The following is a 104,989-nucleotide window of genomic DNA, read 5'->3' as shown; positions in this document are numbered from 1 at the left end:
GTGTGTGTGAGTGCAAATGATTTTGTTTGTAAGATCATCTTACGAAAACGATTAGTACACCAGATCCGTCCTCAGTCACTTCTAATTGTGTGAAGCTCATGGAAGTAGTCAGGATTGAAAAAAAGAAACAATTTTTTATTAATGCATGACAATATTTTCATGTCATTTTTATTGTAATGCTAGGCTGCATGTTCTGCATGCAGATGTCTTATTATAAAAAGAAAAATAAGTTTTATTTTAAAGTTAAGTGACGTGTGGCCAAGTGATGACCCATACTTGGAATTTGTGCTCTGCATTTAACCCATCCAAGTGCACACACACACCGTGAACACACACCCAGAGCAGTGGGCAGCCATATAGCTGAGGTGCCCGGGGAGCAGTTGGGGGTTCGGTGCCTTGCTCAAGGGTCTCACCTCAGTTGTGGTATTGAGGATAAGAGAGCGCTTGTTATTCACTCCCCCCACCGACAATTCCTGCTGGACCTGAGACTCGAACCCGCAACCTTCAGGTTACAAGTCCGACTCTCTAACCATTAGGCCACAACTGCCCCTTTATTTGTTTTAAGGTGCTTGAGATTTCTTGGATTGTGACTTTTTCATGACATTAAAGTATAATCTTTACTGTGCAAAAAAAATCAAAAATTAAATGGGGTGTAAAAAATATTAATAATAAGTTTGTGTATGCAAATTAAATGTCTTAATTCACCCTCAAATCAAAAGTAAAACAAATTGCACAAAGAAAATGAATTCTATTTTCAGGATAATTATGATTATTTTTTTTTACATTGTGAAATAATTCCTTAAACATCATGAAAATATGTTTTATTGTAATGTCAAATTAATTGGCATGAAAATAATGTTCAAAAATGTAATGGTCAAAAATATAGAAAAAAATGAATCGAGTCTGATTGCTCAGCACATTCACTACACGTAACAAATGTCCTGTTAAATTTATGGTGAAAACTGGCAGCTGTGGGTGCCTGAAATACCAGTTTTACAGTATGCCTGTATATTTTACTTCTTATAACTGTATATTTCATTAAGTTATATAAAGTTAATATACATAAACTACCAAAATCTGTCTTTTAACCTTAAAATGTACCAATAACACCACAATAATAGCGGTGGCACAATATAAAAATTCATCGTAAGCACCTGTTCATAAAACATGATGGTCAGTACTCCTTTATATACTGTGTACAGAGTCATATACAAAGACAAAACTCACACACACATCACACACTATGTGATATATTTGTAACGCAAGCACTTCTTGGAATGTCCTGATTTTTACCAATAAATGATATGGTAATTCATTGTTTTTACTTGCAAAAAATGAAAGTTTGACAGTATTTTACAGTAAAATGACATACAATTTTTCACTGTTTCCTAGCAATGGAAATTATCAGAATGTATTCAGGATGAAGGTCAGTGAAAATATGGTTGTTTTTTTAAAAAGTCGTCTTGTGTCTCACTTTACCCCAACTTAGGGGTAAACTGAGACAGACCAGAGAAATCAAGGGGGTAAAGTGAACCACTTTTTCCACTCTGAAACTACCAAAACAACACATGTTGTTACCGTTAGAATCCTGACAGCACACACTCCAGAACTAATGTCGGACTAGTAACACAATCATGGGGATTGGTCAATTAAGCACATTCTTTTTCTAAAAACTTGAAAGTAACTCTGAGCATAATCAAATACAACATAATATAATTCAAAATGTTTTAATTAACATTCAAATGACAGATAGAACCAGTTTGATTAGAACACAGTCTGGGGGTCAGAGCAAAGGACAAGCAGAAGCAGGATATTACTGGAGTAAGAACAGATCCAGAAGAGTTGCTGAACGATCTCTGGGTGGCTTCCACAAAATGAGCAGTTTATATCAATGGCCCTCTTGAATTTGGTCATGTAATGGTTTGCGGGATAGTATTTATGAATGATTTTAAACTTCTTTTACCTTGTTTGTTATTAGAAACTTATAAATTAATTAATTAAAAAAGATTAAAAAGAAAAATGATGTTCAGTTTTTTGTCTTATTTTTGTTCTTGTACTATTTGATTGTTCTTAAGTAAATAAATAATGTACATTTCTACATTTTGGGCTTTTATTTATGTTGCAAATAGCAGCTATGGATTTTAATAATTTTACTAATATATAGGTAAACATTTTAGGTGCATATATACGTGCCTATATGCACACATATATGTGTACATATATGTACATATAATATAGGAAAACGGCCAATTTTATATATGTCACATATATTAAAAACCTATATCAAAACCTATATTAAAACATATATGTTCATATTGGTTATTTCCATATGGGATATGTTGGTAGTTCATCAACATGTATGATATAAGTTTTTCTACCTGAATCAATTTGCTTTGGCACAACAGTTGATTAAGATGACAGCAAGAACATTTACTTTTACATGCAAAAAAAAACCCCAATGTTTTGTGAAAAAAACATGCTTACCACAGCACCATGAGGTCCTCTCCTTCATGGCCAAGGGGCTTGAAAACATAATGGTCATATGACCACAAATGTGTTCTGTTGACTAGATACAGGGGGTGTCTCACATTACCCCGTTCTCCCCCACCGTGTTTTTAAATGTAGCATTTTTACAGTATTTTTCTGTAAAAACGACAAACTTTTACAGTGTGGGGTTAAACACGTTTCTGCTGTTTCACATGACTGTAGGGCTCGTTATGGTGCAGCCCGTTTTTAGAAAGCCCCAAAATACTACCTGGACACATCACACACACCTGCCTCGCTCTGAACATGTCCCCGGTTGATGCCCAGGTGTCTCACACATACACACACACACACACACACACACACACACACACACACAGAGAAATGCACATGCGGAACGCTTCTGTTTGCTCATCCTTGTGTTTTTTCCCCTGCTAGTTTGAGTTATTTTAATCCGAGCATCTTCAGGCAGAAAAGTAGGCCTTTCCCATGGCGCCTTTCTCTCTCTTTCTTATACGCAAGCTTTATGAGAAGCTGATGTGGTGTTTGCTAAGACAAGAATCACTATCACAGTTTCTCAGATTCGGTGATATGATCAAACAGTAGTATTAACTCATCCTGCAGTGTTTTCAATAGGAATATGAATGATGCATCACAGACGCACGCTGAAGGAGGGACCCGAAGATCACAAAGACTGGAGGCTGCAGGACTCGCTTCACTTTACAAGGGAAAAAACACCTAGCAACCACGTAGAAACCTGTTAAAAATGCATAGCAACACCCTGGCAACCATCCACAACACCTATCGTGGAGGTGAGTTTTCCACAGAAAAAAAACAGCAAAAAAACAAAAAAATTTGGTCATCTTTAATAAGACTTTTACAGGTTTTATATTTGTGGATTTAACCTGTTACACTCCACGCCTGTCCCGGACTCCATTTCCCAGAATCCTCCCCGTCTCACACCTGAACTCATTTCCTCATCATCTCTCCCACTCTCCCCGGATTCCCTGCACCTGGTCCTTGTCATTAGCACTCCCTTTATATTGAACTCACTCCCAGCACTCCTTGTCGGTTCTAATGTTTGTTACCCTAATGTTGGTTGGTTTGTGTTTTGTTCCCGTTTGTTTCCTTCAACTATTAAAACCCATCCTTTGTTTGAAGTCCGAGTCTGCTGTCATCCATGCTGCACTACCAACTGTAACAAAACCATAATAATATTAATGTTTCTCTTATGGTTGTGTGCATGTATTATTTTATACCCAGTCATTTTTGACGTTGTGGGGACATTTTTTTTGGTCCCCATGAGGAAAACAGCTTATAAATCATACTAAATTATTTAACTTTTAAAATGTAAAAATGCAGAAAATGTTCTGTGATGGTAGGTTTAGGGGTAGGATAGAATGTGTGTGTGTGTGTGTGTGTGTGTGTGTGTGTGTGTGTGTGTGTGTGTGTGTGTGTGTGTGTGTGTGTGCGTGTGCGTGTGCGTGTGCGTGTGCGTGTGCGTGTGCGTGTGCGTGCGTGCGTGTGCTGTGGGTCCCTGCTGTTACAGGACAAGGACAGGTGGAGGTTCCAGAGGTTTCCAGGTGTGCGCTGCTGATATTTTGGTGTCGGGCATGAAGACATTGAGGTGTGTGCAAGACATTACAGGAATAGAGTCTGTTCAGCCTATCTATCTATCTATCTATCTATCTATCTATCTATCTATCTATCTATCTATCTATCTATCTATCTATCTATCTATCTATCTATCTATCTATCTGTCTGTCTGTCTGTCTGTCTGTCTGTCTGTCTGTCTGTCTGTCTGTCTGTCTGTCTGTCTGTCTGTCTGTCTATCTATCTATCTATCTATCTATCTATCTGTCTATCTGTCTATCTATCTATCTATCTATCTATCTGTCTGTCTATCTCTAGCTATCGATCTGTCTATCTAGCTGTCTGTCTGTCGATCTCTCTATCTAGCTGTCTGTCCATCTTTCTAGCTGTTTGTCTATCTATCTAGCTGTCTGTCTATCTCTCTATCTGTCTGTCTATCTATCTAGCTGTCTGTCTGTCTATCTAGCTGTCTGTCAGTCTATCTAGCTATCTGTCTGTCTATCTATCTAGCTGTCTATCTATCTATCTGTCTGTCTGTCTATCTAGCTGTCTGTCTGTCTATCTAGCTGTCTATCTATCTGTCTGTCTATCTATCTAGCTGTCTGTCTGTCTATCTAGCTGTCTGTCTGTCTATCTAGCTGTCTATCTAGCTGTCTGTCTATCTATCTAGCTGTCTGTCTATCTATCTTGCTGTCTGTCTATCTATCTTGCTGTCTGTCTATCTATCTTGCTGTCTGTCTATCTAGCTGTCTGTCTGTCTATCTATCTTGCTGTCTGTCTATCTATCTTGCTGTCTGTCTATCTATCTAGCTGTCTGTCTGTCTATCTATCTTGCTGTCTGTCTATCTATTTTGCTGTCTATCTATCTAGCTGTCTGTCTGTCTATCTATCTTGCTGTCTGTCTATCTATTTTGCTGTCTATCTATCTTGCTGTCTGTCTATCTATCTAGCTGTCTGTCTATTTATCTATATATCTTGCTGTCTGTCTGTCTGTCTATCTAGCTAGCTGTCTGTCTGTCTGTCCACATTTTTTTTTACATTTCTTTATTGGCATGAATGTAAATCATACAATATTGCCAAAGCGAGGAATATATGAGCATAAATAATACATATATGAACATAAATAATAATACATATATGAACATAAATAATAATACATATAAGAACATTAATAATAATATTAATGATAATAATAAACATCAAAATAATAGAGGAAAATATTACAACATAACTTAAATAAACAGTGTAACAAATTAGAACATTTGGACAGTAGGGAAACACACAGGTCAGACGCAAAACACACATTACACAGACACGTTTCCTGATCCCAATGTTCCAGATGTATTTTTGAATTGTTTGATAATTTGGTTTATTCTGATGTTTGTGTGAGAGGCAGTGCTGGTCTGAGACTGGTTAGTGTTAGTAGAGTTAGTCGGGTGTGTAAGTCTCAGAACCAGCTGACTGAGGGGACTTTTTTCGGGGTTCACTTTTTGGGTTTGTAACGCTTTAAAATGTAGCGATTCAAATGTGTGTGTGTGTGTGTGTGTTTGAGGCCCACATCTGTTTTTTACTGTGTGTATCTTTGAGACAACACTATAAGACACACACACACACACACACACACACACACACACACACACACACACACACACACAGCTCCGGACACTGTCATCTCACAAAGCAACACAAACAAACAAAACCAGCTTTGACAGGATAACACACACACACTGACCGTCTCTTCGTCCTCTACCTTGTCGTAAAGCATAAATCTGAAAGTTTGGAGGAGTTGAGCATCCTTCAGATAGAGCACCTTTACTGTCAGACAGTCTCGATCTCTCTAGACAGACAGAGATACACCTCTTATACGAGTTCATAAATAAATAAACAAGACCCTAAAGTCATCTCCTGATGTTTCATGCGTCATAAAGTGATATAACATGGAAACACACACTTCATTTCCAAGTACTGAAACAGTTTCAGTTGACTGTTCAATGAACAATGCGAAAAGTTCATAGATTTCATCTTGTTTTTGCTTGTCTATGTGTTTGTTTCAGTTTTTCACAGCATATGGCCTGAAATTAAAAAATAATGACGGTTCCATATGTGGTTCAGCTGGCAAAATATGGAGATTAACATTATGAGATCAGGCTTAGAAATTCATGAAAATATGATAGAGACATATTTCAAAGGACTTATTTATGGTAACATATTGGACATACAGGATCTAATGTCACCTCCTATTTAAAAAAAGTAAATTTATATGTAAATGCTTTATTTTGCTGACTGCCTTAAGAAAGCGTTTCTTACGTTCGCTGCGTAACGTGACCTGGTGTAACCCATCAGCGTGTGTGAAGTTATTACTCAATAACTGATGTAAAGCGTCTGAATCGCTGCAGACTGGATGACGATCATCATGATTACACGTCTGAACCGCCTTCACCAGGGGAATGAATGACAGCTGCTCCAGCCCATAGTTCACACAGCTGATGCTCAGACACACTCACATGCACAGTTCTTTACACACTATCACACAAATACAGGTGTCACACTGATGGCAAGATCGTAGAATTGTTTCAAATCAATTTTAAACCAACGTTTTATCGATTACCACGGACTCATGTACTGTAATGCACTTACAGTGGTAGGCCCTGGGGCAATTTAGGGTTTAACCTTTGTTACAGTTTTTCTCAGTCGCTTTGGTACATTTCTCAGATCAGAATTGAAATTCTCAAAACTGTTCAATCTTCATATCATTGTGTCACTTGTGCACATCAAAAAAGCAGTCTCTCATTTCTTTGAACAAGTTGCAAATGCTTTGGTACATCCATGCAAATGATTATGTTACATATGATCATGTTGATCAGAATGTATTATAGGCAAAAACAATGGCATTTATTTTAAATTCACCAATCTATTTTTAGGTTTCAGGTTTTTTTTATTTTTCAAACAAACTGTTTATAGATGATTCTGAACTGTTATGAAATATATAACATTTTACTTTATGAAATTATGTGGGTAAAATGGCCATACTTACAATGAATCTATACACTGCATATCATTTGCATATTAATGTATTTTTGGTGCAACATGTAATGAAAAATAATAATAATAATATCTAATATTTCATAGGAATATTGATATGTAATTTCTTTCCCTATTCACTTGCTGTGTCTCCAAAATGCCTGATAAACATGATTTAGGTCCTTTAAATCAATGCCCTGTTTTGTAACAGAAAGTCATATTTTGATTAGAAACCCCATAACATTTTCCTGAGATGTTGATTTATAACAAACAATTTAAAAACTATAATGACAAAATATTATCATATTTCCATAAGAGTGCTAAACATTAATGTCAGACATTTTTAAAGACCAAGAAGAAGTTGTTGTCCTGGTGAAACCACATTTGGTATCTCTTTACAGGACATCCAGACTGTGACATGTGACATGTATGATGTCAGAGAAATTCACTAAAATATAACAGTGGACAAAAGTCTATTCCTGGGTCCCAGGAGGATAAAGGGTCTCTGTTGAATAGTCTCACCCCCCACAACATTTAGGCATTAGTTCATAGCATAAATCTTTCCATGCTAAATGGTTGAACATTTATGTCAAGCATATTTCTATGCATTGCCATTAGACTTTTTTTCTAAAGATATTCGTTGTGATGTGGATGAGAATTTGTGTCCCAACAGGCAGGAACGACAGGAGGTGTAGGAAGATGTACAGTTTTCCCTTAGGAGATTGTCCCATGTTCACATTTTTCGTTTTTTTTTCTTCTTTGTGCTATGCAGTGCTGTCTTTTCCTTTCTGTATCGCAATGACATCATCCGTCAACGAATTACAGTACAAACAGTAAAAGCGTAAATGTGAATCCTGTCCAGTCTCTTGCAATCAAACTCCCACATACACTAAGGTGTAACCTACACTTTACAATAATTGTCATCAAAACTAGCCATAGTTTACATCAGAACATCCCTCCAGAGGAAAACATGACTAAGCAATTTGACGGTCTTATCCTTACACAATGACACAAGGACTTGTCGTTCTGATGGCACTGACAACACATGACCCTGAAGTGTCTGCAGAGACCATGTCAATTAGACTCCCCCTAAAATTGCCTCATCGACAGGTAAACCCGTCTCCGCCGTGACGGCTCTGATCCTTTGAATATTGCAATTTAATAATTGTTTAATCGACACATCATCCTCAATAAACCCGTCTCCGGCGTGTTGCCGCCAATCTTTCGAATAATCCGATCAAATTTGACCTCTGACCTGTAAAGTTGCCAGAATAATAATCATACACTGTTTGTTAATTGGCCAGAGGAGAACTGGCACCCCGACTGAGCCTGGTTTCTCCCAAGGTTTATTTTTCTCCATTAGGTCACCTGATGGGGTTTTGGTTTCCTTGCCACTGTTGCCTCTGGCTTGGCGTGCTCAGTTGGGGAGATTCAGGGCTTGCCATTAACAACCGCCGTTTGCGGGTGTAACGTTATTTCGGCTGCACTATTTGCTATCACATTACTATCTGTACTCATTGCTATCTGTACACTAGCCACTCTGCTGTTTAACTTATTATAGTCTTCTCAAAAGCCATCTGTTATAATCTCGTTGCGCATTATAACCACTCACACGTTTATACTGAGTTTATGAATGCAATGTCTCATAATCAGAGGCAGATTATCCGGAATTTTGTTCAGAGCGCGCGCCGCTCTCACACGCTGAAATCTACACTAAAAGCAGAGATGTGTGTGTGATGTACGCAAGAGATTCACTCATCATACAGTGGTTGACAGTTTTTGTTCTATTTCAGCAGCGAAAATAGTTTCAAACAAACCCAGCAGAGCTACAGCGCATCTGATATGACGGCATAAAGTAGGTGAATTTAGGGAATTTAGTCTCTAAAGTTACACACAGCATTGGTAACGTTATACACGTTTGAAACTTCACTAGCATTTGAAGAGAATGACAGTCATAAAACTGACTGTAAAGTGATCATTTAGGTGTCAGGTATGATGCACACATTTTGATATTTAATAAAATAAACTGTCAAATCATTTGAAAATATGGATATGCATTATTTCTCTAGGATACTGTTTGGGCTCTTACACAAAACATGCTAGATTTAAATGCATCATTGCTGAACACTGATGAGAATATTGCTTGAGAATATATTTACAGAGATAATGTTAGAGATTATATTTACGAGAAATTATTATTATTTATGCGTTGCTATTGCCGACGGCCATTATAAGGAAGGAAATCCCACAGAATCTTGCTTTAAAAAGTGCATAGAGCTGCTTTAGTTTGTTTGTTGATTTTCAAATATAAAACTTGAACAAAACCGTGATAATATTGATAACCGTGATAATTTGGGTCACTATAATCGTGATGTTAAATTTCCATACCATTTCATCCCTATTGCGGACACTACATTTTTCAACTAAATATCCAAATAAATCGAATTATTAAACTAAATTCACCATATAAACTAAATTACTAATCTTATTACTGTTCTAACGCCCACATTGTCACTGTATGATAACTGAAATGAACTGATGGCATCACCGCTTTCTACAGAACGGCTGTACGCTGAATAAAATTATGTTGCATTATTTTCCTGTTTAACACTGTGAAGCTGCTTTGAAACAATCTGCATTGTTAAAAGCGCTATATAAATAAAGTTGACTTGACATGTTCATTGACACAGATATTTACTTTTGAGAGATGAAGTAAGGATTTTGAGCAAGAGACTATTTTTACTAATTGTTTTGTCGAGGATGATTTAAGAAATGTACCAAAGCGACTGAGAAAAAACGCATGTGAGAGCTAACTGTCCAATAAACACGCAAACTGTACATTTTGAATTAGTATTTACGCAAAACGTTTATTTGATGAACTTTTATTAGTAGCATATATGAACTCATAGCTAACTCCAGCCTTTATTAGCTCTTCTAGCAACATATCTTTCTATTGAGTGGTATTATGCTTTTCCGTTTATACAATTTCTCAAATTTTCATTGCTTTTCTCTGTCTGTCTTTTACTCAAGTCACTACAACTCAGCATCAGATGGCTCTTCTTTTCATTCTGTGCGTCTGTCGTTCCTTCACAGAAAGAGTGCAGTCATCCTGCATTAGGACTGCCGTTCCCGAGAGGAAACCGGGAGCGCTGCGAGCTTTTAAAGACCTTTAACTCTCTATTTCTCCCTCGCACTCTTTTACTATCAATGTAGAGTTTTACAGAGTTGACAGCTCTTAAAGTGTGTGTGTGTGTGTGTGTGTGACGGCGAGAGTGTTGTACAAGGTCAAGGGCTGAGCGATTCTTGGATTTCAGGCAGCATGAGGATAGGACGGGCCGCCGTCAGAGGTCACGCTCTGCGTAAGGAGACCTTTCCTTTTTCTTTTAGCATTAATGACTCTAATGACCTCTTGACCTTTGCCTGAATGAGTGGAATGAGTGTCTGTTTCAGGACTGAAACTAATGAGAAGAAACGCCGGGGCTTGTGGGATTTCTTCTAGGAGAGGGAAACTTTAATTAAGAAATCCAATTTGGACGTAATTAATGTTATTTGGAAAAAGAACACGAGACAAAAGCGGTGCTTATGATACATCGTATTACTGATTAACTGAAGTACTGAGTGTATGTATAATTAATATTATATAACAAGGGCGCATTAAATTGATCAAAAGTGACTGTAAAGTCTTTTAAACTTTCTATTCATTAGAGAATGGCTATGAAGCAGCCCAACTTTTCAACATTGATAATAATCAGAAATGTTTATGAGCAGCAAATCATCATATTAGAACGATTTCTGAAGGATCGCGTGACACTGAAGATGCTGAAAATTCAGCTTTGATCACAGAAATAAATGACATTTTACTATATATTCACGTAGAAAACAGTGTAATAATATTTCAATTTTTGATCAGCCTTGGTAAACACATTAAAACCCCAAACTTTTGAATGGTAGTGTATATTGATTATCAGATATAGATTTTTAAATATTATACAGATCAGTCAGTCGGTCTGCTATAGTCAATCTACGGGTAATTTTGCAATTATAACTAGTAAATCAGCCTGACTAGTTTACAGTTACTTACAAAATAAGTAAATAAATGCACATTAAATATTGACCTGAAATGATTGTATTACTTCATACATATTAGACATGAACGTAGCAGACATAAAATCAATGCTTTGTAAGGATAAAATGATGACACACACACGTTTGTTTATATATTAGTGAGGTCATTGCATAGACTTCCATTGATTTGCAGGTTAATGATATTTTCTATGGCCAACCCCTTTCCTAAACCTACCCATCACATGTTCAAAACACTATGTTTAGCCTTTTTAACTATACAAGTGAGTGCATTTAGCCCTCGCAAGCACAAACCAGCACACACACACACGTGGAGGTATCTGGCCACAGATGCGTTTTTCCATTTCTCTCTTAATGAAACTGCTGCACCTCTGATCGTCTCCTCTGTTTCACCCCTCTCTCACTTTCACTGGGCGACCACGGCGACGGCATCCCTTTCTCACCCTCCGCATCACCACAACGACCCACTCAGCCCGTAAACCAAACCGCCAGAACCCACATCAAATATTAACAGCCCCATTAATGAGTTTTCCATCGCTCGTACACACACACACACACACACACACACACTCTGCCGTAATTAACGGAAAGCACTTACCATGTATCACTACTTAAATTTACTCGACGACCACAAATGAGCCCAGAGAGAGAGAGAGAGAGAGAGCGAGACAGACAGAGACGACCGTTTTCAACTCCTTGAAGAAAAGCACCACGTCTCCGGAGGGAAGATCATGTGTCATACACGACATGCATGTTTACATCCAATCTGCAAGAAAATGCTGCATTAATATTCAATGTGTGTGTGTTGGGGGGACGGGGTATGTGGGTGTGTTAATATTTCATGTCATTATCAAGTTACTGGTGAATGTGCCTGTTCTGACCTAAAGTCTGTGTGAAACGACAGACTACAGAGCGCTTGTTTCACTCTTTGCGGCCCGTGAGCTCAAGTGGATGTAATCGGGGGCTTGTCTGGGTTTTGAACTCGGGACCTCTGCATCTGAAGCAAGACTCATATGGGAACGGAAGTCAAATCACATTTAGATATAGGCTACATTCTCGAAATTACTAGTAAATGTATGTTTGAAAGTTTGGGTTCAGAAGTCTCTTCTGCTCAGGGATGCATTTGTTTTATCAAATATACACTAAAACATTGACAAATATGAGTATAATTTGGCAAAAAATTGGCAAAGTTGAATTTCCAGCATCTTCAGTGTCACGTGATCCTTCAGAAATCATTCTAATATGATGATTTGCTGCTCAAGAAATAGCCTATTTCTGATTATTATCAATGTTGAAACATTCATATTTCTGTGCCGTAGTTATTATATTGATTAATAATAGATAGTTAGCTAATCTGTGTGCTTTGTATGTGCATTTCTGAAATGCATAACATGTACAAATCAATTTAAATTGTAATGTATATGCATTTTCTGTGAAGCTGCTTTGAAACGATATGTATCGTGAAAAGCGCTATGCAAATACATTTTAATTGAATTGAATATTTCTGTGGAAATACATTTTTTATCAGGATTTTTGATGAATAGAAAGTTCATAAGATTTTTTTAACATTATAAATGTCCTTATTGTCACTTTTGATCAATTGAATGCATCCTTGCTAAAACTAAAATTAAACCATACAAATTTGTTGTTACTTGAAATTAAATTATTAAATAATAATTTTTTTTAAAAAAATTAAACGAAAACTGAATATATAAAATACAAATATTAAAAACTATGACATAAAATAGCACTGATTTGAATGTTTTGCAATAAACATGTACTTGCTAGTCATTCAATGACAATATTTTGATTCATCATTGCATCATTCATAATGGTTTGTAAGATACACTCTAAAAATGCTGGGTTAAAAATAACCCAAGTTGGGTTGAAAATGGACTAACCCAGCAATTGGGTTGTTTTAACCCAGCGGTTGGGTTAAATGTTTGCTTAAAACAACCCAATCGCTGGGTTAAAACAACCCAATTGCTGGGTTAGCCCATTTTCAACCCAACTTGGGTTATTTTTAACCCAGCATTTTTTAGAGTGTAAGTAGTTCATAAGCTAGGAAATATTTCATTTGAATGATCTCATCACAATGGAAGAAAAAAATGCTTGGGAAAATACAAAAGGTACTGGAAAAGTGGGGAATCACTTATTACATTGAGTTTTTCCATTAAAAAATATTGCTTCCAAACCATTTGGAACAGTCATTTAAAACTATTATCATGGTTCCAGAACTCTTTTGTGAAACTTTTTTATGATTTTTGTGTTTTCTTTGACAGCGACTTTTAGTGCATATCACAGAGCAGCGTGAACATTCTTTAAAACATCTTGTTTTATGTTACACAGATGAAAACCAAAGTCATGCGGTTTGGAATGACATGATGGTGAGTAAATAAAGACAGAATTTCATTTTCAGGTAAACTATCCTTTAAAGGCGCAGTGTGTAATATTTATGAGGATCTAATGTACATATGTTTTAAGTGGTGTATAAAGACCTTACATAATGAAGCGTTATGTTTTTATTACCTTAGAATGAGCCGTTTCTATCTACACACACCGCAGGTCCCTTTACAGTGAAGTCGCCATTTTGCGCCGCCATGTTTCTACAGTAGCCCTAAACGGACAAACTTCTCTACAGAGCGCTGGCTACTCTCTGCTGTCTCAGACAACGTCATTTTTGTCCTGTGTCAGCTTCTCTACGTGCTCCGAAATGGAGGGGTGAGCGGTGGGCGGTTGCAATTTACAACCTCACCACTAGATACCGCTAAAAATGTACACACTGCACCTTTAAACGTCAACTCTGTGAACTTTCGGTTCTCAGAAGGTTTGGGATGAAAGTGTACCTCTATAATAAAGCAATTAAAGTCTAAACGTCACTCAAACACACACGGATACATGTAGTCTGAAGCTGTGTAATAGCTCTGGAGGGATCTGTCCTGAGAGAGCAGTTAAGAACTCACTTAAAGCTATTAGTGTATCGCGGTTACAATGAGTGTCTGATTCGCTGACTTCGTGAAAAGAGATGAGAGAGCGCGAGCAAGGGAATGTGTCTTTTTGTATTTGCATGCCAGAACAGCAGAGCGTTCTACATGTCTTTATAGATGAAAGACAATTAAGTCTTTAGTCATCTAATTGCATGCTTGCTCTCTCTCTCTCTCTCTCTCTCTCTCTCTCTCTCTAGCTCCGTCTCTCCCACTCGTAACCATTTCTATTTCCAGAACTGATGTGTTATCAAGTTCCTTGCACGAAATATTACATTTTAACAGGTTATATGCAGAAATCTGGGTTTAGCTGCGATGTGATGAAAGCTCTAGATGAGCTGTGATGACTGTGAGAATGTAAAATGTCAGGGTCAATACAGTCAACATGAAAATAAAATTAACCCTTTCTTGCATCTTGCTAGTCTTGCGCGTTACTCTAAAGCACAAAATGTTAATCTTTGTACTTGATCTACGTCTCAGATGACTTTTCTTTCCTTTTTCAACCCCACATTGATCCCAACATATTAATCAACATACATTTTTTCTCTTGCATGCGTAAAAACATCTCTTGATGAAATTCAGATGGATTGTGGATGGTTTCAATTTGACTTTAAAGGTGCAGTGTGTAGAATTTATGAGGATCTATTGACAGAAATTCAATATAATATACATAACTATGTTTTCAGTGGAGTATAAAGACCTTACATAATGTACCGTTATGTTTTTATTACCGTAGAATGAGCCATTTCTATCTACACACACCGCGGGTCCCCGTACAGTGAAGTCGCCATTTTGTGACGCCATGTTTCTACGGTAGCCCTAAACGGACAAACTTCTCTACAGAGCGCTTGCTACTCTCTGCTCTCTCCAACGACGGCATCTTTGTCCTGTGTCGCGCACCGTAGCTTCTCTATGTGCTTCGAAAGGGAGGGGTGAGTGATTGCAATTCACAACCTCACCACTAGATGCCGCTAAAATTCATAAAATTCAAATACATCCAAATTATTACATCAGCTGATAAAAAAATAATCACTGAGAAAAGTGAACACCAATTTAAAGGGTTAGTTCACCCCAAAATGTAAATTCTGTCATTAATTATTCACCCTCATGTCGTTCCAAACCTTCGTTCATCTTCTGACACAAATGAAGATATTTTTGATGAAATCCCAGAGCTCTCTGATCCCTCCATAGACAACAATGTGATGAACACTTTCAAGGCCCTAAAGTATAGGAAAGACATAATTAAAATAGTCCTTGTGACTCCAGTGCTTCAAACTGAATGTTATGAAGCCACGAGAATACTTTTTGTGCGCAAAAACAAACAAAAATAACGACTTTATTCAGCAATTTAGCTTTAGCCTGTTAGCGTTAGCCAAGCCGTGTAATTCAAGGCAAATTTAAGTATTTATCAATACAAACATTTAGCTTTATCCTTGCTATATTTAAAGCATCAAACCATTGAGCAGTTCATATTTAATGTCATTCTTACCTTTTTTAGTGTCGTTGGGTTGCCAGCAGTGCAAATTCAGTCCTGTCACCCATCAAAATGGCGTCTGTCATTAACATTTGTGTTTTTGCAACAGCCAAATCCACTTGTTTAGACTTTTAAATAAATTTTACTTAAAAAGTATCTCGAAAAGGCACACCTTTGTTATTACAAAGTTATTACAGCTCAGACAACATATACTCACATGTTTATCACTTTTAGCAGTGGTTTATGAAACTTCAAAGGGTTTCCTGTAAAATTACACCAGTATTGTGTATTTAGGGACCACTGTGTGTGCGTATAGGAAGCTTTTCAATTTGGGTAGGGCAAATCCATACAGAAATGGTACCAGAGTAATTTAGTGTAAATAAGTTACTTTGTGTAAAACAAATGCCAAAGTGATGCATATCTCCAGAAAGTAGAGACTAAGCTTTCAAATGGTACATGAGGTCAGAGCTCATTTAAAATTGAAAGTATATACATGATGATGTCATTCCGGACCCTGTACAGTGTCCGCAGACTTTAAGTGGTTAAGAAATACAGTAAAAACAGTAATATTGTGATATATTTTTACGATTTGAAATTACTGTTTTCAATTGTAATACGTTGTAAAATGTCATTTATTCCTGTGATCAAAGCTGAATTTTCAGCATCAGTACTTTGTCAAAAATCATCTTTGCATCACAGGAATAAATTTCATCTTAAAACATATTCACATAAAACAGTTAATTTAAATTGTAATAATATTGAACAATATTGTACTTTTGATCAAATAAATGCAGCCTTGGTGAGCAGAAGAGACTTCTTTCATTTAAACGAAAACATTTAAAAATCGTAATTATTCCAAACTTTTGAGCGACAGTGTAATTCGGACTCATTTGTCCCAGAATGTCAGGCCTATTGTCGTCTTGATAGGCATGTGTGATCCAGTGTAATCTCTGGTGTAATCTAGTCCAGTGTCAGTCTGTAATCTAGTTGTGGAGCTCGACTGTGTCCTTGTTTAGACATCTGAAAGCAGTAAACAAGAAGTCATGTTTATTTGATGCTGACAGCGCTGGAGTTAGCTGATCTGCGTGTGCTGGATCACTCACTAGTGTCTGATCACTTCTACTGATGACCTTGTGTGTTAGTGAAAGTATGTAAAGAAATCTGTGGATAAGTGATGTCTGTGCACAAGTCTTTTTCAGCTGAATGCAGGCGAATAAGCTGTGGAATACAGAATAACTGCTGAGAGGACAGAAACTGGAGTATCGGATGGGACGGTGGGATTTACCTCTCTTTCTCACTCTTAAGTAAGGCAGACTTTACTATAGGTGATTGCTCTGTATAGAGGTCTGGTGATGAATGGCTCTTGTCCGCTCTCAGGTCCTTTGCCAGTTCTGTGGTTATTTATTCTGAGAGTTTAACAGCGTGACCTCAAACACACACACACACACACACACACACACACACACACACACACACACACACACACACACACACACACACACACACACACACACACACACACACACACACACACACACACACACACACACACACACACACACACACACACACACACACACACACACACACACACACACACACACACACACACACGCGGGCAAGTGAGTGCATTATATATATAATACACAGTGCTAAAAAGCGCATTGTTTCTGCTGGTTAAAGGTGTCTATTATTAGATATAAATCAGGACAAGGAGAGAGGCCACTTATAGGGACTTTTATTATGAAGGGGCTCAAACTCCCCACAGGGGTCTGCTGCCCATATGTGGGCCAGAGACTTTACTCTCTTCCAGTGAAATAAAGTTCTATCTATCTATCTATCTATCTATCTATCTATCTATCTATCTATCTATCTATCTATCTATCTATCTATCTATCTATCTATCTATCTATCTATCTATCTATCTATCTATCTATCTATCTATCTATCTATCTATCTGTCTGTCTGTCTGTCTGTCTGTCTGTCTGTCTGTCTGTCTGTCTGTCTGTCTGTCTGTCTGTCCCTCCAAATCATTGAATTCAGGTGTTCCAATCACTTCACATTTGTGAAAGAATGGGTCACTATATATATATATATATATATATATATATATATATATATATATATATATATATATACATGTTTTGTAATGCAAGTTGCAATTGTCAAATGTCCAATGTTTTACTTCTCAGTGAAGAGGTCCTCAAACCATCGGTGAAACAGCGACACTGTGTGTTCACAGGGGGGCATTACACCTACAATGAATAACTAATATTATTTGAAATCTATTGACAGTTGGCTTTATAGTTAACGTACTTATCATTTTATAAATATTGTTTTAACTAGTTATAAAAAACGAGTAAAGCTTCACTAAAACTGGTTTACTGCTGATAATAGTGACTCTGTAGCGGGCTGTCACCATGTACAGCGCGTGAACAAACACTTGTATTGACAACCAGTGACAGCTCTCCGTTCATTAGCAAACGGCTCGTGCGCGTTTAACGGCTGTGATGATCTGGTCAAATTAACAGTGTGTATTTCTATGGATGCGAATATATGAGGCATGTCTTAAGGTAAGACCATTAACTTATAACTTCGTTATAACTAAGTTAAAATTACGTTTATGTGGAGAATAATGAACGCCAATGAAACCTTCTTACCTTAAGCCGAAAATGTCCCGTTAAAGTAAAGGAGTAACGTTAACGTTAAGCATTACTGAAGTTTGTCTGTGGTAATTCATTCGCTATTTACAATTGACTTAGTTGCAGGTAAGTAAAAAGTGGGGTTTTATATATATGTGTGTGTGTGTGTGTGTGTGTGTGTGTGTGTGTGTGTGTGTGTGTGTGTGTGTGTGGTTTAAGGTACTTGTCTTGTATACTGGCAGTTGAGACATTTACGTTAAACGGTCGGTGTTTCAAAAGCTAGTAACGTTAACTTACGCCCTCGCCGCCTATCTAGGCAGCATTTTGTCAGTGTTTATGTCTGAGTGTTTGTGTAGTGTAAAACATATGACCAAGTGTGCCACAATGATTGTAATGTCTGCTATTTTTCCTGTATTAAATTGAGTAATATCTGATAACTTTGTATTTTCTTGCACACTTTATAAAGATATTTTATATTCAGCCCCATACGCAACAAACTGAGATGCTCTGTGTATTCTGACACCTTTCTATCAGAACCAGCATTAACTTCTTGAGCAATTTGAGCTCCAGTAGCTCGTCTGTTTGATCGGACCACACGGGCCAGCCTTCGCTACCCTTGTTCATCAATGAGCCTCGGCCGCCCATGACCCTGTGGCCGGTTCTCCACTGTTCCTCCATGACCCTGTGGCCGGTTCTCCACTGTTCCTTCATGACCCTGTCGCCGGTTCTCCACTGTTCCTTCATGACCCTGTCGCCGGTTCTCCACTGTTCCTTCATGACCCTGTCGCCGGTTCTCCACTGGTCCTTCATGACCCTGTCGCCGGTTCTCCACTGTTCCTTCATGACCCTGTGGCCGGTTCTCCACTGGTCCTTCATGACCCTGTCGCCGGTTCTCCACTGTTCCTTCATGACCCTGTGGCCGGTTCTCCACTGTTCCTCCATGACCCTGTGGCCGGTTCTCCACTGTTCCTTCATGACCCTGTGGCCGGTTCTCCACTGTTCCTTCATGACCCTGTGGCCGGTTCTCCACTGTTCCTTCATGACCCTGTGGCCGGTTCTCCACTGTTCCTTCATGACCCTGTGGCCGGTTCTCCACTGTTACTTCATGACCCTGTGGCCGGTTCTCCACTGTTACTTCATGACCCTGTGGCCGGTTCTCCACTGTTACTTCATGACCCTGTGGCCGGTTCTCCACTGTTACTTCATGACCCTGTGGCCGGTTCTCCACTGTTCCTTCATGACCCTGTGGCCGGTTCTCCACTGTTACTTCATGACCCTGTCGCCGGTTCTCCACTGTTCCTTCATGACCCTGTGGCCGGTTCTCCACTGTTCCTTCTTTGGAGCACTTTTGATAGAGACTGACCACTGCAGACCGGGAACACCCCACAAGAGCTGCAGTTTTGGAGATGCTCTGACCCAGTCGTCTAGCCGTCACAATTTGGCCCTTGTCAAACTCGCTCAAATCCTTACGCTTGCCCATTTTTCCTGCTTCTAACACATCAACTCTTAGGACAAAATGTTCACTTGCTGCCTAATATATCCCACCCACTAACAGGTGCCGTGATGAAGAGATAATCAGTGATGTTCACTTCACCTGTCAGTGGTCATAATCTTATACCTGATCGTGTTTTACTGTGTTTTTTTTACTGCATACTGTGAAACACATTGACCTTTTGCCTCAGAATGAAGCCAGTATGTTATCACGGTGTGTGCTTTAAAATATTTTAGTGTACTTGTTTTCCTCGTAGATGAATGCTAACTCAAGTCGTGATGTCGGACGCACTGGGAGGCCCACTAGACTGCAGCCCTTACCCACATCCCAGAATCCCCCTGACCCGTATGAGGTGCGTGTGTAAAGTGTCTCAATGTCTAAATGACAATCTCATCTAAGTGATTTGATCTTTTCTAGATGTTTTCCTGATTTGCTCTCTGTTCTCTTACAGATTTATCTCCGCAACAGTCAATACCCACCCATCCTGCAGAATCACCCCTGGATGCTGGCAGTTCCCTATAAGGAGATGTGGAGCAACAGAACTCCCAGCGAGTCCATTGGGAACAACTACCACCTGAGAGCCCAAAACCTGAAAATCCAACATCTGCATCGCAGACGTCACCTGCGTCAATGTCCTCCAACTGCACGTATCCTTAACAAACATCTTTCATGGACATTTATAATGTTACAAAAGATAACACTTTATTTTACAGTGTCCTTGTTACATATGTTACATGCACTTACCATAAACAGTAATTTATGCATAATTATATGCAACTAACCCTCAACCTAACCCTATAGCAAGTACATTTACTTAATATTACTCAGTACTTAAATATATAATTACACTGTAACAAATACACCTTAAAATAAAGTGTAACGATTTTTATTTCATATAAATGCACATTGAACTTCCTATTCATCAGAGAATCCTGGGGGAAAAAAGGTTTCCACAAAAATATTAAGCAGCAAAAATTGTTTTCAACATTGATAATAGTAAGATCCATTATTAATAATTGAAGAACACTAGTAATTGAGCAGCAAATCATCATATTAGCATGCTTTCTGAAGGATCATCATGTGACACTGGAGTAATGATGCTGAAAATTCAGCTTTGATCACAGGAATAAATTAAAATTTAAAATATACAGTATTAAAAATAATACAGTTTTTTTCAATTTTAATAATATGTTTCACATTATTACTGTATTTTTGATCGAATAAATTAACATAAGAAGCTTTTTAAAAAACATTAAATAATTATTCCTAACCTTTGACCAGTATTGAGCACGCTTGCACACACACACACACACACACACACACACACACACACACACACACACACACACACACACACACACACACACACACACACACACACACACACACACACACACACACACACACACACACACACACACACACACACACACACACACACACACTTTAAGTGAGTCCCATCTTAACTTCATGTTTAAGTCAGCAGTGCTGCTCGGGTTGTAAGAAGGAGGCGACAACCTGTAACCCAAACACAGAGGTAAAAGTTCTCTCACACACTTTAAAGCAGAGTTTTAGTGCATGTGTGTGTGTTTATTTTAATATTTACTGCAGGAACCATCTTTTTAACATTAACATACTTTCCTGTAGCTCAAACAATAGAGCATGGCGCTAGCAACGCCAAGGTCATGGGTTCGATTCCCAGGGAAAGCAAGAACTGACAGAACTGACAAAATGCAAAAATGTGTACCTTGAATGCAATGTAAGTCGCTTTGGATAAAAGCGTCTGCCAAATGCATAAATGTAAATGTAAATGTAACATACAAAATGCCCGTCATTCCTAGAAGTCGCCCTTTGACACCGGACCAGCAACTTGAAATCATTCGGCATCAAGAGACACAAAGTCAAAGGGACCAGAAGGAGCCAACAGAGAGAGATTTAGAGGTCAGTATTGGCAAACATACATCCAAGCAATATCGATGGTTTTATTCTACTGAACGATTCCGGTTCTTTAAAGGATTTGTTCACTTTAAAATGAAAATTACCCCATGATTTACTCACCCTCTAGCCAAGTGTGTATATGACTTTCTTCTTTCTGATGAACACAATCAGAGTTATATTAATAAATGTTTCCAAGCTTTATAATGGCAGTAAACGGGGCTCACGAGTTTGAAGCTTTAAAAGGTGCATCCATCCATCATAAACGTACTCCACTCGGCTCCAGGGGTTAATAAAGTACTTCTTAAGCGAATAGATGCATTTGTGTAAGACAAAATTATCCATATTTAAAATTTTATAAAGTAAAATATCTAGCTTCCGCCAGACCTCCTTCCGTATTCAATAACAAAAAAATTATGTGAGTTATCGTTTGGCAACGCTGACATGGATGAAATCCGTTCTGACAGCTCTAAAATAGAAATAATTATTAAAATCTTACCATAAACTTCTAAATACAGTTTAGAAGATGACATTTTGTTAATTTTGAACTAAAAAGTTACATAGTGTAGCTTTAATAATTCCATCACTGATTCTTTTAGCACTTTTTGAAGAAATTCAATATATATTTGAGGAAATGTTTAGTGCTGTCAATTGATTAAAACATTTTTTTTCTTCTTGCCCCTTCATAATAAAAGTCCCTATAAGTGGCCTCTCTCCTTGTCCTGATTTATATCTAATAATAGACACCTTTAACCAGCAGAAACAATGCGCTTTTTAGCACTGTGTATTATATATATAATGCACTCACTTGCCCGTGTGTGTGTGTGTGTGTGTGTGTGTTTTGAGCCAATCCTGAAGTCTCCTGGTTTGACGTCCAAGCAGGAACGGTTTCCTCCCTTCCCTCCGGCCAGAGAATCTGGCACACCCATGCAAACACTCGAGATCATTAACGTTACTTGTGAACGAGTGAACACTGGCAGTTTCTCAGTGTTTGGATGTACAAATGAAAACAGAAGTCTTTTTTCAGTTCCTTCTGATCTGTGATCATTGATTTCTTATTTGTAGCTAATTATTTATTATTCGTGCACACGCTGCGGCTTCTCTCTCTCCTGACAGAACGGTGTTTTCGTGTTTTCTATCTTGTGAGTCAGTGTTTTTGTACGTCCTCGTCGCGTCTATCGGTTCTCTTTAGAGATAAACCTCACACACGCCAAGGCTCGGACTGCACTGTCCGGTCGGCCTTCAACATCCCCGACCCCCAGTACTGCATCTGGCCCACAGCGGAGGCACCAAACGCGGCGCGAGATTAAGCAGAAGGGGGGTAAGCGTGAGGGTATCTGGGCTAGGCTAGCCAGCTATTCCCACAATAAACTGGATTACATTCGATTACTGCTGTTGTGTCTTTGTTTGCGCTGTGTACTCAATGCGCGTCACTGACGCTTTCCATATGATAGGAACATCTAAAAATAATGGTATTATCAACACTTACTCATAACTCGTTCATCTCGACAGCTGTAATGGTACTTTGCATGTGTTACAAAGTTGGTAATAATGATGAAGACGGACTCGGCGTGACTGGGACTCGTGTTTATTCAGAACTCTCAAATACAAACACAATAAACTCGCGCTGACTGACAGCGCTCTCATAACTCAGTAGTTACTATAAATTACTTTGTTAGCAATCGCTGAGCTCAGTCTCTGGTACATTAGTGATGTCCGGTTCGCGAACGATCTTTCTTTTGAACCGGTTCTTTTTAGTGAACCGAATCAGTTCACCAAATCGGACTGAATCGTTCTAAACGGTTCGCGTCTCCAGTCAGCGCTGATCCATAATTTACTAAAGTTACTAACTTTCTGACATGAGTGACAGTCCTTCCGACTAGAAATAGACTAATAACCTGAAGTATATGCTGTAACTAAAACAGTTCACTGAACTGAGACTGACAGAACCGATGTGAAGTGAACTCAGGTCCATCCGTCTCTCCGGCAGCAGCTCGTGCCTGCTCGTGCCTCGTAGACCTCGTTAAACCACGCCCCCTCCGCTCATATCAAATGCAAAGATGTCAGCCAATCACAACAGTGGGCGTTTTTACTGAAGTCTCACAGCAGACACGCCTCTTGTAACAGGGCCTTCAGCCACAGGGCAAACAGCAGTATAGAAAAAATGCCTTTTATTTCTAAATTATGATATTTTATGATGTAAAAATCATACTAACAATATAAGTACACCTCAGGAAACATTATAAAATAATAGAAAAATGCCATGCCATGGGACCTTTAAGAACTGGTTCTCTTGCATCCATCTATAAATGTATATTCTTTCTCTTCTCTTTCTCTCTCAGAGGTATATGTACTATATCACTGAGGGTATTCACGGCCGCAATTTGGCCCCCTACCCACCAGAGCAGATCACCGGTATCCTGAAGCTGGTACCCAGCTGTTTCCAAGGTGATGAGCGGAAGATGCAGAGGATGCGGAAGGATCTCCTGGAGGAGGTCCAGAGAGACTATGAATTCAGCCTCTGCAAGAGCATCGGTATGACACACAACACCATATATAGTAGATGATGTACAGTTCAGCAGGCATATTAATTACAGTAAGCAAGTACTATAAACCAAAAATAAAAAAATGTGCTGGTTTTCCTACAAAGCATGTAGAAGTCTGTAATTTTTATCATAGGATCTCTTCAACTGTGAGAGACGGAATCTAAAACAAAAATCCAGAAAATCACATTGTATGATTTTCAAATAATTAATTTGCATTTTATTGCATTCCGTCACTCACAGTTGAAGAGTACTACCTATGATAAAAATTACAGACTTCTACATGCTTTGTAAGTGGGCAAATACTTGTTCTCCCCATATATATATATATATATATAAATAAAATAATGGTGCACTGTCATTTTTTATACTATGGGGCTGTTGAATGCTTGAATCTGATTGGTTGGCGAACGTTCTAAGGTGTGCAATTATTTTCAGGGAAACGCACAGCTAAAGTAGTTCCAGGCAGGTCTTGACCACATTATAGTTTCAAATCACTTTGCCACTTACCTCTTCCTTACAGCCGACAACAGCAAAAGAACCAAAATCCACAACAACACTCACCAAGCAAATAAATATAGTAAACAAAACAAATAATTTCAATGTTTTGTGTCAAAATTACGTTTTATTATGTACAGGAAGCACATACTCTCTTTCTCCCGCTCTCTCTCCCAGCCACTCAAATGCACACGTACACACACTCGCACAGAACGCGCTGCTCTGATGATTTTATCAGGAAAATAGTTTACAGTTTTTCTCCATTGGTTTGGCTCATTTCTTGAAACAGAAATTACATTCTCAAAACAACATGGACAAATCTTCAAACCACTTGGCAATTGTTCACAACAGAATAGCATTTCTCATTCATTTCATCAAATTGCAAATGTCTAAGTACATGTCTCAATGTCTCAGTAAATCTTTGCAAATGATTATGTGCAGGTAGCCTACATTTAGCACTGTTTCCAAGTGAATAGATCTTGTTGATCTAAATTGATTGTTTGATTCTCAGTCTAATGGTCGTTCGCTCCAAAACGTATCAGCGTCATTTCATTGTATAAGTCATCACATGCACAATAGTCTGTTCAATTGTCAAAATTAGTCAAGAACATAATAACATGAATACCATATATGAATTCCTTGGAACATTTGATAAATGTATTACAGCAATTGACAGTCAGGTGAAACTAGAACTTGACTAATGAAGGAGGACTTTCACACATCTCAGATGACCAATCAAACAGTATGTTTAGTTACCTGACAGGTGCTGTCCATGACTGTGAAAGCTGCCAAACATATGTAAAGAGCTTGACCATGCAGGACCAGTACAATTTCTGAACATGGAGGCACCTGGCCAAGTAAATGAACAAGGGTAACTGCCTGCTCGAGGAAGAGGAAGAGGATGAGAGGGGGAGCCCGTGGAGGAAGAGGGGTAGAGAGGGGTAGAGAGGGGAAGGGGGGATGAGAGGGGTAGAGAGGGGTAGAGAGCGGAAGGGGACAGAGAGGGGAAGGGGGGATGAGAGGGGTAGAGGAGGGTAGAGAGGGGAAGGGGGGATGAGAGGGGTAGAGAGGGGTAGAGAGGGGAAGGGGGGATGAGAGGGGTAGAGAGGGGAAGGGGGGTAGAGAGGGGTAGAGAGGGGAAGGGGGGATGAGAGGGGTAGAGAGGGGTAGAGAGGGGAAGGGGGGATGAGAGGGGTAGAGAGGGGAAGGGGGGTAGAGAGGGGTAGAGAGCGGAAGGGGACAGAGAGGGGAAGGGGGGATGAGAGGGGTAGAGGAGGGTAGAGAGGGGAAGGGGACAGAGCGGGGAAGGGGGGATGAGAAGGGTAGAGAGGGGTAGAGAGCGGAAGGGGACAGAGAGGGGAAGGGGGGATGAGAGGGGTAGAGAGGGGTAGAGAGGGGAAGGGGGTAGAGAGGGGAAGGGGACAGAGAGGGGAAGGGGGGATGAGAGGGGTAGAGAGGGGTAGAGAGCGGAAGGGGACAGAGAGGGGAAGGGGGGATGAGAGGGGTAGAGAGGGGTAGAGAGGGGAAGGGGGTAGAGAGGGGAAGGGGGGATGAGAGGGGTAGAGAGGGGAAGGGGGTAGAGAGGGGAAGGGGGGATGAGAGGGGTAGAGAGGGGAAGAGGGGTAGAGAGGGGTAGAGAGGGGAAGAGGGGTAGAGAGGGGAAGGGGGGATGAGAGGGGTAGAGAGGGGAAGAGGGGTAGAGAGGGGTAGAGAGGGGAAGAGGGGTAGAGAGGGGTAGAGAGGGGAAGAGGGGTAGAGAGCGGAAGGGGGGATGAGAGGGGTAGAGAGGGGTAGAGAGGGGAAGAGGGGTAGAGAGGGGAAGGGGGGATGAGAGGGGTAGAGAGGGGTAGAGAGGGGAAGAGGGGTAGAGAGGGGAAGAGGGGTAGAGAGCGGAAGGGGGGATGAGAGGGGTAGAGAGGGGTAGAGAGGGGAAGAGGGGTAGAGAGGGGTAGAGAGGGGAAGGGGGGATGAGAGGGGTAGAGAGGGGAAGAGGGGTAGAGAGGGGAAGGGGGGATGAGAGGGGTAGAGAGGGGTAGAGAGGGGAAGAGGGGTAGAGAGGGGAAGGGGGGATGAGAGGGGTAGAGAGGGGTAGAGAGGGGTAGAGAGGGGTAGAGAGGGGTAGAGAGGGGAAGGGGGGATGAGAGGGGTAGAGAGGGGAAGAGGGGTAGAGAGGGGAAGGGGGTAGAGAGGGGTAGAGAGGGGAAGGGGGGATGAGAGGGGTAGAGAGGGGTAGAGAGGGGAAGAGGGGTAGAGAGGGGTAGAGAGCGGAAGGGGGTAGAGAGCGGAAGGGGGGATGAGAGGGGAAGGGGGGATGAGAGGGGTAGAGAGGGGTAGAGAGGGGAAGAGGGGTAGAGAGGGGAAGGGGGGATGAGAGGGGTAGAGAGGGGTAGAGAGGGGTAGAGAGGGGAAGAGGGGTAGAGAGGGGTAGAGAGGGGAAGGGGGGATGAGAGGGGTAGAGAGGGGTAGAGAGGGGAAGAGGGGTAGAGAGGGGAAGGGGGTAGAGAGGGGTAGAGAGGGGAAGGGGGGATGAGAGGGGTAGAGAGGGGTAGAGAGGGGAAGAGGGGTAGAGAGGGGTAGAGAGCGGAAGGGGGTAGAGAGCGGAAGGGGGGATGAGAGGGGAAGGGGGGATGAGAGGGGTAGAGAGGGGTAGAGAGGGGAAGGGGGGATGAGAGGGGAAGGGGGGATGAGAGGGGTAGAGAGGGGAAGAGGGGTAGAGAGGGGTAGAGAGCGGGAGGGGGTAGAGAGCGGAAGGGGGGATGAGAGGGGTAGAGAGGGGAAGGGGGTAGAGAGGGGAAGGGGGGATGAGAGGGGTAGAGAGGGGAAGGGGGTAGAGAGCGGAAGGGGGGATGAGAGCGGTAGAGAGCGGAAGGGGGTAGAGAGGGGAAGGGGGGATGAGAGGGGTAGAGAGGGGTAGAGAGCGGAAGGGGGGATGAGAGGGGTAGAGAGGGGAAGGGGGTAGAGAGCGGAAGGGGGGATGAGAGGGGTAGAGAGCGGAAGGGGGTAGAGAGGGGAAGGGGGATGAGAGGGGTAGAGAGGGGTAGAGAGGGGAAGGGGGTAGAGAGGGGTAGAGAGGGGAAGGGGGATGAGAGGGGTAGAGAGGGGTAGAGAGGGGAAGGGGGTAGAGAGGGGAAGGGGGATGAGAGGGGTAGAGAGGGGTAGAGAGGGGAAGGGGGATGAGAGGGGTAGAGAGGGGTAGAGAGGGGAAGGGGGTAGAGAGGGGAAGGGGGATGAGAGGGGTAGAGAGCGGAAGGGGGTAGAGAGGGGAAGAGAGGGGTAGAGAGGGGTAGAGAGGGGAAGGGGGTAGAGAGGGGAAGGGGGATGAGAGGGGTAGAGAGGGGTAGAGAGGGGAAGGGGGTAGAGAGGGGTAGAGAGGGGAAGGGGGTAGAGAGGGGAAGGGGGATGAGAGGGGTAGAGAGGGGAAGAGAGGGGTAGAGAGGGGTAGAGAGGGGTAGAGAGGGGAAGGGGGTAGAGAGGGGAAGGGGGATGAGAGGGGTAGAGAGGGGTAGAGAGGGGAAGGGGGTAGAGAGGGGTAGAGAGGGGAAGGGGGTAGAGAGGGGAAGGGGGATGAGAGGGGTAGAGAGGGGAAGGGGGTAGAGAGGGGAAGGGGGTAGAGAGGGGAAGGGGGTAGAGAGCGGAAGGGGGTAGAGAGGGGAAGGGGGATGAGAGGGGTAGAGAGGGGTAGAGAGGGGAAGGGGGTAGAGAGGGGAAGGGGGATGAGAGGGGTAGAGAGCGGAAGGGGGTAGAGAGGGGTAGAGAGGGGTAGAGAGGGGTAGAGAGGGGAAGGGGGTAGAGAGGGGAAGGGGGTAGAGAGGGGTAGAGAGCGGAAGGGGGTAGAGAGGGGAAGGGGGATGAGAGGGGTAGAGAGGGGAAGGGGGTAGAGAGGGGAAGGGGGATGAGAGGGGTAGAGAGGGGTAGAGAGGGGAAGGGGGTAGAGAGGGGAAGGGGGATGAGAGGGGTAGAGAGCGGAAGGGGGATGAGAGGGGTAGAGAGCGGAAGGGGGTAGAGAGGGGTAGAGAGCGGAAGGGGGTAGAGAGGGGAAGGGGGATGAGAGGGGTAGAGAGGGGTAGAGAGGGGAAGGGGGTAGAGAGGGGAAGGGGGATGAGAGGGGTAGAGAGCGGAAGGGGGTAGAGAGGGGTAGAGAGGGGTAGAGAGGGGTAGAGAGGGGAAGGGGGTAGAGAGGGGAAGGGGGATGAGAGGGGTAGAGAGGGGAAGGGGGTAGAGAGCGGAAGGGGGGATGAGAGCGGTAGAGAGCGGAAGGGGGATGAGAGGGGTAGAGAGGGGAAGGGGGTAGAGAGGGGAAGGGGGATGAGAGCGGTAGAGAGGGGTAGAGAGGGGAAGGGGGGATGAGAGGGGTAGAGAGGGGAAGGGGGTAGAGAGCGGAAGGGGGGATGAGAGCGGTAGAGAGCGGAAGGGGGATGAGAGCGGTAGAGAGGGGAAGGGGGATGAGAGCGGTAGAGAGGGGTAGAGAGGGGAAGGGGGGATGAGAGGGGTAGAGAGGGGAAGGGGGTAGAGAGCGGAAGGGGGGATGAGAGCGGTAGAGAGCGGAAGGGGGTAGAGAGGGGAAGGGGGATGAGAGCGGTAGAGAGTGGTAGAGAGGGGAAGGGGGGATGAGAGGGGTAGAGAGGGGAAGGGGGTAGAGAGCGGAAGGGGGGATGAGAGCGGTAGAGAGCGGAAGGGGGATGAGAGCGGTAGAGAGGGGAAGGGGGTAGAGAGGGGAAGGGGGATGAGAGCGGTAGAGAGGGGAAGGGGGTAGAGAGGGGTAGAGAGGGGAAGGGGGTAGAGAGCGGAAGGGGGGATGAGAGCGGTAGAGAGCGGAAGGGGGATGAGAGGGGTAGAGAGGGGAAGGGGGTAGAGAGGGGAAGGGGGATGAGAGCGGTAGAGAGGGGTAGAGAGGGGAAGGGGGGATGAGAGGGGTAGAGAGGGGAAGGGGGTAGAGAGGGGTAGAGAGGGGAAGGGGGTAGAGAGCGGAAGGGGGGATGAGAGCGGTAGAGAGCGGAAGGGGGATGAGAGGGGTAGAGAGGGGAAGGGGGTAGAGAGGGGAAGGGGGATGAGAGCGGTAGAGAGGGGTAGAGAGGGGAAGGGGGGATGAGAGCGGTAGAGAGGGGAAGGGGGTAGAGAGCGGAAGGGGGGATGAGAGCGGTAGAGAGGGGAAGGGGGTAGAGAGCGGAAGGGGGGATGAGAGCGGTAGAGAGCGGAAGGGGGATGAGAGCGGTAGAGAGCGGAAGGGGGATGAGAGCGGTAGAGAGGGGAAGGGGGTAGAGAGCGGAAGGGGGATGAGAGCGGTAGAGAGGGGAAGGGGGTAGAGAGCGGAAGGGGGGATGAGAGCGGTAGAGAGCGGAAGGGGGATGAGAGCGGTAGAGAGCGGAAGGGGGATGAGAGCGGTAGAGAGGGGAAGGGGGTAGAGAGGGGAAGGGGGATGAGAGCGGTAGAGAGGGGAAGGGGGTAGAGAGGGGAAGGGGGATGAGAGCGGTAGAGAGGGGAAGGGGGTAGAGAGGGGAAGGGGGATGAGAGGGGTAGAGAGGGGAAGGGGGTAGAGAGCGGAAGGGGGATGAGAGCGGTAGAGAGGGGAAGGGGGTAGAGAGCGGAAGGGGGGATGAGAGCGGTAGAGAGCGGAAGGGGGATGAGAGCGGTAGAGAGCGGAAGGGGGATGAGAGCGGTAGAGAGGGGAAGGGGGTAGAGAGGGGAAGGGGGATGAGAGCGGTAGAGAGGGGAAGGGGGTAGAGAGGGGAAGGGGGATGAGAGCGGTAGAGAGGGGAAGGGGGTAGAGAGGGGAAGGGGGATGAGAGCGGTAGAGAGGGGAAGGGGGTAGAGAGCGGAAGGGGGATGAGAGCGGTAGAGAGCGGAAGGGGGATGAGAGCGGTAGAGAGGGGAAGGGGGTAGAGAGGGGAAGGGGGATGAGAGCGGTAGAGAGGGGAAGGGGGTAGAGAGCGGAAGGGGGATGAGAGCGGTAGAGAGCGGAAGGGGGATGAGAGCGGTAGAGAGCGGAAGGGGGATGAGAGCGGTAGAGAGGGGAAGGGGGTAGAGAGCGGAAGGGGGATGAGAGCGGTAGAGAGGGGTAGAGAGCGGAAGGGGGGATGAGAGGGGTAGAGAGGGGAAGGGGGTAGAGAGCGGAAGGGGGGATGAGAGCGGTAGAGAGCGGTAGAGAGGGGTAGAGGGGGGTAGAGAGAGGTAGACCTGGAGTAGGATGTGGCCAAAGAAGACAAATTTATCAGATGCAATTCTACTGAGGACCCATGGGTTGACATTGAGAGAGGCTGGACAGAGACTTCAGCCCAACCTCAGCAAATATAAAAAACAAACCTTTGAAAATGCATGAATGAATCAAATGATTTTACAAATGTGGAGAGAAATAAATATTTTCATCAATATGCAGTACTGGTCTTGTGTGTACTGTTTGGTCAATATATTCATATACTCTAACAATATCTCCGAAAAAAATCAAACCCAGATTATATAATTAGAAAAGTAGAAATTTTACTAGTGTTTACAGTAAGATTGAGAACAGCAGCGTGTGGATGGCCAGGAGGGTGAGGACGGTAATTTTCATAGTTTTTTTGTTTGTGTGTTATATTACAGTATATTATGTATGGAAGTTACTTTATGTGTGTGAATGATAATGGTTACAATTTCCTTGGCAGTATGAGTGCAATGTGTGATGTCAAACCTTGGAGGCTACTCTTACCCTAAAATCCTATTTCTTTTTTTTCAGTTTTATTCAAAGGACTGGGCTAAAACTGAAAGGTGGACATGAGGGATATTTCAATGGTCTTCTGCCATAGTGACAAAACATCTAAACATTTTGACTTGCAGTGCTTACACAATGCCAAAGGGACGAAGCATTTTGGGGGCACTGACTGTTTAAATGAGAAGGAAATTTAGTTTTGACACATGAGGGAACTGTTTTGGGAGAGGTATGAGCATTTGCAGGTGAACCATGGTGTTGTGCCGAACCATCCACGTTATTTTGGCAAAAGCACCAAGAGTGTTGAGAACGTCCGGTCTGTTTCAAGAAAAGAGCCAAAGCAATGAGAAGGATCTTTGCCATTTTCGGGGCACTGACTATTTATATGGGAAAGGAATTTAGTTCTGAAGCATGAGTGAACAGTTTTGGGAGAGATATTAGCTTTTGCAAGTGAGTTATAGTGTTGTGCTGAACTGTAAGACTGTTTTGCCAAATGATCTTACAATTTTGAGAATGTAATTTCTGTTTCAAGAAATGAGCCAAACCAATGGAGAAAAACTGTAACATCTTAAAAGCTACATGACATTTTTTCACTAGCGAGGTAATAAAGGCACTGTTCTTGGAGCAGATAAACTTACAGTTTCGCTATTAGTAGAGACGCTGTGACAAACACTGACAGACAGACTCAGGTAATTCACACACGCTTAATCTCTCTCTAATAACTACATTAATAACTGCAATAGTCTTCTATCAGTGGCTGTGTTAGTCAATTAGGTTTACACACGTGCATTTTAAGGACAAAAACCTGGACAGTGTTTTGAGGTGTGGTAACCATAGTATAAGCAGATGCACTGGGAATTATTAAAATTATTGAAAAATAATTTGTGGATTATCTTTCTAACAATTAAAAAGCCTGTTGTCAATTATTTCTTACCTATTTGTTGCACTGGGCAATAAGACTAGATAAGAATTTCCTCATACTATGAATATAAACTTCCTTCCCAATTTGTTGACATTTATTGATATATTTTTTCTGGCATCTAATTCATGTTAATGTTTTTTTTAGCGTGAGTCATTTCCACATTTTGGATGGGGCTTTGAATAAGTTGTCTGATAAAGTCAATCGTAATCTCTTTTTTTTTTTTTTTGCAGTCGATTATATCCTGCTAGATCCAGCTGAGCGGGAGCGTCTATCAATTTCTGCTGTTCCCCGGCCGTTCCCGTCCCGTGTAATTCGTGCACCAGTTCCCTGGTCGGAGAGCTACCGGGAAGCTTACAACTGGCAGAAGGAGAACCTCTACACTGTGAACCCTATGCTGCGCCACATACAGGAACTCTGGATGAGCAGGTCGGCATCTCTGATCCCTCCATCATGATCCTAATCATTATGATCGTATTTATGACTTATTAAATGTTTCATTTGTAGTTTCTCGTCTCTGCGGTTTGTGCGTTTGGACGATTTGCTCTCAGCCGATCTTCCGCTCTTGCCAGCGGAGTTTGAGGAGCTGGTGCGACAGCAGTGTCAGAACACACAAGATGAACTGCTTAAAACGTAAGAGACTTTCTGTGTATGAAAAAAAACTGTTCTAAACAAGTGAAAAAACATCACCTGTGTTTTTTATGTCTGTGTTTTTTGTGAGGACTGTAACGGAAGCAGTACAGATTGAGAAGCCGTACCAAGACACATGATATATTTGCTGTCTGTAGGTTTCATTCTCATGTTCTCTGTAAACCTGTCCCTGTAGTCACCTGAATCCAGCTCTATAATTACATCACTAAGCACTCAAAGGAAGAGCTGAACGTCCAGGAAGCTGTAATTATAGAACTTTATACAATAGTTAGTTCCGCTCCTTGAATCTGATTGGTCGAGCAGTTTTCCAAAAGTGCCAAAATATCAGTCCAGCAGCGCTGGGACTTTTATCAGTCAGCATAACTCATTTTCTCTGTGTTTGTTACAGACCGACTGTCGATCTGTTTGTTAGTGGTGGGGATTATTTAATGTTTCTTTTTGCAGGTTACATTGAAACTGTATTAGGTAATGACAAGTTATGAGTCATTTGAGTCATTTATTCAACCAATTCGTGCAACGATTTGGGATGAACAAACAAATAACTTTCCTTTATTGGTGGGTCATTTGAATCGTTCATTCAACCGATTTGTTCATCAAAAGGGATTAATTCCAGGTTTATTATCATTATTATCAACTACTCAACTGCACGCACGCTGGAAGAAGTAGAAGAAGAAGATGAGTGTAAACGATCTTTGCCGGTGTTGTAAAAAGAATTTAAGAACACACGGAGTACTTACCAACACCATCATCATTTCTGAGAGAAATAGTAAAGGTGAATGCATATACCAACAAGTTCTCTGTTTAGGATTAGAACGAATTCAACCCAAGCGTTTGGTGACATGGATGATTACATCACTGTTGATCATCTGTCCATCATCGTATAAAGCCCACCCTGACAATTTGATTGGTCCGAACAGCTCTGGTTCGAGCATAGTTGCTCCACAACGGATTAAGTCCAGACCGAACTTCCCGACCTCAAATGTTGTGGGCGGGGCTAAATTCGGCTGACATCCAGGCTAATTAAAGGGATAGTTCACCCAAAAATGAAAATTCTGTCATCATTTACTCACCCTCAAATTGTTCCAAACCTGTATGAGTTTCTTTGTTCTGCTGAACACAAAAGAAGATAGAGTGAAGAATGTGTGTAACCAAGCAGATAGAGCAACCATTGACTGTCATAGTAGGGAAAAAAATACTATGGCAGTCAATGGTTGCTCTATCTCAGGGGTGGCGAACTCCGGTCCTGGAGAGCCACTGTCCTGCATAGTTTTGCTTCAACACTAATCAAACACACCTGAACAAGCTAATCATGGTCTGAAGGGTTACTAGAAAGCTAAAGGCAGGTGAGTTTTATCAGGGTTGGAGCTGAACTCTGCAGGACAGTGGCCCTCCAGGACCGGAGTTCGCCACCCCTGCTCTATCTGCTGTGTTACACACATTCTTCACTCTATCTTCTTTTGTGTTCAGCAGAACAAAGAAACTCATACAGGTTTGGAACAACTTGAGGATGAGTAAATGATGACAGAATTTTCATTTTTGGGTGAACTATCCCTTTAACTACAACTAAAACCATTAAAAAACATTTTCGTAACTTAAATTAAAATGAATGTTTATTTTATTTGAAATAAAATAAATGTACAAAATAGTCCACTATTTGATTTCACTTAGTTGCCAAGCCAATTTTTCTCATTTAACTAAAATAAGTACTAAAAGTTCTAAAATAACTAAAACTGAAATAAACATAATAAAGACTATATTAGACTTACAAAAATACAAAAATACAAAAATACAAAACAAAATGACTAAAATTGAAATGAAAACAAAATATAAAAATAAAAACTACATTAATGATACTAATATAACACAAGTGACGTGTCTTTAGTGAGTCAATTGATTCATTGACTCAAATGTTTTGTTCAAAAACACTGATTCATTCTGTGGCGAAACAACTCACTATCTTTATGAGTGAGTCTTTGAGTCTTTAGTTTTTAGAAACAACACAGTACTACTCTGTTACTTAGAGTTAAAACAAATTTGTTTTGTTTAAACAAATTTACAGATAAGAGATTTGAACTATTGAACTATTGATGTTTGTCTGTTTTCAGTCATTTAGTCAATTAGCCATAGCAATGTCCTGATGATCTCATGGGATATAGTGAACATTTACTGGACTGTGGTAAATGTACATTTGAATAAGGTCAGCGTTGTGTGTGGACGAGTGTGTTGTTGTTTAAATAGTTCTCTTCGTCTTGGCTACCTTTGTTCTCAACTCTGTATCCATGGTCTCCTCAAACCACCCAGAGACTCACACACAATACAAGCTTTTAAACTCTCGAATGAGGGTTTGAACAATGGGGAAATAAAGAGCAATCTGGACCTGCTTTAACACGCAGGGTGTCAGTGACGCTACAGCAACAGTCAGTGTGAAGGGTTTAGAAGATATAGTGCAGGAAGTGGGACGAATCCTTCACTGAATGGACTGACTGAATCAGTCATTAGCAAGTAAACTTGGTGATTGACTGGTGTACCATTACAAGCTTCCTAAGCCTTAAAAATAGCTTTTCTATCCATCATATTTTACCTCTAAAAAGGTAAATTTAATACAATAATTGAGAGTATCTTGCACTTTTAAGCACATAAAATATATCAAATTGATTAACTGGTATCATGAACATACCAATAAATGAATTTTGATATTCAGCCAAGTAGTAAAAATGAAGGTAAAATTGAAATGAAAAAGACAAAAAGTTATGTTTTAAAGTATATATTTTTTAATCAACATATCATGTTTCCTCTTCTTCTTCTTCTTTTTGTGTGTGTGTGTTGTGTAGTTGGCTGCCCAGCTGTGCTTCTCTTTTTGTGACCTTTAAAGACTTGTGGTTGCCACTGGTGCCGAAGAAAGCAAGCATCGCCCCGGTAAAGGCACAAAAACTCTTCAACTGTGTGGCTGCACTGATGTCACTGCAGCTGCGCAGTCTGGTGGTCGCATCTCTGCGGGATCTGCTGCAGTTTTTCCAGCTACATCAGGTACTGAAAATAGTGACACTAGCTACGATTACATGGACACCTTTTGTTTCAATCGATGAAATCATTCCGATTGATGAATTTGAACATAGTGTTTACATGACTGCTAAATAATGTCATGATGCTTATATTTATCAAGTAGTAAATACAGTCCTAACCACACCCAAAACATGGCGTCTGCACATGGGAGTCCGAAGCAAGGACTGGTGGGACAATGTTTTCCTGTACCACTTCACAAAAGATGAGTGGAAGGAGAATTTTAGATTGACACAACTGTCAGTTATGACAGTTTTCTGTATGCTTAATTTCATTACGCCATTTCTAAGTCATTGCACATGTGCAGAACTTTCCAGTTTCGTTTTCAATCTGATCTAGTGTTTACATGATGAATTTGGCCAATTAATTCTGATTGACGTGGTTACATGTGACTTTTTTTATTCCAACTGTACTACTATTCCAATTATGGTTGGATTATTAGGGTTCGACCATTGCTCCATGGTCCAGTTCTGATGCTCACATGCCACTGTTGGCACTTTGGGCGGTGGACAGGGGTCAGCATGGGCTCCCTGACTGGTCTGCGGCTGTGCCGCCCCATACGCAACAAACTGTGATGCTCTGTGTATTCTGACACCTTTCAATCAGAACCAGCATTAACTTCTTGAGCAGTTTGAGCTCCAGTAGCTCGTCTGTTTGATCGGACCACACGGGCCAGCCTTCGTTCCACACGTGCATCAATGAGCCTTGGCCGCCCATGACCCTGTGGCCGGTTCTCCACTGTTCCTTCCTTGGAGCACTTTTGATAGAGACTGACCACAGCAGACCGGGAACACCCCACAAGAGCTGCAGTTTTGGTCCTCTAGCCATCACAATTTGGCCCTTGTCAAACTCTTGTCAGCTCAAATCCTTACGCTTGCCCATTTTTCCTGCTTCTAACACATCAACTTTGAGGACAAAATGTTCACTTGCTTCCTAATATATCCCACCCACTAACAGGTGATGAAGAGATTTATGAACAGTTATTAATAAAATATAGATCTAACATTTATTCTACCAAGTTATAAAGTTAATTTGCCAATGTTTTGCTGTATTTACACTACCATTGAAAAGTCTGTAATGTTTTTTTTGTTTTTTTAATCAAAAATAAAATGTAAAATATCTGTTTATATTTTAAAAATGTAATTCATTCCTGTGATTCCTGACTCCTGTGGCAAATCTCCATTACTCATGTCTTTAGTGTCACATGATTCTTTAGAAATAATTTTAATATGCTGCAGTGTGGAAGTGTTTTTTTCCAGGATTCTTTGAAGAACAGCATTTATTTAAAATATTAATCTTGAAGTATACATTTTACATGCTCTGCTATTACTGTCGTTATTGATCAATTTAATGCATCCTTGTTGAATAAAAGTACCAATAATAGTATCAAAACTTTTGAACCGAAAAACTTTTAAACAGTAGTATTTATAGAATTCAACTGATGTGAGATCACTAGTGTAGTTACACATTTTATAACTGATTTGAACATGGTTCTTCCAAACAGATTTTGCAGTCAATACTGTGCATGCGTTTATGTGTGTGTGTAATGTATGTATGTGTTTTTCTGGCAGGATGGTAATGATTTTGGGGAGTGTTTCAGTGAGCTGCAGTACACACAGCGCCCAGTGTTACTGGTGAAGTTAAGACTAGAGGAGCCCAGAATTGCTTTCGAACCTTCACTGCAGAGCTGCTGGGAGCTCATACAACAAGCGTTCACACAGATCATCAACAGCGCCCACAACATACCACGGGTAAACACACATATGCTTTTATTTACCAAAGAGGACTCCCTGATGATTTCTATTGTCATAGTTGTTATACCATAGTGTAATTTTTTTTAAGATGTTTTCTTTAGGAGAGAGGATTGGTATGACTTTCATTTGCATTGCTCATATTATATCTGCAAAGTTCAGATTGAGAGGCTCCCAGTCTTTATTTTCAGTCCTAGAATATGCACACAATCACTTTCTCATCATTTTACACAAACAATGAACATTGCACACCTGAGATTCAAGTGTAAAGAACATCTAGCAGAAACAACAACAACTAGATTGCTTCCATTAAAATAAAAATTAAGTCATAATTTACTCACCCTGGTGTTGCTGGTATAATTGAATGCTTTGTGCCTTTCTTTCTTTTTTGGAAAGGAGTTTATGAGTGTAGGCACAGTGTAAGGATGAAAAAAATGAACCCTAGTACATAATTAAAATTCATTTTTAAACCAAAAATCCAAATGAGTGCTCCTTTCTTACAGGTGGAGTGTGTGCTTTTCCCAGAGGTTGGAGAAACTTTAATGCTGCACCCAGTGAGACCCAACGAGACGCTGGTGACAGACATCATGAACAGAGCGAGAGAGATCTTTCAGAGGAACACCGTTGGACCCCAGAGGTCCGCTACCTTTCGGAGAGCATGTTTTCCAGTAGAAAAGCTTCAAATTAAGATTGAATTACACTGTAGTTTGTCTGTGGGGGAATCTGTGGTGTGTTTTGTAGGTATCTGGATGTGTATAAGAAGTACACTGATTCACTGGACCGTCAAGACATACTGGACTTCCTTAAAACCAAACACTCACTGCAGGGCTTTACTAAGGTAGCTGTTCTAGTGTGTGCATTTGCAGTCTTACAGACAACACAGGGGTGAAATGCTTCCTTGTAAAGCAAGACGTTTCTACTTTGTGACCTGTAGAAAATCACAGGTGTGCAGAACGTGAGGAAGGAGATCACATCACTGCATGTGACAGTCCCGCTGTCCCTGTTCTGTCTGGATGTGGTGAACCTGAACCAAGATCTGTGTGACAAGGGAGAGCATCTCATAGATCTTCTTACCACGTTTGTGATGGAGGAGAACCGAGAACTCAACAAGAGGTGGGTGGAAACAGTCCGAAATGTTCTTCACAATAAAGCCAGCTTCAAAATTCTTCTTACGTTTGTTGGCATATTAGGGTTAATGGTTTTTTACAGAGGATCATTTTGGATGTTTTCTTTCCACTGGTCTGAATAAAGACGAGTTATGGAAGATTATCTCAAAATTGACCAGTGCCTGAAAAAACAATGTTTTAACCTGTGACTTGGCCTCCATTTAAATTTGCACAGCTTTCATTATTTTTCTTAATAAACTTCCTGTTGCCTTGAAAATAATCTGATTTTTAGTGGATAACAGTTTCATTAGCAATTTTGCCATGTATGAGATATTATATTATAGTATATACCGTTTATAGTATATAGCATTTATTATTCTATAATAGTATGTGCCGGCGTTACGATGAGATTACGGACAGAATCACAAGCAAGCTGAGTAACACAGAGGAGCTGGTGGAGTTAAACCAGTACCTGAAACACACAAGTGAAGTTACCGTACACAAACTCCGCCATGAGATTGAGGAAGCTGTCAAGAGACTTGACTTCCTGCTCGACTACGCCACCCTACCAGGTAAACTTTATTTCATAATGTGTGCATGCAAATACTTTATCTATGGCAACACCACCCTTCTCAATTACAGGTTTACTAATATTTCACCCAGCTTTTCACTCACAATCTCTCAGTGTGTGTTTGCCTTCTGCATTTGGATCTTGTGGGAACACTTTTTCTTTAAAACTCCTTGAGACGTTCTCTCTTTGCAGCGGAGGATATGAAGTTGTTCTGCACCTTGATCCACTGGCCTGAGCAGATTCTGTCATCGATTGAATTCAGTAAGGATAAACTGAACAATCAGAAAGATCAGGCTGAGATTAATCTGATCAAAAGGTGCTTAAACACCGACACACACACACACACACATCAAACACATCCTACACAGCTGAAACAAACCTGACGGCTATCATATGTTTCATCATCAGGATAGTGAAGTTAGAGGAGACGCTGAAGGGTCTGGACAAAGAGTTGGACATCTTTAAGATGAAAGAGAAGATGACTTTGGAGGAGATTAAGCACAATGTGAAGAAACTCAATACTATCAGCGTCAGCCTGGAAAACACTGTCAAAGAGATAGAGGTTTGTGTTTAAATATTATAACTCTTTTCCAAAACCTAATGAACTTATGAGCTGCCTACCTGGGTCGAATGCAATGAAGATAAAACATATATGACCCTGGACCACAAAACCAGTCGCACAGGTAGGTTTGTGGCAATAGGCAACAATACATTGTATGGGTCAAAATTATAGATTTTTCTTTTATGCCAAAAATCATTAGGATAATAAGTAAAGATCATGTTTCATGAAGATATTCTGTAAATTTCCTACTATAAATATATCAAAAATCTATTATTAGTAGTAATATGCATTGCTAAGGACTTCATTTAGACAACTTTAAAGGCGATTTTCTCAATATTTAGATTTTTTTACTCCCTCAGATTCCAGATTTTCAAATATTGTGCTATCCTAACAAACCACACATCAATGTAAAGCTTATTTATTCAGCTTTCAGGTGATGTGTAAATCTCAATTTCAGAAAATGTACCCTTATGACTTATGGTTTTGTGGTCCAGGGTCACATAAAAAAAATTAAAATGGAAGAGAGAAAGGCTGATTATGAATAAATCCGCAAAAAGTTTTACTATTTATGTCTTTTTTTGATAAATGAAAAAATGTGTGCTTATTTCAGGGTATTAATAAAGAAGAGAGTTTGCTGGACAAAGAACAGAGTCAGTTTCCCGTCTTACAAACAATAATGGCCAAGAAACAGCCGTACGACCAGCTGTGGATCACGAGTCTTGATTTTCTGACCAAATCTGATGTGTGGATGAATGGTAAAACCATGCTGTCCTATTTTCTGTTGGAATTATTGCATCTGACTGGACAAACATTTCTATAATAAAGGAAGATGTGTGTTTCATATGTCTTGTGTATTTGCTCTCAAGGTCCATTCCGAAACATGAATGCAGAAACAGTGTCAGAGGAGTTAGGAAACATGTGGCGCACCATGTATAAACTTGCAAAGACGTTCTCAGAGCGGACGGCTCCCGGACGTGTCACGGAGAACTTCAAGAAAAAGATTGACAAATTCAAACAACACCTGCCTATTCTGACAACTATCTGCAATCCCGGTCTGAAGGACAGACACTGGGAGATGGTATGACAGTAATATACAGAATGCTTTATTTATTAGTGAAACTCACTCACAGATGTTCAAAGGGACAGTCATATTTGACAAGGAATCATTTGATTCCTTTGAACAGTTAATGCAAATTAACTGGTTCAAAAAATGATACTTTAATTTACGTATTGTTTTTTTAAAAGGGCAGTATTTAGGAAAATTCTGCTTTATGACAATAAATAGCTTTAGTAGCTATTATTGACATTTCCTCACTGTTTGATGGATGTGAATTATTTGTCTTTTTTTTTTTGGGCTGATATCAGATTAGTAATACAGTGGGATTTGATGTTAAACCAGACGAGGACACCCCACTCATCAAGATGGTGGAGCTCGGATTGTCCAAATATTCGGACAAGTAAGGCTTTGACATTTGAATATTATCTTTGGTGTGAAGCCATGTTGCTTGATGCAATCTGAATTTGTCAGAGTCTCTCTTTTATGAATCATGTCTCTCTGTCTGTCTGCAGGCTGGAGGAAATCGGCGCTTCCGCCAGTAAGGAATTCTCTCTGGAAAAGTCCCTGGAGAAAATGAAACGGGAGTGGGCCGAGCTCCGCTTTGGGTTTTCCCCGTATAAGGACACGGTAAAACAAACTTCATATGATACACTTGAATGTGCAATGATGAAAGTGGCATTTTGTTAAATAAATGCTATATATTACTTAACCTATTGCTTAATAATAAAATGATTATTTAATGTATGTTTGAATGAATCTGCCACAATTTTTTTTTTTATTACAGCTGGGAATTGGAGTAAAAACATAGTTATATCATTAAAAGATTGTATACAACAGTTTTTATTTCAGTGTTGATTACTGAATAAATTTGATTAAAACATATTTTTATAAATAAAATATACTTTATTTTTGGGTTTTGGCTCAATTAAAACTTTAATTTCAATTTCGGTTAATTCACTACTGATAAACTAAAATTGTTATTATTTCAAAAAAAAAAAGTGCTTTTATATTAAACTACTGTTTATTTTAACATCTTTATTCTGTCATTCTGTTTTTCTGTGCGTGTGTATTTGTCTGTGAAGGGCACAAGTGTTTTATCAGCGGTAGATGATATTCAGATGCTGTTGGATGATCACATCATCAAGACGCAGACTATGAGAGGGTCTCCATTCATCAAACCCATCGAGACTGAAGCAAAGGTTCACAAATTGTTCACCTGCATAGCATTTGCAGAAGCATTTCTTGCCACAAAACCAGTTTCCATGACCATTTACTGTACCTGTCTTATGAGTAAAGCGTTTTGTGGAATGAAAAACGACAGTGCCTATGACAGCTTGTGCAGTTTACATTCAATAAAACAATGTCTTGAGTTGTGCATGCACCAGTATGCCTCTGTAAATAATATGATTTAAATGATGTAAATAATATGACCCTGTAAAATAATAATATGACCTTCGATCCTTTAAATAGTTCTGTCTCTGTCTCATTAGTCGTGGGAGGAGAAGTTGCAGCGCATGCAGGATATATTGGATGCGATGTTGCAGTGTCAAAGCATATGGATGTATCTAGAGCCCATCTTCAGCTCAGAGGACATCATTGCCCAGATGCCAGAGAACGGACGCAAGTTTGCCATTGTAGACGGTTACTGGAAAAACATTGTTGCTGAAGCGGTGTGTGTGATTTTTTTAAATGAACTGTACAGTACATACAGCTAATGATCAGCACCTATATCTGACAATTATCAGGTTTAATAATAGCAAGTAAAGAGTACACAAAGATGTGCATATTCAAATCCATTGTAAATAATGTCATTCCAAAACCTCTCAAGGGTTAATGAAATAATAATTGAGCAGCAGATCAGCATATTAGAATGATTTCTGAAGGATCACGTGACACTGAAAATGGAGTAGTGATGCTCAAAATTCAACTTTGACATCACCGGTGTACTTAACATTTTTTAATATATTGAAATCATAATTAATCCAAACTTTTAAAACGGAAGTCTACATTATTGAGCATGCCATCTGTGTATGTTTTTTTTAACAGTTAAAGGACACGCATGTACTGGTGGCCACAGAGCAGCCCAACATGTTGGGTCGCCTTCAGGAGTCCAATACTTTCCTGGAGGAAATCCAGCACGGTCTGAACTCATACTTAGAAACAAAGAGACTCTTCTTCCCTCGGTAAGATTAAGCTTGCAGATCTACCTCTTAAAGATGTTAAAGGGATAGTTCACCCTGAAATGAAAATAAAGCCATCTTTTACTCACCCTGCTGTTATTCCAATGCCCTATGTCCTTCTATCTTTTTTGGACCTCAAGAGGAGAAATTTTGAAAAACGTCCTGCACGCGCTCCTCCATATAATGGCAGTGAATGGCGACCAGGCTAAAACTTTACAAAAAGGATACAAAAGTATCACGCAATGATACAGTGAGACGTGCGCTTTATCTGTGTTCAGGAGGCATATTATAAGGTTTTGCTGATGGCTCGCACATACTCACAGGAACGCACACAGAGTAACGGCCGAGCTCAGTATTTTTACTGAATGATACGGTTTCTTTCTTGAAAAACCTTATTATTTTCATTTCAGGGTGAACTATCCCTTTAAAACACCCTCAGATATCTCAGTGTAATGTTCAGAGTCACTATAATAAGTCACCTCTCTCTTTATTTCACACTGTATAGGTTTTTCTTCCTATCTAATGATGAGATGCTGGAGATCTTGTCTGAGACGAAGGATCCGCTGCGAGTTCAGCCTCATCTTAAGAAGTGTTTTGAGGGCATCGCTAAACTAGAATTCACCCCTGACCTCGAGATCACGGGAATGATCAGCTCAGAGAAAGAGATCGTCCCCTTTATAGAGACCATCTACCCAGCTAAAGCCAAGGTACATGCAGAGAGATAAAAAGGGGTGAATCTCAAGAAACCAAAACATTTATTTTCTTTATGCAAAATAAAATGGATTTATTTTTTGAGTAAATTTTCATGAAAAAAGTTTCATGAGATTCCCTCGCTTGTGCAAGTGTGTGATATGTTTCCTGTCTATTTTAGGGAATGGTCGAGAAGTGGCTTCTGCAGGTTGAAAACACAATGCTGATGAGCATCAGAGACGTCATAAAGCAAGGAATGGAGCAGTACTCTGAGGTATAAACACACAAAGACTTATAAACATGTAGAATATGATCAGTGCATCATGTGTGTTTGATTATGCGTGTTTCAGATGCCCAGGAAGAAGTGGGTGCTGCAATGGCCCGGTCAGGTTGTGATCTGTGCGTCCTGTATTTTCTGGACAGGCGAAGTATCTGGTGCTATACAGAACAACACACTTCCTGTGAGCACGCACACACACACACACACACACACACACACACACACACACACACACACACACACACACACACACACACACACACACACACACACACACACACACACACACACACACACACTAATGTTGGGTTTTCATGTTTTATGGGGACTTTCCATAGGCGTAATGGTTTTAATACCGTACATACCATATTTTCTATCCCCCTACACTGCCCCTGCCCCTAAACCTACCCATGACAGGAGACATTCTGCAGTTTTACATTTTCAAAAAACATCACTTAGTCTGATTTATAAGATGTTTTCCTCATGGGGACCAAAAAATGTCCCCACAAGGACAATGTCGTCGTCCCCCCCCCCCCCCCCCCCCCTAGTATTTCTGTTATGCATGTGTTTACATGTGTTTCAGGCTTACGTTGAGCAGAGTAATGCTCAGATCGCTGATATAGTCGAGCTGGTAAGAGGGAAGTTGCCAGGTGGGGCCCGGATGACTCTGGGAGCTCTTATTGTCATTGATGTTCACGGTAAGTGTCATTTTCATCATGGCCAGTTCAATGAACAGCACTTATTTGAAATATAATTATTTTGAAACATTATAAATGTCTTTCCTGTCACTTTTGGCACTTTTTAATGCATATGTAACGATGTATGTTGTTATGGGAAGAAGGAGGTGGGGACCGGCGAACGTTCAACACACTTTAATTATAAATAAACACAAAACATACTTCCTGAATAAAAGAATACTAATATTATTTTTAATCATACTTGCTCCAAACTTTATCACGGCTTCCACAAAAATATAAAGCAGCAAAAACCGTTTTCAACATTGATAAGAATCATAAATGTTTCTTGAGCAGCAAATCATCATATTAGAATGATTTCTGAAGGATCATGTGACACTGAAGACTGGAGTAATGATGCTGAAAAGTCAGCTTTGATCACAGGAATAAATGAAAACATATTCAAATAGTTTTTTTTTTTTTTATTATTCCAAACTTTACAGCGGTAATGTATTTGTTTGCAGTATGCATCAGATTGCCCCATCTATAGTCCATAGGCATGTATTCTCTAATATCTATATAGTAAATGACCTTTGCCTCTTTGTCCCATGCAGCACGTGATGTTGTGTGCAAGCTGGCTCAGGATGGCGTTTCATCTCTGAATGATTTCCAGTGGATTTCCCAGCTGCGGTATTTCTGGGAGGACGGAGAGGTCATGTTGAGGATGATCACCACTGAGATCAGATATGGATACGAATATCTCGGCAACTCACCGCGCCTGGTCATAACACCACTAACCGATCGCTGCTACAGGTGCACTCACATGAACACACACTAACACTGAGGTGTAACAGTGTAGAAATAACCAGTTCAGTCACAGTTCAGTGCTTTTCTGAACAAACTATGGTCTTTAAACTAAAAATTCTTGTCAATATTGCTGCAACCTACTGCAAAACACACTTCGTACTACAGTTTAAGGTGCTGTTGTAATTGGGGGAAGATATTTAAAGCGCTTCCACTTTTGGAGGCAAAACGTTCGGGCGAAATATGTATTTTTAGTTACTTAGTTATTGTGCTCCCACTCTAATGCGCGCTGTCTGTCCCTTTAGGAAAATCTGTGAAGTTTAACAGACTCGCTAGTTGTTGGGATGAGATTTTAACTAAAATGTAAATTTCAAACATTTTACAGATAACTATACTGTAAGACACAAGTTTGAAGTGCGTAAAATAAAGCACATCTCATGTTTAGGACAACTTGGTTCGTGCACTTTTCCTGCAGTATTATTTTTCAGATGCGTTCATAACATTAAAATATATCAACATATCAAGAATATTTTCCCATCCAAGGGGGAAACAGGGTGTTAAATTACATTTTGCACATGCAGTGGTTAAAACAACACTGCATTCGTTTGGGGCGAAACATACCGAAAATCTGTATGAATGTGTGTACCGTTACACCCCTAACTAATGCAAATTATGATAATATTTCATTTTATTTCTAGTGTTGAGCTCTATAGTGATCCAGGCATAGTTTTATGTTATGAGTTATGTCACGTCTGTTATGCTGAATGCTAATTGGTCCTCAGGACTCTGATGGGCGCTTTGAAGCTGAATCTGGGCGGAGCTCCAGAGGGTCCTGCGGGAACGGGAAAAACAGAGACGACTAAAGATCTGGCTAAAGCGCTCGCCAAACAGGTGCTCACAATGATTTTACAACATATATTTAAAGCTACTATTTCAGTTTAAGCTCTGATTAATCAGTATTTTATACTGTTATTGTATGTAAGTGACAAACATGTGTGTTCAGTGTGTGGTGTTCAACTGTTCTGATGGTCTGGACTACAAAGCGATGAGTAAATTTTTCAAGGGTCTCGCACAGTCTGGAGCATGGGCATGTTTTGACGAGTTCAACCGAATAGAGGTCAGTACTGCAAAATAAAACGCTTCACCACAGATTATCAGAAAGAGTAGTGATGTGACTGCTGAATAAATCAACATGTCTCTCTGTGTTTGTCGCTCTCTTTCAGGTGGAGGTGTTGTCTGTGGTCGCTCAGCAGATTTTGAGTATTCAGCAGGCCGTAATGCGAAACATGAAGACATTTATGTTTGAAGGAACCGAGCTCTCTCTCAACCCAACCTGCTGTGTGTTTATCACCATGAACCCAGGATACGCAGGCAGAGCAGAACTACCCGATAACCTGAAAGTAACTAAAAACAAACACGCTGAATACACACTCATAATTATTTACAGAGAAATACTTAATTAATACACCAAATACTTAATTATCAGAATTATCACGTTTCCATCTTGTAACTTTCTTGTAGTTTGGCTCTATTTGTAACATTTTGAGATAAACCTGTACTTTTGCAAGTAAAAGGCGTTTTATCATAAGTGTAAGTGTAAATGTAAGAATAACTTTTATATATGGTAATATTTCAAGGTGAACACTTACTGGACTCAAGCAACTTAATTATCCACCTCACTTTTATATGAATTATCCACATTTTTGAGGAGCATTTATTTGTTCATCTCTCAATTATCATTCTGTTGCATTGCATTATACTTGTAGCATTAAAATATAATATTATATCATCTTAAAACATCGCTCGCAATATAAATCAATACAATTTTATAACAGTATAGCAGACGACTTATAAGTCGTCACTCTGTCATCGTATTTTTGGCAATATAAATATCATCAACTGCACAAAATTGCATATTTTTGCTCAGTTTTTCCCCATATTCTCACTATATCATACTATATGAGCCATAAAAGCCTGATGTATAAAATATGCAATTAAGTGCTGCCTCCCAATTTGCCTACTTATACTACCACCTAAAAGTATGTACTCTTTTTGTGAAGAAAAAGTACATACTTTTGAGTGTGTAGCAAAAGAGTATGCAAACTTTGGGACATACTACTTCGTCATCTTTAACAGACTCTGTTGCTTAGTTATGTGCATCCTGTCACCGTTTAAAGTGCCCTGTCAATCATCGTCGCAGTTAAAATCCTCCACATTCAGTTTAATGTCCTACCGTATCGGAGAGAAATGTAGTAGCACGTTGATCTGCCATTCGTGAGTCTTTAATGCAGAGACTCCTCTAATGTGTTTGCAGTTTAAATATAATGATGCACTTAAAAGTTAATGTCTAAACGTATCATTACAAAAGTTCTCAACGCTGCTGCAGGTGATGTGGATAACATTGAATAAATATATTTTCGTTAGGCTAAATACTGATAGTTGATCACTCAAAACCCTTTATCTAAACCTCTCTACTTAATCGTTGGACTCGCACATCCGTCATGTTTGTAGTTTTTTAACACTTTTTATCCGCTGTTGTAGTTCTAATCGAATCCTCGTCCAACTCGCAATGGGTTGTGGGCAATATCAGCCATTAAAGTGCACGGCGATATAGTAGACTTCGGAAATAGTAGAGCATCCGGGTATCTTTGGAATACACTTTTCAACATACTACGATTTGGGACCTTCTATTTTCGAATACTATTTAGGATGGATAGTATGTGAATTGGGACGCAGCAGAAGTTTAATAAATGGGTGCATTTATTCCATTCGTTTTTTCTGAATATTATTTCATATGTTAGGCTTTACAGCGTTAAATTAATTTAAATTAAAAATGGGCCAAGTCATTATATTTTCTACATGTTTTGTGTCTATATTTGTAGGCTTTGTTCCGCACAGTTGCAATGATGGTTCCGGATTATGGACTGATTGGAGAGATATCACTTTATTCAATGGGATTCACAGCTTCCCGGAGGTAAAATCAGGTCCAACCAGACAATAAAACTAAACTGTTTTTTTTAGTTTGGTGGGGACTATTATTTAAAGTTCCAGTTGTTTCACTTCCTGGTTTTGTGTTTTCCAGCCTGGCTCAGAAGATCGTGGCGACGTATCGCTTGTGCTCGGAGCAGCTCTCGTCTCAACCGCACTACGATTACGGGATGCGAGCGGTGAAATCAGTCCTGACTGCAGCGGGAAACCTGAAACTTAAATACCCAGAGGAGAACGAGAGCGTTTTGCTGCTCAGAGCTCTCATGGATGTCAACATGGCCAAGTTCCTCGCGCAGGATTTACCACTGTTTCAGGTGTGTGAATGTAAATTACATATTCACTTTGTAATGAGTTTGCATGTGGTTAATGATGGTGTGTTTTAGGGAATCATCACTGATCTGTTTCCTGGAGTGGTGCTGCCCAAACCAGATTATGAGTTACTGTTAAAAGCTTTGGACGACAACATCGCCAAGATGAAACTGCAGCCTGTACCGTGGTTCATCAGCAAAATTATACAAGTACAAAATCATGACACATTTATCTGTCAAATCTTTATACTCATTCCTTTTTTCCCACACAAATTCTGCCTTAGGATTCAAACATTTAGAAAGTAGTTTATATATGAGCACTAATCCAGCTAAAAATTTATTTTAAATGCAGTTTTAACTCTAAAATCTGATTGGGTGATCCTGTTAGAAGTTGTTGCAAAAAAATAAGCTAATTCTATATTAATGGGACAGACTCCCATTAGCTAAAATGGTCTGTTCAATAAAAAAGCAAACAATTGAACAGTTTTATTGTGTGTGCAGGTGTATGAGATGATGCTGGTCAGGCACGGCTTCATGATTGTTGGCGAGCCAATGGGTGGAAAAACTTCAGCTTATAAAGTTCTGGCTGGAGCTTTGGGAGACCTTTATAAGGGTAATCAGTCCATAATATGTTTTTTTTTAATCAATCTTGTGTGTGTGTGTGTTTGTATTATTATTGTATTATTGAATGGTAGTGTAACTGAATATACATTTACATCTGTGTATAAAAATATATCAAGAACTATTTGTTGAAATTACATGGAATCATAACCAAGCATGTGATCATGTTGTGTTATATAGAAGGGCTGATGGAAGAGTTTGCGGTAGATTTCCGCATCATTAATCCGAAGGCGATCACTATGGGGCAGCTGTATGGCTGTTTTGATCCAGTGAGTCACGAGTGGTCAGATGGTGTTTTAGCCACCTCATTCAGACAACAGGCCCAGTGCACCACAGACGACCGTCAGTGGATCATATTCGACGGGCCCATTGATGCGGTCTGGATTGAGAACATGAACACCGTTTTGGATGATAACAAGAAGGTACATTTTACATTTTAATGTTGCAGGAAACACGTCTGAAGGGCTTCACGTCCAGTGCTCGTGTCTGATTTGTTTTGCTGTTGAACAGTTGTGTCTGATGAGTGGTGAGATCATTCAGATGAGTTCTAAAATGAGTCTGATCTTTGAGCCTGCGGATCTGGAGCAGGCGTCACCGGCTACTGTGAGCAGGTAAACAACAAACACTCACCTGCTCCACACTGTTACACTAAGCATAGAGTACTCACATATAGCCCATTCTTCTTCCCAATCTTTTTCGTGATAAATCATATATTACATTTTTATATTAAATATATGAAACAGAAAAATGATTTAAACTTTTTTTAAAAGTTTTTGATCATTTTCACAAAAATGTAATGCCCATAGAATATTTTGTTGTATGAATATCTGAGCATGCAATATATACAGTACATTTTATTTATTTATTCTAGCTTCATGCATTCCTTTTTTCATGTTTTGGACTACAAAAAATCATGTTTTGGACTACATCCAGATCAGATTCAGAGCGATGATCAAACACAGATGGAGTAGATGGAGTCCATCAACACCCCTAATGCTTGCTCAGTCCTAAAGCTCGTCCTGGGTCGACATTTCATTTAGTAACATTAGGCAGTTTTGATTATCACGTTATTTTATTTTACATATGCATCTGCTTACATAAGATTGCTTGTGTTTTTGCGTCTTCTTCGCCTGTGTTTTGATCAGAAGATCCTGTACTCATTCAGAAGATGCGTAATAGCACCCTCTAGCACAGGGGTAGGGAACGTTGATCCTGGAGAGCCACTGTCCTGCAGAGTTTAGATCCAACCCTAATCAAACACACCTGAAGCTAATCAAGGTCTTCAGGATTACTAAAGTTACAGGCAGGTGAGGGTTTGTTTCAGGGTTGGAGCTAAACTCTGCAGGGCAGTGGCTCTCCAGGATCAACGTTCCCTACCCCTGCTCTAGCATATAACATTGAAAACATGGAAACCCGGAAAAATCTGTGTTTGGCAGGGAAGCGTTTTCTTAGGCTGGTCTTACCAGACTCTTGTACATTTCATTTGTACAGAGAGTCTGGCCACTCACCATTGACAAGCGTTTACTTCCTTGAAGGCGGGTACTCTGTTGAAGTTTAAAACTATTGGATCTGCCCAGAGCCACTCTGGATCTGCCATAACCAGTTGCTAACATTTGGTCGTGATGTATGTCATGCGCCGTTCGCCTCTGTTTCTCACATGGAAGTCCGTAAAAATAACTGTGCAGATTGTGCACGCCACCTCAGTGATAAAACCTAAAACCCGTGCATTCGGATTGTGATTTATTCACGGTGGAGGGGAGACTTTAGTGATCGGAAACGTGCTGGTCACGTGGCCCGTAACATGATTGTATGCTGTAAATAAAATGGCATATGCTTGGTATGATAAGAATAAATGCTGCCATAAATAACGGCCCAATTCAAATGTTTACATGCTTTTCTTCTTTTTATTTTTTGAGCGGTGATGAAATATATTGCTCTTGTAAATACTTGCCAGCTTTTAAAGAAATACAAGTCTAGAAATGCATCCAAATTACAGCGAAGCGCAACCGCACGGTGCTCTGCAGGGCTCAAAAAGGATATAAACAATGAATTTTGAAGTGATATATTCTTGAAAACTCAGAGATGTGGATTTGTACAGCAAATAAATGACCACAGGACCTTGGTGTTTGTCTAAAACAGTCGGTAATTCGGCCAGGGATTTTTACGTGGGTGGTGGGAGACGGACAGCAATAAAATCACCACTGTAAATGATGACAATACCTTCCGACCGCACGAGAAACAATTACCGTCCGAATAGGGCTTCAGCAACTCCTTCACCACTAACGGAGCGAGCTGGAAAATCAAACGTTTCCCGAGCCCCATGGGGAGGAGGGCCACAACATCATGACCACCAACAGAACTCAGCAAAGTTTGTTCTTGCTCCGGCTTTAACTTCTGGATATTCGGCAGCAGTGCCACAACGGAATGAATGGCTTCGCTCGCATCTTTCTCCGCCGCCATTACGGAACTGCAACTCAAACTAGCGCACAACATCAACGCCATCGTTCTCAGCCACTCCCTCTGTTCGCTGAGTGGACCGGTAAAAATTTGTTTGGAGAAAACCTAAGAATATACCGCAGTCCAGACGGAGTACTGAAGGAAAATGGAAATTGAGCAGAAGTACGTAGGAGGGCGGAGCCTGGCTAGCGTTTTCTCACATATAACGGAAAATTCTGTTTTTTTGGCGGGGAAAGAGTTAATAGCCAAATTTCCAGTGAAGAACTACAACGCTCTCATGGTATTTCTGTACATTACTGTAGTTTGTAGTCAGTATGATTTTATTTAAAATAAATTAATACTTTTATTCAGCAAGGACGCATTAAGTTGATCGAAAGTGATTTATGATGTTACAGAACATTTCTATTTCAGATAAATGCTGTTCTTTTGAACTTCATCAAAGAGGAAAAAAATCAGTTTCCACAAAAATATGAAGCAGCACAACTGTTTTCAACATTTTGAGCCGCAAATCAGCATATTAGAATGATTTCTGAAGGATCATGTGACACTGAAGATTTGAGTAATGATGCCTTTCAGCTTTGCATCACAGGAATAAATTACATTAGTATACATTATATAAAAAAATATTGTAAATGATATTTCACAATATTGCAGTTTTTATTATCTTGTAGAAAGTAATCAAATAATCAAATGATCAAATAAATGCAGCAGCCTTGGGAGCAGAAGATACTTTTTCAAAAACATTTAAAAATCATGCTAACCCCAAACATTTGAATGGTGTTGTGTGTCTGAGTATTTCGCAATAAAACTCATAAACTGTACACTTTAAAAAATTTATAATTACAACAATTATAATAATTATAGAATATAATTGCATAATTTTATATAATAACATTGATTATATTCTCATATAGAGTGGTTCATTTCCTCATTAAAGAGGTTAAGCACAACCTCTTGTTTTTTCTTTTCTCATTTTTGTTTCAGTATTTTTAATTACTTGTTCTAAATAATACATTTCTAATTCAGATTCTCTTGATTACAAAATTTTGTGAGTATGTAAACTTGTATCAGGCTTTATTATCATATGGGTGCATAAAATGTACTTTTACACCCAAGTTGTTTTTCTTCGACATGTTGGATGGCGTCTATAGAGAGTGTATGTGTTGTGTTTAGGTGTGGAATGATCTACATGGAGCCGCATCAGTTGGGCTGGACGCCTCTGAGAGACTCCTACATGAACACGTTACCTGAGAGCCTGGCAGATGAACACAGAACACTGGTGAGAAAAACACTCTTGCACATGTTAGAATGTGTGCTTTTAAACATTTCTGATTACCATTTGATGACCTGTGTGTTTTGTTATAGATTACTGATCTCTTTAACTGGCTGGTTCAGCCTTGTTTGGACTTTATTTACCACGAGTGTGGATTCTTAGTCCAGACGTCTCCCATTCACCTGGCCTATAGCCTGATGCGCCTGTATACCTGCCTACTGGGTACATGCACACAAAAACATGTACATTATACATATGTTTCAATAATAGAAAGCTCTTTCGATCTGTTTGTTCATGTCACATTTGATCTGAGGAGTATGTTCATGTGTGCAGATGAGATTGTTCAGTCGGGACAGGAAGGAGCAGACTCTATGACGAGTCAGCGGGTGACGCTGTGGCTGCAGGCTCTGTTCCTCTTCGCTGTGGTGTGGAGTCTGGGAGGAACCATCAACGGCAACAGCAGGAAGAAGTTTGACACCTTCTACCGAAACCTTGTCATGGGCACAATGACCGATCACCCGCGACCCCAGAGTGTGAAACTCACCAAAAACAATGTTTTCCCTGAGAGAGGTCTACATAATATTTTGGTTGACTATTTATTACACAGTCATGGAAACCCCAGAAATATAACACAATTGCGATTGTGATATAAATATTTTCTCATAATCCCTGCAGATTCTTAAGCTTCTTAGATTCGAAGAGAAGATGTTTTCATGTATAAAACCACAAGTCAAAAAGAGAGCTGAGATTGATGCGAATAACATTATTAATCAGTTGACTCCAATCAAGAGCCATATACAGTAACTTATATATGAATCGTCTGTTTGTTCTGTTCTCCACACAGGCACCGTCTATGATTATTATTTCCATAAGCAGGGCCCTGGTCAGTGGAACAACTGGACAGAATCCATCACTAAAGAGGACAGAGTCATACCGGCCAGCGCAAAAGTTAGTACATGCGAATCAGGGTTATTGTAGTTAACTAGTAAAACTATAAGACCCCAACTAAAACCATAAAAATATGTGTTACTTGAAATAAAGTAAACATTAACTGAAAAAACTTCAGCTAGTTGCACAGGCAACATTTCTCATTTTCATTTAATTTAACTTGAAATAACTCAAACTGAAATAAAAGTTAACAAAATGTATAATAGGCATATTTAACTTATAAAAGGGACAAAAACACACAATAAAATTAGCCCAAAATAGTAATATATATAAAAAATATACAAATAAATAATAATACCTAAAATGGAAAATATTAAAATAGTACTAAATAACACTAAAACAAATATACACAATTATAACTGCTTTTGTAAATTTGTTATTAAAAATTTGAGTTAAAAACAAAAAGGGACCAGTTTTATCAGATTTAAATTTGTGAGTTTTCAAATGTCATTTTTATACACTTATATTTAAAATATCAAGGCAACACTTAAAATAAGGTCTCGTTTGTAAACATTAGTTACTGCATTAACTAACACGAGCTAACAAGGAGCAATATATATTTACAGCATTTATTAACATAATGGTAATTAATAAAAAATGTCATATTCATGTTAGTTCACAGTGCGTTAACTGATGTTAATAGTTACAACTTTTAATCTTAATGTATTAGTAAATGCTGAGATTAACATTAGCTAGAATTAATAAATGCTGTAGAAGTGTTGTTCTTTGTCAGTTCATGTTAACAAATGAAACCTTATTGGAGAGTCTGAACATTAATTCTAAATATATTCTTAAAGTAAGCCTGTAGAGGACATTAGTGATGGCCCAGGTCACTGTCTACAAGTGGTGAATGAACCGAAAGGGAAAATACACATCACACACATTCACAGTGTGAAGTTACTCTCTTCGTATGTCCTTTGATGTCCTTGTCTCTCTCTCAGGTGTCTGATCTTATCATACCGACGGCAGAAACGTCACGGCAGCTCTTCTTCCTCAGGACGTACCTGTCACATGAAGTGCCCGTGCTGATTGTGGGACCCACTGGAACTGGCAAGTCTGTGATCAACAACAACTTCCTGATGTCGCTCCCAAAGGAGCGCTACACTCCCATCTGCATCAACTTCTCTGCCCGCACCTCTGCCAACCAAACCCAGGACATCATCATGTCCAAGCTGGACCGCCGCCGCAAGGGCGTGTTTGGACCACCGATGGGGAAGAAATGCATTATCTATGTTGGTAAGAACTAGAACTGGTACAAACACTGATAGTGTACAGCTAAGGCCTTGTGACTAATGCTGTAAATGTAATAGTTTCACAAGTTCTTAAAAAGTTTCCCTGCAAAATGGGGGTTTTAGTTTGTGCTTATGTACAACTGCTTCATTAATTGATCTCTAGAAAATGATATGAATGCACAGATAAATAAATAAATAAATAAATACATACATAAAGATAGAAAAAAAGTATGGATGCAATTACATGAGAAAAATGATGACAACTATATGTATTAGTGTAAACGTCATTTAAATTACAGTGTGCCACATATTATGTTCATAGACAATAAGTTATAAAAAATGTTTATGTAAATATTCTGCTACTTTCCTTTAATTTTGTGACCTAGCAGAGATTAAAACTGCCTTTGCTGTTGTAAAACCTCCTGTAGATGATCTGAACATGCCTGCAAAGGAGATTTACGGTGCTCAGCCGCCCATTGAATTGCTGCGGCAGTGGATCGATCATCATCATTGGTATGATAAAAAAGACACATCCAGATTGGACATTGAGGATGTGCTGTATATGTCTGCTATGGGGCCCCCTGGTGGAGGAAGAAATGACATTACAGGTAAATGTCAGATCGCAATGCTTATAACAATATTAGTCCTAGTTTCTTCTTTGTCACTGTTTTGTGTCTTTCCTCCCTCACAGGGCGATTTACACGTCACCTAAACATTATATCGATCGACACATTTGATGATGAGACTCTGAGTAACATCTTCACATCCATCACCGACTGGCACTTCAGCAATGGTTTTGATGCCTCTTTCAACAGGTGTGTTGATGTAAAGTGGCCCTCGAAAAAGTGTTTAGACACTTAAAGGATTAGTTCACTTCAAAATGAAAATGTCCTGATAATTTATGTCCTCATCCCAATGCCATCCAAGAGTTTCATGTCTTTCTTTCTTCAGTGGAAAAGAAATTAATTCAAGATTTTTCTCCATATAATGTATTTCTATGGCAACCAAAAAGTCCAAATCAATGCAGTTTCAAAGGGCGAAACGATCGTTCATTTTCCCAAAAAATTCTAATGTATATCTTTTTAACCACAATTGTTCATTTTGTGCTGGTCTGCGACACGCCAGGCATTACATAATCAAATTGGAAAGGTCATGCTAGACGTAGGCGGAAGTACCGTACTGTTTACAAAGCAAACGCCCGAAGTATAGATATGTATACGTATCTATGATGCAAAGACTATTTCCGCCTACGTCTAGCGTGACCTTTCCAACGGGATTATGTAATGCCTGGCATGTCGCAATTCAGGGTAGTTGTGGCCTAATGGTTAGAGAGTCTTGACTTGAAACCCGAAGGTCTCAAGTCCGGCAGGAATTGTCAGTGGGGGGAGTGAATAACCAGCGCTCTCCTCCACCCTCAATACCACGACTGAGGTGAGACCCTTGAGCAAGGCACCGAACCCCCAACTGCTCCCCGGGCGCCGCAACAATATGGCTGCGTGTTCACGGTGTGTGTGTGTAACGAGGTTCAGTATAGTGAAGGAAGGAAGAAGACAGGGTCGGCTTAATGGAGACTCGAGAAAACTTTATTCTCTCAGGTTTTTGTTCCAACAACAAATAAATACGCCACCGGCGCTCACAATAACTTAAACTTCTCACACAACAGTATTCACGCTCTCCAGAGCTCTCAATCAAAGGCTCTCGTGCGTCCCAAGTCTCCAGCTAGTCTCTCTCTCCTGAATGTCCTTCTCCCAGTGGCTTTATGCAATCTCCACGCCTATTACTGGAACAAGACAAAGGTGTTAACATTTGAAATTGTCCCACTTATGCTGTGCTCGTCTCCCAACTTTGGCCCTGTCCCAAATGGCACCCTAAACCCTCACAGTCTTCCTCTGAGTCTGCACTTTCACGACATAATGGCGCTTTGACTGCCGGGAAGAAGTCCGCTGCGTAACCCGCACTAGTGCGGGCTCGGCAGAAGTGCGCATCGAGGGCGCATATCGACCTCAAAGGGGGCGTTCGCGAGCACCCTTCTGAGACAAATGACAAATGGCACACCCTACGGTCTCGTGGACGGACACGCACACACAGCGGCCATTGTAAGTCCACAAGACCGAAAGTGCACATGAAGTGTGCCATTTGGGACAGGGCCTCTCTCTCCTGTCACAGACCTCACTAAACCACACCCCCCCTGGCACAGTGTGTTCACTACTGTGTGTGCACTTGGATGGGTTAAATGCAGAGCACAAATTCCAAGTATGGGTCATCATACTTGGCCACCTTCACTTCACTTTCAAGACGAACAAGACAGTCAATCATTTTTTTGGGGGGTGAAAATGACCGATTGTTTCGCTAGATAAGACCCTATTCCTCTGCTGGGACAAGCCCATTGAAACTGCATTGATTTGGACTTTCAACATTTTGGTTGCCATAGAAATACATTATATGGAGAAAAATCCTGAAATGTTTTCCTCAAAAAACTTTTTGAGGAAAATCTTTTTGACTGAAGAAAGAAAGACATGAACGTCTGACACTGGGGTGAGTAGATTATCAGGAACTTTTTCATTTTGAAGTGAACTAATCCTTTAAGTCCAACTTAAAAATGTGATTGCATTATATATAAAAAATATCAAACCAATATATTTAGCATAAAAATAGCACAAGCACACTTAAAAGCCAAACATTTTTAAGTGTGTGTTTCCAAATTGCTTTTGTAACCACTGTTTGGTAAAAGAGATTAAATATTTCTGGGTATTTGTTGTAGGTTGGGTAAAATCATGGTTCAAGCTACAATGGCAGTGTACAAGGATGCAATCGAGAGTTTCCTCCCAACACCGTCTAAATCTCACTATGTTTTCAACCTGCGAGATTTTGCAAGGGTGATTAGGGGCGTAATGCTCTGTCCATCGACGCACATGCAGGTAAATGCACACACATTCTATGTAAAGGCAAAGTAAATGCACTAAAGAGTTTACAGAATTGCAGAGTTTTGTGCTTCTTTTTTCAACAGGAAGGAGATAAGCTGATCCGGTTATGGATCCATGAGGTCTATCGTGTGTTTTACGATCGACTGGTTGATAATGACGATAGAGAGAATTTCTTTAATATTGTTAAAGCGAGGACATCAGCATATTTCAAACAAACCATTGACAAGGTAATAGATACATAGTCATATTTTGCCTCCCACAACATCAAATTATTTTTTTTTTAACTCACAAAATCTATTCATCACATTGTGACATTATTTTAAAGACAATTAAATTTAAACCGCAGTATTTTTTATAATTTATAATAATAAAACAGTTTAATTCATGCAAAGCATTGTTTCTTTTAATTTTGAGATGTGCATTTTGGAAAGCTGATCAATTATTTTAAATAAAATGGATGTTTATTAGTATCTTTTATACTACACATTTAAAAAGATGTATTGACATGTCTCTTTTCACCTGTTCAGCTTCTCTGTCATCTCACTCTGTCTGGTAAAGTTGACGATGACAGCATTCGCAGCCTGTTTTTTGGTGACTACGCCAAACCAGACTCGGCCAGTAAACCCTATGACGAGATCACAGATCTGAGCACATTAACCGAGGTGATGGATTTCTACCTCAGGGAGTTCAACAACATCAGCAAAGCACCCATGAACCTTGTCATGTTTCAGTTCGCCATCGAACACATCTCGCGCATCTGCCGTGTGCTGAAACAAGACAATGGACACCTGCTGCTGGTCGGTATCGGCGGATCAGGGCGACAGAGCACCACCAAACTGGCCACCTTCATCAATGACTACGAGCTGTTTCAGATCGAACTGACCAAGAACTACAGCATGTCAGACTGGCGTGACAATCTGAAGCACTTGATGCTTAAAGCAGGGATAGAGGGGAAGAAGACAACCTTTCTCTTTAGCGACAACCAGATCAAGGATGAAGCCTTCGTTGAGGACATCAACATGCTGCTGAACACAGGAGACGTGCCAAACATCTTCCCAGCGGATGAGCGTGCAGACATCATCGAAAAAATGCAGGGAATTGCCCAAATAGAAGGGAAGAAGATTGACGTCACACCACTCTCCATGTACAACTTCTTTATCGACAGAGTTAAAGCCAATCTTCATATCGTTCTTGGTACTGTTTATTATATTATTTATGTATTATAATGTATAAATCAATTATCATTATAATTATTATATATTATAATATATATTTGTACTGTATGTACACTCACCTAAAGGATTATTAGGAACACCATACTAATACTGTGTTTGACCCCCTTTCGCCTTCAGAACTGCCTTAATTCTGTATGGCATTGATTCAACAAGGTGCTGAAAGCATTCTTTAGAAATGTTGGCCCATATTGATAGGATAGCATCTTGCAGTTGATGGAGATTTGTGGGATGCACATCCAGGGCACGAAGCTCCCGTTCCACCACATCCCAAAGATGCTCTATTGGGTTGAGATCTGGTGACTGTGGAGGCCATTTTAGTAAAGTGAATTGTTGAACAGTGAATTCATGTTCAAGAAACCAATTTGAAATTATTCGAGCTTGGTGACATGGTGCATTATTCTGCTGGAAGTAGCCATCAGAGGATGGGTACATGGTGGTCATAAAGGGATGGACATGGTCAGAAACAATGCTCAGGTAGGCCGTGGCATTTAAATGATGCCCAATTGGCACTAAGGGGCCTAAAGTGTGCCAAGAAAACATCCCCCACACCATTACACCACCACCACCAGCCTGCACAGTGGTGCACAAGGCATGATGGATCCATGTTCTCATTCTGTTTACGCCAAATCCAGACTCTACCATTTGAATGTCTCAACAGAAATCGAGACTCTTCAGACCAGGCAACATTTTTCCAGTCTTCAACTGTCCAATTTTGGTGAGCTCGTGCAAATTGTAGCCTCTTTTTCCTATTTGTAGTGGAGATGAGTGGTACCCGGTGGGGTCTTCTGCTGTTGTAGCCCATCCGCCTCAAGGTTGTGCGTGTTGTGGCTTCACAAATGCTTTGCTGCATACCTCGGTTGTAACGAGTGGTTATTTCAGTCAAAGTTGCTCTTCTATCAGCTTGAATCAGTCGGCCCATTCTCCTCTGACCTCTAGCATCAACAAGGCATTTTCGCCCACAGGACTGCCGCATACTGGATGTTTTTCCCTCTTCACACCATTCTTTGTTAACCCTAGAAATGGTTGTGCGTGAAAATCCCAGTAACTGAGCAGATTGTGAAATACTCAGACCGGCCCGTCTGGCACCAACAACCATGCCACGCTCAAAATTGCTTAAATCCCCTTTCTTTCCCATTCTGACATTCAGTTTGGAGTTCAGGAGATTGTCTTGACCAGGACCACACCCCTAAATGCATTGAAGCAACTGCCATGTGATTGGTTGATTAGATAATTGCATTAATGAGAAATTGAACAGCTGTTCCTAATAATCCTTTAGGTGAGTGTATATATAGTTATTTTTATTTGTAAACTGTATGCATGTTTGTCCCAATAGCAATGAGCCCAATAGGTGAAGGCTTCCGCAATCGTCTGAGGATGTTCCCATCTCTGATCAACTGCTGCACCATAGACTGGTTTCAGGCCTGGCCCAAAGATGCTCTGGAGATGGTCGCCAACAAGTTCCTTGAGGATCTGGACCTGGAAGATAACATCAGGATCGAGTGCGGTCATAAGCCAGAATTTATTACCTTTAACAGATGAGTGTTCAAATATAAAGGCTCACACCGCCTGCTTTGCATTATTCTCAGGGTGGTGGAAATGTGTAAAACGTTCCAGGAGAGTGTGCGAGAGTTGTCCGAGCGCTACTACTCCCAGCTGCGCAGACATAATTACGTCACTCCTACTTCTTACCTGGAGCTCATCCTGACCTTTAAAGCCTTGCTCAATTCCAAACGCAGTGAGGTGAACGAGCTCAAGAATCGCTACATAATCGGCTTGCAGAAACTTGACTTTGCGGCTTCTCAGGTGAGACAGAGAATGTGAATGCTTCACCTGTCATTTCATAATCTCTTTCACATCTCTTCTATTCTATATAATGTTTTTTAAATTTAAACGGGTAGTTCACCCAAAAATGAAAATTAGCCCATGATTTACTCACCCTCAAGTCATCCTTCTTTCGGACGAATATAATCAGAGTTATATTAAAAAATGTCCTGGCTCTTCCAAGCTTTATAATGGCATTGACTTGATGGGTCGTTTTTGAAGTCCATAAAAGTGCATCTATCCATCATATAACTGCTCCTCACGGCCCCGGGGGGTTAATAAAGGCCTTCTGAAGCGAAGTGGCGCGTTTGTGTAGGAAAAATATCCATATTTAAAACTTTATAGTCTAAAATAACTAGCTTCCATCGATGTATAGAAGCATCACAAGCTTTGACGCCTCTCGTGGATAGTGCTGGGCAACAAACTCAAGCCCCTCTTCTCTTATATCGAAATTCTCCGCCATTTCTCTTTAAAAATTCTCGTTTTAGACTCTAATTCATGACTGGTGTTTTGTTTTGCTCTCTCCTCTGCGCTTCTGCGTTCGTCAATACGCATGCATCAAGAGGGCAAGGGTTACTCTTTCGCCGTAAGTCGACTTGCGTACCGCTGACCGCCGGAAGCTAGTTAATTTAGACTATAAAGTTTAAAATATGGATATTTTTCTTACACAAACGCACCACTTTGCTTCAGTAGGCGTTTATTAACCCCCCCGGAGCTTCAAAAACGACCCATCAAGTCAATGACATTATAATGCTGGGAAGAGCCAGGACTTTTTTAATATATCTCTGATTGTATTCGTCTGAAAGAAGAATGTCATATACACCTAGGATGACTTGAGGGTGAGTAAATCATGGGCTAATTTTCATTTTTGGGTGAACTATCCCTATAAGTGTATAAACATTTAAAAAATGTAAAATAAAACCATTTTCACAGTTGGTCTCAAAAAAATAATGTAGATTTCAGGCATATTTCAATAAATCGAGATTCATTCATTCAATTCATATTGATGTTGACAATGTTGTGTATGTGTGTGTGTGACGTGCAGGTAGCAGTCATGCAGCAGGAGCTCACAGCTCTACAGCCGGAACTCATCGAGACAGCAAAGCAGACTGATCAGATGATGGTGAAGATAGAAAAAGAGACCGTAGAGGTGGATGCTAAGAAAGAGCTTGTCAGTGCCGATGAGAAAGTGGCCAATGAAGCAGCAGCTGCTGCTAAAGCGATTAAGGTAATGGATTTCAGTTCATCAAAGCATTACATTTCTATCTAATGCGCACAAAAATAATCCATGCGGGTAACTGAATGCAAACAACATCAATTTCACCCAAAATGTATTTAAATGCAATTTATAACACAATGCAGTTTCAGTGTTCACTACAGGGGTAGTGTAAACAGTCTTATTCTAGGAAACTTTGTTATTGAGGAAAAAAACATTTTGAAGGAAAATTGGCAAATATGTTAATTGAACTGTCAGCATGTTTTAACAATAACATTGGTTTGGCACAGATGTTTTATGGTAACTCCAGCACCTCATTGAGTACTGTTTTTTAAGGCCCTGATAAACTATATAGTGAAATCAAAGAACAAACTGGTGTGGCATCATTTCGAACAAAAATCAGGTCAAAACAAAGTTTGTTTGCAGTTTGTTCCCGGAGTTCAATACAGCATGGCAAAGTCTTTCCGGAAAGTTCACTCCGGACAGAGTTAACAGAGTTTTGTGTGTTGAACATAGTCAATGTTGCCATCTGATAGTTTGGATTGTAGGGCAAAACTAATTTTAAACCTTTTTGTGCTATTTTTATAGTTTAAATTCGTCTTTGTGTCAATGTCACAATGCGTTTTCTTGTACTATAGTACATTGAGTAGATGAATGAGTCTTGTACTATAGTACATTCAGTAGATGAATGAGTGAGTGTCTTTACGGCCCTGTAACTGATCAAACGGCTTAAAACGCCACAAAATAAGCCTCAAAAGTTATCAAACATGCAACAGCGTGTTCATATATATATTTTTATGCAGTTACCAATTGCGAATAGCTGTGTGTTTATTCGTGCATTTAATTATATCTGTTACAGGATATGCATGTTTTTGTGTAATGTTTATATTGTGCATTTGTGGGAAGCTTTGAACTAAATAAAACTGAATTAGAAGCTGTTTCAATTGAGGAGACTGGGAAAGTGTTTAGCAGTTTGAGCATAGGACAGGGCGGTTTGTGAAATGTGGTATACACTTTGCTAAAGCTATGATTGAGCAGTTTAAATCAATTAATTTATTGTTGATAGGATGAGTGTGAGGGGGATCTTGCGGAGGCGATGCCAGCGCTGGAAGCGGCTCTTTCTGCTCTGGACACACTGAAGCCGGCTGATATTACTGTCCTGAAGACGATGCAGAATCCCCCTGGTCCTGTCAAACTCGTCATGGAATCCATCTGTGTCATGAAGGGAATTAAACCCGAGAGGAAACAAGACCCTGGTGGATCAGGTATGAGAATGTAGCACAGAATGTAGTCTGGCTTTTGTCCGTCCTGAACACAGCATTAGTTGAAGGTCACATTAAACCAGATTAGATTCTAAGCTGACACACTAAGATCACCATTTACCAGCATCTTTAGCTATCCTGTTATCTTTTTTTATTTGCTTTATTTACACAGGTAAGATGGTTGAAGACCACTGGGGGCCATCTAAGAAGCTTCTAAGTGAAATGAAGTTCCTTGAGAGCCTCAAAACATTCAACAAGGACAACATACCTCCTGCTAACATCAAGAAAATCAGAGAAAAGTTTATAGACCACCCAGATTTTCAGCCTTCAATAATCAAAAGCGTGTCTTCGGCTTGCGAGGGCCTTTGCAAATGGGTGCGTGCCATGGAAGTGTACGAGCGTGTGGCAAAGGTTGTTGCCCCCAAGAAAGAGAAATTAAAAGAAGCAGAAGGCGAGCTAGCTGTGCAGATGCAGATGTTAGCCGTAAAACGGGCCGAGCTGAAGGAGGTGGAGGATCGTCTGCAGGCGTTGAATGACACATTCGAAGGGATGATACAGAAGAAAAAAGACCTAGAAGCAAACATCGAGCTCTGTTCCCAGAAGCTAATACGAGCTGAAAAACTAATCGGTGGCCTGGGAGGAGAAAAAGACAGATGGACGGAGGCCGCGCGGCTCCTCGGCATCAAATACACCAACTTGACCGGTGACGTGCTTTTGTCCTCGGCTACAGTGTCGTATCTTGGAGCCTTCACCGTCGATTATCGCGTGGAGTGTCAGCAAGAGTGGCACGAGCTGTGCAATGAGAAGAAGGTGCCTTGTTCAAAAGACTTCACACTTAGCAACACACTCGGAAACCAGGTGTCGATCCGTTCGTGGCAGATCTCAGGATTACCCGTGGACTCGTTTTCCACCGACAACGGAATCATCGTCTCAAACTCTCGCCGTTGGCCACTCATGATCGACCCTCAGGGCCAAGCCAACAAGTGGATCAAAAACATGAATAAAGGAAACAAACTCTCCGTCATCAAGCTCTCAGACGGCAACTACATCCGGACCCTCGAGAACGCCATTCAGTTTGGCACACCAGTCCTCCTGGAGAACGTCGGCGAGGAGCTGGATGCAGTTTTAGAGCCGGTTCTCCTGAAACAGACCTTTAAGCAGCAGGGCGTGGAATATATGAAACTGGGTGAGAACACTGTGGAGTATTCAAGCGACTTCCGGTTCTACATTACAACAGGGTTGAGGAATCCGCATTACTTGCCGGAGGTGGCGGTCAAAGTGTGTCTTTTGAACTTTATGATCACACCGTTGGGTCTCGAAGATCAGCTGCTGGGGATCGTCGCCGCCAAAGAGAAACCAGAGCTCGAGGAGAAGAAAAATCAGCTGATTCTTGAAAGTGCAGCCAGTAATAAACAGCTAAAGGAGATTGAGAACAAAATCCTGGAGGTTCTTTCTTCTTCTGAAGGGAACATCCTAGAGGACGAGGCTGCCATTAAGGTTCTCTCATTATCTAAAGTGCTGTCAGAAGAGATATCCGAGAAGCAGAAGATCGCAATCGTGACTGAAAATGAAATTGACGCAACTCGAATGGGTTATCGGCCGGTTGCAGAACACTCGTCCATCCTGTTCTTCTGCATCTCAGAGTTGGCAAACATCGATCCCATGTACCAATACTCTCTCACGTGGTTCATCAATCTGTACCTGCACTCCATTGCTCAAAGCACACCTAGCGATGACCTACAGATCCGCATAGCCAACATCCTGGATCACTTCACCATGCGCGTTTACTACAACGTGTGCCGCTCTCTGTTTGAGAAGGACAAGCTGCTGTTCTCCCTGCTTTTGACCGTTGGCATCATGCATGGAAAAGGTCAGGTCGACGACCTCATCTGGCGCTTCCTTCTCACAGGAGGCGTTGCTCTGGAAAACCCGTTCCCAAACCCAGCCCCGGAGTGGCTGTCTGACAAATCATGGTCCGAAATAGTCCGGGCTTCACAACTTCCCCGTCTCGAAGGACTGTTTGAGCATGTGCAGGAGAACATTGTGCAGTGGAAGCAGATTTACGACTCTGGTCATCCGCAGGACGAGGAGTTACCTGGGAAGTGGTGCAAGGTAGTGGGCATGGAGCGCATGGTAGTGCTGCGCTGCTTCAGACCGGATAAACTTGTGCTGGCGGTACAGCAGTTCATTGTGGACAATATGGGCCGGGCGTACATCGAGCCACCGACCTTCGACCTGGCGGAAAGCTACAGTGACTCCAACTGCTGTTCGCCACTCATCTTTGTCCTCTCTCCAGGATCAGACCCTACAGCAGGTAAAATAGAAAGATGTTTCTTTTCTGTGCTTTTTATAATATATTATTGTTCCTTCTGATACACAACATTATTAATTTTATTCTGAAAATTTACTGTACTATTACAGTTTTCATGAATAATTTGAGTTTTTTATATTATGTTTTCATTTAATTTAAGTTTTAGTATTTTTTTGTCATTTTTATTAGTTTTATTTTCAAAAGAATGTCTATATAGATTTAATCAAGTTTAAGTTTTTAATTTTTTTTTATGTTTCATTTTATTTCAAGTAATGAAAATGACAAAAGCTATAGTTAACAATAATAACCCTGTATGATGCACATCGCAATACATATTTCTCGATGCACAATATCATAATGGTATTATGATTGTTCAAATAAAAGCAGAAACAATATTAATATTTAATTTAAACCTAAGGACATATTTAAAGGAAGTGTGTCCAACATGAGAAAGTGAAACTGTGTACAAGAGAAACTAAAATGGTAGAAAATGGCAAAAATACCACTCAGACATTAGTAAGGATAAACATGATTTGTTTTGTGCTGTGAATTATTGGCTGTAGAAATTAAAATTTGACTACCGATATTTACAAATGTGACATTTTGTAAATATAAAGATGAAGAATGTAACTGGGGCAAGGAAAGGTATAATAGAATTGTTCAGAAAAGCATACAACTCAGTTTTTTTTTGTAGAATTATTTCATACATATACAAATGTCTGTTAAATCTTAAAACACACTCAACTTCCTATATTAAAACAAATGAGAGAAGGATTTCTGTCTATTATGTAATTGACATTTTATATTTACTTGATTGTTAATAAATTGTTACATTTTTGATCCTTTCTGAATTAATCTGTAATTATTAACTATCTCCAATACGGAACGGTGTAATTGCAACAAAGGGTTAAAGCGGAATGATTAAATGTATGATTAACTATCAAATATAAAGGACCAAACAACCAGTTGGGATTCTCTTCTAAATTCGACAACTATGATAAATGGAGTCAGATAAAGAATATTATAAATAAATCCATTTTGCCCAGCTGAAAAACTGAACGCGCAAACGGCCTTCGAGTCGCTATCGCTACCGATCCTTGGAGCGAATTCATGCGGTCTTACAAAACATGTATGTATGGGCATATATCTGTATGTACATATGTGTGTGCAGACTTGTAGGTGTGCGAGTGTTTATGGTATGAATATATTCAGATAAATGGTATCTGATGTACATCTGATTGAAGTGTAATGTTTATCTAAGAAAAAGTAAAAACATTTTTTTATTATTTATGATGACTTTTGATAATTATTCTACTCTTTATGTTACTAATGCATTCTTAATATTAATATATTTCAGTAGTTCTTCGATTTTAACAATGCTTTTGTTTACTTTTGTATGATACTCAAATTTCGGTCTTGAAGACCAATATACAATCTGGGTAATCTATGTAATATTATGAGAAATGGGATCACAGTATATGATTGTTTCAGCCCAGACCTAAACATTTACAATTAAATGATATTCTTTCTCTCTTTGTCTTACTCAGGACTGCTGAAGTTTGCAGATGACTTAGGCATGGGCGGCAGTAAGACCCAGACGATCTCTCTCGGTCAAGGTCAAGGTCCAGTAGCTGAGCAGCTGATCAAGGCAGCGCTGACCGACGGCACCTGGGTCGTACTGCAGAACTGTCATCTCGCAACCAGCTGGATGCCAACCTTGGAGAAGATTTGCGAGGAGGTCATCACACCTGAAAACACACACACCAGCTTCAGGTAAAAAATGGTGCTGTTTCAAATGAAAGCAAATCACACAATTGAAGTGAAATGCAAATGACATATTTCATCTCAAAATCAAAAGAAAAAAATATCTTTTTCATATATATAATATAAATATATAAGGAAAATCAAGCATGTTTTATGATCATTTTAGATTTGTTTGCATTGTGATATTATTTTTATGACAATTAAGCCCCAAATTCTCATTACTGTAAAACAGTTATGCAAATCATCCTACAAAATGATTTTAAAATCTGCTATATATATAAAAGATATGCACTAAAATACCATAAAATATCTATACCTACTAATGAAATAATAGTTCATTATTATAAATAAGATTAAACTGTATTATATGAATTTTTGCATTATAGTAATTACAATGAGATTAAAATAAGAAAATAATTTCCTGTGGTAATCAACATTTATGCTAATATAATTTTATGTATGCCCCAATTACTTCGCCAATATCCTAACCCCAAACTCTGTGTTTTAGGTTGTGGTTGACCAGTCAACCATCTGATAAGTTTCCAGTGAGTGTTTTGCAGAATGGGGTGAAGATGACGAATGAGCCTCCCAAAGGACTGAGGGCAAATTTACTGCGTTCTTACCTCAGCGACCCCATCTCAGACCCCGCCTTCTTCAACAGCTCCGCTAAGCAGGAAATCTGGCAGAAGCTGCTGTTCGGCCTTTGCTTCTTCCACGCTCTTGTACAGGAGAGGAGAACGTTCGGCTCACTCGGTCAGATATGTATCTGTAATGCAGTTTGCTTTTCTGTCTGTAATCCTTCATTTGATTCAGCCCCCATCTTTAGAGAACAAGCTGTGATACTATCATCAGTCTACCTGATCTAATCTTTTCTAAACATGCATTATACAACCATAATCAAATAGCAGTTTACAAAGAAGAGGGAGCTATACGTTCATAGATTGATTCCCCTGAAAACTATAAACACTATTATAAAAGCAAGCTTGATTATAACTCCCTTCTATTTATCTATACTAATGATCTGGATATGTTTATGAAGAGTGATAATAAATATCCAACAATCAAATAAAGCATGCACATCCCAAAAAAAGCATTGGTAAACTGTTGCTGCCAAAAAGCTCACCAAAACAAATGTGATACATTTACATCTACATGCTCTTCATCAGACTTTTTTTTGGTTAGCTCGTTAAATGTTTTTGGGAGCCACAGTGTTGACTTTTTAGTATTTTGTAAGACTCATGTCATTCATATCTTCTATAGTGGGTTTCATTGTGACATTAAAGGTGTGTTCAATCTTCTCACTTCATCTTCCTCTGCAGGTTGGAATATACCATATGAGTTTAATGAGTCTGACTTGAGAATCAGCATTCGTCAGATCCAGATGTTCCTGGACGAGTATGAGGAGGTTCCGCTGGAGGCCCTCACATACCTGACAGGTGATTAAGCAACCGCACAGAAAGCCCTATTACAGTGTTTCCCAACAGCATACTGGATATTATATTAAAAGTAGTAATCACACTTAATATATGAAACTTGAGCTTGAGTCAAGTAGGAACAGAACAAGGTCATATAAGCTAAAGGGCCCTATCTTGCACCCAGCGCAATTGACTTTGTACACCGACGCATGCGTCATTCCTATTTTGCACCCGCGCAAAGCGCGCTTTTCCCTCCACAGAAGCACGTCGCTAAACTAGTGAATGAACTTGCGCTACCTGGGCGGTTCAGCGCAAAAAAGGAGGCGTGTTCCGGCGCAAACAATCCCTGGTGCTATTTTGCTGTTCCACTAAACAATTGCGCCACTGACCAGAAAAAACCTAGTCTAAAGTCAGTGGCGCGTTGCGCGTTGTTCATTATGCTATTTTAAGGGCGCATGCTTGACCATAATGTATAGCGTGCACAACGCGCATACACTTTGCTCATGTAATCTACACAGATGCAACAGTTATTTTTGCAAATCATAAATTGTTACACTAAAAAAATATTAACACATGAGATGACGGAAATCATTGTGGTGTGCCACGAAGATGTGAAAAAATAGGCATAAATCTAGCTTACAAATGATTCAGGCTAATTGTAATAATTAAGGATAAGACCTGTTTGCCCAATAGTGGCAAGACATATATGTATATAAGGACATCTGACAAATTGGTTTGTCCGTCAAGAACCAGGAACAAAAATCGACTGAAAAACGGAAAAAACTGAAAGACTGAAAAAAAAAAGACTGTGAAATCACCTTTACCATAATGTACAACATTACAACTTCACTTCTCTGTCTTTCACTGCTCTTACAAGCACACCAGTCTCCTCGGCTGTGAACCGCTCCTGGCGTGCGCCTGGTAAATGCGCCATAATAATAGCAATCCATAATGGAACTTGCGCACCTGCTTTTAAAGGGAATGTTGGATGACGCTCGGATTGGTTTATTCACGTTACGCCCAAACCACGCCTATGAATAATGAAGCTACTTCAGACCAACCCATTTTAGATTTGCGCCGGGCGCAAGAGCCATTTATCCCGCCGGGAAAATAGCAACAGCGCCGAGACCCGCCCACAAAGTTACTTGCGCTTCGCGTTTTGACACTTGCGTTTCAGATCGTTAAAATAGGGCCCATAATGTTGTTGTTGTTAGTGATGATTATAAAAAACCAACAAATTTACATATCGTCGCTGTTGGGCGGAAACCTTGTATTTTTTAAATAATTAAACACTAGTGTTTTTAGTGTCATCATTTGTATTGTGGTTTCATATATGTGACCTGATCCAGCAAAATGAGTCACAGTGACAAAAATTTAAAAACTGAGATCAATGAAAAGAGGAGACTATAGGCTTTAAAATGATACCCTACTCAAAGTTACATCTTGAATGGTTTTAATGATACACCATTTGCATTATGGTCGTCTGCCCTCTTTTTCCAATTAAAACTTTTTTTCCTTAAAAAGGTTTTTGCCCGTTTTTTGTTGATATCTTTCAAAATCCTTTGCATTTAAAGGAATAAACTATTTATTTTGCAGCTTAATTTGACAAAAGACATTTGTATATATATAAATGTATATATATATACAAATGTTTTTGGTCAATTTAAGCTATTAAACCAGACTGAAGCTCAAATTATTTTAAACTATTTATTTGAATAAATATTTTAAAAGGCACTTTTACAAAGATTTACTAAAATCAGAAAGATTGAACAGAGGTGCTACATTTTTGCTTGAGAGAGGGTGTGTGTGTGTATGTGTGTGTGTGTGTGCGCGCATCCGTGTGCATCTGCATCCTTGACTGTCACCTCGCCCATGCACACGCAGTCACTTTGCTCTCTTTTGACTGCGACATTTCTCAAATTAATAAAAAGAACTACACACAGTATGCCACATTATACTACACTACACAGTATTGAACTATCTCTCTGATGAGATCTGCTAGCTTGTTGACACGGAGCGCTGCTGGTCTGACAGGGATGGCTGGACCAATCGCGTGCCGGTCAGTCGAAACGAGGCTTCCCGTTGACAAATACGTTTATGTCACTGTTTGTGTACATTTCTAAGCTTTTTGATTGGTTTTAGACAACGTTTAACACCATATTTGGAGATAGTGACGTTTCAGGGGATCCCTGGAATGTAGAGAAATACTCAGAAGTGACGAGAGTTGAGAAAATAAATTTCCAGCGAATTTAGTAAAACTTTGTCAACTTTAGTAGTCATTTAAATACCTTTACTCAATTATCTGGTCTACGAAACTTTGGGACATTATTTTTGAATGCCTGTGAAAAATAGTATCTTAAAATAGAACGTTGCAACTCCCGACTCATTTCGCCAGAACGGGTCACATATTATGGTCAGACAAAGTGTGCCGCACACGTCCTGAAAAGTGAAGCCAAAGCGTCTTGATCGCCCCCAGGTGGTTGGTCCCAGTATATATCATAAACCCCGCCCCCTCCCAGTGTTGCCAACTTACCGACTTTGTCGCTATTAGGGATGCACGATATTATCGTCACGACATTGAAATCGGCTGATAAACGCTTAAAATATAAAAATCGGCATTGGCCGATATGAAAAAATGATGCCGATATGCCATGCCGATAACGTGTTGATATGCGCCTGCAATAACTCACATGTGCTAGGATTGCTATAGCGATAAGATCACCTCAGCCGTGTGGTCATTCTTCAAGTGAAAACAAGCAAATGCATTGCATGTATGGTGATTTATATTGACAGTTTTTAAATCCTGCCCTTGGATTTGTGAATCAACACAGGATTGCCAGGTTTTCACAACAAAACTAGCCCAAAACAAGAACATTCGCGTCTCCCCACTCTATAGCGCACGCATACTCTTATTATAAAATCATATAAATCATAATAAATAATTATTTATCTTTAACAAGTATCCTTTTAGTAAGGAGACCTCAGAAATCTGAAACCAGAATGAAAAAAACAATTTTTTTTGCTCAAAATGGTGGTTTCCAAACAGGGAAAAAATAAACTTATATCGTTATCGATATCGGCATCGGCCAAAATGAGTTGAAAAATATCGGCATATCGTATATCGGCAAAAATCCAATATCGTGCATCCCTAGTCGCTATATTTAGCGACTTTTCAGACCCCTTTAGCGACTTTTTTTTTAAAAAGCGACTAGCGACAAATCTAGTGACTTTTTGGACAAACCTCCATAACTTTACAAATGTCACCAGTAGGCCTACTGTCCTGCGAGCGCGAGGTCTTGCTTTCTCCCTGCCGCCACACCTCTCTCTGTGTCTACCCGGTTCAGTGAATGGCTGAGAGGAGCAGCGCATGCCGGTGAACACACACACACAGCATCTGATCGACGTGAATGAGCGAGCTACACATGAGCACAGTGTTGCCACGGACCAATCACTTATCTGCTTCCTTTGTTTTATATTTAAAGAATTTTGTTTGACCCGTTATGATTTCCATTCTTCTCTTGTGCTTATCACTTATATTACTCACTATCAAAGAGCTTTAGTCCATCCAGTTTCAGACCTCTCTCAATTCAGATTATTTTACACATATACAAATTTAGTCATTCACTATATCATACTCGTTCTATTGTATGACAAGACTTTTGGGGGGATTTTCAGGAGGAGATTGGAGCTTTAACTTAATTTACTGTTTATTTCACACAGACATAACAAGTTGATCTCCAGTAAACTGTACTAACAGATACGACGGGAGTGTGGGCGTGGTTTTTATATTACGGCTCTACTTCCTGCTCTCTACTGCGCAGACTCGGGTCCCAAATCAAGATGCAGTCTATGGGTCAGACACATGCATGTCACTGTGTCATTATAGTATTAACATTTTATGAAAATCAAGCTCAGATGGAGTTGCGATGTTTTTGGCCAGCGAATGACAGATATTTTGTCTGTCACTGGAAGCATCTGAGACTGTAAGTGCATTGCATTACAATCAACTTAGTTTATTGTAGCTAAATGGGCGCTCAGTTTTACAAACTCTCATGATATAAAAGATGAAGCGCTATGGACAGGATGTTTAAAACAGTATATTGGCTACAACTAGATGGCAAATACCAGACTAAGACTCTTCTCCGCTCTTTAAATACAAGAACATTAGCCTTTATAAACAGTGCTTCAGAAAATGCTGTCCTTGTTCAAACATCACTTCTTTATTTACCCTTGCATTGCAAACAAGCTGAGATCTCCAAAACGAGTGCAGCATTTCATTCACGATAGATAGATAGATAGAGGCGGGGTGGAGTTAAGAGGTTTGACTGACTGGTTTTAGTCACAAGCTCTTTTAAATGCTTTTCATTGGTTAAATATTTGTAAAACCCACATACAGAGGTAAAGGAAACCAAAATGACAAATTATAGAGATGCAAGGTTTCTGCCTGACATCGACAATATATAATTTTTTGTAGCATTTCATTTATTTATTCATTTTGGCATTTAATAATGTTCCAGTGGTTGGGAAACACTGCCCTAGTAAACACATAGCAGTGTGTTAACAGTCACTCAGAACCAGTAATCACATAGCAACACCCTAGCATTATGGCGAACGCCACTCTTTTCTTAAAACAAAAGTAAAAATCTTGAAACAAGTCTTGGCATCTACAGTATTTGATGAAATACACTTTCATTGTGGCAACACTTGAGTTCATGTTTGCTCGTGTTCTCTGCAGGAGAGTGTAATTATGGTGGGAGGGTGACTGACGATAAGGACCGGAGGCTGCTGATGTCCCTCCTCTCCATCTTCTACAGCTCGGAGCTTATTGAACAGGACAAGTATCGCGTGTGTGAGGGAGATCTGTACTATGTGCCGCCACACACTCCCTACCAGGTACACACGCACACTGTGCACCTTCATTAAATCAGGTCACCTTTATTTATATAGCGCTTTAATACAATACAGATTGTTTCAAAGCAGCTTTACTGTGATGAACAAATAATGATCAATGATGCAAACATAATTCAATTCCGCTGTAAAGCATCTCTAAAAAGATAATAGTCATTCTTCAGCTGAAGTCAGTTCATTACAGGCCCGGTTCTACAGGGGTGCTTAGCACCCTCAAACGCAAGCAAAAGCTCCCTCAGTTGATACTGTAATAATATAGGCGAAACAGATTTGGCAGATTTGCACATTTATGTCCGAGTTCTGGAGAGCGTCAAATGCATCTATTTACAGCGAGTTTTTGCAGCGGTGAGTAATGTAGCCTACATAGATACTGTAGTTGTTGATCTCTCGAACGCGATCAGAATCTCACCGCTCAAAACGTCAGTTTTTATTCAGTGCTGAGTTAATGCAGGCTCGCGAAACCTCTCTAACAAACAAAGTCAAGACACAATGTAAGTAAGAGATCTATTGTTGACGAGACGACTTCATTTTTAAAAAAGAACTTTGTGAGATTGCGATAAACTGACAAAGCAACATCATTTTAGTGATCGTAGCGATCTTGGCTCACTTTCGAGGCTACAGTCATTCATTGAATAAACTATTATTATACTATATTAAATATGAATGCCACTCTGCACGAGACAGAAATATCCTCCTGTGACCCAGATTAGAGGTTTTGCCAAAATATTTTTGAAATTCCAATTATTGGTAAATGACTTGTAAATAAATAATCATACATTTCTCACTGTACACTGCTATGGTGGAGCCGTTAGCCTATCTGCACTTTACTAGATCACCCTCAGCAATTACAGAAGCACCCTCAGTGATTTGATTCTGGAACCGGGCCTGGTTCATTATCCAAAAGGAAACACTGACGGTGATTTTACTGACGCTTAATGGAATAGTTCACCCAGAAATGAAGTCGTATGATGCATTGTGTACAAGTCAAAACATGAAAACGTGCTGAATTTGATAAAAAGTATAATAGTATATTAAGGATGCTAAAATAACACTGGCTTGTGGGTATGCGATACGCTCTTTTATATGCAGAGTTATGTGGACTACATCCGCAACCTGCCCATCAGTGCTGAACCGGAGGTCTTCGGCCTCCACAGCAATGCTAATATCACCAAGGATTACCAGGAGACCAATCAGCTGTTAGACGGGGTCCTGCTGACTCTACCCAGACAAACTAGCAGCGGAGCCAAATCTCCACAGGTGGGAGGATGCAGATCATAAATAACAGATGAATTGACAGTTTTGTGTACCTGGGCTTTCTGTCAGTGCGTTTGTCTGTGTCCACACAGGAAGTGGTAGAGGAGCTGGCCGAGGGAATGCTGGCCAAGCTTCCCTGTGATTTTGACATTGAGATGGTGACCAAGAAATACCCAATCCTGTATGAGGAGTCGATGAACACCGTCTTGCGCCAGGAACTCATTCGCTTCAACAGGTACCAGACATAGTCAACGTTGATTTACATACATCATAACATTCCTGCTCAAACAGTAGAGCTAGCAAAGCCAAGGTTGTGGGTTTGAGTCCCAGGAAATGCGTGAACTTTGGATGCAAGCATCTTCCAAATGCATGAATGTAAATTTACAGGCTGTCAAAGGTGGTGCGTAGCAGCCTGCTGAACACCCAGAAGGCAATTCGGGGGCAGGTTGTGATGTCAGCCGAGCTGGAGAATGTCTTCAACAGTCTTCTCGTTGGGAAAGTGCCGGCCACATGGGCCGCCAAGTCCTACCCGTCCCTTAAACCCCTCGGAAGCTACGTGTCCGACTTCCTTGCAAGGCTGCAGTTTCTACAGGTGAGCAAGAACCAACAGCGCAAGGCAAATGCACACAAGCTCATGTTCCTTTAATTTTGTAAATTGAACCTACACTAAAAACATGTGGTGTAGACAACAATCTTCACCCAGAAATTACTAGTAAATTTCACAAACAATTATAGAACAACTGAAATGGTATTTTCTTGTAAAACATACTTCAATAATCCTTGTTTTATTTACAGCTTTTTGTGTGTGTGTGTTATCAGTGTTACAGTTCTACTATAGTTTTTATTAATATTTTGAGATGTTTTTTATTGTTATATTTTTCATTTTCATTTTCCTTTTAAGCAAATTTTAGTAATTTTGTTTTGAAATGTTACCTTAACAATTAGCTAAAATAAAATCAGTTTTTAATATCTTATTTCAGATCATGTTTATTTTATTTCAAGTAATGAAAAATATATTTTTTTATGGTTTTAGTTAAAGCTACACTGTGTGATATTTTCCCCCATCTAGTGATGAAAAGGTATATGACCATCCAGTGAATTTTAGTTTCTGTTCCTCTCAATTCCGATTTCGTTTTAACTCCTACGGTGGCCGATTTAGTCCAAGATTAATATGGCTTCCAGTTCGACCTCGTCCACATTCGACACGGTGCCATCGAGTGTTAAAACGCGAAAGGCGAAGCTTGAATTCATGGGTATGTCCCTCTTTGGCTAATGTACTTTCAAGATGGAGGGGCAACATGGCGACCCGCATTCGAACCCCTCACCCGTATGTATTTTCAATGGCATATTATAAACTTACGAGAATACTTTATTACTTGAAAGAAGTAAATATACATTAATGAGCACATATATTTTTGAAAGAACTAAGTGTTTTTAGCTAAGAATATACTAAAAAAGTTACACAGTGTAGCTTACTAATTAACTATATTATATACTATATATATATACTAACTATACTAACTATATTAACCTTGCCTAGTCTGCAATTAGTGCAATTAATAATGTCATGATTGACATGACAGAAAATCTTTTCCGGCTTTCCGTGTTTTAACTGTTATACGGTAGGGGGAGCTATTACACATCTTCTGAATGAGTACAGAATCTCCTGATAAAAACACAGGCGAACAAGGAGCAGAAACAAGTGATAAAAACATTGTTTATGCACGTCGTAGTCTTTGAAAAAAAATTAAACATGATTTTTCTCAGCTTTTTATTCAAAATGTAGCTTTTTTTATGAAACTTTCCCACATTCAAGTGTTGATAAAAAAAAGAATGCATGAAACTAGAATAAAACGGGGCTCTGTTCTTTCTTTTGATATATTGCATGTTCAGATATTCATACAACAAGATATTCTGGGGGCCATTTATGAAAATGATCAAAAATGCTGTTTGTGGATGGCTATTTTTTATTTTATTTAAAGAAAGTTGGTATGGAAAGAGTTCAATATATGCAGGGCGACACACTGTTGTCCACTAGTGTAATGATGACACTAGGTCAGCCAGTGTGTGCTCTGAGATTATTGAAACCAGCTGTGATCACTACCTTGGACAATTTAGCTCTACTTACCAATCGGCTTCTTATTTTTCAGTCATGTTTTTGTGTGTGTGCTTTAGGACTGGATCGATAACGGCCCTCCGCCTGTGTTCTGGGTATCTGCCTTCTATTTCACTCAGTCGTTCCTCACTGGTGTGTCTCAGAATTTCGCTCGCAAGTACTCCATCCCCATCGACTACATCGGCTTTGAGTTTGAGGTTTGTGTGCCAGCTGAGATCGTATGAGAACTGTGCTTAATAAAGGAATGTTTCTTAAACACTGACACTCTAAACTCAAAGAAAATATATTCAGCTGAAAACACACGTGTGGTTACACTAACACTACCATTCAAAAGTTTGAAGTCTGTAAGATTCTTTTGCTTATGCTCAACAAGCCTGAATTTATTTGATTAAAAATACAGTAAAAACAGTAATATTGCAAACGGCTCATTTCTATTTCAAGATATTTTAAAATGTCAATTAATCCCGGTGATTTAAGCTGTATTTTCAGCATCATTACACCAGTCTTCAGTGTCACATGATCCTTCAGAAATCATTCTAATGTGAGGATTTGCTGCTTAAGAAACTTATGATTATTATCAATGTTGAAAACAGTTGTGCTGGTTAATTTTTATTTATTCATTCATTTTTTGTTAATTAATATTTTGAATTAACTGCATTTATTTGAAATAGGAATCTTTTGCAACATTATAAATGTCTTTACTATCACTTTTGATTAATTGAATTAATTGAGTCCTTGCTAATTGAAAGTACAAATTTATTCATATAAAAAATAAATAATGAAATCACCCCTAACTTATGCACATTATTGTATATCCTAATGCGCATCTCTTTTAGGTCTGTAAGCAGGAAACTCACATGGAGGAGAAGCCGGAGGATGGTGCGTACGTCCGTGGGCTTTTCCTAGAGGGAGCGCGCTGGGATCGGGAGCGCATGGTTATCGGTGAGTCTGTTCCTAAAGTTCTCTTCGACTCGCTGCCCATAATCTGGCTGAAGCCTGGAGAGAGCGCAAACTTCCTCCACGAGAGCGTTTACGTCTGTCCCGTGTACAAGACCAGCGCCAGGCGCGGGACTCTTTCCACCACTGGTCACTCCACCAACTACGTGCTGTCCATCGAGCTGCCCTCGGACAAGCCACAGAAACACTGGGTCAACCGCGGGGTCGCCTGCCTGTGCCAACTGGATAACTGAGCGTATCGAGTGTGTTTACATTTTAACATGCCAAAAATATTAAAAAAATACAGCACTGATTAGCATATTGTGGTTACGTTTAATATAATTGAATGGAATAAAACAAAATGTCTTAAAGCAGTAATGTGTAATTCTTTAGTCAGCATGTAATCAAAATGGACATTTCTTGTTTTTTATAGAATATTGCAGTATTTATTATAAATTATTTACTACATTATTTTTTTTTTAATTCATGTGCCTTGTAATCTTGAATCAGAATAACTTCCCCCTCCCTCTGGCAGTGACATCTCTTCTTTGACTAAATTTTTCACTAAATTTTTCAACTAAACATCGAAATAAATCTAATTAATAAACTAAATTAACCATATAAACTAAATTACTGATCTAATTATTGATCTAAAGCCCACACTGTCACTGTATGATAATTGAAATGAACTGATGACATCAGCGTTTTCTCCAGAATGGCTATACAGCTGAATAAAATTATGCTGCATTATTTTCCTGTTTAACACTGTAAAGCTGCTTTGAAACAATCTACATTGTTAAAAGCGCTATATAAATAAAGTTGACTTGACTTGATGACAAGGGCGGGGCAACCTGTCACTCACATGAGATCCACCAATAGCAAACCACAATCATCCAATCAATTCCCCCCTAGACTAAATCAAGCCCCTCCCTACATTTATTCTTGTTCGAGAAGCCGTTTCACTCAGATATACGTCACAGACTAGGAAAGTAAGACTTTAACATAACAGTTTAAACCATTTCTAGTTTAATGAATGGTGATAAATGCAGCTATATACTTTGAATGCAACGTTAACTGACACCTTTATACAATGTAGAGTATGACAACAAAATAAATACACCTTTTAACATGAATCAAAACAGCTCACATTAGCATTCATCATGCTTTACACCAGATCTGCTTCATAATGCAGCTCTTTTAAGCTATACAGAACATGACCTGTCAAACTTTATAATGTTCCCTGGTGCTTTTCAACACAACGTCCCACACACTCTAAGATCAGTACGGTGAAGTGTGTCAGGTCTCATCCTGAGACTGTAGGTACACAGGTTTGGCTTGCTTCCTCATTCTCTGCTGAGCTCGCAGCTTTCTGCCTTTCTGAGTGGCGAGACCCATCGGTGGAAGATATGTCTGAGAGAAACGATTTGAGATGGATATTAATGTAAATCTCACAAAAACCTGCAGGAAACGTATCCAAGTCATATTCCATACCAAATTTAAAACCTAAAGAAATATGAAGTAATGGCAATATTTCTCCAAATGTGCACTTCTGGACTAAATGCCCTAATTTTATTTGAAATAACAACAAGTACCGATTTATTTTGCACTCTTGTCCTGACTAGTGCTGTCACATGATTAATCGCATCCAAAATTACAGTTTTTTTACATAATATATGTGTATAATTATTATGTATATATAAATACACACACATGCATGTATATATTTAAGAATTGTTTTATATATAATAACTTGTTACATTTATAAAGCGCTTTTCTGGATACTCAAAGTGCTTTATCAATTATTTAAATATAAATATACAGTATATACATGCAAATATGTCTTAAATGTATACATGTATGTGTGTGTATTCAAATATACATAATAATGTACGCACAGTACACACATATATTATGTAAAAAAAATATTTTGGATGCGATTAATCGCGATCAATCGCTTGACTCCTGACATAAATGAGGAAATTAATGTCACTAACTTTTTTTAAATCATAAATAGTGGTCATAAATACAGACCTAAATTGTTCTAATCTGCCAAGAATATGACCAATTCATATTTCACCCCGAATGTAAAAGAAAAGACAACAAACCCTTTTTAGGATCAATACACTTTTGAATATATTATTTTCATGAAAATTGAACACATTTCCCCTCAAATTATTTGTAATACAAAAAAGAAACATTATAATCAATATATATGAATCGCACCGTACAAGAATTGAAATCATGATTTTCATTATTGTATTAATGATATTGAGGTTTTTGTTTTTTTTGCATTAGATTAATGAAAATTTGGGGATATATATATAAAAACATTTCTTCATGAGATCACCATTCTGTTCACAAAATGTTTGAATATTATTATTGCTTATGTGGTCTTATGTGGAGATACTTACTGGTTTGGGATAGGGGTTCCTATAATGCAGTCCTGCCATGAAAAACAAAAAATCATTTTAGCAGATCACCTCTTATTTGATATCACCTGAAAATTATTATTTATTATTAATTACACCTTAATTAATTCTCAACTCATAAAGTATTTGATTTAATATACAGACCGATCTCTATCCGAGCGTCACACTCTTCAATGCATCTCTGGATTGATTCTGGATCTGTTATCTATGACAGGAGAAGATATAAGAACGTATGCTATAGATCTGAGATCTGCAACAGGTCCATGGGTGATGCGAGGTCAGGCCACACCTGCTGGTTCTGTCTGAAGAGGGTTCGGGCCTCCTGGGCGATGTATTTCCGCTCGGTGTCAGTGTCCTGTGGAAGAGCAGACTGAGCCTTCCAGCTGCGTGCAATGCGCAGGACCCTCCTGTAGAGAGACAGCACATGTGGACGAGACATCCGCACCACCTGCGAACATGAACTAACACAACAGGACCACATGTGATAGAGGAACGTGACATTATATAACGACAGCACATTGACATGGGCATTATTTCACCTTTATGATAAACAGCTCGGAAGTTCTTTGCAGCTCTCTACAATTCTTATAGGAATTGAATGAATATTTTCTTTATATTTACTTTTTCCTTTCTTTTCATTTTTTATGCTGATAATGTAATAATTTTTATGGAAAATATAATAAATTAGAAAAGAATGCAAAATAGAAGTATTTTTTATTACCCATGATTAATTGTGATTAATCGCATCTAACATAAAAGTTTGTTTATATATAAACTCCCCTAAAGGATTATTAGGAACACCTGTTCAATTTCTCATTAATGCAATTATCTAATCAACCAATCACATGGCAGTTGCTTCAATGTATTTAGGGGTGTGGTCCTGGTCAAGACAATCTCCTGAACTCCACACTGAATGTCAGAATGGGAAAGAAAGGTAATTTAAGCAATTTTGAGCGTGGCATGGTTGTTGGTGCCAGACGGGCCGGTCTGAGTATTTCACAATCTGCTCAGTTACTGGGATTTTCACGCACAACCATTTCTAGGGTTTACAAAGAATGGTGTGAAGAGGGAAAAACATCCAGTATGCGGCAGTCCTGTGGGCGAAAATGCCTTGTTGATGCTAGAGGTCAGAGGAGAATGGGCCGACTGATTCAAGCTGATAGAAGAGCAACTTTGACTGAAATAACCACTCGTTACAACCGAGGTCTGCAGCAAAGCATTTGTGAAGCCACAACACGCACAACCTTGAGGCGGATGGGCTACAACAGCAGAAGACCCCACCGGGTACCACTCATCTCCACTACAAATAGGAAAAAGAGGCTACAATTTGCACAAGCTCACCAAAATTGGACAGTTGAAGACTGGAAAAATGTAGCCTGGTCTGATGAGTCTCGATTTCTGTTGAGACATTCAGATGGTAGAGTCTGGATTTGGCGTAAACAGAATGAGAACATGGATCCATCATAGGGCTGTACGATTAATCGAAAAATAACCGAAACCGACATTCAGAACCTCTAACCGACGTATTTTTCCCATGTCGGTTATTTCGGTTTTCACGTGACTCCGCCCCGTCAGTCACATCAAGTACAGTTTGCAGGCACACAGATGCAGGAGCAGTTATCTGTGTATATAAATGCCAAGAATCACTATAGTAACTGCATGTTTTACACCGTTTATACAGGTAAGTTAATTGCTGTTCTTATAGCCTATGCGCTGACACACACACACACACACACACACACACACACACACACACACACAGAGAGACGGCGCGCGCAAGCCCCGAAGCCAGATCGCTTTCACTTTCGTGCTCATAAAGTTTGTCAAGTAAATGCGTTTAAAGGCTTGCCAGTTTCAACATTTAACGCGATTGTGCACTATTCAAAAACAACAATACGGAAAACTTCTCCGTTCAGTGCTCAGCTTTTTTCTGTGACACAGAGAGCCGAGCCGTGTCGCGTCTCTGAAAACACGCGCGCCCTGAAGGCAGACCTCTATCAAGTGCGTCCTCACAAAGTTTGTCATTTGTCGGTGGTTTAAGCCCTGCCAGTTTGAACATTAAAGCGAGTTTCGACCATCAGATGTGTATTATGTTTAACTAATGCCTGATATATGGTGACAAACGAACACTCGGACAGAAGCTCGCGCAGAGAGCAGCGCAGAAACGCAGTGTCAACGCTGTCCTGTGACTAAAGTAAAGTCACTAAAGTAGCTTAGAAACTCAACCGTTATAGGCATATATTTTAATACCTTTGCAGTAAGTACAAACCACAGCTTCATAATGAATAGAGACGGTTTGAGTAATTCACACACACAATCACTCTCTCATTTATGCATTCAAATAAATGTAATGTAGGCCTATGTGCTAATGTATCTGTATATGATGTACAACAAGAAGAAATCTGCCCCATAGACAATAACTGCTGAAAGTGAACCGTTTCCTTCAAGTACTTTAAAATCACAAAGAAATGCACGTTTTCATTAGAAAAAAAAATCCACATTTAGTAGTAGAAAATATTTACAGTACAAACCTCATCAGTGAACTTACTCAAAAACCTTATGAGGGCAAAAAAAAAAAAAAGCAAAATAATCGTTCATTAATCGTAATCGAGGTCAAATGTTCAATTAATCGAGGTTTTTTTTTGTTGGGCAAATCGTTACAGCCCTAATCCATCATGCCTTGTTACCACTGTGCAGGCTGGTGGTGGTGGTGTAATGGTGTGGGGGATGTTTTCTTGGCACACTTTAGGCCCCTTAGTGCCAATTGGGCATCGTTTAAATGCCACGGCCTACCTGAGCATTGTTTCTGACCATGTCCATCCCTTTATGACCACCATGTCCCCATCCTCTGATGGCTACTTCCAGCAGGATAATGCACCATCACAAAGCTCCAATCATTTCAAATTGGTTTCTTGAACATGACAATGAGTTCACTGAACTAAAATGGCCCCCACAGTCACCAGATCTCAACCCAATAGAGCATCTTTGGGATGTGGTGGAACGGGAGCTTCGTGCCCTGGATGTGCATCCCACAAATCTCCATCAACTGCAAGATGCTATCCAATCAATATGGGCCAACATTTCTAAAGAATGCTTTCAGCACCTTGTTGAATCAATGCCACGTAGAATTAAGGCAGTTCTGAAGGCGAAAGGGGGTCAAACACAGTATTAGTATGGTGTTCCTAATAATCCTTTAGGTGAGTGTATATATGAATATACACACGTATAGAAACCAACAATTACACAGCAGTTATATTTAATTAAGCAGCATGACTATACAATTGTTAATTAGCATGAAATTTATGGATTGATATATATTATTTTAATTATTAAGTATCATGCTGCGTAGTTAAGTTGAAAAGATTCAATCATTATTATTCAGTATTAAATAGACAACACGCACAAATCATGTAATACAAACAAATCTGAAGCTTTGCGTGTGCGTGACCGGTCTTACGTGACCTCTCTGTTAAGGTAAACTGGATAACGTTAGCTGTCAATAAGAGATTTGCAGGGTTTGCATTATCCTCCTTCACATACGTTATAATTGTTACAGTGTTCCGTTGTATGCATTAAGAATCGAGCTGCTCACTATCTCTACTTCCTGATGAAATCAACATTACCTATGTGTGATTAGATCAACACAGCTCCTGTGAACATCTCCGCACTTCCTCACTCCAGCGTCCACGTGTTTGCGAGGGATTACGTCTGGAGCTGCGGGGAGTTTGGTTTCAAGCTAGTCCGGGACGCGCCCAAGTTGCGCACTCGCGCATCTGTGAGGTGTTTGCGCCAGCTACGTCTGCGTTGGGTTTACGCATACTCACTCGAACCCAAACAAAAAGAGAAACTGCGATCAATCAGCGGCCGATCTTCGTTTCTCTGGTTCCGTGCGGCCGTATCGAGTCCACCAGGATCCTCTCCGTCCCCACAGCAGCGGTCCAGAGGAGTGGGAGCTGGTAAAGGGGGTGGTTTTACCGGAGCCGGTCCGGATCAGCGCAGGCTCGGTTCGGGTTCAGGTTCGAGTCTGTAGGAAGTGATGCGGGGGGAAATGTCAACTATGATCATCTAATGACCCAAAGAGCATCAGAAGCACACAAAGAGAAGCCCCATCTCCTGCGTTTACACACAGATTCAGAACCGATCCGGTTCGGCTGGAAGGTGGGATTAGCTTTAGCTTTAGCATGACAGCAGGGATGCGCTGATTCTGAGCCATTTCATCATCTTTCCACAGGTAAATCAACACAAAACACACTCACTTCAGATATCCGGTGTGTTCCTGTCCAGAATCTACACGTTTTAGAGTTTCATTGAAGTTTATTGCGTATAAATGAGCCACACTTATCTGAAGCTAACCAGCTAAGCTGCTAACATGAGATCAGCTCTTTAAAAGACTTTAACTGTCATATCGAGTGTTTCATTACTCGCATACAGTCATATATTGATATATCAGAACTATCAGTATAATTAGAGAGCTTGTTTAGAGAGGATATGTATTGTATTTGCTGTACAACTGGACAGTTAATCATAATTTTAAAGGGAAAGTTTCTCATTTATAGTGATAGAGACTCTCGGCTGTGGCTCAAATCGAGTGAGCTACTTACCTAGACAGCATTATGAAGATCAACTATCGCTTATGATGCCTTAAAATATATTAAATAAACGCCCTAAAAAATCTTTATGTATATTTTAGAAGCCCAGGTAGACAGCATATGTGTAAGCATCTGTCTATATAATATATAATAGAAAGGAAAGGGCATTTAATATCTTAAAACTGACATGGATTGACATTAAACCTGAGTTGTCTTGAAGTACCATGGTGTAATTATGTTTTACAGTGGTTTAACAATGATATTCTTTGAAGTACCTTATTAAAAAATTAATAACTAGCGTAAATGTAATGTATTTTTAATGCAATTGATGTAATGTATGTTTTTAAGTACACACACACCATATATATATATATATATATATATATATATATATATATATATATATATATATATATATATATATATATATATATATATATATATATATATATATATATATATATATATATATATATTAAAACATAGATTACAATAAATAATTAGGAATTAATGTATGCATTTAAAAATAATTACAATGTTAACAGATTAAACAAATAAATAAATTGACATTTAACTCTGATTAAAATGTGTAAATAAATGATTAAATAAAAATGAATCTAAGAGTACTGAGTAATGAGGAGAGAAAATAAAATAACAATATAGCTTAATAGAAACTAGACATTTTCCAAAAAATAATATTCATTTTTCACAGTATAAAGAAACAAGAAACTCTATAGATGGCTTATACAATTTAGTGTGGCGGATTGAAACAGATTGAAAAGATTTTAGTGTGTTTTTGGGACCATGGTATTCTTTTGAGTAATTTGGAGGGGCATGTAATACTTTGGTAAATGAATATGCTAATCATACAGTGCCATTATATGCCTTAATATGCCAGTAAATCCAATTACCATGTCACTAACATTTAGCATACATTCAGTTATACTAGTAAATGCGTCCCATAATGAAAGGTAAATGGGGTTGCAAATGTGAATTTGTTCCTGGCTTTGATCTTTGACCTTTCCCCCACATCCCCATCAGGTGTGTTGCTATGACGATGACCCTGTCAGGTTGTATGTCATTTAATCGTGGCACTGGTCACACCAGCAATCCAACACCTCTAATGTAACCCAGCTCCGATTTACCCTGTTTTATTTAGGTTACCTCATGGGGATTGTGTTGTGGGTTAGTTAGTTAGTTAGTTAGTCTCCAGTCTTGTGATCATCAGGTGTGTGAAAGTGTCTCGGGGGATTGAGGTGTGTTGTGCAGGTGCTTCAGATGTTGTGTTTCTGTGTGCCGTATCATGTTCTGATCGCTCTGTCACTCTTGCTTTGCTTGCTCCCGCTCTTTGGCTCAGGCTAGCGGATGTTCCGGCCGTCCCGATGGAGTTTCCTCAGATGACCCGTCGGTTCACTGCTCGGGGATTTGGGTGAGTGTGTCCCGTACGACTGCACAACACACTGCTCCTGATCCATGGGGATGCGGTCGCTCTGAGCCTGTTCTGATTGCCACGAGTCTCATCCCAGAGTCCTCAGCGTTCATTATAAAGCAGGTCGTTACGCTCCTGGATGCCGATTGGTCGATACAGCGCTCCAGTGTATATGTCATCGCACAGCATCCATAGAGACCAGCTCTATATGACACCATCAGATTACAAGCAGAAGGATGACACTTCAGTTTGAAGATTTAAATATCGTTTGAATATTATATTATATTATATAACGACCACTCAACGCCGCTGCAAGTATAACAATGTCCTTTATCTGGGATATAGATTCTTTGTAAAATAAATACATATTTAAATAATTATAATAAGTAAAATAAATGAATTATTCTACTTTATAATTTTGCAAATATTGTCTTATTCATATTAAATGAATTATTCTACTTTATAATTTTGCAAATATTGTCTTATTCATATTAAATTAATATTTTATATATATATATATATATTATAATATTTGTATATTTTCACTTCATTTTCACAGATTCCTTATTTTAAAGCATTATACTTTCTAAAGAAGTAACAATGAATAGATAAGTTTTATAACTGTGGTTCCAATTATTTATTGTAACCACAGATTGTATTGATCATATATATATATATATATATATATATATATATATATATATATATATATATATATATATATATATATATATATATATATATATATATATATATTAATTAATATTTATTTTTTGTACATATATTACATACACATTTACTATATATATTTATTTTTGAATATATTAATTAATATGGATTTTATGTACATATATTGTATACACATTTACTCTCTCTCTCTCTCTCTCTCTATATATATATATATATATATATTAATATATTTATTACTATTTATTTGATGTACACATATTGTATACACACATACTATATATATTTATATTTTAATACTATATATATATATATATATATATATATATATATATATATATATAATATTATATATATATATATATATATATATATAATATTAAAATATAAATATATATAGTATGTGTGTATACAATATGTGTACATCAAATAAATAGTAATAAATATATTAATATAATTAATATAATATATAATATATATATACACACATTCATACATTTGTTTTATTTAATGGTTGATTTGAAGTAAATATTCTACTTTATCATTTTTTTAAATATTCTCACTTAAAATGATTAACATGAAACAAATATTCTTATATATTTAGAATATATTGTCACAGCTGAAGGACGTTTTTTGCCAAAGGTTATAAATCGACAAAATAGCACGTCATCGAGGGCCTTAAATATTGTATTCCTCACATGGCTAATTATGGCACTAATTCATATTTGACACATTTTATAGTTTATTGTTCAGTTTAAATGAGTTTTTTTTATTTATAAATGGCAAAAGCATAACAGAGTTGTGCCCACAGGCAAACGGTGTCTCACTGCATGAGAAGTTTTATGTAATATTAAACATAAACAAAGCCCAGAAACCCACATGATGAATTATGAACACGCGTTGTTCTCATTCGTCCTCTTGCAAACAGCACAAGCGGTTATTCTAAGAACTTCAGATCGGATCCCTCTGCGTTTAGCCCGGTCTGTGTAACTCGTCCCGGCCTAGTAACACAGTTTTTTAGGTTAATTTGCTCATGTCATAGTGGAAGCTTTTAGGATCTCTGGCCAATCAGAATGCAGGAGGAGTGTCGGATCCGCCCTCTGGCTGCCAGAATTGCTCAATTAAAGCTCTCCGCGTTCTGTCACACACTGATGACTAGTTCAACAACCACAATGAATGGATCTCACCACACTGGTTAGTTAGTGTCCTGCCCATACGCTGATTCATGACAGGGTGCAATTTAGCACATTGTTTAACTGGCTTTCTTTGTTCTGAGGAAACAAGACTTCTGCGTACATGATGACTCCATATTTTGTTCTTCAGGTCTGCCTTTCAAAATGAAAAATAAAATTCAGAAGTTAAGAAAGCAGTCGAGGATGTGTTAACCGCAGTGAGATGTGTGGAAGGAAGCGAAGCTCAGGTTCAGGGAACTTTGTATTTGTGGACTTGCTTGGAAAGAGGAACAATATACGTGCAATACAGATTCATCTGATAGTCATTGTTCTTTAGAAGAAATGGTGCTTCAGTCTGTACTTTCTGTATTTTGACATTTACACTCGGAAAGACCGGCTGGAATTGAATTCATATTAAATAATATTAAAGTGAGCATGGAATCATAATTGACTGTAATATTGAAATTATGCTTTATTATGTTATCAAAGGAACAATGCACATTAACTGACATGAGCACTTGTGTCCATCATGTAAATGGCCCTGGCCGAATGATATAAGTACACATACCTACACTCTAAAAAATGCTCAAAAAGTTGGGTTGAAAATGGACTAACCCAGCAATTGGTTTGTGAATGGGTCGTTTTAACCCAGCGGTTGGGTTAATGTTTGCTTAAAACAACCCAATCGCTGGGTTAGACCATTTTCAACCCAACTTGGGTTGTTTTTAACCCAGCATTTTTTAGAATGTACAATAAGTAAAACAATGGTATGACCATATGGAACATAAAACATTAAAGAATCATGTAAAATATATTCCAGTAAACATAAACCAAAGAATATTGGCACAAGAATGCAAACAAAATGGCAGACAGAAAACAAGCCAGTTAATATGCTTAGTATGGTAACACTTTAGTTTGAGGTCCAGTTCTCACTATGAACCAATTGCTTATTAGCATGCATATTATTATGATATCAGCTGTTTATTAGTACTTATAAAGCACATATTAATACCTTGTTCCGCATGATCATATTCCACATCCCTCAGTCCTACCCAATACTTAAACTTACTAACTATTAATAAGCTTAGTTAATAGCTTGGTAATAGTGAGAATTGGACCCTAATCTAAAAATTTGTAATTTTTCGCCACTAGAGGTCGCTTATTCAAAACAAAGGCGTGGCTTGATGATGCCTTGATTTCACAGAGCGAGAGTTGTCGCTTCCGCCTAGGGCTGGGCGATAAAACGAGAACGATATGTATCGCGATAGACACGTAATCGGTATCAATAAAAAATGTTTTTTTTTTCTTCATCGGAGGAAACCAGAGGTTGCGAAGCAATTTTGGTTGCATGAACAAAGGCACTCGCTCTCTGGTAACCTAGCAACGTAGGGAGTGACAGGCTAATAGCCAATCAGGTAACTGTATCATGTTTGGTTGCGCCATATCGTTGTCTCGTGTTGGATTAATTCTTCAGTAAATAGAACCGGCGTGGAGTGATAAGTGGAAAAAGAGTGCTGCAGCGAACGAGGAAATTGTTGATAAAACAGGAAAACAAGTCAGCTCGCCAGTATGGCAGTTTTTTGTACACGTCTGACCGTACGACCAATGTCGTCTGCAAGACTGTCGTCCTCACCAAGACAAACTTGTTCTACCACCTTAAGCCGTGTTTATACTTTCGTCTGGCTCCGCAGTGTGAGCCTCCGCTGACAGCGCGCGCCTCGTTCTTTTGGGGTCGTGGTTATACTCGACTCGCTCGCCGTTGTGCTATTCTTGACTTTGGCTGAATCCGAAATCGCCCCCTAAACCCTCAATAATATTCACTACTTTAGTCCACTGAGACAGTTCACTTGAAGGAGTGAATGAAGTGAGCGAATTCGGACAGCCGCTGTGTGTAAATCGGCTGTACACTCGTTATTGCGGTGCAAAGTGGGATAGAATGAGTGCACTCAATAACGTCCACTATAGTTTTGGAGACTACAAATGGCTGTCCCTTCAAATAATGCCCTATTTATGGGTATAGGGGGCGATATCGGAATCAGCCTTTGAAACTACATGGAGAGGAGATGTTACTCTGCATCAGTGCCTTATGCAGTCCTTCCAGAAAAATGCTGCTTTTTTGTGATTGTTGCAGGCAAATATCCTTGATTATGCGGCACGTTTTCTTAAAAAATGCAATGGAAAATGCGGGATTTTTATGCGATAAAATTGCGGGAACTTGCAAAAACTGCGGTTTGATGAAAAAGAGAAAAAAAGCACTACATCACAAAGTGCTGGGAATATTTAAGTTCTCATCTTGTTTAATTGAAGACCTTAATAAACACATGGCTCTAATTTACAAAACATTGAGTCAAATTGAGTTACAAAAATGGAGTCAAGTTTTGTAGCTTTACAAAAGGAATATGCTACAACTTCTGAAAAAATGAAAAAATAACTTCCTGTTTTACAGAGGTAGCTTTACAAAACAGACATTTGAGTGCTTCCAATGCACAAAGTGCAATCTCTTAAAGGGTTAGTTCACCCAAAAATGAAAATTCTGTCATTAATATCTTACCCTCATGTCGTTCGACACCCGTCAGACCTCCGTTCATCTTCAGAACACAAATGAAGATATTTTAGTTGAAATCTGATGGCTCTGAAAGTTTAGTTGAAATCTCCATTGGCTCAATGGCACTTTACACTCTCAAGACCCTTAAAAGGTACTAAAGACGTCGTTACAAAGTCCATCTCACTACAGTGGTTCAACAATAACTTTATGAAGCGAAGAGAATAGTTTTTGTGTGCAAAAAAACCCTAAATAACGACTTATATAGTGATGACGATTTCAAAACACGGCCTCATGAAGCTTCGAAGCGTTATGAATCAGTGAGCCGAATGATGATTCGGATCGTGTGTCAAACTGCTGAAATACGTGACTTTGGCGATCCAAACCGCTGAATCGACTCACTGATTCATAACGCTTCGAAGCTTCATGATGCTTTGTTTTGAAATGCACGAAATGGGAGTCATCATGGTTTCACCGATATCTATGGTTTCACCACGGGGTTTGCAGCTTTTCGATGACGTTCACAAAGCGTTCCCATGGCAATAGGGGGAAATGGCGGCTCTTGTGTGAAGTAAACAAACATTTTTTCAACTTTCTGCTAATATATATGACTTTTTTTGCAACGAAAATGCGGGGATTATGAAATCATGCTAGCCCCGCATATTTTGCACACGGAAATAGGCAATTTACGTGGCGAAGGTGCGGCGTATTTAAAAAAATGCGGCCCCCGCATAAATATGCAGACTTTGGTTGAATATGCATTAAATCATGCGATCGCATAATCGCATTTTTCTGGATGGACTGCTTATGACAAAGCAGAGAGGCACTGCACCTTAATGTTAAGGGATAATTGTTAAGTGCTCATTGTGATTTTAGATTGTGTTTATATTGTTATTATTTGAGTGTTTTCCATGGTTGTGTTGACATTTCTGCCTTTATAACTGAGGGGATTATAATCAGAGGAAGGTTAAGTTTAAAATAAAAATGTTTAAATGTAAAAATTTTCTCCTGGTCCTTATTTTAAAGGGGTCATAAAACATATCAATAATTATCGATATCGACCGATATGAAACACTTATATCGTACAGCCCTTCTTCCGCTCGTGTGTGTGTGTGGGGTAACGCAGTGCTGTTTTATTATATCAGATACATTTGAGTGTGTTGAAAGTGATGATACTCTGCTATGAGACACTTGTTGACACTGCAGTAAGAGATCGATATTAGACATGGTACTCGCGGTAAATCAAGAACACCAGATTTAACCAATAAGACTAACTGTGTTGAGCTGGAGAACAATGATCAGTTTCTGTCCATCAATGATCCAAACAGTTGCTCTCCTGTCTATTAAAACACATCATATATTAAAGCAGCTTTGGTGTTTCCCTGGTTTCTACAAAATAAAATCAAGGGTAACGCGGATATGATGTCATTGATAGGTGACGCACGGACATGGTCCGTGTCCTGGTTAAAATTGCACATTTCTCTGGATTTAAACATTCTTGGAAACATTTAGGATAATGTACACAAGTCAACAAAATATATATAACACTGTTCTAGTGGTTTTTGGATATTTTAATCCTAAAATCTTACATATTGTGCCTTTAATATTTCAGTGATGCTTTAAAGTGACTGGTTTATTTGAATGGTCAGGGCATGGTGACTGCTGTCCATCAGCCAGAGCAGCGGCGTCTAGCAGGGGCCGTCTGGACCTGAAGGAAGACCTCCGAAACAGGACGAGGGAGACGAATACGAGAACGAGAGCGACATGGGTCAGTGTGTGACTAAATGCAAAAACCCCACGTCCTCTCTGGGCAGTAAAAGCGGCGATAAGGATGCTGGGAAATCTCACGGTAAGAAAGGCGGCGGCGGTGGCACTGGCGGCACGCACAAGGAGGAAGTCGCCAAGTCCTCCGCCGACGTCATATTCAATGGCACCAAAGTGTCCGAGGTCAGCGTGGAGGGCACCGTGGCTCCGACCATCTCCGCGGTGGACGTGCGGCGGGAGCAGTCCGTGCAGGAGGGGGAAGGATTGTCGCTCGCTCGGATCCATGAGATGTTCTTGTGTTATAAGGACGAGCACGAGGATGCCATCCTGGAGGAGGGTATGGAGCGCTTCTGCAACGATCTGTGCGTCGATCCGGCCGAGTTCAAAGTTTTGGTGCTGGCGTGGAAGTTCCAGGCTGCTACCATGTGCAAGTTTACAAGGTGAGTTTGATGTTTGAGGAGTTTAAAAACACACAGACATGGTTAAGAGACGCTACCGGGAAGATTGGGTCGGTGGGATTTTTTTTTAATGTTTTAGAAAACATTCTCTTCTGCTCACCAAGGCTGCATTTATCTCATCAAAATACAATAAAATAGTGAAATATTATTACAATTTAAAAAAGCTGTTTTCTATGTGAATATATAAAAGGGCGCGGCTGGTCTTTTTATTTAACCCTCTGGGGTTCTTCATTTATGGGTCACACTCAGGACCTTCGGGTCAAAAATGACCCGGAGGGCGGGATTAAGATAAAAAAGATTTGAGTAAAATCAATTAAATATATTTTTGTTCAATAATATTTTTTTTCTTTTTTGGTGTTTTGAGGTAATTTTATGATTTATAATTATTATTTATGCAATAATTATGACCAATTTTTTCCCATTGAATATAATACAAAATTTGTGTATATATATATAATTTTATTATTTTTAATTAATTAATTAATTAATTAATTAATTTTTTAATGAGATCGGTTCCATCCGGTGGACACATTGAGCATTTTTATCATGCAATAGCACATTTTTACCACTATAGTGGATCTTGCGTTTTATAAAAATTTTTTTTACATCGTAGCTTCATCGGAATGGTCCGAAACTCTGTGACTTTATTAGTACCTGGTATATGAAAACCCCAAAAAATTGGGGACAGGATTTAAAAAAAAAAAGTCACACTCAGGACCTTCGTGTCAAAAATGACCCCCATAGGAAATGAATGGGAAATTAGTTTTTTTTGTGTGCACAATCTACAAATCAGCCACGATGCAGAAAAAAAGGACTCAACAGTGAAGGGGTGAATCTCTAAAACATCAAGAGTGCAAAACAGACAAAAAAACTCACACACACACACTTAAACACACAAAAACACACGCACACACAAATTAACGCGTGCCATTACAAAAGCTAATTGTGTTTTTGTGTGTGTGTGAGTTTTTTTGTCTGTTTTGCACTCTTGATGTTTTAGAGATTCACCCCTTCACTGTTGAGTCCTTTTTTTCTGCATCCTGGCTGATTTGTAGATAATATGCACAAAAAAACCCTCTGTATTTTCATATTTTGCCAATTTCCCATTCATTTCCTATGGGGGTCATTTTTGACCCGAAGATCCAGAGTGTGACTATTTTTTTTACGACCACTTAGACTTTTCAAATCCTGTCCCCAATTTTTTTGGGTGTTCATATACCAAGTACCAATAAAGTCACAAGTTTTCGCATTTTTAACATTTTTTATTTTAAAAAATTCGGGTCAGAAACGACCGAAGAGCCAGAGGGTTAAATAAATTTGAATAATTAAATGATTAAATGGGATTTAAAGGAATAAAGGAGAAATAAGAAAAGGAAAAGTTGTTCTAGGTCTAATTATAGCATATATTAGCCTGACAAGCCAGAGCCACATCAAGATGTTGGGTCTGGGAACTCACCATTGGCAGGGCTCAATCTGAGGGGCGGGATAAACGCTTGTCTTTCAGATTCCCTCTGCACGCAATAGGATAGCGCTACAACCAACCAGAGCAATGAAGAAGGTGAAGCGGAGCCACTTGATAGATTAAACTTTTGCGGCAAAACTCTGAACACATCTTTCTTTCTTAAGAATGGCTTCAGTGCCGTTCTTTGTTCTTTTCTCAAAGAAAAGCTTTACTCCTAGTCTTCCAGAGTCGTACTTTCAGACCATTTACAGGAAGTGTCTGTTTATGTTTAAATATTTTAATTTTATTTTTAAATTTCATCTAGGCTATATTGATTATGAAATCAGGCCAAAGCTGATTGGAAAGACCACTGTTCGCCAGCTTCTTTGTTTACAAGTAGCGCATGGAACCGCGTCAACTCTGCCGTCATTATGTTAAGCCGCCCACCGACTCTATACGCGATGTGATTGGCCTGACCAGAGTTTGGTTTGCCCAGCTAATCTATTTAGGGCGTTTTCACACCTGAAAGTCCGCACCAAGGTCCGAACCGAAGTTCATGTTTTGATACATTTGATACTTTCGGTTAGTTTTGGTTTGGTTTCACATTGCAATTACGCGAGCGCACTAAAGCACTTTACATGACACACTTACGTCCTGTCATCTTCATCTATGTGGGCGGCATCTGGACATTGATTGGTTTGTAAACGGACGTGCGTCTGACGTCAGTATCTTTGACAAGAGTGAATGAACGGACGCATATCGTTGCCACTATTGAACAGTTCGCATTGCTTGACTATTTTCTTTTCGTCACGTTTAAAAGTCATTTTCATGACTTTTAAAAGACATTTCAAGCTTTATATACGCACATATTTCTCATGTTTGTGAGACAAGTAGCTGCTGAGTTTCGGTTTATTTGAGACGTGCTCCAGTTCATGTGTAAAGCATGTGATCGCTCCCGCGATTATTGCCTGCTATAGATTTTTTTTTTGCTTCTTATTTATTAAATCCAGGCAATTATCAGATTAAACGTTGATTAAAATTAAGATACAATTTATACAAAACGAAATTCACATTAAAGAAAGGCTTTCTAAACAAAGTCATACAAAATTTCGTTCAAAATCATTTCTGACCTTCTGTCTTCTGACAGATTGCGCATCTTTTCTCTTTTCATAATCAATATAGCCTAGATGAAATTTAAAAATAAAATTAAAATATTTAAACATAAACAGACACTTCCTGTAAATGGTCTGAAAGTACGAACCGTACAGAAAATGCTTTCACACTAGAAACGAACCGAACCTTTGTTCAGTTTGATCCGGACCGAGACGACCTCTTTTCGTCGGACCAAATTTCGTCTGTTTGATCCGGACCGTGGTCAGGGGAGGTTTCACACCTGTAATTTTGATCCAGACCAAACTGAAAAGTCAGAAAATCTGGACCAAAGAAGGTAGGTGTGAAAGCGCCCTTAAACTCTTTGCAAATAATATTATTAAAAAACATGCACACAATTCGCTCTTGTTTGTATGTATGTCACTGTGGGTTGTTAAACATATCCATCGTAAAACAGTTGTCAAATATTAAATGTTCTTTGATCTGATTGGCCATAATTTTGACATTGACGAGCATTGTTAGGTCCTGTCCCAAATGGCACACTTCATGTGCACTTTCAGTCTTGTGGACTTACAATGGCTGCTGTGTGTGCGTGTCCGTTAAGTCCACCAGACCGTAGGGTGTCCCATTTGTCATTTTAGGTCTCAGAAGGGTGCTCGCGAACGCCCCCTTTGAGGTCGATATGCGCCCTCGATGCGCACTTCTGCCGCGCACACACTAGTGCGGGTTACGCAGCGGACTTCTTCCCAGAAGTCAAAGCGGCATTATGTTGTGAAAGTGCAGACTCAGAGGAAGACCGCAAGGGTTTAGGGTGCCATTTGGGACAGGGCCTTAGACTGCTCGGGCACAACAGAAAGATAACATTTTTTACTTTTTAAAATGTCTGCGATCCTAACAACAATTTGGCCATTTCCAATTATTCGGGGGGACTTGTCCCCCTCAATGCCTACGGTGGTTACAGCCCTGATCAAAACTGTATTTTCAGCATCATTACTCCAGTCTTCAGAGTCACATGATCCTTCAGAAATCATTCTAATATGATGATTTGATGCATATTTTTGTGAAAACTGATACATTTTTGTAGCATTAATTATATTGATGAATTTATTAGGGCTGTCAAAAGATTAATCGCGTCCAAAATAAAAGTTTGTGTTTACATAATACATGTGTGTGTACTCTGTTAATTATTATTTATATATAAATACACACACAAGCATGTATATATTTAAGAATTTATTTTTATTTTTATATATAAAACATTTATATTTATATATATTATAGATTATATAAATGTATATACAGTATATACATGCAAATATTTCTTAAATATATACATGAATGTGTGTGTATTTATATATAAATGATAATTAACAGAGTACACACACACATATATTATGTAAACACAAACTTTTATTTTGGATGCGATTAATCTTTTGACAGCCCTAGAATTGAATGCAACTTTTGCAGAGTAAAAAAAAAAATCCAACTTGACACTAAACTTTGAGAAGACAATCCCAGAATGCATTGCTCCACAAGAAAATCCATCTAATATGGCAGGCGAAGCATATTTGTTTTTGTGTGCTTTATGCTAATGTGGTCAGTATTCATGCTGTGTATACCAACATGCAATGCACACAGATTGACCTTATATTTAATGTGCAACAAAAGAACTGTTATACATATACAAATGATAACCGTTCTTTCATTGTTTAACAGTCCAAATGAACTGGATGCTGCTTGCTGAATTACACATTCGTAAGGTATGGTTGAAGCAGAATGATAGGCCTGCATTCTGCACAGCCAGAGTCCACAAGGGTCAGAGGCAAAAGATGGAAAATGTGAATTACAGTTGAAGAAAACAAAGCAATAAAAAGGATGTTTTCCGAGTTTTATTGTTGAATAGCAGTGGTGTTTGAGGCCACAGACGTCACACCGGGGCGTGAGATCATTAGTCACTGCCGGTACGCCACAAACACACACAAACTAAAGATTGCTTCATCACGTCAAAGTGTTGCAAGCCTCGTGGTTGTCAGGGCCTTTTGTCCGTATTTGTTTCAGTCGGCATGAGATTAAAATTCACCCTATCTTTTTAGTAAATGCATATTATATTGTGTGTGTATACAAATGCCAGACTTCTCCAGTAAACACCGCCTCATTCTTACAACCGACAGCATGCTTTCATTCAGATCCGCCTCCACCCAATCAACAACCGATCACAGGAATAAATTACATTTTACTATATATTACAATAGAAAACAGTTATTTTAAAGTGAAATAATATTTCACAATATTACTGTTTTTACTGTATATTTGATCCAATAAATGCAGCCTTGGTGAGCCCAAACCTTTAAAAGTGTAGGTCACAGTTTAAACAATGATTATTAATAATCATCTGATGTTTCTGGTTGTATGTAAAACATGTTTATAGATAATTCATGCTGAAATTCTTTTTTTAATGTATAATTAAAAACTACACCTTTAGTAGTTCTATGAATCAGGGTTATAGTTAAAGGGATAGTTCACCCAAAAATGAAAATAAGCCCATGGTTTACTCGCCCTCAAGTCATCCTAGGTGTAAATGACATTCTCCTTTCAGACGAATACAATCAGTTATATTAATAAATGCCCTGTCTAATCCAAGCTTTATAATGGCAGCCCATAAAAGTGCATCTATCCATCATATAACTGCTCCACGCGGCTCCGGGGGGTTAATAAAGGCCTTCTGAAGAGAAACGATGGGTTTGTGCAAGAAAAATATAGCAAGATATTTTACTTTATGATGTGTTAAATATGGATATTTTTCTTACACAAACCCACCGATTCTAGCCTGACGTTGTCATACTCAATTCTAGTCAGAATATGAGTCTGATTCTGCTCCGTTGGGCTGTGATTATGGGGCGTGTTTCAACCGAACCAGGAAAGACCTTAATTGGATAGACCTACAACCAATCAGAGCAACGGAGCGACGCATAACATTAGTTGTCAAATGTCAACAGAACTCAACTGTAATGTGTTGCCATGTCCGCGGGTTGAAGCGACCACAATTATGTGATATACAGACCCAGGAATGCGAATTTTAGCAGGCAAACCTTCCAAAATAACACACTCTACCCCCCCAAACGCCATTTTTTCCCCCCGGGAAGCAGTTGGGCTTGTTTTGGGCTAGTTTTGAGTAGCAATTGGGCGGGTTTTGTTGTAAAAACTTGGCAACCCTGTCTGCACGCAAAAAGATGATTGTAAACGATCTTTGCCAGTGTTGTAAAAAATAATTTAAGGACACACAGAGTACTTCCCAACACCATCATCGTTTAGGATTAGAACGAATTCAACCCAATCGCTCTTTGATGACGTGGATGATTACGTTACTGTTGATCATCTGTCCATCATCGTATAAAGCCCGCCCTGACAATTTGATTGGTCTGAACAGCTTCTTTTCGAGCATAATTATTCCTCTATGGATCAAGTCCAGACCGAACTTCCCGACCTCAAATGTTGTGGGCGGGGCTATGTTCGGCTGGCATCCAGGCTACCACGATTCACTTCAGAACTGAAGGCCTTTATTAACCCCCTGAGCCGTGTGGAGCACTTTTATAATGGATGGATGCACTTTTATGGACTTCAAATTTTGGGCTGCCATTATAAAGCTTGGAAGAGCCAGGACATTTTTATTATAACTCTGATTGTATTCCTCTGAAAGAAGAATGTCATATACACCTATAGGATGACTTGAGGGTGAGTAAATCATGCACTCAAAAAAATGAACTTTCACTGTTGTTAGTTGCACTCAAATCATCCTTGTTCACATTACTTAAACTCGTGTAACTACAAAAACTTAAATTTACTGAGTTGTTTCAACTAAAAATGAGTTTTGTCAGCTTTACTTAATAAGGGTTTGTTCGGTCAACTTAACATAGCTGAGTAGGCAGTGGATCTCTAATTCCCAGCATGCTTTGCAAGGGACTGCATTAGGAGAGTAAATTTAGGGATTCAAGTGTTGTTTTATGTGTTTTTCAGGAAAGGGGAACTTGTTGTTAGTTTATGCTAGAGTTATGTTGGACATTTAGAGGAGTTTCTGTGATTTTGTGGTTACCATTATGCCGAAGAGTGGTGCCTGTGTTTAAGATGTGGGCACTCATTCACACACATTTATTGGTCCTGCCCTCAATATTTGTCCAATAAGTTATTTTTGCATTTTGCTTAATTTAATAAGGTACACCTAAAATAATAAACTTTTATCAATTTAACATAACATTATTAAGTGAACTGCACATATAAATATTATGTAACGGTGACAAATTCACATTTACTCAAATAAATTTAGTCAGCTTTACTTGAATTTCTTTTGTTCATATAACTAAATTGTTATTTGTGAAAAATGACTCATTATAGTTGTGTGGAACCACTTGACGCTGCTTTTTTGAGTAAATTCAACAAGTCATTTTTTTGAGTGTGGGCTAATTTAAATGTTTGGGTGAACTATCCCTTTAACTAAAAGCATAACAAATATATTTCAGCTAGTTTCATTTATCTTAACTTGATGAACTAAAAAACTAACAACAATAACTGATAAAAAATTACAAACGCACAATAAAACACCTAAAACTTTAACAAAAAAATCATTAAAGGATTAGTTCACTTTTAGATAAACTTTTGCTGATAATTTACTCACCCCCATCTCATCCAAGATGTCCATGTCTTTCTCTCTTCAGTCGAAAAGAAATTAAGGTTTTTGATGAAAACATTCCAGGATTCTCCATATAATGGACTTCAATGGGCTCCAAAACGGTTCAAGGTCCGAATGACAGTTTCAGTGCAGCTTCAAAGGGCTTTAAACGATACCAGACGATGAATAAGGGTCTTACCTAGTGAAACGATCCGTTTCTGCGAGAAACCGAGCAGTATTTATGCTATTATTTTACCTCTTAACAGACAAACGTGATCATCTCTGAGCTCCGCCATAACTTCCGCTAAGTGAGGTCAAAATACGAGCCTGGTCATAGATATATCAATCGTAGATGCCTCATTCTACTGATCCGTGCAGGTGCTAATGAGGCATCTACGTATATATCTGTGACCACGCTCGTATTTTGACCTCACTTAGCGGAAGTTATGGCTGAGCTCAGAGATGATCACATTCGTCTGATAAGAGGTAAAATAATATCTTAAATACTGCTCGGTTTCTCGCAGAAATGGATCGTTTCGCTAGATAAGACCCTTATTCATCGTCTGGTATCGTGAACCATTTGGAGCCCATTGAAGTCCATTATATGGAGAAAAATCCTGGAATGTTTTCATCAAAAACCTTAATTTCTTTTCGACTGAAGAAAGAAAGACATGGACATCTTGGATGACATGGGGGTGAGTAAATTATCAGCAAAAGTTTCTTTAAAAGTGAACTAATCCTTTAATAATATTATCTGTGATACTATCATAATTGTATTCCCCTTACCTAAATTCAAATATCATTTTGTGCATGCGGTTTGCTTCAGGAATCATTCTCAGTTCACATGTCAAACCCTTGCGTGTTTTCTGTGTGTCAGGAGGGAGTTTGTGGACGGCTGTAAGGCGATCCAGGCCGACAGTATCCCGGGAATCTGCTCTCGGTTCTCCGTGCTGCTAGAGGAGTCTCGTGGAGAGGAGAGTTTCAAAGATCTGTACCGTTTCACCTTCCAGTTCGGGCTGGATGCCGAGCAGGGCCAGCGCTCGCTGCAGCGCTCCATCGCCATCGCGCTGTGGCGGCTCGTCTTCACGCTGGACATGCCTCCGGTGCTGGAGCGCTGGCTGGACTTCCTGTCGGAGAACCCGTGCGCGGTGCGCGGCATATCGCGCGACACCTGGAACATGTTTCTGAACTTCACGCAGAGCATCGGGCAGGACCTCAGCAACTACAGCGAGGACGAGGCCTGGCCCAGCCTGTTCGACTCCTTCGTGGAGTGGGAGACGGAGAGACGGCGGAGAGAGCGAGCGGATGCCGGCACGGAGGCGGAGCCGCCCGCGGACTCTGAGGCCACGTCCATGTGGCCGGGACCTTGAGGGCGGACGCTTTTGGGATGGCGGGGAATTGTGGACGATGACGTGCGGAGGGGTTTCTGAGCCCGTCACTCTCCATCCGGATTCTAGATATTGTTATGAAATTTTTGGTCTTATTGCATTGGGCATCCCAGTGCGCTCTCTGACTTTTGTTTTAATGAAAGGGCTCCAAACGAATAGTTTTTTTAAGCACTTTTATTTAACTTATTGCTATTGTTCATTTCATTTGTTTTAACTGTCACATTTCATCCAGAGCGGGTTCTTCTCGCTAATATTTTGGGATTCACCTACACGCCAAAGAAAAGGGAATTCTGTCAGCTGCCTACCGAGTTTGAATACACACACGCACACACTCTCTTTCTCATACACACACTCGCATTCATATACACACACACACACGCACACACTCTCTTTCTCATACACACACTCGCATTCATACACACACACACACACACACACACACACACACACACACACACACACACTCTCTCTTTCTCATACACACACTCGCATTCATACACACACACACACACACACACACACACATACACACACTCTCTCATACACACTCGCATTCATACATGCACACACTCTCTTTCTCATACACACACTCGCATTCATACACACACACACACATGCACACACTCTCTCATACACACACTCGCATTCATACACACACGCACACACTCTCTTTCTCATACACATACACACACACACACACACACACTCTCTCTTTCTCATACACACACTCACATTCATAAACACACACTCACACGCATACACATACACACATACATACACGCGCATACATAAACATTCATTCTCTCACATACAGACGCACACACATACATACACATGCATACACTCACATATAGACGCACACACACACACACACACACACACACACACACACACACACTCTCACTCACATGCATACACACACACACACACTTGCATGCATACACAAACACACACTTGCATGCATACACAAACACACACATGCATACACATACACACACGCATACATACATACACTCACGCACATACACACACACACACACACATACATACACGCGCATACATACACACACACGCACGCATACACACACTCGCATGGATACACAAACACACACATGCATACACATACGCATACACACACATCCATACACACACACTCTCAAACACACATACACACTTGCATGCATACACGCAATCACTCTCACACACACTCGCATAGACACTTACGCTCATACTCACTCACACACAGACACTCACATTTATACAAACACACACGCATATTTATGCACTAAAGAAACCCACACATGCATATGGCAGCATAAATGCTGTGTTTGTAACGGTTCCTTTGGGTTTCTATTGTTTGAGAGGTGTGTGTTGTAAAACTGCTCATGTTTAACATCAGACTGCGGTGATTGATGAACTGAAGCCCTCAAAACCTCATTTCTCATGTGCTTCCCTGCTCTGGTTTTATTCTTATCATTCATGTCCCTTCTGATGCATTCATTCATTCTGCTATCCACTCATGTATTCTCAACGGTCAGGTGTGCGTGTGTGTGTGTGTGTGTGTGTGCGTGTGCGTGTGTGTGTGCATGGGGAAATACAGATTAATTTGCAGTTGGATGTCTGCTGTGAGCTTTTTCTTTTATTTTACAGTTTACATTATTTTTTTTAATTCAAAATGATTTCATTTCAGTCTTTTGTGTCTGGTTTTATATAAATGATACAGTTTATAATGAATAAAAATGTGTTGAACATTGCATTTTAGCATGTCTGTTTATAATGGTTCACGCATCAGCGTATCAGATCAGATCGCATTCATGCATGTCTTCATTTATTTGGTCAAATATGACACTAAATTGATTTGAATATGGAAATCCTATCAAGTTTTCTCCTATCTCAGTATATCAGTCAGTTTTACAGAACTTCTCTCCTTTCAGGTTGAATGGATTTCAACATTTAACTTTTTTTTTTTAAAGAAATATCACAGGTGTTTTTTAATTTTGCTTTCCACTAATCAAACATGTTATTTCAGGAATATTATGTTATTTGGTAATCAATTCATAGATTTTTTTTTTTTAATGTTTCCTTGATATTTACGCCCTGTAAGTCTTTCCCATTATGACATCTCCCTCCAGGAAATGACATCATTTTGGAGGGAAAATAGCAGACGGTGAGTATTATCAATGGTTTTGATGACTTCTGAGGTATTATCAACATTTCAAAAATGGTTAAAAACATGAATTAACTTCAAAATGACACCATCAATCCTTCACTGAACAAAGCCAGACTTTAGCGCTTCATGTGCATTTTATTACATTCCATCCATTCAATTTTCTTGCTCAGAGGATTGATCAGAGGATATTTCTGAATGTGTCTTTTATAGTAAACACAAGCATATTCTTATAAGAATTTCAGTGTTCAAAAAGTGATGCATGACAGGAAAGGTCCATTTCTATTTTATGAGTACAAATATGCAATAACAGACAAATACATAATTCTGGGAATGTAAAACAATTAAAATAGCGAAATTATAAATAAATAAATAAATAAATGGAGCATTTTTTTATAAACAAACATGTTTCAGATTTTACGAGA

The 104,989-nt window shown here is 39.8% G+C and overlaps 3 protein-coding genes across 3 annotated transcripts; 2 read left to right on the top strand and 1 right to left on the bottom strand.

Annotated features, from left to right (window-relative positions):
* Window positions 1–18,081: 18,081 nt before the first annotated feature.
* dnah3 (dynein axonemal heavy chain 3) lies at window positions 18,082–79,767 on the top strand. The gene is made up of 60 exons (XM_079806841.1): window positions 18,082–18,212; window positions 20,030–20,125; window positions 20,225–20,457; window positions 21,615–21,714; window positions 24,051–24,243; window positions 32,584–32,779; window positions 32,858–32,983; window positions 35,833–36,028; window positions 37,633–37,812; window positions 38,316–38,449; window positions 38,554–38,650; window positions 38,747–38,925; window positions 39,306–39,490; window positions 39,682–39,805; window positions 39,898–40,051; window positions 40,662–40,806; window positions 40,918–41,129; window positions 41,417–41,508; window positions 41,621–41,735; window positions 42,191–42,307; window positions 42,599–42,778; window positions 43,155–43,291; window positions 43,794–43,995; window positions 44,160–44,252; window positions 44,329–44,439; window positions 44,842–44,956; window positions 45,547–45,745; window positions 46,519–46,627; window positions 46,740–46,853; window positions 46,960–47,136; window positions 48,619–48,710; window positions 48,819–49,038; window positions 49,108–49,242; window positions 49,534–49,645; window positions 49,834–50,075; window positions 50,164–50,264; window positions 53,284–53,389; window positions 53,476–53,605; window positions 53,717–53,953; window positions 54,228–54,331; window positions 55,273–55,567; window positions 55,992–56,171; window positions 56,255–56,378; window positions 58,325–58,481; window positions 58,571–58,714; window positions 59,015–59,681; window positions 61,056–61,221; window positions 61,309–61,525; window positions 62,589–62,771; window positions 63,826–64,024; window positions 64,194–66,335; window positions 67,880–68,105; window positions 68,605–68,849; window positions 69,416–69,532; window positions 74,247–74,404; window positions 75,509–75,676; window positions 75,766–75,908; window positions 76,061–76,265; window positions 77,849–77,986; window positions 78,626–79,767. The coding sequence occupies exons 1-60, from the start codon at window positions 18,186–18,188 to the stop codon at window positions 78,977–78,979; spliced, it is 12,045 nt and encodes a 4,014-aa protein (XP_079662967.1). The 5' UTR covers window positions 18,082–18,185; the 3' UTR covers window positions 78,980–79,767.
* lyrm1 (LYR motif containing 1) lies at window positions 79,041–85,761 on the bottom strand. The gene is made up of 5 exons (XM_079806329.1): window positions 84,778–85,761; window positions 81,444–81,615; window positions 81,299–81,359; window positions 81,137–81,168; window positions 79,041–80,135 (listed from the first exon to the last, which is right to left on the bottom strand). Exons 2-5 carry the CDS (start codon window positions 81,591–81,593, stop codon window positions 80,022–80,024), a joined length of 357 nt encoding a protein of 118 aa, XP_079662455.1. The 5' UTR covers window positions 81,594–81,615; window positions 84,778–85,761; the 3' UTR covers window positions 79,041–80,021.
* On the top strand, window positions 85,249–104,082 carry dcun1d3 (defective in cullin neddylation 1 domain containing 3). The gene is made up of 4 exons (XM_079806328.1): window positions 85,249–85,385; window positions 87,101–87,172; window positions 93,223–93,777; window positions 101,887–104,082. The coding sequence occupies exons 3-4, from the start codon at window positions 93,338–93,340 to the stop codon at window positions 102,377–102,379; spliced, it is 933 nt and encodes a 310-aa protein (XP_079662454.1). The 5' UTR covers window positions 85,249–85,385; window positions 87,101–87,172; window positions 93,223–93,337; the 3' UTR covers window positions 102,380–104,082.
* The last annotated feature ends 907 nt before the right edge of the window (window positions 104,083–104,989 follow it).

Source organism: Gobio gobio (genome assembly GCF_949357685.1).
Source record: "Gobio gobio genome assembly, chromosome: 23".
In the NCBI taxonomy this organism is placed as follows: domain Eukaryota; kingdom Metazoa; phylum Chordata; class Actinopteri; order Cypriniformes; family Gobionidae; genus Gobio; species Gobio gobio.
The sequence above is the reverse complement of the archived record's forward strand: the minus strand, read 5'-3'. Positions and strand labels throughout refer to the sequence as shown.

Coding starts and splice junctions, on each gene's coding strand:
- dnah3 (XM_079806841.1), top strand. CDS start 18,186: ATGCGAATATATGAGGCATGTCTTAAG. Junction 48,711..48,818: donor GGATTCACAGCTTCCCGGAG/GTAAAATCAGGT, acceptor TGTGTTTTCCAG/CCTGGCTCAGAAGATCGTGG. Junction 77,987..78,625: donor ACATCGGCTTTGAGTTTGAG/GTTTGTGTGCCA, acceptor CATCTCTTTTAG/GTCTGTAAGCAGGAAACTCA.
- lyrm1 (XM_079806329.1), bottom strand. CDS start 81,593: ATGTCTCGTCCACATGTGCTGTCTCTCTACAGGAGGGTCCTGCGCATT. Junction 81,360..81,443: donor TCTTCAGACAGAACCAGCAG/GTGTGGCCTGAC, acceptor CTCCTGTCATAG/ATAACAGATCCAGAATCAAT. Junction 81,169..81,298: donor TGACGCTCGGATAGAGATCG/GTCTGTATATTA, acceptor TTTTCATGGCAG/GACTGCATTATAGGAACCCC.
- dcun1d3 (XM_079806328.1), top strand. CDS start 93,338: ATGGGTCAGTGTGTGACTAAATGCAAAAACCCCACGTCCTCTCTGGGC. Junction 93,778..101,886: donor ACCATGTGCAAGTTTACAAG/GTGAGTTTGATG, acceptor TCTGTGTGTCAG/GAGGGAGTTTGTGGACGGCT.